Source organism: Alosa sapidissima, chromosome 17 (assembly GCF_018492685.1).
Source record: "Alosa sapidissima isolate fAloSap1 chromosome 17, fAloSap1.pri, whole genome shotgun sequence".
Lineage (NCBI taxonomy): Eukaryota > Metazoa > Chordata > Actinopteri > Clupeiformes > Clupeidae > Alosa > Alosa sapidissima.
In genome coordinates, this window is record NC_055973.1 from 34,614,659 (window position 1) to 34,736,554 (window position 121,896).

At 43.0% G+C, this 121,896-nt stretch overlaps 4 protein-coding genes and 1 long non-coding RNA gene across 7 annotated transcripts in view; all 5 read left to right on the forward strand.

Moving 5' to 3' along the window:
* Window positions 1-21,190, forward strand: part of mrc1a (mannose receptor, C type 1a) — a 61,303-nt gene extending 40,113 nt beyond the window's left edge. Inside the window, exons 21-30 of the mRNA XM_042068268.1 lie at window positions 1,199-1,307; window positions 1,809-1,975; window positions 3,777-3,882; window positions 12,041-12,273; window positions 13,727-13,892; window positions 16,036-16,188; window positions 19,312-19,428; window positions 20,270-20,428; window positions 20,671-20,703; window positions 20,841-21,190. Of these exons, the coding sequence (XP_041924202.1) occupies window positions 1,199-1,307; window positions 1,809-1,975; window positions 3,777-3,882; window positions 12,041-12,273; window positions 13,727-13,892; window positions 16,036-16,188; window positions 19,312-19,428; window positions 20,270-20,428; window positions 20,671-20,703; window positions 20,841-21,076 (1,479 nt within the window). The 3' untranslated portion in view covers window positions 21,077-21,190. The remainder of the gene's footprint in view (window positions 1-1,198; window positions 1,308-1,808; window positions 1,976-3,776; window positions 3,883-12,040; window positions 12,274-13,726; window positions 13,893-16,035; window positions 16,189-19,311; window positions 19,429-20,269; window positions 20,429-20,670; window positions 20,704-20,840) is intronic.
* A 22,504-nt stretch (window positions 21,191-43,694) lies between these two features.
* LOC121688630 (zinc transporter ZIP12-like) lies at window positions 43,695-101,518 on the forward strand. Of its 3 annotated transcripts, XM_042068340.1 has the most exons (13): window positions 43,695-43,868; window positions 49,748-49,843; window positions 53,039-53,347; window positions 54,157-54,364; window positions 55,541-55,638; window positions 67,659-67,842; window positions 68,698-68,870; window positions 69,755-69,889; window positions 73,280-73,360; window positions 90,372-90,441; window positions 90,769-90,927; window positions 99,875-100,062; window positions 101,156-101,518. In XM_042068340.1, exons 1-13 carry the CDS (start codon window positions 43,758-43,760, stop codon window positions 101,282-101,284), a joined length of 1,941 nt encoding a protein of 646 aa, XP_041924274.1. In that variant the 5' UTR covers window positions 43,695-43,757; the 3' UTR covers window positions 101,285-101,518. The 3 variants fall into 3 exon arrangements, with proteins under 3 accessions (XP_041924274.1, XP_041924275.1, XP_041924276.1); XM_042068341.1 differs by lacking the exon at window positions 73,280-73,360; XM_042068342.1 differs by lacking the exons at window positions 54,157-54,364; window positions 55,541-55,638; window positions 67,659-67,842; window positions 68,698-68,870; window positions 69,755-69,889.
* On the forward strand, window positions 61,386-63,694 carry LOC121688631. Its single transcript, XM_042068344.1, has 2 exons — window positions 61,386-62,755; window positions 62,989-63,694. The coding sequence occupies exons 1-2, from the start codon at window positions 61,579-61,581 to the stop codon at window positions 63,429-63,431; spliced, it is 1,620 nt and encodes a 539-aa protein (XP_041924278.1). The 5' UTR covers window positions 61,386-61,578; the 3' UTR covers window positions 63,432-63,694.
* Window positions 101,519-103,012: 1,494 nt separating the features above from the next.
* On the forward strand, window positions 103,013-115,499 carry LOC121688020. The gene is made up of 3 exons (XR_006024483.1): window positions 103,013-103,124; window positions 110,113-110,117; window positions 115,488-115,499. It is a non-coding gene; the product is annotated as an uncharacterized LOC121688020 (long non-coding RNA).
* A 250-nt stretch (window positions 115,500-115,749) lies between these two features.
* Window positions 115,750-117,087, forward strand: si:dkey-31c13.1 (uncharacterized protein LOC100002197 homolog). Its single transcript, XM_042067383.1, has 4 exons — window positions 115,750-115,864; window positions 116,194-116,345; window positions 116,449-116,593; window positions 116,700-117,087. Exons 1-4 carry the CDS (start codon window positions 115,750-115,752, stop codon window positions 116,834-116,836), a joined length of 549 nt encoding a protein of 182 aa, XP_041923317.1. The 3' UTR covers window positions 116,837-117,087.
* The last annotated feature ends 4,809 nt before the right edge of the window (window positions 117,088-121,896 follow it).

Below are 121,896 nucleotides of genomic sequence, written 5' to 3' on the forward strand. Positions count from 1 at the left end.
GTCCATACGAACACCGTCTCATAGTAATGTGGTTAACTGACCAATATGTCCCAATCAACCATCTGCAACTAGGAAAAAAGTCCATGTTACATTTAACCCTGCGTTACTTTGTGCCCTGCGCTCCCCTCCTGCGTTCCCCTGCAGCTTTCTGAAGCGGTGTTTCTGAAGCTAATGTAGGCCTAACAACAAATACCACCTTGACGTGAAAAAGCTTAACGTAGCTTATGTCCCAAAACGGCAACAAGTCGTTTTACTCCCCGTATGCACTCATTATAAAGAATGTTTAACGGGTCACAGCTATCAATTAATCACCAAACGTAAACAAGTCTTGCCAGGAGCAACACCTTGCAAAAAATGATAACAATAGGCCTAGGCCTTTATACGACTGCTCCTGCCTAGATTCGAACTCAGAACTGCCTGAAAGTTGCAGACCTGTTCTGGAAATATGTGCATTAACCCACTCGACCGTCAGACAACGCTATCTGCTTCGAGTAGGCCTATTGGGTAGGACTGTAGCCTACACTGGTTGCTGTGGCACAGTCTTGAGTGACCGAATTCGTTTTCCTTTGTCATATGAATGCTGTCATTTGGTTAACATTACTGTTAAGGAGATGCTGTAGGCAAAGGCTATATTTCAACCTTGTTAGTGTAGTAAAAAAAAACAGAACTATTCACGAGGTTTCTGGGCAGCATATTTATGTTCTGTTAGCAAGCGAACTTCTCATGACTGCCGACAAAGTCTACTGCCAGCTGACTAAGCTCTCAATTTAAAACATTACTGAGAGACAGGCACTGTACAATCAAGAAATCTTGCCACTGAATCCAAAGCTATGTTTAACATTATGTACAAAGCTTATAGGCTACAGTGGACTAGCATGTTGCAGGGGCTGCTAAAAACACAGAGAAACAAACTGAAAACTCGGCCAATCACAGCCTCTTGCTGTCCGGTTCGACCGCATAACGCCACAGTGGACTATGCTGCCCCCAAGCGGCTGCAGTTGTACTTACATTTCACCCAGCTGCATGAATCACCTTGATCGTGAATGAAGTGTCAATTTTTAAATGGGACCCACTGTATATGCACACACACACACACACACACAAACACACATAGACAACACTGACATCACTGTTTTGATGTGTGTGTGTGTGTGTGTGTGTGTGTGTGTGTGTGTGTGTGTGTGTGGTGCGGAGTCAGTGTTATAAATTCGTAGGCCAGGACAATAAGAAAGCGTGGCATGCAGCTCGTGACTTCTGCATCAAACAGGGAGGGAACTTGCTGTCCATCGTCAACCACCAAGAGCAAGGTGAGGTGAAGCACACACTCTTACACACACACACACACACTCTTAGACACACACACACACACTCTTACACACACACACACACACCACACACACACTCTTTCTCACACACACACCACACACACACACACACACCCAGGAATAGGGTTACTAATCCTAACCCTAGCTGAAAAGAAGTTATATTATCTGTAGACACAGTGTAGCCTAGAACCAGTAGAGTAAAGTGGACATAGCGTAGCCTAGAACCGGTAGAGTAAAGTGGAACAGTAGACGCAGTGTAGCATAGAACCGGTAGAGTAAAGTGGTTGGATGTGATCCCTGTTGGTTCCTGTTGATCCCAACAGCCTAACCCTAACCCTAACCCAACAGCATTCCTGCTGATAGATAGATAGATAGATAGATAGATAGATAGATAGATAGATACTTTATTGATCCCCAATGGGAAATTCAAGATGATGGTTCCTGTTGATGGTTCCTGTTTATGGTTCCTGTTGACCCCCACAGCATTCCTGACCACGCGCATGCTGAGCTCAGACGGGGACATGTGGACTGGCCTGAACGACGTCAACTGGGAGATGCGCTTCCTGTGGACGGACGGAAAGCCTGTGACCTTCACGAACTGGGCTAAAGGTCACCCAGTGTCCTACCCTGGAAGCATGATGGGAGATGAAGTGGGTACACGTGTGTGTGTGTGTGTGTGTGTGTGTGTGTGTGTGTAGGGTATGGCCACAAATGATGTCTTCCATCTAGCTGACCTCAGCTGGCCATGAGGCTGTAGATTTCTCCTGAGGCTGTAGATCTCTCCTGAGGCTGTAGATCTCTACTGAGGCTGGTGATCTCTCCTGAGGCTGTAGATCAGGGGTCTCCAAATAGTCAGGACCAAGCATGCCAAACCAAAGGCCAAAGCATCCAGGATTAAGTGTAACAGAGGTAGTTTTCCCTCTACCACGTTCTCTGCGTTGTGTTGTGTATAATAAGAGACGCCACAACCGACCTGGTCTTTGACTCTTTTACTGAAATATAAGACCAAACAAACACATCAGACAGGGAGCGAGCCAGTCGCATCACAGCTCCTCTGCCTCAGGACAGTAGCAAAAGAGGCGCGCGGCAAGACTACGAGACACGCAGTTAACAGCGTTGCCACAAAAGTACATGTGAATAGACAATAACAAAAGTACATTAAACAAACATGGCATACCTGAAATATAAGACAAAACAAACACATCAGACAGGGAGCGAGCCAGTCGCATCACAGCTCCTGCCAATCAAACAGGTAAACCACGTTTAAATGCATTCAGTCAATTCACCAGTATGAAAGTCTGTAAGCTAACTAGTTAACGTCGCTACACCTGCAGCCACGTTAGCAGACTGTAGCATGTAGAACTGAGGTAATGTGCATTGTGTAACGAGCTAACATAAAAACAGTGATTAAATAAACATAACTCGTATATAAGGTGTGCAACGCCAGAAAACAGTTCTATGTGAAAAATGCACCATACAAGTAACCATAAAAGCATAAATAAAAGATATGATGTATTGTATGCAAGACTCCACATACCTCTGCCTCAGGACAGTAGCAAAAGAGGCAGAGGAGGGGGCTACATGAACACTTAAGGGGTCTTCAGCGTGGGAACCGACCCCTGCCACACCCAAGCCACACCCCCCTACAACCTACTGTACCTCAGAGGCGTGGGAAACTACAATAGAACTTGTAGAAACGATGGGGGAATTCAGGGAAGCATAATTAACCCTGCTACATAAACACGCATTACATTACATATTACATTACATATTACATTACATTACATTACATTACATTATACATTACATTACACATTACATATTACACATTACATTACACATTACATTACACATTACATATTACACATTACATTACACATTACAAATTACATTACATTACACATTACATATTACACATTACATTACATTACACATTACATTACATCTCTGATGCAGTGAGGATTCCCTGTGATACACTGGCCTAACCCCACACTGTGGCAGACACACACACAGGTCAGTGCGGGCCACTCACTTGGCTTTCGCGGGCCACTATTTGGGGAACCCTGCTGTAGATCTCTCATCATTTCCTGGGACTGTGACAGTAACCATCTTTGTGTTCCCTCATGCAGGAGTTTAACTGTGTTGTCATGGTGACTCTGTGTTCCCTCATGCAGGAGTTTAACTGTGTTGTCATGGTGACTCTGTGTTCCCTCATGCAGGAGTTTAACTGTGTTGTCATGGTGACTCTGTGTTCCCTCATGCAGGAGTTTGACTGTGTTGTCATGGTGACTCTGTGTTCCCTCATGCAGGAGTTTGACTGTGTTGTCATGGTGACTCTGTGTTCCCTCATGCAGGAGTTTGACTGTGTTGTCATGGTGACTCTGTGTTCCCTCATACAGGAGTTTGACTGTGTTGTCATGGTGATCATTTACTCTGTGTTCCCTCATGCAGGAGTTTGACTGCGTTGTCATGGTGAGGAGTCCGCCCTCAGTGGTGGGGGTGTGGAAGGTGGAGGACTGCCATGCTTCACGAGGCTTTATCTGCAAAAGAAATCTGGGTATGTGTGTGTGTGTGTGTGTGTGTTAGCGAGTTAGGGGGCATTGGATATCGGGTTGATACTATGCTCATACACTAGGGATGCTCCGATCAATCCGCCGTCGATCATTATCGGCCAATACTCAAAATAGTTTGATCGTAACACTCTCTGATCATTATCGGCCGATACTCAAAATAGTTTGATCACTCTCTGAAGGCCGATCAGAAGAGCCGATGAAATGACGCAAAACTCCGGACACTTCCAGGGCTCTGCAGTGCGTCCAGTTCCCATACAAAAATGTGATATATGGCAATATATGTAAATCACATATATAATGTATATGTCAGTGTATGCCTCACCATAAGTCACATATATTTCAACATATAGCAAAATTGGCCCTTTTTATATATGTCACATATATTTTCCCAGATATACAAATAGATTACAAATATATGTCAGTTGCATATATGTTAATATATGATAAGTTATGTATTTGTACGCATATTAGGGATACCAATATATTGCAAATATATGTCTATGGACATATATTTGCACTCATATAAGGTAAAAATATTGCAAAATATATGTAATGTTCTGCTATGTCACATTTATAGAAATATGTCACAATATATGTATCAGAAATATAACATTGTTGATGTTCCAAAGAAAACACACACAATATTTGTTTAACCTTTTATTAAAGTTTAGTTTTTCCACACAAACAGTGAGTACACTCTCCAGGTAGAAACTTTTTTTCTCTTTATGGAAGTGGCACACATTGATTTGGCATATGCAGAATGTACTCCGTGTTCTCAGGGCAGCAGTCCTCACAAATCACCACCTGCAAACAGGGAACAGAGAAGATTAATATGCTGTAAAACACACAGAACATGAAAAGACCATCACTGAAGCACTACTACCTTCACATGCATCTTTAATAAACACACGCCTTTGCACAAGTATGCTTAAATAAGGGCTATGAGATTAAGAACATGTAGCCTAATGATCCATACATCAGAATACTTTGACAAGATTTGGGAAAGATTCTTGAAAGATTGGAGTCTTTTAACTAATGCCCCCCATTCAAGCTTTACTCAAAAGACTATCTTTCAAGAATCTTTCCCAAATCGTGTCAAAGTCTTCTGTTGTAAGGATGGCTTAACACTACCCTTCACAAACTAAAGATCCATTTAGGCCTACTAACATTCATGTTAGCCTGCATGGTTATTAGCAGCCACTTTAAATGTAAGTTAGCTGCTATAGCTAGGTTAGCTAACTTACTCACACCTGATATTTCATTCAAACTAAAACTTATATTCATAATGACATCTCAGACAGGCTTGTTGTTGGATATGATGTTAACTACCATTCTAGATATTCCACATAATGGTAAAGTTAGTTAATGGAAAAGTTAACATTAACAGCTAACATCGCTAACGTTAGCAATATTAGCTCGCTAACGTTATCGATAGCTAATTGATAACATTAACGTTAGCTAATTCTAACATGATGGTTAGACTGTTAACAAACGGATTTGGTTAACATTACATTATAAAAACAATATTTTTCTAACTAATTCCCGTTTACTAAAGGCTTTCTTACCTTGGATATGATGACAGCAGAGTTTGTACAGCTTACACAGTCGGATGCATGACAGGACAGAAAAGTGACGGTTGAAGTCACCGTGGTTGGAGTTCAAATGTCAGTCCAGGGTGGGGGATGGGTATTGCTGTGTGCGCATGCGCATATCAAGATGCGATAAGCCTCCGTTATATTTAAAGTAGCTTTTGCCTCACACATTTTTCATGCACATAGTGCAACCCAAAGCGCTCCACACAAAACATTGACACATAAGGCAGCATAGTCGACACCATACCTGTGACGCCAAGACATAAACAAATATATTCACACTGTTCTCCATTTAGAAAATAAGTAATGTAATCTAGTGTATGTATATGTATGCCACCATATATGGAGACTACAAATATGTCAGCCACATATTCACACATAAAGTTCTCCATATATTTAGAAAATAAGTAGTGGAATCTAGTGTATGGATATGTGTGCCACCATACATAGAGACTACATATAAGTCTGTCACATATTCACACATAAACTTCTCCATATATTTGGAAAACAAATAATTGGATCTAGTATATGAAGATATATAGCATCTTATATGGGAAATTAAAATATTTTGTATGCATGTATGGACATATAGCTTTGAATATATGTTTGACACAAATATTTCAATCACATATATGTCCATATAAGTAAAATTATAAGTCCCTGTTATTTGACATATATGTTCATATATTGCCATTTATCACATTTTGTATGGGTTCACTCTCTAAGAATGATGGCGTGGGAGTGAAACACATATTTACGTAGTTTAAATCTTTGTCTACAACATACACCGCAACATCAAAAAACATTTACTTTACCTAAAGTTTCTCAATTGCTAGTTATCAAATTCAAGGGCTATAATATGCCTTTTAGTTCAGTTAAGGGATTGGCTGGATTATGCAATTTAACATTATAGCTGTAGTGAACAGGGACAAAGCAGCCTCCCATCATATTCTCTTTGCTACTGATGACTTCCATTCATGCTTATTTACACTGAATAGCCGAAGTAGACAACGAAGTAACATTATTGCCCCCATCAACACAGATAAATGTAAGGATACCTGTGTTGAAGGCTAGTGGCTTAGACTTTACTGCGGATGTTCTCACCGTTTGTTTGCCTGTGTTTCACATCAAGTAGGCTGCATTTTAATAACAACACCGTAAGATCTTATAGCCTCAAACAGGTTCTAAAGCTGCATTTTAATAACAACACCATAAGATCTTATAGCCTAAAACAGGTTCTAAAGCTGCATTTTAATAACAACACCATAAGATCTTATAGCCAAAAACAGGTTCTAAAGCTGCATTTTAATAACAACACCATAAGATCTTATAGCCAAAAACAGGTTCTAAAGCTGCATTTTAATAACAACACCGTAATATCTTATAGCCTAAAATAGGTTCTAAAGCTGCATTTTAATAACAACACCGTAATATCGTATAGCCTAAAACAGGTTCTAAAGCTGTTACACCGTTATGTTGCAATGAACTTTCTTCCCTGAACGAGCATTTGGCAGACTCAAAAAAAAATCTCACGATAGCCTGTTTCAAAGGAAAAGCCCCTCACCCCTTAGGCTACTACATAATGTGTGTGTGTGTGTGTGTGTTTGTGTGTGTGTGTGTGTGGTCTTTTCAGCCTGTTTGAAATGAAAAGCCCCTCACCCCTTACTACATAAAGGCATAAGGCCTCTTCAGTCATTAACTAACAAACACATTGATGCCTACATTATCAAGAATAATATTTATAAATATTTTTTTATTTGATTTGATTTATTTAATTGTATCAAGAATGCCTTACACATGCAAAGACATCAGATACAATAAAGGATAAAAACACAATAAAGTCCAGGACTTATTTCCATTGTGGTCCTCAACACATTACACCACCCTGCTGAAAAAAAACAGCCTGACCAGCTAAAGGTGGTTTGCTGGTTGACCAGCTTGTTAACCAGCTTGTTTGACCACCCTATGATGGTTGACCTGCAAGACCAGCAAAACTCTTGCGAAAACATACCTTCAGCTGGTTTTCCCAGCTTATGATGGTAATTCAGCTGCTTTTGCTTGTCGTACCACTTCAAGCTGGTCACTTTAGCTGGTGTTGCTGGTCTATAGTGCTGGTTTAACTGGCCATGCCAGCTTATGGTGGTCATTCTAGCAAACCAGCATGACCAGCTTGACATGCTGGTCACCAGCATGACCATCTTGCCCCAGCTGTATCCCACAAGATAGGCTGGTCACACCAGCATGACCAGCTTCCTCAGATGGTCACGCCAGCATATCCAGCTGGTGGCCCAACCAGCTACACCAGTAAAGACCAGCAAGAGCTGGAAGAAAACCAGTAAGGACCAGCTAATACCAACTAAAACCAGCTACCAGCATAAGCTGGTTTCTAGCTGTTTTTTTCAGCAGGGCAGGACAGGACAGGACACTCACGGTGTGTGTGATAATCAATGACATAACATTGAACCTACCCTCGCTAGTAACCAGGCCTTGACATAACATTGTACCTACCCTCGCTAGTAACCAGGCTCTTTTTTCTCTTTTTTCAGATCTGGTATGTTGCCACGAGTGCAAATATTGTGTGTGTTTTTTACTTTAGTAATAAGACACGGTAAAAAAAATTGGGACAAGACCAAACAACATTTTATGGATCACGGTCAGCCTGGACATAACAACACGAGACTCAACAGGGAGCCAGTTGACCCTTATTACCCTATCAGACCTATATGGGACCTATATGAGCCCACAGAATGACCCTTATTAGTGACCTACCTATAACGACCCTTATTAGTGATCTACCTATAACGACCCTTATTAGTGACCTATCTATAACGACCCTTATTAGTGACCTATCTATATGAGCCCACAGAATGACCCTTATTAGTGACCTACCTATAATGACCCTTATTAGTGACCTATCTATATGAGCCCACAGAATGACCCTTATTAGTGACCTACCTATAACGACCCTTATTAGTGACCTATCTATAACGACCCTTATTAGTGACCTATCTATAACGACCCTTATTAGTGACCTATTTATATGAGCCCACAGAATGACCCTTATTAGTGACCTACCTATAACGACCCTTATTAGTGACCTATCTATATGAGACCACAGAATGACCCTTATTAGTGACTTACCTATATGAGCCCACAGAATGACCCTTATTATATAGTATATATACTTATACTATACTATATATATATTAGTGACCTACCTATATGAGCCCACAGAATGACCCTTATTAGTTTATTCTGGGCTGTTTGCAGCCTCCCTTTTAGTCGGTTTGTTAGTCATTTAATATGAAGGAGTTAGCTAAAATGATCATTGTTGACCTATCTAAAAATGTGGAGTTTCTAGCTAAACACTTTGTGAGGCCGGTGACTTTACTCAGGACTTTGTTGACCATATTCCTGCCATCCAGGTTGTTTTGTAGGATGCAACCCAGGTATTTTACTGACGCTTTTGCCCTGACCACAACATTATTCAGAATGACCCTAAATTCAGAGCATCTACTCAGTCTGTATTTTGAGCTGAACAAAATGGCCTCCATCTTACCAAAGTGTAAGGACAGCATATTGTCAGTCAGCCAGTTGTTTACAGAGAATAGCTGAGCTCGGGGTACTCTCTAGAGTGGAGTGGTGTTTATGAGACATCAGGGTACTCTCTAGAGTGGAGTGGTGTTTATGAGACATCAGGGTACTCTCTAGAGTGGAGTGGTGTTTATCATCAGGGTACTCTCTAGAGTGGAGTGGTGTTTATCAGGGTTCTCTAGAGTGGAGTGGTGTTTATCATCAGGGTACTCTCTAGAGTGGAGTGGTGTTTATGAGACATATGGGGTACTCTAGAGTGGAGTGGTGTTTATCAGGGTACTCTAGAGTGGAGTGGTGTTTATCCTCAGGGTACTCTCTAGAGTGGAGTGGTGTTTATCAGGGTACTCTAGAGTGGAGTGGTGTTTATCCTCAGGGTACTCTCTAGAGTGGAGTGGTGTTTATGAGACATCAGGGTACTCTAGAGTGGAGTGGTGTTTATGAGACATGAGGGTACTCTAGAGTGGAGTGGTGTTTATGAGACATGAGGGTACTCTCTAGAGTGGAGTGGTGTTTATGAGACATCAGGGTACTCTAGAGTGGAGTGGTGTTTATTATCAGGGTACTCTTGAGTGGAGTGGTGTTTATGAGACATCAGGGTTCTCTAGAGTGGAGTGGTGTTTATCAACAGGGTACTCTCTAGAGTGTAGTGGTGTTTATGAGACATCAGGGTACTCTCTAGAGCCTTAATTAAATAAGTTATGGGGTCATTTACGATAAATATCCTTGATGAGGCTATGCTGAGTTATGGAAAGGAAATGGGCTGTTTGTTTTAGTAGTAGTTGTTTTAGTAGTTTGGATTTGCAACAGATGGATTCACAAATAAATTATATTTTGCAGTATACTTGATATACAGGCTAAATGCAAATATGATAATGCATGATATTATTAAAACAAAATATAGAAAAATAAAACAGACCAAAAATAAAGTAGACACTAATATTTAGGGCCCGAGCATCGAAGGGTGCAAGGCCCTATTGTTTTTGTAAGGATTATTATTATTATTATTATTATTATTATTACGAGTATTTTAACTTTGTCTCAGAGCGTTTTCCTTTTTTGAGGTGGTTAAGATGGGTGAAAAGTCTTGAAATTTGGCACACACATCAGGTGTCACGCAAAGCAGTTAGGTACAAGAGCTTGGCCCCGGGCGTGGCCCAGGGACTCAGTAGCGCCCCCTTAGGAGGTTGATGCAGTGGTTGGCACATACTTTCAGCTAGACACGTCACATTTGGTAGGTGTGTGTATCTCCCCAAGATGAACAACTTTCGTACAATGCATTAGCCACGCCCAACAGGAAGTGAGGTATTTGGGATTTTGTGCGGACTAAAATGTGATGAATTGTGATGCCAAAAGAGGTGCTTCCCATCGGTGACAACACATGAAATTTGGCACACACGTCAAGAGGTACCATGAATACACAGGGGAAAAGCCTTGGCACTGGGCTTGGCCCAGGAACTCCATAGTGCCCCCTTATGTCACTGTGACTTGTGGTTGGCATATAGTTTTAGATACACACACCAAATTTGGTGGGCCACGCCCACAGGAAGTGACGTAATTGTGATTTTGTGCATTGTGGACATGATCAATTTTAACATACTCCTCCTAGACGATTGATCCGATTCATGTGAAAGTTGGTATACATGATGCCAATATGCTTCTGATTCTAAATTGTGACGTTTTTTTTGATATGTTGTAATTTGACGAAATGGTGAAACTATGAATTTTAATACCCTTCCACATAAACAATAAATGTGTCTTAATTCACCATGCATGGTTTGAAATGTTTTACATTTCAGAGGTCTTTGAATACCATGGTAATGATGATATTCACATGCCCATAATGCATATTTGGCATAGTGCCACCAGCTGGCAACAGAAAGAATGGCAATTACACTGATGTCACATGATCAATTTTAACATACTCCTCCTAGACGGTTTGTCAGATTCATGTGAAATTTGGCAAATATGATGCCAAGATGTTGCTGATGTTAAATTGTGAAGGGATTTTTGATATGTTGTAATATGTCATGATTTGGAGTGGTGTTTCTCACCATATAAACAGGAAATGTGTCATAAAGTCACAGTGCATTGAATGAATGGTCTGAAACTTAGGATCTATTTCCTTAACTCAGGTTAATAGATATTATGATTATGATGATATCCAGACACCCAATGGGCCTGCCTGGCATAGTGCCACCACCTGGTCAAGCAGGAAATGTACCAGAAATGGACAATGCCTTAAGTGATTGATCTGAAAGTTTACAAAAATGTTGGATATCATTATTGTGATGATATTCACATTTGTAATTTCCATGCCTAACATAGCGCCACCATCTGGCCAACCAAAAAGTGTATCAGAAATGTTCTTTGTTTAAAATGAATGGCCTGAAATTTCTCAGGTTAATATATATTATGATTATGATGACACCCAATAGGCCTGCCTTGCATTACGCCCCCACCTGGTCAAGCAAGTACATGTGGCAGAAAATAAAATACAAAAACAAATAGCACACGCATCAAATATGTACATTTCACAAACGCACCACGTCGGTGCTTTGTTGGATTCTGACATGTCACGGGTTGCGGCCCGCAGGTGCTCGGGCCCGCCATTACCGCTTGCGGCTATATTCTTTAAATTTTGTTTCCTGTAAATGTCAGTCATTTTTAATCTTTGCAACTGGTGCTTTGGCATGTTTAACTGTTGGCTTTCGGTTATCGACCATCGGCCATCGGCCCCAAAAACACTGATCAGAGCATCCTTATCATATACTCATTTCCCCTAAAGCATCCCTATCATATATATATATATATATATATATATATATATATATATATATGTGCCATCAGCAGACACTTTGTTGCAGGAGGGAACACTATCACATGTTTTTCTTTTGCTTCAGAGGATTCATCTGCAAAAGAAATGTCAGTGTTTATGATGTGTGTGTGTGTGTTTTAGACTCTCAGATTGCAGCTCCTGTAACCACGGCGACCCCACATAACTACTTCCGTCTGGGGAACGACTCGTATAAGGTGCAGACGGAGCGCATGAGCTGGGACGAGGCGCGGAGGCAATGCAAGGCAGACGACGCCGATCTGGCCTCCATCCTCGACTCCATCAGCCAGGCCAACACCATCCTTAGGACACACACACTCAAACAGCCTGTCTGGATAGGACTGAACAGCAACCTGGTACACACACACACACACACACACACACTCAAACAGCCTGTGTGGATAGGACTGAACAGCAACCTGGTACACACACACACACACACACACACACACACACACACACACACACACACGCTCAAACAGCCTGTGTGGATAGGACTGAACAGCAACCTGGTACACACACACACACACACACACACACACACGCTCAAACAGCCTGTGTGGATAGGACTGAACAGCAACCTGGTACACACACACACACACACACACACACACACACACACACACACGCTCAAACAGCCTGTCTGGATAGGACTGAACAGCAACCTGGTACACACACACACACACACACACACACGCTCAAACAGCCTGTCTGGATAGGACTGAACAGCAACCTGGTACACACACACACACACACACATACACGCTCAAACAGCCTGTCTGGATAGGACTGAACAGCAACCTGGTACACACACACACACACACGCTCAAACAGCCTGTGTGGATAGGACTGAACAGCAACCTGGTACACACACACACACACACACACACACACACGCTCAAACAGCCTGTGTGGATAGGACTGAACAGCAACCTGGTACACACACACACACACACACACACACACACGCTCAAACAGCCTGTCTGGATAGGACTGAACAGCAACCTGGTACACACACACACACACACACACACACACACGCTCAAACAGCCTGTCTGGATAGGACTGAACAGCAACCTGGTACACACACACACACACACACACACACATACACGCTCAAACAGCCTGTCTGGATAGGACTGAACAGCAACCTGGTACACACACACACACACACACACACACACACGCTCAAACAGCCTGTGTGGATAGGACTGAACAGCAACCTGGTACTCACACACACACACACACACACACACACACACACACATGTACACACACACACACAAACAAACAAACAAACAAACACACACACACACACACAATGTTGCGACTATGGCACTTAGAGAGTTAAAGACTTCTACTGCACTTATCATCTCTGGACAATGTTAAAAAAGGAAGAAAAAAACAGAATTCTGTTTAGAAGCAAAGATATCAAGTAAGTCTTTAATAGAGCAAACTGCTTTAGAAGCAAAGATATCAAGTAAGTCTTTAATAGAGCAAACTGCTTTAGAAGCAAAGATATCAAGTAAGTCTTTAATAGAGCAAACTGCTTTAGAAGCAAAGATATCAAGTAAGTCTTTAATAGAGCAAACTGCTTTAGAAGCACATGGGTCTCTACCTTGTAGCCATATCGACCTTAATCTGGACACAACATGATGTAACACGAGTGTCAAAACAGAGTGCCTTGTTTCTTTTATTCCACAACACAACACCTATACAATGCTGGCAGAAGACTCAGAAGTAGTGCTCTGACCTGCTCTTTCTCTGATTTTGCATCTCTGACCTTGTCTGATTGTGATTGGCTGAAAGACGGGTGGACAATACCGCTGGGTGGATAATTGGCTGCTGCGCTACAGTAGGTGGGGTCCAGAGGAACCCAGAGCCAATCAGGCATGTGTTTACATCGACACAGATGGCAGCTGGAAGACTACCACCTGCAACAACACCTACTACTCCCTCTGCAAGCGCTCCCCAGGTGAGCACACCCACATCTGACCCAACACTCACATCCACACCTGACCCAACACTCACATCCATACCTGACCCAGCACTCACATCCACACCTGACCCAGCACTCACATCCACACCTGACCAAACACTCACATCCACACCTGACCCAACACTCAGATCCACACCTGACCCAACACTCATATCCACATCTGACCCAGCACTCACTTCCACACCTGACCCAACACTTACATCCAGACTCACATACACACCTGACCAAACACTCACATCCACACTCACATCCACACCTGACCCAACACTCACATCCACACCTGACCCAACACTCACATCCACACCTGACCCAACACTCACATCCACACCTGACCCAGCACTCACTTCCACACCTGACCCAACACTCACATACACACCTGACCAAACACTCACATCCACACTCACATCCACACCTGACCCAACACTCACATCCATACCTGACCCAGCACTCACATCCACACCTGACCCAGCACTCACATCCACACCTGACCAAACACTCACATCCACACCTGACCCAACACTCAGATCCACACCTGACCCAACACTCATATCCACATCTGACCCAGCACTCACTTCCACACCTGACCCAACACTTACATCCAGACTCACATACACACCTGACCAAACACTCACATCCACACTCACATCCACACCTGACCCAACACTCACATCCACACCTGACCCAACACTCACATCCACACCTGACCCAACACTCACATCCACACCTGACCCAGCACTCACTTCCACACCTGACCCAACACTCACATACACACCTGACCAAACACTCACATCCACACTCACATCCACACCTGACCCAACACTCACATCCACACCTGACCCAACACTCACATCCACACCTGACCCAACACTCACATCCACACCTGACCCAACACTCACATCCACACCTGACCCAACACTCACATCCACACCTGACCCAGCACTCACTTCCACACCTGACCCAACACTCACATACACACCTGACCAAACACTCACATCCACACTCACATCCACACCTGACCCAACACTCACATCCATACCTGACCCAGCACTCACATCCACACCTGACCCAGCACTCACATCCACACCTGACCAAACACTCACATCCACACCTGACCCAACACTCAGATCCACACCTGACCCAACACTCATATCCACATCTGACCCAGCACTCACTTCCACACCTGACCCAACACTTACATCCAGACTCACATACACACCTGACCAAACACTCACATCCACACTCACATCCACACCTGACCCAACACTCACATCCACACCTGACCCAACACTCACATCCACACCTGACCCAACACTCACATCCACACCTGACCCAGCACTCACTTCCACACCTGACCCAACACTTACATCCAGACTCACATACACACCTGACCAAACACTCACATCCACACTCACATCCACACCTGACTCAACACTCACATCCACACCTGACCCAACACTCACATCCAGACTCACATACACACCTGACCAAACACTCACATCCACACTCACATCCACACCTGACCCAACACTCACATCCACACCTGACCCAACACTCACATCCACATCTGACCCAACACTCACATCCACACCTGACCCAACACTCAGATCCACACCTGACCCAGCACTCACATCCACACCTGACCCAACACTCAGATCCACACCTGACCCAACACTCAGATCCACACCTGACCCAGCACTCACATCCACACCTGACCCAACACTCACTTCCACACCTGAGCTTAAACTGACCCCAGGTGAAAACCACAGCGCCACAGCGTCCCCCCCCAATGCCACAACTCTAACAATAACCGTCTACGTGTGATCATGGTATACATCCTCACCTGAGGGGTATATACCAAGTGAGGTTACTGGCTCCAATAGCACCTAGGCAAGGAAAGGCATGCGCAGGTAATTCACCTAGGCATCGTAAGTTAGTGTACAAGCCTGGGGATCAATAAAGTATCTATCTATCTATCTCTATCTATCTATCTATCTAAGCCCTTTCTCTAGACTACATGTAGGTCTTACCTAAACTCTTCTCCTACCTCCTTTCGAGCTCTGACCCAAACTCTGCTCCTGTATTGCTCCTGTTCAGCTCTTACCCACATTCTACATTTCAGTTCTGGCCCCTACTGACCCGCCCCAGTTGCCTGGCAACTGCCCTGAGCCTAAGAGGCGACGGACATGGATCCCCTTCCGTGGCCATTGCTACGCGTTCATCACGGCCTCCCTGGAGAACTGGGCCCACTCCACCGTGGAGTGCATCCGCATGGGTATGTTCCTCTCTCCACAGCTCTGGGGGCAGTGTCCATGGCAACAGAAACAGCAAGTGGTAGCTGCAGTGTGTGGGGCGAGGGGAACAGTAGTGTGGGGTGTGGGGAACAGTAGAGTGGGATGTGGGGAACAGTAGTGTGGGGAACAGTAGAGTGGGGAACAGTAGAGTGGGGTGTGGGGAACAGTAGAGTGGGGAACAGTAGTGTGGGGAACAGCAGTGTGGGGTGTGGGGAACAATAGAGTGGGGAACAGTAGAGTGGGGAACAGTAGAGTGGGGTGTGGGGAACAGTAGAGTGGGGAACAGTAGTGTGGGGAACAGCAGTGTGGGGAACAGTAGTGTAGAGAACAGGGTTATGGTTTTATTTTTATGCTCATTGAGCTCAATGCAAATCAAACCAGCTAATAGGCTAACTGAAATAAAACCATGCCAATCTCTAGGTATGGTGAAGGGTATGTGATGATGTGGGGCTATTTTAATTCCAAAGGCCAGGGGAACTTTATCAGGATGCATAGTATCCTGGATCCATGAAATAATTGGTCTTTAAAAAGAAGAATCTGCCTGCCTCTATTGGAATTTAACATAGGGGCGCAAATACTTATGACCCCTGTATTTTAAGGAAGAACATTTATTTATTTATGATACATTATTCATTCACAAAGAAAATTGGTGTCCTTAAAGGTTGGATATTTTCTCATTTTTTTACTTAAGACATTAAGATCAATTTCCAAAAGATTATTTTATATTCCTCTTTTTAGACAACTTTAGCAGAGGTGCCAATAATTTTGGAGAGTACTGTAAATGGCTGGAAGCGAGGTCTGTAGTCCCCTCTTCCTTCATTTCAGTAGCGCTCCTGCTCGCTTCCCACGTCTGCCCATACACCGCCTCCAAACAGGATTTCGGTAAAACTTGCTGAGTTAGTGAAAACCGGAGAAAAACTTCCTGACGAGGCTTACCTGATGTTTAAGAATTCTTCTCTTGTAAAGGTTACTGGTGAAAGACCGCAGAAAACGTAGTAAACACACAAAAACAACGTTTTTGACGAAGAACCAAGGCAGCCATCCGCGGCGCCATCTTGGATCACACACAGCAAATGTGTCCTAACCGCATCACAGAGGTTTCTATCGGAGCAACTCCAATAGTCAAATGATATCAGTGGCATATTTCGGTGGCACTTGATAAGCTATGTGCTGTGGAGCTTGAGGACATGTCTGCTGATAGGCGACAGGTCTCACCAAGACATTTAGCCAGTGGGATTTGGTCTAGATCGGCCACTTTGCCCCGAAATGGCAATAACAGATTCAGAAGACTTACGCATGTGAGGTCACAATGGGATTGCCAAAGACTAAAACATTAATGCATCCTACCTCATCTGTTGTCATTTAGAATTCGAAATTTGGCTTTTCACAATCCAACGATATATCCAAATATCCATATCATAAGTGCAAACTAGTTGGTGATGGCATATGGAGCACTGCCAGTAGGCCTATCATGCATGCTACACTGAGTTCTGACAGGGCTTTCACTTTGACCTCTATAGCTCTATAATATGTCATTTTAAGTAGGCCATATTCAAACTTATCCATAACCTTTTTTTGCTATTTGCTACATTATTTGATATACAAAAATATAAAAAGAATGTCAGACAGTGAATTAGTAAGTATTTAAAAAACAAACAAACAAATAAAGAATTCTGCTAGCAGGGGGTGCACCCTTGTTGATTAGCAGTGTTAGCAGCAGCGCGTGATGGTTAGTAGTTTTATGGTTATGGTATTTAGCAGACGCTTTTGTCCAAAGCGACATACAAGTAACAACAATACAATAGCTACATTAAACAATTTAAAAAGTTGGGAAGACTACACCAAGGAGAACAGCAAAGTCAAAGTCAAAGTCAAAGTCAGCTTTATTGTCAATTTCTTCACATGTTCCAGACATACAAAGAGATCGAAATTACGTTTCTCACTATCCCACGGTGAAGACAAGACATATTTTTCCAATTTAAGTCCACAGACAAACATAACATTCAAGTAAACAAAAAAGTAAGTAAATAAGTAAATAAGAGGGCACATATAATAATGAAAAAATAAGAGCAGCAAAATTTTGTTGAAATTGTGCATAGACAGTCAATAAAATACTAGTGCAAAGTCAGGCCAATAAAAGGCTTGGGTAGTTCTGTTTGACCTAAGTAATAAAGAAAGTGGCATAGTGGTGCAAGTTATGTAAGAGCAGCAGAAGTGTTGTGTTTTCAGGACAACAACACCAAGTTGTAAAGTGTACAAGTGTGCAAGTGTGCAAGTGGAGTAGTGCAGGCGGCCATTGTGGGTCCAATGTCCAGGATGTTATGTAGCTGAGGGTGGAGGGGGGAGAGGAGGGAGAGAGTTCAGCATCCTTACAGCTTGGTGTATGAAGCTGTTGGTGAGTCTGGTAGTGCGGGAGCGCAGGCTTCTGTACCTCTTCCCAGAGGGCAGTAGATCAAACAGATTGTGAGTGGGGTGACTTGCATCACTCACAATTTTGGTCGCCTTGCGGGTGAGGTGGGTGGTGTAAATGTCCTTCAGGGAGGGGAGTGAAGCACCAATGATCCTTCCAGCTGTGTTCACTATGCGCTGCAGGGCTTTCCTGTTGTATTCAGTGCAGCTTCCGCCCCACACAGCAGTGTAAATTCAATCAATAGCCTAATGAAAATAAATAAATACTATATTATACAAATCATAATGCATAAGAAATGCTTAATAAACTAAGTGCATATTGAACATATATGCCTTTAGACCCCTCTTGAAAGACCCAAAACTGTCACAGGAACAGAGAGCACTGGTCAACTCATTCCACCAACAAGGAACCGGTCTTGTATTTGACCTAGCATTTATGGCTGGTCGACACAACAGACGCTCATCAGAAGACCGCAGTGGGCGGTTGGGGATGTACATCTTGATCACTGAATTAAGATAGCATGGAGCAGATCCAGTCAGTGTCCTATAGGCCAAAGTGAGAGATTTAACTTCAATTTAAATTTGAATTTAGTTTTAGCAGCAGTCTGTACATAGTTGTTAACCAGCTACATGAATGATTGTGACTCTCTTTGCTCCTCTGGGGCCTCATGTGAGGGTGCGTTCTCCTTTCCCAGGCGCCTCTCTTCTAAGTATTGAGGATCCAACCGAGGCCAACTTCATCCAGGAGAAGCTGGGAATGCTGCAAGATGGTACCAAGTCATTCTGGATTGGACTGCATCGCTCCCATGAGGGTGTGTGTGTCACACACACATACTCACATGACCAATACAGACTCACGCATCACACACATACTCACATGACCAATACAGACTCACGCATCACACACATACTCACATGACCAATACAGACTCACGCATCACACACATACTCACATGACCAATACAGACTCACGCATCACACACATACTCACATGACCAATACAGACTCACGCATCACACACGTACAAGTCATTCTATAATCCGGGTTACATTTCAAGTTAAGGAAAATAGCTCAACTCTGTCAACTCTGTTATAATTTACCTGTGTAATCCACTGACAGCTCAACTCTGTCAACTCTGTTATAATTGACCTGTGTAATCCGCTGACAGCATTGACGATAACAGAGTTGACATTTCCAATCATTTTGAGGCTTAACTCCACACGCTAAACTCATGGATTTTAATCATATTACTGTTGTTTTTCTTGGAATGAGCAAGACATTCACTCAATTCACACAAATAATTAATCTATTGATGTATCCTCAACATTTTGTGCAAATTAATGAGAAAGGAAACCAGGGTTGGAATTTTACAGCGGCAATGGCGACCATGGCCGTCGTTGCCCCTTGCATACCTTAGGTCGTGATGCCCCTTTGAACATCGGAGGTTCACAGGTGGCCCTTCTTTCCTTCTGCTTGGCGTCCAACTAATAGCGATTTTTATTTAGCCAATCAGTGGTCAATAATATGGGAGTCGTGTGGTTAATATTGTATGGACAATGTGGTCTGAAATACATGTAGAATAATAACAATAATACTGTTATTGGTGAAATGTTGTGTGTTTTTTCATAAAGAAACTGTGTGTCTTGCTCCCAGGTAAATGGATGTGGATTGATACATCACCGGTTGACTACACAAACTGGAATTCGAGGACCCACAGCTATGGAGATTGTGTGTTCATCAACTCAGACTCAGCTGTCTGGGAAAAAACCAGCTGTAGTCGATACAGGCCCTACATCTGCAAAATGCCCAAAGGTTAGTCTTCCACAAACCCTACATCTGCAAAATGCCCAAAGGTTAGTCTTCCACAAACCCAACATCTGCAAGTTTCCAAAAGGTTAGTCTTCCACAAACCCAACATCTGTAAGACTGAGTTAAACCCCAAAAAGACTGTGGAGATGACAGAGGACAAAGGACAGATATACAGTATTTATAGATTTACAGATATATTCTACTGAGTAATTGTCTGTCCTTCTGTCTTTCCATTTTCTTTTTAGTTATACCACCAACAGAGTCCAAACCATTACCAGGTAAGAGTGTGATCAAGGATACTGAATATCTACATGTGATACTGTTTTAAATGTAAAACATTTTAAGTAAATGTAAAGGGAGCGGTAATATAAGGTGTACTAGGGTTATAATACATACCATAATAATCTATTTCCAGTGAAAATCACACAAGCCCCTCCCCATAGTTCCGCTGGCATTGCTGTGGCTATTGTCATGGTGATTGCTGCCGTGGCTGGACTGGCAGTGTTCCTTTTCTATAAGAGGCCTACTGTCCCTGTGGTGGGGGAGTGCACCTTTGACAACACGCTGTACTTCAACAATCCTACTCGGACCAACGCCAGCATCGACACCAAGGGCCTTGTGGCTAACATCGAGCAGAATGAACATGCCTAAGGACAAATTACCAAACACATTCCATACACAAATCACTACAACACCACACCATACACATCACAACACAACATCACACCATACACATCAATACAACACAGCACCATACACATCACAACACAACACAGCACTATACACAACACAACACCACACCATACACATCACAACACAACACCATACACATCAATACAAAACCTTACACATCACAACACAACACAGCACTATACACATCAATACAACACAGCACCATACACATCACAACACAACACAGCACTATACACATCAATACAACACAGTACTATACACATCACAACACAACACCATACACATCAATACAACACAGCACCATACACATCACAGCACAACACAACACCACACCATACACATCAAAACACAACACAACACCATACACATCAGTACAAAACCTTACACATCACAACACTATATCAATACAAAACCTTACACATCACACCACAACACAACATCGTACACAACACAACACAACACCATACACATCACAACACAACACTATACACATCAATACAAAACCTTACACATCACATCACAACACAACACTATACACACCACAACACAACACAACACCGTACACAACACAACACACATCACAACACAACACTATACACATCAATACAAAACCTTACACATCACATCACAACGCAACACAACACTATACACATTAGCACACAATACAGTTGTTGTTTGTAGTGTACTATATAGTAAAATACAAATACTGTATTTGTATTTATGTTAAGAGCCCCTCCAATGGAAATCAAGTTTTGAACATTGTTAACATGTTCATATGATGTCTACTATGTTTTACAAGACATATTATGAGTCAAATAAGCAATCAATGTCATGGCCAAGGACTTGAATCTACAATCAACCAATCCCTAGCCTGCTTAAATCCCAAATCCTTCACTTCGAGAATCGAGTCTGGACAGCTGTCCCGCCCTAGCATGGGCGTAGACAATCACTGGTTCAGCCTAACCAATCACATCGATCATGGATTCCTTATGTTACTTGCTACTTCCCCTAAACTTTACAAACTGACAGTTAATAACATTGGCAGTCAGAAAACTATGTATGTAGGCGTATCTTTGCTCTAAATAAATTTACACATTTTTCCGACTGCATTTTTTTTATGTTTGCAGGCGTTGCCACTTCTGCTTACCAAAGCCACTTTTGTTTTGAAAACTATTGTGTCATCCCCTCTCGTTGCTGATTGGCCTGACCTTTTTGGGGTCCGATGGAAACGTTGTGGTGTTCCAGACTAGTATCTCCCTGACAGGAGATCTAGGTGTGTGTGTGGCCAGGCTGACCAATCCCAGCCGCACTAGGCACATTTATTTCTTAGCTGTATGTACGTTTTTTTTCAACATTTCATGTCAAATTAATGTGCTGTTAAGACTCGTCGTAAGATTTTGCAAAGTTTCAGCAAAGAATGTAAAGTACATATCTTAAGTAGTTCAACTGTTCTGATCATGGTATAGTGAAATGTTTGGAAATGGCTTCCCATGATGAGTTACAGCATTAAATGAGAAAAGCCTGCTCTTCGGCAGAGGGAGGGGCATAAACATCAGAGGGAGGGGCTTAAACATCAGATGGGGGCTTAAACAGCAGAGGGAGGGGCATAAACATCAGAGGGAGGGGCTTAAACATAAACGCCGTGACAACAACTTCAACACTCAGTCAGTAGTTACAGAACACTTCATTTGTTATCACACCCTCATAATCCACTCACTCACTCACTCACACACACACACACACACTCACTCACACACTCACTCACTCACACAACCTGTGTGAAGTTGGCACCCCATATGATGACATTATGAATAAAAGTATTTTGATTCATTTGTGCATCATTTGTGCACAATCGTGCAGGCAAAATAAACATTTGTGCATCATTTGTGCACGATCGTGCAGGCAAAATAAACATTTGTGCACAAACCGTCTTAAGAATATTAAACTTTAACTTGTTTAGTGACCTGGGGTCACCTAGCGCCGCATCAACATCCAAATGACTCCAAAATGGTTGGAATCGTTTGTGCTTCGTTTGTGCAGGCAACACACACACACACACGCTCACATACCCTCATAATCCACTCACACACACACACACATACCCTCATAATCCACTCACACACACACACACACACACCCTCATAATCCACTCACACACACACACACACCCTCATAATCCACTCACACACACACACACACACATACCCTCATAATCCACTCTCACACACACACACACACACACATCCTCATAATCCACTCACAATCATTTGCCAGTGGCCATGCGCTCTAGACCAGTGTTTCTCAAAGTGTGGTCCGGGGACCACTGGTGGTCCGTTGCAAGTATCCCAAGTGGTCCGCGAGCAGACGTGGTAAAATTTAATATAGATGAGTTGTTTGCAATATTGAACCAACTTGTATGTAAATCCAAACATTTCTGCAACACTGCCTATGTAAGCCATGCCAGTTTAAATCATATGAATTCTCTGACACAATAATACAATCAAAGTGGTTCAGTGAGTAGGCCTATTGTGTAATTTACTATTGAAGTAGGTCTAATTTATTCTATTTTTTTTGGCTAGGTGGTCCGTGAGGCTTTTTTTATTGATTAAGTGGTCCTTGGTCTGAAAAAGTTTGAGAAACACTGCTCTAGACTGTCATAATAGGGCCCCATAAGTGCAATGCTGGAGTCCAGCAGACTCTAACTCGACCCAATAAGTGCGCTGTGCTGTTTGTGTGTGTGTGAGTGTGTGTGTGTGTGCAATGCTGGCCTGAGTGAGTGCGCTGTGCTTTTTCTGTGAGTGGGACAGATTACAATCAACGTCAAACAAAGATGACGGGTTGATGAGCTTTAGTCTCTCCAAGCCGATCTTACATTATGTGAGAACACTTAGTTTTTGTGCATTTATAATGAGTGTGTTTTCAATTGTAAATAAATTTTAAAAACAAGATGAATAAAAAACATTTTCCAACTCTCAACCGCTACTGTAGTTGTTGTTCTTGTCTTGTGTTTTAGGATGTCAAGAGTTGAGGTCTCTTTCACCCATTAAGGTTTTGCACCTCCGTTCTAATGTTACGTCACCGTTTGTTTACAACTAGAGTGGTAGGCAAGAATGGTAGGCAAGGCACTGCAGAGGGGTAGGCAATCCTACAACAGTCGGGTTGCATAGGCTACACATAATTACAAATACACTTGTGTAGGCCCTAACAGTTGGTTTTACAATAAGAAGCAAAAAGACGACAAACGACCGTTTAGCCTACCTATCCTCATGGTTGTGGCGGATGATCGTTAGCAGCTGTGAAGTCTTTTATTCTCAAGATGGCCTAGGCTACTGTCTACTAAGACGTAGGCTAAAATACAACTATCTACAGTCCTCCAAAAATAAATTGCCAGAGATAGGCTATGAAGGGAAAAAGTGCAGCATTTTAAACATGGCAAGAATATTTTTAACGGAACAGTTTGGTCTAATTTGTCTCGTGAAATTCATGCTTGTGGACATCAATCACCTTCTGTCCTTCTATTTCCAGTTATCATGAGTGTCATTTGATTATATAATCACAAATGCTAATACATGAAAACAGAATAGGCTCATGTGCTATAGCCTACATGTCAGTTAGGCTAACTCCCGTATGTCAAAATAAACTGATTTGATCCTATGAATTGTTTAGCGATCACACACAACAACTTACAGTGGGCAGTGCTTCGACTTGGCCAGCTTCACTCGCGGTCTGCGCGTGGGATCACGCAACTTTAATTTGTATTTTACCAGTGAGACGCTGAAACAACCCAAACAACCAGTAGATGGCTCAAGTGAGCAGGGTGTCTCGTAAAAAGAAATGGAGCCTGGAAAACCCTACACAGACTTCACTACAGACTTTAGCAGACTGGTTTAGAAATAATTTAATAGCCAGAAATATGCCTGCCCTGCCCTAATAAAGAAATATTTGGTTAACTGCGAGTGAATCTCATTTGCAGCCGTAGAAGAAACGCAGGACAAATTAAACATTCTGGTTTTCTCCGAGTGCAACGATGATAGACAGACATCATTTGGACAAAATATAGAGCATATTAACCTCCGTTGCTCAGCCAAATGCCTTCATGTTACGTCCTGTTATCACGGAGTTACAGGCGATAAACGATTTTTGATGGTCACAAGTTTACTTCATTAGCGGTTTATTTTTTTGATTATTAAATAGTGTTTTTCATTTAAAGGTTTGACTTCGTGCTTATTCAGTACAGCATTTAGTGCTCTTCCCAATCCCAGACGTTCACATCGCATGTTTGTTTGTAATGGATGCAACTGCGAGATAGGCTACGCGTTTGACGGCAATGAGACATGAACCAAGACATAGCCCAGCAGCAATCTAGGGACTGTTCGTTATTTATTGAAGGGGCCAGCGGAGGAATTTTGAGTGCTTCAGTCAAAAGTTGCATGACCCTCCCTTGCCCGCTAGAAATTGTTCAATGACCCTCCGACAGAATTGTGTCGGAGTTGAGCTTGCATGCTACCAGTCCTTCCTTTTCAAATGTGTTGCGCCTGTTTGCACAATTTCACAAATAATCATATGTGATTAATAGTATGACAAATAATCCCTGTGCACGGGGACCGAAACAATGCATGCCAACTTTTTCTGTGTTTATCACGTATTTTAACTTTCCCCGCTGTCTTGCCGTTTTAATGTTTTCCCGTAGAATATCCCATATTTTAATACTCTCATAACAGCCCTGCCATCGGGCCTGTCTCTGTGTTGCCCTGTTGCTACCCCTTGCCCTTCCAACGAAACAGATGTCTTCAAATCATCGTTTTCCTTGCTTGAAGGCGAACTTAGAGTGATGTTAACCTATTTAAGTTTAACGGCGTGATTGTCATGAGAGCACGATTCATTGGCGCTTGCATGTTCGGCCTTATGTCTACGTGCGCACCTGAGGCTACTCAGCTACTAGAGAAAGAATTTCCCGTTTGTATGTTCACTCCAAGTTGGCCTACCATAACTTACCAACTCTGCACTGTAGACCCTAACTGGCTATTTATATTTTTCTGTGAAATAAGCAAATGTATTTGTTCAACTTTATAAAGCAGAATTACGCACTAGGCTACTTGGAACATAACACATTTGACAAAGGACAGATGTATGTTATAGTGACAAAATATTAACTTTCAGTGTTTTACGATGTCTTTGTCATGGGGAAGTGTTTTTCCCCATGCATTTATTCTAGGTTACTGTCAGTGACTGCCGTGAGAGAAGCGGGTTCTGTGTTTCGTTCATGTCAGTGACTGACGCGAGAGAAGCGGGGTCTGTGTTGCGTTGCGTTCATTTTTTTTCAATTGGGCATGCCGTGCCGTGTCGTCCACAGCTCAGTTCTGACAAAGCCGAATTTACTCCTTTTGAAACAATGAGTGCGATTTGAGGACATTTCCTAATTCACCCGACACTAATATTCAAAATGTTGAAAACTATTTCGGCATAGCCTATTAACTGACCACCCGATTCACGTTGATTGGGGGGCAGGGGGGGTCATCAGACATTTGTGCCCAGTTAATCCAGCCCTGCCCCCAACAAATCACACCTTCCCACCAGCTGTGACAGCTTAAAGTCGAGAGGACTCCTAACTCACAGATCTATTCACAAACCGGTTTTGTGGCATTTCGCCTGTTTTGAAATCCTATGCGGCTACAGGAGCTTCCAATTGTGAGGAAGCAATTTTGCATTGTAGGCATAACTAACAATAGCTAACAAACTGCAATAACGCCACCAACAACAACCAAAACTAGGCTACTCATTGTCAACATGTAAATTAAATGTAACATTATTGTGAATCAAATTAAAATGTTCTCTTTTGCAAACGTAGGCATAGGCATATTAACAGATTAATTTAATAATGTTACAAAGATACTACATCAATCCGTATGTTTCATTAGGCTACTAGGCTATTTGTTTTGCCTTACTCTTGATTCATTTAGGCTAGGCCTTTTTATTCAGTTATTCATCATCTTCTGTCCTTGTGTAGCGCACGCATTCTCAGACCTGTCACCTGCTACTCATCGTAAAGGAGGTGTTTGGAATCATTCCCGCGTTACAATCATCAGCTAATCAAGGTGGTCACTTCAGTCAAGCTCGTGCATGAGTAATAGCGTCATCCATAGCAACGAAGACTCACTCACTCTTAGACTGTTAGTCAAAGATTCTAGAGCGCTCAGCTCCAGAATCTGTTCAGGAGTTGTCATTTTCCCTTACTAAGAGTAGCCTAGGTCTGAAAGGCTTTGTGAATAACTTAATAAGAGAAACTCCTATAGCTAAAATCTTTTATTGCTATTTAGGAGTAGCCTACTCCTAGTGGTAAGATAAAAGGCTTTGTGAATATGGCCCCTGGTGTCTAACCCAATGCATAGCCCATTTACACAAAATAATGGTCGAATATTAGGCTACTGATGATCATTGTTATTTAAGAATATGCAGAGCACCAAAAACATCTTGCTCGTAAAAAATCATCATACCGCACATTGTGGCGGGTCTGTTATTTAACCTACTTACTGTAGGCTGCGCAAACGACAGGCCTTTATTTTGGGCAAGCCTGCATTCGAGGCAGGGCAGGCCTTCTGTTGAAGAATTTTATATAAAGCCTGCGCTAACAGTAATCCTCCTGCCCCCGATACCACAGCTGTGGATAGTGTGGAATTCAAGTAATAACACAATCCAATGTGTGTGTCTCAATTGTCCCCCGCTGACCACCTCACACATTTCTCTAGATTTTGCAACAACCTTACATGACACAATGCCATAAAATGCCAGTGTTTAGGAACCCGAATAATGTTTGTAATGATACCAGTTAAGCCTACGTTCAACAGTAACATAAGTGTAATGAGCTATTCATTGTCGAAGGTGCATGTTGAAGTGAAATTTTTACTTTGGAAAACAAACATTTGCCGATATCATTGGATAGGGAATAGGCCTACTTGTTTATTTTTTACGTAGCCTACAATGGCCAGTTCAGACAAAGCCGAAATTACTCATTTTGAAACATTTGTATGGTTATATTGCTTGACTTAAATCCCAGAGAGTAGGCTAGGCTACCGCACCCCACAGTGATGGGCCTAGCGGTCTTACGCGTTCAGTGTGGGGTATAAACAAGCTGAGAATTTAGCGGTGTCACGTCTGCCTGTCACAGACGTGGGGAGCTGAAGCTTGGGATACAGTTAGCCTACTACAGTAACAGTATTTTATTTTACTTCTTATGGAATATATTTTTTTTTTCACTTTTATAAAGGCTTTGTTTGAATGCTGTTGGAACAAATAGTAGTTGATTATAAAGGCAACTTTCTGTTGCAATATTCTGTGTGTTCTGGACTGCAGGTAACTAAGCCAGTGGTTCTCAAACTGTTTCTTTCATTCCCCACTTTGATCAAGGAGGCATTGACTGATGATAGTGGAGATAACGTGTTATCCCGAGGCCTTTGCAAGTCAGAATCTCCGACGGCAGTCTACCCTATTAAAAATATAAGTTTTCGATGTCCCAAACGGAGAGCCATACTTTATTGTTTTAACAATCTCTATGCTACTCACCAAAATGTAGGCATGGGAACATGATGAAGTATCCAACTGTCGTGTGTTAAATTATTGTGATTACGAGCCAGTGGTTTTCAAACATTATGCATGACTCGGACATCTATGCAACACTCATATCGTCCTCGCATTCGCAAAATGAGGACATACAGACTGCTCAGATAACAGGTGTACCTCCAGTTATGCACGGTTTTAGTCAAGTAATTTAAATGTGCTGGTGAAACAGTTATGTACTCTGGGCACAGTTCTTCCAGAGATTCGTGCCAAGTAATAAGCGTTGAGTCGAGATGTTTGTGTGAATGAAACGAAGCGTATACAGTGGGTCCCAGTTAAGTTTGGACGGGTTCCTTCATGAATCACGCACCCCATTTTCTCAGCAGAAATGGCACAAACTGCAGTTGACACAAACAACCACAAGGTGTCACTTGGGAGTTCTGCCACTACTATTTTTGATGCGACTTGACTCAAAAACATATTGAGCCAGTGAGCCATTACATATGTGATAATACAATAGCGTGAGTTTATATATCTTATACCCTATTTGTCACGGTTACTTATACATTTGATAGTGTAACGATAAGTGCATGAGACTTTCAGCGGGGGCACGGAAACTTAAATTGATCACGGTAGTTTAAGCTTACACTTGACAAAACATTCTAATATGAAAATGTAGATGCAATTGTTGTAAAATGGTGCAGCTCCTTTAAGAAAGCCCCGTGCGCAGAGATGGAATGAGAGAAAGCAAGAGGGGATGTGTGTTAGAACTTAGATGCGTGTGGAAAAAGTAGACGTGCTGTTGAGACTGGAGCGAGTCATATTCAAAATAATGCAAAAAATAAATCTGCAGATAAAAACAATTATCCTCATTCATTGCAACTGCAGCATGCCTGCTTGCCGACGTTCAAACGATAGATGAGAAGATATCAAAGCACCTTTTGCGTTTGAATGTAGCACAATTTTTTTTTAAACAGCTGGACAAATGATTTAGCTAATTGATTATAGCCTGCACACCAGCAATTGTTGAACATTTACCTGTACAAGACAGTAGCCCAGCCTAACAAGCTTGTTGCATGTTGTAGGCCTACTGTAGAAATATCACTTAAATTGCAACCGCAACATGCCTGCTTGCCGACGTTCAAACGACAACGAAAAAGATATAAAAGCAACAAGAGGGTTGAGTCTGAATGACACAGAGCTTAGACTCATATTGCTCCTCATAACCATCTATAAAAAAAGTGTTTTTTCTTTTCTTTTTGAGCACGTCCGAATCCCAGGACATAACGCACTGGACCTTATAATAGGCTCGAGATATAATTCCAAAGGGGGCAGATAGGGGCCTACTGCACTTAAAACTTAAAAAGATTGAACGAAGCTTCCCGAAATTTGAAATTGCAATCAGTGACTGGCATCAGGTGAAGCTTTTCGAAGTTGAACAGGCTATTAAAAACTATTTGCGCACCTCAATGTCACAGTAGAGACTGGGCTCTCCCTTTTATGAATTGAAAAAGACGTTATGCTACCTGAAAACTGGCCTATGATTTCATTGCTGAGTTTGCGGCAAAGCAAGACAATGTTTTTTTCAGAGTCAGGATATGGCGAGTCAGTGTCATTTATTTGTCCAATGTTAGCCTACAGACCAGTTTCCATAGTGCACATCTTATCAACAGTTTGAATGTCGTGTGTGTTTCTACTCATTGACAAATACCGTTCAGCACAATGATTCATGCCCAATTAATTTCCCCTGTTAAAGTGTTCGCCTTTGTTACACTATTTGGTTTTGTGATGTAGCCTATGACAATATGGCCAAATATGTGACTCCGCTAATGTTATAGGCTATACAATTTCCCCTCTTAAAGACAAGCTGGTGTAGCTTATTAGATTAGGCTACTAAAATGCACCGACGGTAGCCTTGGCGATGTGTAAAGTAAGCTATCGCATGATTTCATGCACGTTCATGCATCTGTCAAGTTGGCACAGGGCCTCGCACCATCTGTTGTTCGCACAGGGCCTCGCACCCCCTTGCGACGGCCCTGCAGCTACTCCTAAGGACAGCGAGGAAAAAGTTAAAATACGCGATAAACCCGGGAAAAGTTGACAGGTTTGTTTCGGTCCTGGTGATTATTTGTGAAATTGTGCAAACGACAGCCTTTTCAAGGCATTTCAAGGAAGGTGTCGTAGAATGCAAGCTCCCAAATTGACCCAGTAGCCTACAGAAGGCATCAATAAATTGTTGGGACTAGGGAGGGTCATGCGTTTTTTCTCAATCACTTTGGAGGGTCATATAAAAATTTCTTGCTGGTGAGGGAGGGTCACGTTTTTTTTGACTAACGCTCCCAAAACTCCTCCGGTAGCCCCTTAAATAAATAACGAACAGTCCCTAATTGATTATAGCCTGTAGGCCTACATCAGCAATTGTTGAACATTTACCTGTACAGGACATTGACAGTAGCCCAGCCTAACAAGCAGATGTTGCAAAAGACATCAAAAGACGCAATTAATCAGAAATAAATAATGTAATCTGCATCGCTTTATTTAACAAACTGCAAGCAACAAAAGGGTTGAGTTCACTGTGAGGCCAAACCCAAGAGCAGAGCCTATCTGTTAAGGCACTCGATAGGCTATATGGTAACGAGCTGTGTGCGCCTGGAAAGACAATAGAAGATGCTTTCTGAATAGCACAGCGAAGACAGCTCTGGTCATCCCATACCCTCCCCCCACTTCCTGTAGCCTACCATTATGACTTGTTGCCGTTTTGGGACATTAAGCTTTTTCACGTTAAGCCCCCCTCCCCCACCCCCTTCTTTCACAAGCAGTGGGGGAGCGCGGGGCACAAAGTAACACTGGTAGACAAAGGAGGGTTCTCCGCGCTTCTGTCGTTTGGCAACAATCCGGTGCAACCAGGCCAGGACAGATATTTTAGAGAGAAGGAGAGACGCCGGTGCACCTCAGATGTCTTCTTAATTTTCTTTATTCTTTAGTAAAAGGTGCAGAACATTATTAAACGTTGACTAACGTTTCGATGTGTCGATGTTTTTGACTAACGAACATCGAAACGTTTAATAATGTTCTGCACCTTTTACTAAAGAATAAGGAAAATTAGAAGACATCTGAGCTGCACTGGCGTCTCTCCTTCTCTCTAACACTTTTTGGCTTTGGCTAAATATTTCTAAAATCATTTGAGTTTCACTAGTCACATGTTTTAACAAGGAACACTTGTTATTGAACTACTAACAGGCGTGTGTTGAAAATTGACTTTATTTTTCATACGGAGAAATAACATATGCAGAGTCTAACCAAGGTCAATCTTGCCAAAAAAGCCCTCAAACCTGAAAACACATGAGGCAAAAGTGCAAAACATCACAAAACTAACTAAACTAACACGCGCATATTTTTGTATTGCAATCATTGTAGCCTACAGTTGTAACAGCGCGTAACAGTCATTTTACTCCCCGTATGCGCTCATTATAAAGAACGTTTAACGTGTCCCAAAAACAGCTATCAACTAATCACCAAACGTCTTATAAACAAGTATTGCCAGGAGCAACACCTTGCAAAAAATGATAATAGGCCTAGGTCTTTATATGGCTCTGCTCCTGCCTAGATTCAAACTCAGAACTGCCTGAAAGTTGCAGACCTGTTCTGGAAATATTCGCATTAACCCTCTCGACCGTCAGACAACGCTATCTGCTTCGAGTAGGCCTATTGGGTAGGACTGTAGCCTACACCGGTTGCTGTGGCACAGTCTTGAGTGACCGAATTCGTTTTCCTTTGTCATATGAATGCTGTAATTTTGTTAACATTAAGGAGATGCTATAGGCAAAGGCTATATTTAACCTCGTTAGTGTAGTAAAACAAATCAGAACTATTCACAAGGTTTCTGGGCAGCATATTTATGTTCTCTTAGCAAGCGAACTTCTCATGACTGCCGACAAAGTAGCCCTTTGTCAGCTGACGAAGCTCTCATTTTAAAACATTACTTAGAGACAGGCACTGTACAATCAAGACATCTTGCCACTGAATCCAAAACTATGTTTAACATTATGTACAAAGCTTATAGGCTACAGTGGACTAGCATGTTGCAGGGGCTGCTAAAAACACAGAGAAACGCACTGAAAACTCGGCCAATCACAGCCCTTGCTGTCGAATGCTCCATCCGGTTCGACTGTGGAACGCCACAGCGGACTATGCTGCCCCCAAGCGGCTGCAGTTGTACTTACATTTCACCCAGCTGCGTGTCAATTCTTAACTGGGACCCACTGTAGGCCATAGTGTGACATGCGTAAACCAATGGTGTAGAGATGACGCCACAGGGTTTTATTTAAGAGAGCCTACATTTGTATGTAGGCAATTTATATTCACAATACTTAGGCCTACTAAAACAAATAGTATTTTATTTGTATTGGTTGTTTAGAGTAAAAACAAATCGGTCGGTCTTAACGCAAGTTTACAACCGGCAAGTCGATCTGACTAAAAGGGGAAAAAAATAAATATTTGGGTCGGTTCTAAATTGATAGGCTCGGTCGGGTTACGGCAAACGAAAATATTTTTAAGGATGGCCTGGCAGTGTTTTCTTGTGCGTCTGCAGAAGTCAGACAAATATGAATGTAATTCTGCGGCATAAAGCAGATGTATTTGTTTATTGTACAGAAAAATAAAAATGACATGTCAAGAAGTCAATTGACTACATTGCAGTCAAGAAGTAGGGCAAATTAATTTACGAAACCAAAACGTGGGTCATAGTTGTCTAAGCCTCTATTGCGTAGCCTGTAAAAAACGTCGCCAGATAGTATTAAATCGGCAACAACATTGTTTTCTGCAGAAGCTACACAAGGCTACAGATTAATTTTGAACAGTTATTTCTCTACTGGCTCAATTATCACACCACTGTTTTGATTTGTGCAGCTGCGTTAACCCCAACACTGACAATAATGTAGACAGCAAATTTCGATTTCGATTTTCGTTACCACCGTGTAGTCAAGCCTTAATACATACCCAAGTAGCCTAAATCGAGGTAATGTTTAATTATACATGATTTATTTTGTTATTGAATTCGTAGGCTGGGATTACTCTCGGCAAGTCTCCTGCTTTTTCAGTAGGGGCGGCAGGCAGAGCGATGTACAGTGGCAGAGCGATGCACAGTGGCTGAAAGTGGTACTAAAGCTTCACACAGCTTCACGCCTCGTAATGCGCGACTGAAGTGGGCATTTGAAAGCGATGCCCACTGTAACACAGCAACCTCAAACACCACCTCTGTTGAACCTAGTATAGGCTAGCTGCTACTGCTTCAGTCATGTAAGAAATAAGCAGGTTATGAATTATCTTTACCCGTTTAAGTCCACATGACCAAAATAACAGCATATTTAAAGGGTGCGCTAGCATAACAGCGTAATATAGCCGATGCTGCAATGGATAACTAATTAAAAGTTTCATACAATTAATGAATTTTATCACTCACATTCTGAGTTTTTCTGGGTGGTTATATATCCATGCAGGTTGTCTTCGAATAAGCCATCACTATTATATGTTATAATATGTTACAGGATTCATGACTTTAATGCCATTAATGTTACATCCTGACTGACGCTGGCTATAACTGTAGGCTACCGATTTAACGTCTTTAACGTACCGTTTAGAGTCTACTGCCTACCAAAACCTGTCGCTGTTCAGTTGAAGTTAAATTATCAAATATTGTTTGATTTTGTGTCAACTTTCAGAGGGAAGACATTCCTTTCTGGCCAAATTTAACAGCTTCTAATAAAGTCTATCGTCTTCGTGTAAACCAAGTTTTGAACAGAGAAAAAAAGTTAGGCTACCATTAGGCTACATGCAGGTTCTCCCATAAAGTTATCGATACAGATCAATGCACCAAATCAGGGCGATTTTAGCGAAATAACGTTCCTGTGACAGGCTATCAAATATCGAACAATGGGATAATGTTTCATCATCACCTTTATTGATGCCTGAAATGTTGACATTGCTGAAATACAGAGATGTAGTCTACTGAGAGGCAGCTGCAGACAATGATGTTCAATGGGTTCAACTTGTCCCTTGCCTACCAGGTGGATGTAAACAAAGCTGTAGAACCTAGAATACGTCACATGAAAAACGTTAATTCTGTCTGAATTTACACTTCAGTTTCACAAATGCATTCCAGAATGACCTCTGAGGTCTCTGAAGAAAGTCCCACCTCGTCTTCCTGTCTTGGCCTTTATGACATGTATAAAGGTCAGATGTGACATGTATGAAGGTCAGATGAGTGCAAGCCTGCTTTGGTGAAATAGTCCTCTGGGCTGGGTTGCATTAGTTTTTGTCTCTCTCTCTCTCTCTCTCACACATACACACACACACACACACACCTACTACATGTATGTTGATGTTGTGTTGGTACAGTTGGTCTTGTGTCTTCATTTGTCTGCCTGTCTGTCCTGAAGCACAAATTGGCTCCAGAGGATCTTAAAGTGTCAGTAATTCTCCAGAGAATCTTAAAGTGTCAGTAATTCTCCAGAGGATCTTAAAGTGTCAGTGATTCTCCCAGAACACACACACTCTCTGTCAAACACATACATGTCTTTTTCTTTCTTTCTCTCTCTCTCTCTCACACACACACACACACCCTCACTCACTCATACACACTCTTAGTCAGTCTCTCTCACACAGACACACACAGTTAGTCTCACACACTCACAAACCCCACTCTGGGCCTCATTAGCCAAATGAGACAGAGATCACCATAGTAACCATTCCCCTTGCCCACCCTTGCCAGTAATCTGCTGAAGCTTGCACAACTTGCCATAGCAACTCTCTATAGCAACGGGAGGCTTAGTAATTAAGAGGGCTTGACCCTGCGCTGGAATTCCCCCCAGCAGTATGTGTCTTTTAATGTGTGTGTGATAAAGTGTGTGTGTTGCGCTGTGTGTGTGTGTGTGTGATATAGTGTGTGTTGCAGTGTGTTTGTTTGTCTAATGTGTGTGTGTTGGAGCAGTGCACTGTGTGTGTGTGTGTTGTAGTGTGTGTGTGTGTGTGTTGGAGCAGTGCACTGTATGTGTGTGTGTGTGTGTGTTGGAGCAGTGCATTGTGTGTATGTGTGTTGTAGTGTGTGTGTGTTGGAGCAGTGCATTGTGTGTGTGTGTGTTGTAGTGTGTGTGTGTGTTGTAGTGTGTGTGTTGGAGCGCATGTGTGTGTGTTGTAGTGTGTGTGATGGAGCGCATGTGTGTGTGTTGTAGTGTGTGTGTGTGTTGGAGTGTGTGTGTGTGTGTGTTGGAGCGCATGTGGCACTGCTGAAAGTTGCCGGCATGTTCTAGCTTAGATTTCAGGACATGTGACTTAAAAACAAACGGGAGAGGAAGAGAGAGAGAGAAGGAGGGAGAGAGAGAGGGAGAGAGAGAGAGGGAAGGAGAAGGAGGGAGAGGGAGGGAGGAGGGAGGAAGAGAGAGAGAGGGAGGAGGGAGGAAGAGAGGGAGGGAGAGAGGGAGGAGAGAGAGAGGGAGGAGGGAGGAAGAGAGGGAGGGAGAGAGAAGGAAGGAGGGAGGGAGAGAGAGAGAGGGAGGAGGGAGAGAGGAGAGAGAGAGGGAGCAAGTGGGTTTGTATTAGTGTGTGTTAGTGAAAGAGAACATACTGTGTGTGTGTGTGCACGGTGATAGAGAGCGTATGTTTGTGTGTGCACGGTAAGAGCGTGTATGTGTGTGTGTGTGTGTGCACAGTAAGAGAGAGCGTATGTGTGTGTGCACGGTGATAGAGAACGTATGTGTGTGTGTGCACGGTGAGATCCAGGCGAGAAGAGAAGCGGGTCTGTGTCGGAGAGGAGAGGAGAGGAGTCTGCAGCACCTCCAGGACCTGCTGTGGGAGAATACACAAACACTGATTCAAAGATTGCTTACAGGTATGTGAGTGTGTGTGTGTGTGTGTGTGTATGGGAGTGTGTGTGTGTGTGGGGGGGGGGGGGCAGGTTTGTGTTTCAGTAGGTATGAATGTGTATGCTGGTAGGTATGAGAGTAGGCATTGTGTCAGTAGTGTGATGAATTATACATTTTTGTAACAGGATGTGTGTGTGTGTGTATGTGTGTGTGTAGGAGCGAAGCATTGTCTAATCTGGCCTAGTCACATATAGGAGCGAAGCATTGGCTAATCTGGCCTAGTCCCATATAGGAGCGAAGCATTGGCTAATCTGGCCTAGTCACATACAGGAGTAAAGCATTGGATAATCTGGCTAGGAGCAAAGCATTGTCTAATCTGGCCTAGTCACATATAGGAGCGAAGCATTGGCTAATCTGGCCTAGTCACATATAGGAGCGAAGCATTGTCTAATCTGGCCTAGTCACATATAGGAGTAAAGCATTGGATAATCTGGCTAGGAGCGAAGCATTGTCTAATCTGGCCTAGTCAGATTGTAGGAGCTAAACATTTTCTAATCTGGCGTAGTCACATATAAGACCAAAGCAGTATCTAATATGGCCTAGTCACATGTAGGAGCGAATTTTTGTCTAATCTGGCCTAGTCACATATAGGAGTGAAGCATTGTCTAATCTGGGGTAGTCACATATAGGAGCGAAGCATTGTCTAACTCGTCCTAGTAACATATATAGATGATATGTTCATGCCTGGTGAAGTGTGAATATTCAAGATATTTATTTGTCACATACATTTATGTAAGGGATAACTGCTGTGGAAGTGTCCCATTATACGGAATTAATGGACAAGGCGGAGGCCAAGAACTCCCTGACTCCCGAGTCCATTAATCCCGTATAACGGGACACCTCCAAGGTACCACCTGTTAACCTGCTTATCACCCAGTTGCCACCATAGGGAGTAGTCATGCCTTTATAGCACTATATGCAATAGTCATGCCTTTACAGCACTATATGTAATAGTCATGCCTTTATAGCACTATATGCAATAGTCATGCCTTTATAGCACTATATGCAATAGTCATGCCTTTATATCACTATATGTAATAGTCATGCCTTTATAGCACTATATGCAATAGTCATGCCTTTACAGCACTATATGTAATAGTCATGCCTTTATAGCACTATATGCAATAGTCATGCCTTTATAGCACTATATGTAATAGTCATGCCTTTACAGCACTGTATGCAATAGTCATGCCTTTACAGCACTGTATGCAATAGTCATGCCTTTACAGCACTGTATGCAATAGTCATGCCTTTACAGCACTATATGTAATAGTCATGCCTTTATAGCACTATATGCAATAGTCATGCCTTTACAGCACGCAAAGGAAACAAGTGGTTCCATTTACAAACAAGCCGACTTGTTCAGTTTGCTGTACATTTTTCTTTGGCCCTAACAGTGATAGGGATGGACAATTAGCTTGTTTACAGTTGATTCCATTGCTGCGAAGCCTGCTTCCAGGCTCAACAGTCATCCTACTTTGGTTGTTATAATTACCATTCATAAGCATTGATATGGAACGAAAAAAAAAAAAATGACCAGATCTAATCCAATCTAAGCCAATCAGAAAAGAGTATTTCTTTTCACCGGGTGATAAACAAAGTACAACATGCAGTGAAATGCTTAGTCCTCTGACTTAAATTAGTATAAGTATAAGTATATATACTTTTTTGATCCCGTGAGGGAAATTTGGTCTCTGCATTTAACCCAATCGGTGAATTAGTGAAACACAAACAGCACACAGTGAACACACAGTGAGGTGAAGCACACACTAATCCCGGTGCAGTGAGCTGCCTGCTACAACGGCGGCGCTCGGGGAGCAGTGAGGGGTTAGGTGCCTTGCTCAAGGGCACTTCAGCCACGGCCCACTGGTCGGGGCTCGAACCGGCAACCCTCCGGTTATAAGTCCAGCGTGCTAACCAGTGGGCCACGGCTGCCCCCAATTACTGCACAATATTAATATTAATAGCATAAATATATAAACAAAGGAGAAAAAAAAGATAAGAGATAAGTGTTACTAAGTAGTACAGTCCTCATTTGGAAAAGGGAAACGTTTCCCAGACCGTAACGTTTCCCAGACCATAGTACTGGGAAAGGCCTACAACTTGTGACTGTTTTCTCACCGTAAAAAATAAAATCTAGCCAAGTGTTATTAATCAGACAAATTAATAACAACAGATAAATTAGACAAATTTGCTTGTTTTCAGTATGAGACATCTTAAAAGTAGTCAAACTCTTCTTAAATTAAGTCAAATGATTTTACGAGAAAGCGCTAGGTAAGTCTCTACACTGAAAACAATACCAAATGGATTTTTTGATCTTGATATACAGTAAGATTAATAAGACTAGATTTTATTAGATAAGCAGTTTCTGTACTGCATTCAGGGGCAGACCCACAGTCTCTATGACGACGTATTGGGTGCCACAAGGGCCCCTGACACTGCGTTGTGTCCAAGCAAGCACTGTTGGAACAATCACAACCCCTGTTCCATTATAATCTGGTGATGCGATATACTCTTCTGACTGGTTAGCAGGTATTCAGTATTTTCTGTTTAGAAAGTGAGTGTGCTTGAGACAGATGTCCTACAGAACACCAGGGGAATCTCACTCTCTCTCTCCCCCACTCTCTCTCTCCCCCTTTCTCCACTCTCTCTACCCTCCTCTCCATATTTACCCCCCACCCCTGTAGTCCCTGAGGCCCTTTTGTCCTGCTCCTATGTGTGTGTGTGTGTGTGTGTGTGTCCTGCTCAAGTTCATGACAGTTTGGGGTTGACAGGCCCTCATTAACCCGTTTGTGTGTGCTAGACAGATGCCACTCTTCAGTGTGTGTGTATGCGCGCTAGGGAGATGCCACTCATTAGTGTGTGTGTGTGTATGCACGCTAGGGAGATTCCAGTCATTTGTGTGTATGCGTGTGTTAGGGACTTGCCATTCATTAGTGTGTGTGTCTCCCTCTTGCACAGTGAACCTACAGCAAGTATACAGAAGGATCATGATAAAAAGCCCCCATTTACTAGTATATTGTCCCCCCACACTCTGCACCACCCTGTCTACACCCTGCACCACCTTGTCCATACCGCACAGTGCTCAAGTAAAAGTACAATTACTCCCTTAAAAATGTACTCAAGCAAAAGTACAATTTCCTTTTTGAGAAGCTTACTTACTACTTACACCACCGACCAACAACCTGCTTGTCTGAAAGTTCAACAATGCAATGTGTTTGGCAGGGTCGCTGCTGGTCATTGGGTGCCCTAAGCGGAATTGCTTTGTGGGAAGAGATAGGGTTCTCTCTGCACTCTGGTGACCACTCTTCTTGTGGTACTCATGCCAGTGCGTTTTGGCATAGGCTTTCCAAACAAGGATTTGGCTATAGCCTGCGTCCATATTCCTCTTAGATCTGACTTCTCTCCGTAAGACATTGCAGGCTAGTTCAATCCGGTCCCATTCGAGCAGGAATTGCTGGAGGTCATTACTCAAGCCCGCACGATCTGCTGGAAGAGGGCTTTGTCCTTGTTGTTTCAGGTCTGGGTCCCCGCGCTGCCTGGTGTACCACTCCTGCGGCTCTGTGATAGGGTCCAGTTGGGTAATGGCCTCTGGTTGTTCACCTAGGAGGCAGGAGAGTACGTCGGCATTACGGTTGGCGGTCCCTGGATGGTAAGAGATGGTATATTTAAATTGGCTAATTGGGGTGCCCATCGCTGCTCAGCAGCTCCAGGTTTTGCTGTTTGTAGATGTACCAGTGGGTTGTTGTCTGTAGATGTACCAGTGGGTTGCTGTTTGTAGATGTACCAGTGGGTTGTTGTCTGTGAAGACCTCTACCTTCATTCCCCACATGTAATCTTTGAACTTGTCATAGCTCCAGCTTGAATGAGCTGTAATTCTGGTCATTCTTCTCATATCAGTTGGATGGAGGCTTTGACTGGCGTAGGCGATAACATGCTCTTTACCACCCTGTACCTGGGACAACACCGCCCTGGCTTGCATCAGTGTACAACTGGAGAGGCAGGTTAAAGTCAGTGTAGGCCAGAATAGGTGGACTTCCTTCAAGTGCCTTCTGGGCAACTGCAGTGCCCTGCAGCAGGTGATGAAGAGGGGCAGCACTCTTGGCAAACCCAGGGATATAACAGCAGTAGTATCCCATCAACCCAAGAAAGGAATGGACTGGGCTTCCCATGTCTGAATGACTGCTGTCTGTTACCACCCCCTCGGAGCATACAATGTGGCCCAGGTAAGCAGGTGGCCCAGGTAAGCAGGTAAACCCGCTTCTGGAAAAATGTGGATTTCCGGAGCTGCAGCTTTAGGCCATGATCTTAAAGTCTCTGAAACACTCGGTCCAGCTCCTGGAGGTGTTGGTCAAAACTGGATGAATACACAATGATAGATAGATAGATAGATAGATACTTTATTGATCCCCAGGGGAAATTCAAGGTCTCAGCAGCATACATACAACACAAACACATTCTTTAACAGCAGAAAGAGTAATTAAAGTATATAATATAAAAACACAACTAAGCAATAAGGACAGTAGAAGATAAAGAATATGCTAAATATACTAAAATACAAATTATACTAGCTAACACTTAATACAATATATAAAAATATACTAAAATACAAATTACAAAAATACAAATTATACTAACTAACACTTAATCTAAATCAATTCTAAAAACAGTATCCACATAGTGGTGATTAATCAATCAGAGGCGCTTGTAATGACTGAGGCAGGGACTGAGCCTGTGATTCTATGTGCATAGTAAGGTATGGTAAGGTGCTCTAAGGTGCTCTGTGTGAATGAGTGTCATGGTGGTAGTGCAATGGTGATAGTGGTCATGGTGATAGTGCAAATGAGTAAGTCCAACAGTGCAACAATGCAGAAGTAAAGTAAAGTCTATATATCTATATATTTAACTATTTAAGAAAATGTATAAGTGTGGCCACAGTTCGGCTGTGGCATGGAGGGGGGGGGAGGTTATGCATATGTGCTAATGTGCTAATATAGCACGCAAACAGTGAGGCATAAAGACAGTGGTACAAGTGGCTAGTGGACAGACAGTACCAAACATGGAGGGGGTGAAGAGGAGACAGACTATGCAGAGAAGTCTATCTCTCCTCTTCCCTCAAGTGAGGCATTGAACAGTTCAATGGCCCTGGGGACAAATGACTTTCTCAGTCTGTCCGTTGTGCAAGGCAGTGAGCGAAGTCTCCAGCTGATCAGGCTCTTCTGCTTAACAATAGTGCTGTGGAGTGGGTGACACTCATTGTCCAAGATGTTGATCAGTTTGTTCAGGGTCCTTTTGTCAGATAGTGAAGTGATGCACTCCAGTTCAGCTCCCACTACAGAGCCAGCTTTCCTTACCAGCCTGTCAATTCGCCCCGCATCCTTCTTCCTTGTGCTTCCTCCCCAACATACTACTGCATAGAAGAGGACGCTGGCAACAACAGACTGGTAGAACATCCTGAGGAGCTTACTGCACACATTGAAGGAAGTCATCCAAATAGATTAATTAAGACTTGTTCAGGAACTCACAATGATGTCATCCAGATAGATTAATTAAGACTTGTTCAGGAACTCACCTAAACAGTCATCACCAGTCATCAACCATCCATGTGTTGGCCCTCCTCTCACCCATCTCACCTGAAGTCCCATCCTCGACTGCCCTATTACTGTCCCCCTTTCTGGATTCCTGGCCCATACAGCCTAGAGACCCATCACCTGCTTATGACAATTCTGCTCGGATTCCTGGCCTGTCTGCCGACCCACCACATGCCCCATGACAACTCCCTTCCCCTGAACAAATCCAATGCTGGACTATTTGAACTTTCTGTCACTAAATCAGGATTAATGAATTATCATACCGGATACGTAATCATCCCACCTCTTGTAACTTCCTGCTCAAGTGCTTTTTAACACCATGTCTTATTCTCTATACCTGACTATCATATGCATTTGTCATGTATACAGACCTTACTGTCCTGTATTGACCCTAGGCAGATGGGTCAGGCCCTTGAGTCGTGGATCTGCTCGAGGTTTCTTCCTATATGTATCTCCAACTCTAGGGAGTTTTTCCTGTTACCCATGGGCCTCTCTCTTGCTTTTCTTTTCTTCCTTTCTTCCCTTTTTTCTCTGATTGCCTACATTCTGTAAAGCGCCATGATACATGTGTTATGTTTTGGCTCTAGAAGCACAATAAGTTGAATTGAATCTAAACTCATACGACCCTATTGGAGCGGTAAAAGCCATCTTTTCCCGGTCGCGTTCATCCACCTCCACCTGCCAGTAGCTGCTGGCCAGATCAAGGCTGGAGTACAACTTGGCACCCTTGAGGCTGGAGTACCACTTGGCACCCTTGAGGCTGGAGTACAACTTGGCACCTTTGAGGGTGGAGTACCACTTGGCACCCTTGATGCTGGAGTACCACTTGGCACCCTTGAGGCTGGAGTACAACTTGGCACCCTTGAGGCTGGAGTACCACTTGGCACCCTTGAGGCTGGAGTACCACTTGGCACCCTTGAGGCTGGAGTACAACTTGGCACCTTTGAGGCTGGAGTACCACTTGGCACCCTTGAGGCTGGAGTACAACTTGGCACCCTTGAGGCTGGAGTACCACTTGGCACCTTTGAGAGTGGAGTACCACTTGGCACCCTTGATGCTGGTCAGTGACTCCTCAATGTGGAGTAGGGGATAAGCGTCATTGAGGGTGACAGAGTTCTGAATCTTTTTCCAGTGGATGAGAGGCCGTGGCAATAGCAGGGGTATTCCTTGTATATACTTAGCCTACTTATTTTTTATTTGAGGCAGCTAGCACCTCAGTATCTTCTTTGAGCTTCTGGCTCTCTCTCTCTTTCTGACAATTTAGGGCTGATTTGAGGAGAGTGTGTGTGTGTGTGTGTGTGTTTGAGTGTAGCTCATATGCCTCCTACCTTTGTCCATCCTCACTTTAACACCACACAGGGATTTTCTCTCCCTCTGTCTAACCAGGACACCTGTTCCTGGTGTGTGTGCACACTTGTGTGAGAGTGAGTGTGTGTGTGAGTGAGTGTTTGTGTGTGAGTGAGTGTGAGAGTGAGAGAGAGAGAGTGAGTGAGAGTGTGTGTGGTCGTGAGGGTGTGTGTGCGTGCGTGCGTGTGTGTGTGACGGTGTGTGTGTGTATGTGTGTGTGTTGCCAGTATGTACGTGTGGGCCTGGCTGCTGGTGCTGGGCTTGTGTGACGGTGTGACGGGGCAGGACACACTGCTGCATCCGGAGTCACTGCTGTCAGAGGAGGAGCCAGTCGAGGAGGTGCTGGTCAACACACACACACACACACACATAAACATGCACATACACACACAAACACACATACACACACATAAACATGCACATACAGTGGGCAGTGCTTCGACTTGGCCAGCTTCACTCGCGGTCCGCGCATGGGATCACGCGGTATCACGCGACTTTAATTTGTATTTTTCCAGTGAGACGCTGCAACAACCCAAACAACCGGTAGATGGCTCAAGTGAGCAGGGTGTCTCGTAAAAAGAAATGGAGCCTGGAAATATGCATGCCCTGCCCTAATAAAGAAATATTTGGTTAACTGCGAGTGAATCCCGTTTGCAGCCGTAGAGACGCAGGACAAATTAAACATTCTGGTTTTCTCCGAGTGCAACGATGATAGACAGACATCATTTGGACAAAATATAGAGTATTAACCTCCGTTGCTCAGCCAAATGCCTTCCTGTTACGTCCTGTTATCACGGAGTTACAGGCGATAAACGATTTTTGATGGTCACAAGTTTACTTCATTAGGGACTGTTCGTTATTTATTTAAGGGGCTACCGGAGGAGTTTTGGGAGCATTAGTCCAAAAAGACGTGACCCTCCCTCGCCAGCAATACATTTTTCTATGACCCTCCAAAGTGATTATGAAAAAATCAGTCAACTTTTTCCGGGTTTATCGCCTACTGTATTTGAACGTTTTCACATATTTGGCCATAAGCCGTTTATCATAGGCTATCACGAAACCAAACTACAAAGGCGAACACTTTAACAGGGGGAATTAATTGGGCATGAATCATGCTGAACGCTATTTCGCTACCTTAGAATAATAAGGTTCTATCTGCGTTTTGAGTAGGTACAACCGGGACGATTGAAACGGGGACGAATGAAACATTCCGGTTTTCTCTGAGTGCAACGATGATAGACAGTCATCATTTGGACAAAACATGGAGCATTTTAACCTCCGTTGCTCAGCCAAATGCCTTCCTGTTACGTCCTGGTATCACGGAGTTACGAGCGATAAACGATTTTTGATGGTCACAAGTTTACTTCATTAGCGGTTTATTTTTTTGGATTATTAAAGAGTGTTTTTCATTTAAAGGTTTGACTTCGTGCTTATTCAGTAGAGCATTTAGTGCTCTCCCCAATCCCAGACGTTCACATTGCATGTTTGTTTGTAATGGATGCAACCGCGAGAAAGGCTATGCGTTTGACAATGAGTTGTTAACAGAACCAAGACATATAGCCCAGCAGCAATCTAGGGACTGATCATTATTTATTGAAGGGGCCACCGGAGGAATTTTGAGTGCTTCAGTTGGAAGTTGCATGACCCTCTCTTGCCTGCTAGAAATTGTTCAATGACCCTCCGACAGAATTGTTAAAAAAGACATGACCCTCCCCTGCCAATTGTCTTCCGCCCGCGCCACAGCCACACACTTTGTGATAACATTCTTAAATCAATCTTTCCCGTGAGCTTGCATGCTACCAGTCCTTCCTTTTCAAATGTGTTGCGCCTGTTTGCACAATTTCACAAATAATCATATGTGATTAATAGTATGACAAATAATCCCTGTGCACGGGGACCGAAACAATGCATGCCAACTTTTTCCGTGTTTATCACGTATTTTAACTTTCCCCGCTGTCTTGCCGTTTTAATGTTTTCCCGTAGAATATCCCATATTTTAATACTCTCATAACAGCCCTGCCATCGGGCCTGTCTCTGTGTTGCCCTGTTGCTACCCCTTGCCCTTCCAACGAAACAGATGTCTTCAAATCATCGTTTTCCTTGCTTGAAGGCGAACTTAGAGTGATGTTAACCTATTTAAGTTTAACGGCGCGATTGTCATGAGAGCACGATTCATTGGCGCTTGCATGTTCGGCCTTATGTCTACGTGCGCACCTGAGGCTACTCAGCTGCAAGAGAAATAATTTCCCCTCTTTGTATGTTCACTGCAAGTTGGCCTACCATAACTTACCAACTCTGCACTGTAGACTGGCTATTTATATTTTTCTGTGAAATAAGCAAATGTATTTGTTCAACTTTATGAAGCAGAATTACGCATAGGGTACTTGGAACATAATACATTTGACAAAGGACAGATGAATGTTGCTAGTGACAAAATATTAACTTTCAGTGTTTTACAATGTCTTTGTCATGGGGAAGTGTTTTTCCCCATGCATTTATTCTAGGTTACTGTCAGTGACTGCCGTGAGAGAAGCGGGTTCTGTGTTTCGTTCATGTCAGTGACTGACGCGAGAGAAGCGGGGTCTGTGTTGTGTTGTGTTGCGTTGCGTTAATTTATTTTCATTGGGCATACCGTGCCGTGCCGTCCACAGCTCTTCAGTTCTGACAAAGCCAAAATTACTCCTTTTGAAACAATGAGTGCAGGAAGCGCGTTTGTATGGTTATATTGCTTGACTGGGGGGGGGGGGGGGGTGTCCCAAGCAGCTTTCAGCCATAAGGCTACTTTGAGAACATTTCAATTCACCCGACACTAATATTCAAAATGTTGAAAACTATTTCGGCATACAAACAAGCTACTTGGTGAGGCTTGGCCTCACAGATGCGCTCGTGCCTTAGATGGCAGGAAAAATCTTCACAATAGGCCTATTAACTAACCACCCGATTCACGTTGGCTGGGGGGAAGGGGGGCCATCAGACAATTGTGCCCAGTTAATCCGGCCCTTCCCCCAAAAAAATCACACCTTCCCACCTCTGACAGCTTAAAAGAAGTCAAGAGGACTCCTTACTCACAGACCTATTCACAAACCTGCGGTTTTGAAATCCTATGCAGCTACAGGAGCTTCCAATCGTGAGGAAGCAATTTTGCATTGTAGGCATAACTAACATGCAATAACGCCACCAACAACAACCAAAACTAGGCTACTCATTGTCAACATGTAAATTAAATTTAACATTATTGTGAATCAAATTAAAATGTTCTCTTTTGCAAACGTAGGCATAGTAACAGAATAATTTAATAATGTTACAAGATACTACATCAATCCGTATGTTTCATTGGGCTACTAGGCTATTTGTTTTGCCTTGATTCATTTAGGCTAGGCCTTTTTATTCAGGGGCCATATTCACAAAGAAAGGCTAAAAGTAGCTCCTAACTGGCGAATTTAGGAGCAACTCCTAAAAATAATGGGCGTGTCACTCCTAACTTTAGGACTCCTAATTTTTTCACAAAAAGTAATTCACGAAGCATTTTAGACCTAAAAGTAGCACCTAAGTCTGGGACAGCTTAAGTCGAGAGGACTCCTAACTCACTAAGACCTATTCATAAACAGCTTTTTTGTGGCATTTTACGTTGCAATGTTTTGAAATAGCCTATGCGCAACAGGGATGCGTTATTGCATCCCTTCATAAAAGGGATGCAATAATGCCACCAACAACAACACAAACTACTCATTGTTAACATGTAAATGAAATGTAACGTTTCATTGTGAATCAAATTAAAATGTTCTCCTCTTTGCAAACGTAGCCTAGGGATATGGTGACAGATTAATTTAATAATGTTGCAAAGGTAGGCTACTGCATCAATCCATAGGCCTATGTTTCATTAGGCTACTAAGCTATTTGTTTTGCCTTACTCTTTATTCATTTAGGCTAGGCCTTTTTATTCAGTTATTAATCATCTTCCGTCCTTCGCACTACTTGTGTAGCCCACGCATTCTCCGACCTGTCACCTGTCAGTCATCATCGGTAGAGAGGTGTTTGGAATTCCCGCGTTACAATCGTCAGCCAATCAAGGTGGTCACTTCAGTCAAGCTCGTGCATGAGTAATGACGTCATCCATAGCCACGAAGACTCACTCCTAGTTTAGGAGTTGTCTGAAAGGCTTTGTGAATAACTTTTAAGAGAAAACTCCAATCTAAAATCTTTAAGTGCGATTTAGGAGTAGCCTACTCCTAGTAGTAAGATAAAAGCCTTTGTGAATAGGCCTAGCCTACGGCCCCAGTTATTCATCATCTTCAGTCCTTGTGTAGCGCACGCATTCTGAGACCTGTCACTCATCATCGTAAGGGAGGTGTTTGGAATCATGCCCGCATTACAATCATCAGCCAATCAAGGTGGTCACGCTTGCCCATTTACCCAAATTAATGGTCGAATATTACTGATGATCATTGTTATTTAAGAACATGCAGTGTGCGTAGGGTACCAAAAACATCTTGCTCGTAAAAAAGCATCATAACGCACATTCTGGCGGGTCTGTTATTTACTGTAGGCTGCGCAAACCACATGCCTTTATTTTGGGCAAGCCTGCATTCATTCATTCATTCAACCTTTATTTATTCACGGAGGGTCATTGAGGGAAGCCCTCATTTTCAATGAAGCCGAAATTACAGAAGCGAAGCAAAGCGCTCCACAAACAAGACAACATTCGAGGCCTTCTGTTGAAGAATTTTATATAAAGCCTGCACTGACAGTAATCCTCCTGCCCCTGATAGGCCTACCACAGCTGTGGATAGTGTGGAATGTTCAAGTAATAACACAATCCAATGTGTGTCTCAATTGTCCCCCGCTGACCACCTCACACATTTCTCTAGATTTTGCAACGAACTTACATGACACAATGCCATAAAATATGCCAGTTTTAGGACACAGAATAATGTTTATAATGATACCAGGTAGGACAGGTATTGTCGAAGGTGCATGGTGAAGTGAAATTCTTACTTTGGAAAACAAACATTTGCCGATATCATCGCCGATCATCAGAATATTGCAACAGATTCTGTGTTCTGGACTGCAGGTAACTTGTTAAGCCAGTGGTTATCAAACTTTTATTTCATTCCCCACTTTGATCAAGGGGCATGACTGATGATAGTGTTATCCCGAGGCTTTTGCAAGTCAGCATCTTCGACGGTAGTCTATTAAAAATATAAGTTTTCGATGTCCCAAACGGAGAGCCATACTTTATTGTTTTTAATGATCTCTATGCTACTCACAAAAATGTAGGCATGGGAACATGATGAAGTAGGTTATCCAACTGTCGTGTGTTAAATTATTGTGATTACGAGCCAGTGGTTTTCAAACATTATGCGTGACTCGGACATCTAACTAAATGCAACAGGCTCATATCGTCCTCGCATTCGCAAAATGAGGACCAGTGTTTTGTCAAATTGCAAATAGCTATTCGTTTTAACTATTTTTTTTATGATAGTAGCCTATACAAAAAGCACTTCATACTATCTTAATCTTGGAATATGGGGAGGGAAGTGGCGCGTCTGCATTCAGCCAAATATGAATGTAATTCTGCGCCATAAAGCAGATGTAATTGTTTATCGTACAGAAAAATAAAAATGACATGTCAAGCAGTCAATTGGCTACATTGCAGTCAAGAAGTAGGGCAAATTAATTTACGAAACCAAAACGTGGGTCATAGTTGTCTAAGCCTCTATTGCGCAGCCTGTTAAAAACGTCGCCAGATAGTATTAAATCGGCAACAACATTGTTTTCTGCAGAAGCCTACCCAAGGCTACAGATTAATTCTGAACAGTTATTTCTCTACTGGCTCAATTATCACACCACTGTTTTGATTTGCGTAGTAGCGTTAACCCCAACACTGACAATAATGTAGACAGCAAATTTCGATTTCGATTTTCGTGTAGTCAAGCCTTAAGCCATACCCAAGTAGCCTAAATCGAGGTAATGTTTAATTATGCATGATTTATTTTGTTATTGAATTCGTAGGCTGGGATTACTCTCGGCAACAATTATGTAAGGGACGGCAGGCAGAGCGACGCACAGTGGCTGAAAGTGGTACTAAAGCTTCACGCAGCTTCACGCCGCGTAATGCGCGAATGAAGTGGTCATTTGAAAGCGATGCCCACTGTACACACACACATACACACACAATTGCAGTAGTGGACCCTGATGGGATCATGTTCCACACACAGTACCCTGACGTGGAGGTGTTGTGGGGGGAGACGCCAATCCTGAGGAACCAGACGCAGGTCATCATCTCTCTACTGCAGCAGCGCCTGGGTCATCAGGTACACACACACACACACACAGCAGACGCAGGTCATCCTCTCTCTACTGCAGCAGCGCCTGGGTCATCAGGTACACACACACACACACACACAGCAGACGCAGGTCATCATCTCTCTACTGCAGCAGCGCCTGGGTCATCAGGTACACACACACACACACACACAGGGAGGGAAGGAGTGCTTCTTGCCTCAAGACTCAGACAAAACAGAAGTGAGAGGGACAGCATGTAGCGACTCTGATGATTGAGGTGTTAAAGTCAAGTCAAGTCAACTTCATTTATATAGCGCATTTCATACACAGAGCTCATTCAATGTGCTTTACATAAACAAAAGCAATCAGGAATAGCTGATAGAAGCAGCCAAAGGAGAAATCAAGTGACTTTTCACATAGATCTCTGTTTCTCTCTCCCTTTTCACATAGATCTCTGTTTCTCTCTCTCTCTTTCTCTCCCTTTTCACATAGATCTGTTTCTCTCTCTCTCTTTCTCTCCCTTTTCACATAGATCTCTGTTTCTCAAGGTCACGACTACTGTCAGTATGAAAACCTCAGAGAACAATCGTTTTACCAGCTCGAGTTGCTAGTTCCAACAGCTACACTGGGGGTATAAACATGGGGGCTCATGGACATGTACATGCCCCCAGAGTGTAGCGCTGTAGCTGCCCCATGTTCATGCCCCCAGAGTGTATCGCAGTAGCTGCCCCATGTTCATGCCCCCAGAGTGTAGCACTAGAGCTGCCCCATTTTCATGCCCCCAGAGTGTAGCACTGGAGCTGCCTGACTGATTTAGCTGCTGGCTGCAGCAACTCGAGTTAGTATCCCAAAACCTCTATCAATCAGTAATCAATCACCCCTATCTATGGGAATGTATATGAGTCAAGCCAAGTTTAAAGCTTGTAGGGAGAGAGTGCAATGCTACACAAGTTATAATACTTTAATGTTAAGGCGGAAATGTAGAACTGCCCTGCTGAAAAAAACAGTCTGGTCAGCATGAGGTGGTTTGCTGGTTGGCCAGCTTGTTAACCAGCTTGTTTGACCACCCTGCTGAAAAAACAGCTAGAAACCAGCTTATGCTGGTAGCTGGTTTTAGCTGGTCTTTGCTGGTTTTCTTCCAGCTCTTGCTGGTCTTTGCTGGTGTAGCTGGTTGGGCCACAAGCTGGATATGCTGGCGTGACCATCTGAGGAAGCTGGTCCTTTGGTATTGAACATGTCAAAGCCCCCAGGAGAGGAGGTGATATTAACTCATTGAGTGCCAAAAACGTAATATTACGTTTTTCCTTCCCATGCGTTGAGTGCCAAAAACGTAATATTACGTTTTTAGCTTTTTTTTTTTAATTACGAAACTAGACACAACAAACCTTATATGTGATTTTGGGAACTCTGTGATGAATGGAAATTAAATATATGACGATCGTGAAACTCATGAAAACGCACAATCTGGACATTTTATCATATCGGTTGCCGCTTTGGGTCGAATCAGTGACACATGCACGTCAGGTCAAAACCAGGCCATTTTCGTGGGTCTATCACTAGGTGGCAGTCTCGCCAGGTCTCGCTGATCACTTCCCGGAAAGTTTACACAAGTAAGTAACAGGCAACACTTCATATTTCATGGAAGACGTTATATCTCCATTTCTATTTTGATGAAAACTAGCCACTGTTTAGCTTGGGATTTCTCAGGAACAGAGGCGTGTAGAAATACACGGTTTGCACCCACCGAGCTATTGTATGTGTTCATGGCTATAACACAGAATATGCTGTGGCTGTACAAAAATCATCAACAATGGTCTAGATTGCTGGCACTCTAGGACAAAGCTCCCGAAAACAGCTTGGCATTCAATGAGTTAATAACATTATTTTAAAAAGAGAGGCATATTAACTTAACTTAGACTTTGACCTAAAGCCTTTTTTGTAGTTCTGTTTGACCTGAACTTCATCCCTTTTTCCTGTATTGACATAATTTAGCTTTTTTGTCTTATTTGCTGTCTGCTTTTGTTTATTTGTTTGTATGTCTGTGGGTGTGGGGGTGACTGCATGTGTTTTTGATATGATATACTGTTTTCTGGGTAGGACATAAGTCAGATCTATATATATATATACACACAGAAGGAAATTGGGTTAACGAGGTGGTTCAATCTTCTAATTGGCCTGATGAGGGCTCAACTGAAGCAGCCAATCAGATGAGCCTTCCAATGCTTTTTGTTGCTTGTGCACACTTGTTTTGAAGTCTGAAGAACGTTGCACCAAAGATCCTTGATTACTAGTAAGATAGAGCAACGTTATTCGTTACTATGGGAGCAAAACGGGACAGTTCCGGTCTGCATAAGTGGGAGTGTCACCTTATGTCACTAAATAAACTTTCTCTCTTAATAAGCAATAAGAACAGATAAACATAAATGTGTTCACAGTATTATTTTCTATAATCATGTATGATACCAATGAATCATTCTTTAGGACATGATATAAATAATTGAATTAGTCATGTGAACCGAGCTAGCTGGCTAGCTAACGCTAGCTTAAAATGCTATACAAGTGGATAGTAGTAGCTATGGCAATACAGCTATGCGCTAACAAGTGACTAGTAGTTGAAGGACTTCGCTTAAACTTAATATACTGTTGCAAATTCGCTTGAGTATAAACTATCCACTTTAACTAATGTCAGTAATGTTATTCAGCTAGTTGTCATTTCAAAGAAATTACACTTCTCCGTTTAAAATGTTACCTTAGCTAAGAGGCTAGCTAGCATGCTAACAACCGGACAGTAACTGGCAGCAGCATGGTCTAATATTAAGTTATTTTATTACAAATCCGAACACTAAAAAATTACACTATTAGGCTTGAAATGATCCCAAACACTTACAAATTATGACACAATTCTCCAAAAAACCCTCAACAAATCCAGAAAGACACAATGACCAATTTATCGGTAAAATTCCACAAGTCTCCATTGACATTAGTGCAGCAAGGGCTTACTCTGGTCTGCATAAAGGGAGCAGACTCCCCCTTGCAATAATCGAACACGGAAATTGTCGAACGTTTGCGCCTCTCGCTCCGCTTGAACCCTCTCTGGTTGCACTAGTAGAACGTTGCACTAATAAAACGCTGCGCTAATAGAACGTTGCGCTGATAGAACGTTGCCTAGGAGCTTCTACAACAGTGTGAGGGTCTTTATCCTTCTTTTATCTCCATGGTTACAGTGTCTCAGACCAGAGCATGTGCTGTCAGTCCTGGGGGATGATGGGAAGGGTGACATGAGTCTGGAGGACTACCAGCGGATATCTACGGTGCTTTTGTGCTACATCATCAACATGCGCCACCTGTGTCTGGACCCGCCCTCCCCGCCTCAGCCCCTCCCCCACTGCCTCCGAGCTCTCGCTAGGCTCCACCCACAGGAGGATCACCGCTTTCTCTCATCCAATGAGACTGAGAGCATCCTACTGACTCTCAACCAGGACTACCAATCAGCTGCTCTACCAAAACAGAGCCACGCCCCCTCACACACACAGGTGAGATACAGCAGACACATCTCTCTGACACACACACACACACACACAGGTGAGATACAGGCAATACACACATCTCACACACACACACACACACACACACACACACAGGTGAGATACAGGCAATACACACATCTCATACACACACACACACACACAGGTGGGATACAGGCAATTCACACATCTCTCAGACACACACACACACACACACACACACACACATAGGTGAGATGCAGGTAATACACACATCTCTCAGACACACACACACACACACACACACAAACAGGTAAGATTCAGGCAACACACACATCTCTCAGACACACACACACACGCACACACACACACGCACACACACACGTGAGATACAGGCAATACATACATCTCTCAGACACACACACACACACACACAGGTGAGATACAGGCAATGCACACATCTCACATATACAAACACACACACAGGTTTTGATATGTGTATTGACTGCAGCATGCTCGTTGTGTGTGTATGCGTATGCTCCTGTGTGTATGTGTATATGTATGCTTGGATGTGTGATTGCATGCATGTGTGTGTTTGCGTGCATGTGTGTGTAAGCTTGTGTCTATGTGTGTATGTTTGCGTGCATGTGTGTGTATGCATATGCTCATATCTGTGTGTGTATGCATATGCTTGTGTGTGTGTGTGTGTGAGTGTGTGCATATGCTTGGGTGTGTGTATGTGTATGTTCTATGTGTGTGTGTATGCATATGCTTGTGTGTGTGTGTGTGTGTGTGTGTGTGTATGTTCTATGTGTGTGTGGGCATGTATGTGTGTGTAGTGTGCGGACGCGGAGTCCTTAATGGAAGAGGCAGGAATCACTGATAGACGAGGTGCGGACTTCTTCTCCCTGCCACGATTGGCTGCAGCGCTGGTCAGTCATCTGCTGAGAGGTCACTGCCTGAGTCGCCGGAACCTTCCCCCCCCCTCCTTCTTTACCGATGCAGTATTCCGCTCTCTCAATCGCTCCAACAACCTGCAGGTTACAGGTAAATACACACACTCACACACACACACACACACACACACAACAACACCTGCAGGTTACAGGTAAACACACACACTCACAAACACACACACACACAGTGTCATGCATATGCATTCATTAGAGGATCCAGGGGAATGTGGGAGTTTAACGTAAAGAGATGGGAGGGGAAGCGTAAAGAGCGCCTAATTATGTATTCCGCGGTATGTACAGACTACTCATGAAAGCGCACGTCTATTCTGCGCCTAAATACTTCCGCCTTGTAAGTGTGTGGGCCCTGGTTGAATTGACGTGGAATGACCCAAAAGCAGGTGTTAATCCAAATTGCAGTTCAATGTGTCAATAAGAGAACCTTTCAAAGACAACAGAATAGCTATTTAGAGCACCAGTTTTGGTCATTCACTTAAACTTTCCTACTTGTTAGATTTGACCAATCTTCCATAGCCTATGTGCACAAGTAGTTTGATTAGAACTACTGATCTTCATTATCTCCCTGCTTGTTGATATCTTATCATGTATGGTATTATTTCATGATCGCTAAATGTTTGCTCTTTTTTATGTTGTCATCAGTTAACTTCATTCAACTGTGCTTGTATGTAGGCTCTGTCATTCAGTTGTGGACGTTCGTAAATTGCGTTTATGGCCAGAGAAAGGCAGAGAAAGGCGCAGTTTACACTAAGGGTTGAAAGTTAGATAAATACAACGGAAACTTGGGTCTGACAGCGTTCTCAATCTGCGGTTTGTCCATGGCGCTGATAATGCTACGTTTGCAAATGTACGTACATCTGGCCCTCAGTGTGTTAAGTCTGTTTAGGTTTGTACATCCTACTTGTGTGTACTGTGGGTTGGCACATCCTACGTGTGTGTGTGTACTGTGGGTTTGTACATCCTACGTGTGTGTGTACTGGGGGTTTTGCTACGTGTGTGTACTGTGGGTTTGCACATCCTACGTGTGTGTGTACTGGGGGTTTTGCTACGTGTGTGTACTGTGGGTTTGCACATCCTACGTGTGTGTGTACTGGGGGTTTTGCTACGTGTGTGTACTGTGGGTTTTGCTACGTGTGTGTACTGCGGGTTTTGCTACGTGTGTGTACTGCAGGTTTGTACATCCTACGTGTGTGTGTACTGTGGGTTGGCACGTCCTACGTGTGTGTACTGTGGGTTTTGCTCTGTGTTGCAGATGTGGAGCTGCTGTTGCACAAGCTGGGCATTGGAGGTAGAACCCCAACAAAGGGGTGTGGCCAAGAACAACAGAGAGCTGTTGGGGACTGGACACAGGTAAACACAGGTAGCATGTTTAGTGGACACAGGTAGCATAATCAGTAGACACAGGTAGCATGTTCAGTGGAAACAGGTAGCATGTTTAGTGGACACAGGTAGCAGTAGACACAGGTAGTAGTGAATGCAGGTAGCATGTTTAGTGGACACAGGTAGCAGTAGACACAGGTAGCATGTTTAGTGGACACAGGTAGCAGTAGACACAGGTAGCAGTGGACACAGGTAGCATGTTTAGTGGACACAGGTAGCATGTTCAGTAGACACAGGTAGCATGTTCAGTAAACACAGGTAGCATGTTTAGTGGACACAGGTAGCATGTTCAGTGGACACAGGTAGCATGTTTAGTGGACACAGGTGAACACAGATAGCATGTTTAGTGGACACAGGTAGCATGTTTAGTGGACACAGGTAGCATAATCAGAGGACACAGGTAGCAAACTCAGGGGACACAGGTGAACACAGGTAGCATAATCAGGGGTGTGAAGTAGTTTGTTGAGCGGTGAAGGCAGTCACCAGGAAAGATGGTTCCAGTATGAAGAAAGCTATTTATTTTTAAGCTCCCGGCAGGTGAACAGACAAGACAGACTGGTACATTTAACATTCAATGAAGTTCGCCGTTAACAAAATCCTTAATATCAGCAATAAGGTCGTAATTACACTGAGTCAACAAACCTCTCACAACAGAGGTCCAGAATAGACTTAATTCCCCATTACCTGGACACAGGTAATAAAGTGAGTTACTCCTCCCCTCAGGAGTAAACCAGCATTCATAAATCAATTAAGTGAAGGAAATACATTTCAGTAACAAAACCATGTATAATACATACAAACTTCCATGTGGAACACGCTAATATGCCCACATTTAAATATCACAGCTCATTACAGCTAAAACAATGATACAATACAACACGGGAGCAAAACACCCCTCCTGGATGTGGTACAGTCCACTTGTTGGCGCTCCTGCGCGAATAAGGAAGCCACAGTCAATGCGCTCTGCTTTGGCAGACATCGGTAATGCTGCAGGTAAGCTCCGCGATTAGTATGAAGTTCTCCAGTGTGCATGAATGGATGAGTGTGTGGAAAGCCAGGCTCACGGCATGGCGCGCATCATGCCAATACACATGCAATCTCCCGCACTCACTGACAATGTCAATTAAGAGTTGCATCGCTTCATAAAGTAGTTGCCACACTAGTATATCAAAAGTCCCAACCGCGTTTGAGTAGAACCAAAACAGTCCACTATTTTAATGTAGCGCTCACAATGTTCATAAGCACTCAATAGCGCTCATAATGTTCATAAGTACCCAATAGTGCTCATAGCGCTATTTATAGTGACGGGGTGCATATCGCTCCGTCACATTACCCCCTCCTCAGGGATTTTCATCCTCGAAAACCCGAGAAAGGTAGTCCGCTGTGATGTTCTCTGGTCCCGCTCTGTACCGGACTTCAAAGTTGAAGGGCTGTAGCGAGATGTACCCCCGGGTCACCCTGGAGTTGGTGTCCTTCATCCGATGTAGCCATTTCAGAGCGCGGTGATCTGTCTCCAGGATGAAGTCCTTGCCCACCAGGTAGTATTTCAGCGACTCCAGGGCCCACTTGATCGCCAGGCATTCTTTCTCCACCGTTGAATACTGGAGTTCCGTGGGAAGAGTTTTTGGCTGAGGTACACCACCGGCTTTTGCTGTCCTGGCTCCCCCTGCAGCAACACCGCACCAAGGCCTACTCCTTAGGCATCATTCTGCACGGTGGCTGAAGTCAGGATTCTGCAAAATAGGTTCACTGCAAAGACAACTCCTCAAATCATTAAAAGCCTTGTCACAATCTTCAGACCATGGAACTTGGTTAGCACTGGACTTAAGGGTCAATTCAATTAATGGGGCAGCTCTATTGGCAAAGTTGGGTATAAACCTCCTGTACCAGCCTACTACACCCAGGAAAGAACGCACCTGCTTCTTTGTAGTTGGTCTTGGGGTGTCTAGAATGGCACTCACTTTACTCAGCTGGGGCTTAATGGTCCCTCCACCAATAATATACCCCAAGTATTGTACCTCGCATTGAGCCATGGCACACTTTTTTGGATTCACCGTCAGTCCGGCTGTCTTGATCCTCTGCAGAACACTTCCCGGACATGGGTCAGATGATCTTTCCACGTCCGACTGAAGACCACCACATTGTCAAGGTACGCTGATGCGTATTCCCGGGCCCCCTTCAGTACCCTATCCATAAAGCGCTGGAATGTAGCTGGCGCCCCCTGTAGGCCAGAGGGCATCATAGTGTACTGAAAGAACCCGAATGGAGTTCTAAAAGCAGTCAATTCCTTCGTGCTGTCTGTCAGGGGCACCTGCCAATATCCCTTACTCAGATCCAGGGTAGTAAGGTATTTGGCGTCCCCTAGCTGATCTATTAGTTCATCAACCCTGGGCATAGGGTAAGAATCAAAAGCCGATATTGCGTTAAGCTGCCTAAAATCCATGCAAAATCTCAAATTGGCATCTTTTTTAGGAACCAGCACAACTGGACATGACCATTCACTGTGGGAGGGCTCAATGATCCCCATCTCCAACATGGTCTCCACTTCTTGTCTGATTTTGGGAAGAAGCTGAGCAGGGATGCGATATCCTGGCAGTCTCACCGGTCCAGGTGCCTTGAGCCTGATATGGTGCTGAACCAGCTCTGTCTTTCCAGGAATCTCTGAGACAAGCCCCTCTGGTATACCCGCCTCCAGCTCCTGTTGATGCCCTGGGGAAAGATGAGACAGATCTAGGCTCACCTCCTGTTCTTGTTCCACTGGGAAGAACTGCTCGTCCTGGTCCTCCTGTCCTTGTTCCACTGGGAAGAACTGCTTGTCCTGGTCCTCCACTTTTCTGACCAAGAGATGATGCTGTACTGTTGCCTCCGCGGTCGCCACTCCTTCAGCATGTTAATGTGGAAGATCTGTTTTTCTTTTCTTCTCCCTGGCATGCTGATCTCATAAGTGACAGAGCCTACCTTGCGGATGACTGTAAAAGGTCCCTGCCACTTTGCCAAGAGGCTGGTCTCAGTGGTCGGCAGCAACAGTAGAACTTGTTGGCCTGGCTTGAATGAGCGGTCCCTCACAGCTTTGTCGTACCAGCTCTTTTGAGTTGCCTGGGCTGCCCTCAGGTTCTCCTGGACCTGCTCTGCAAGATATTCCATTTTGTTGTGCATTTTCAGGACGTACAACAGAATGTTCATACCTTGCTGTGGCTGCTGGCCTTCCTATGCCTCCTTCAAGATGTCCAATGGCCCCCTCAGCTGCCTTCCATATAACAGCTCAAATGGGGAGAAGTCTGTAGAAGCTTGTGGTACCTCTCGGTAGGCAAACAGCAGGTATGGTAGCCATTCATCCCAGTCAGCTCCTGACTCTGCAACAAACTTGCGCAACATATTCTTCAGTGTCTGATTAAACCTTTCCACTAAGCCATCAGTCTGCGGGTGGTATGGTGTAGTTTTGATTCCCTTAATGCCTAAGTACTGATAGACCTGTTTCAGCAACTTGGATGTGAAGTTGGTGCCCTGGTCAGGCAGTACCTCCTATGGAATCCCCACCCTTGTGACCAGTTGAAGTAATGCATTGGCTACTTGCCTTGCTTTGATTTGTCGCAGGGGAAATGCTTCCGGATATCTCGTGGCGTAATCCACGATCACCAGGATGTAGCGGTTGCCTCTTCTGCTCCCCTCCAGGGGACCCACTATGTCCATCCCAATTCTACTAAATGGTACCTCAATGTTAGGCAGTGATGTAGTACTCGAGTCCGGTCTCGGACTCGAGACCGGTCTCGAGACCGATTTCTGCTTTCTCGGACTCGACTCGGACTTGTTCCCTCAAAGACTCGGTCTTGACTCGGACTCGGACCACAGTGGGAGGAGAAGGACTCGTAATTTCAGGCCGAGTCCTCGAGACCAACACATTTTTTATATTCATATAAAAAACCCACACAACGCATAACAACAACAATAATAATAAAATGCCATGTTGACGGGCATTATTTGAAAATGACATCCCATGGTGCAATGCAAAGATACTGCAGTCAGAGCTGCAGTGAGTGTCAGTGACTTCACTTCAGTTCAGTTGCTGTGGTGTGATAATAGCGGCAAGATGAGCAATGAGTCTGCCATCATTAAATTTGCATACCAAAACCACAAAACCTTCACGGGAAAAGATTTTTTTTAAAAAGCACACTGCGCGGTGCCAATTCTGCAACACCTCAATAACGGAAACCTTAGGCACAACTTCAAACTTCCATCGCCATATCAGAAGAAGTCATCCTAACAGGTGAGTGCATTAACGTTAACGTATTTGTTGAGCTATGCTATGCTCGTTAACATATTGTGCTTTCACCTAACCATGCATGAGTATAAAGTGTGTTTGACATAAAGCTGTTAGTTTTAGTTTTACATTATAATGACATAGAATAGATGGTATTTTGATGGTTTGATGGTTGTTGGTAAAATAACCCCCCCCAAAAAAGCCACGAGCCCACCACTGGTGTCTTTTTCTGACGCCCAGAGCTATCCATAGCTACAGTATCTACTGTACTAGCCTACTTGACCAAGTAGCCTAGTCCAACTTGAGAGCAGAGATGTGAACTGTAAGTTGTCTCATTAACACAGTTAAGGGAAAGGCTTAAGCAGGACAATACCATAAACTAATTTCTCTTAGATGGTGTCAGGGACATTCTATTTTATCAGTGAAAAGTGTTGAATGTTTAATTTCAAGTGGCCATTTAGCTACTCAATTAGTTCGTTTGTGAATGCTAACCGTTAGCATCTATATGGATTTCTCCATAGGCGTTAGCTTTAAGCTAACCAATCGGTTTCTATTCAATGTTAACGTGTCTCGTAAATGCACTCAGGAAACGAATACCAAGATATATTTTGTTTATCTGCTATACAGTTTTACAGTGAGTCTTAAGTAAAGCTTTGAAGAGAATTTCAGAGAATTTCGGAGAATTTCTTGGGAAACGTTATCTATGTGCCGAGCTTGTAGCCACACACACAAGAGCAAGGGCAAAATACATTAGCTAGTTGTTCGTCTGAGCTACACACTTTAGTTGTCTTGATTAGGGCACTCAGTGTCGCGTGGAGTTGAATATTACTTGAATTATATATTATTAGGCTACATAGGGAGGTTATTTTAGTGCTTGTGTGTAAGACAACAAGAGAGACTGCTTCCTCTAATGTCCACATACATTTTGTTGATTATTAAAATTAGTCAAGATCTACAACATCTGCATCTTGTTTAATTGTTAATCTACATTAATATTGTTACATACAGTAAAGCCTTTGTTACAACATTCAGCAGTATGTAGACATAGGCTGATAATTTCGAGTAGGTAGCCTAATATAATTTCCACCATTAAGATCGCTCTGCAGTGAAAGGAGTTGTGGGCTGGCTAGGTCGCTACAGGTGGTTACAAATTTAAATATTAAAAATTTTGAATATTAATAATAGGCTGTCCTTGGTCATTTTCTTTCACATCAGGAATGTGGAAATCACCTTGCATGTGTTAGGCTAGGCCTAGGCTATTTTGGATTAGAAATGAAGGTGACCTAGTTCCAACAGACAGTAAGAGAGCTTATGCCTTTAAAACGTATAAATTATACGTATATAGTTTTGCAATTAATAGTTTATAATAGAGAACATTATGAATTTTAAAACATGCTGATATATAATAGATATATAATAATTTGTGGATGTTGCCTCTCTCTTACAGGTTCCTGGAGTACAAGGCAGCACAAGACCAAACTGACGTTGCACAACCATCAATATCTGCATGCTTCTCCAATGTTTCGGTCTACAGTTCTAAATCCCCTCGGCAGCAAGCAATTAATGCATCCATCATTAAGGACTTGGTAATTGGCTGTGCACTGCCTCTGGCTTTGGTGGAGAATTGTTACTTTAGAAAATTTCTGAAAGTCATGGACTCAAAATACACCCCCATCTCGAGAAGCACTATCTCCGAGAAAAGAATCCCAGTACTGGTGAACCAAGTGAAGCAGACTATTGTTGAAAGATTGCAGAGTCAACCATCTGTCTCTGTAACCGTTGATATCTGGTCTGACCGCAGACTGCGGTCCTTTCTTGGCGTCACTGCGCATGCAGTACACTGCTCTAATGGATCCTGTGTGCTTGAACCGTACCTGCTTGAATGCCGACGGTTTACAGGACGGCACAGCGGTAAGAGGATTTCTGCTGCTTTTGAGGAAATACTTGAAGAATATGGCATCGCGCAAAAAGTTTGTTATATTATAACAGACAATGCAGCCAACATGAAATGCGCTTTCAAAGTGCAAATGCCCCTGCAGCAAGCCTCTGACACAGAAAGCGAGGATGACCTTGATGATGAGGAGTTATGGGAGGACACTGATGAGGACACAGAACTTGGGCTATCAGGGGAGAGGCTTTCTTGTTTTGCCCATTCTCTTCAATTAGTTGTCTCAGATGGAATGAAAGAGGTCAAATCAATTAGTCTTGCCATTGCTAAAGCATCTCGCTTTTCTACCCTCTTGCACACCAGCTCGGCTTTCAAAGACACATTTGAAAGCACATGTGGAACAACAAAAACTGTACCTGCAGCGAACAACACCAGATGGAATAGTACATTTAAACAGCTACAAGCACTGACTTCTCTGGATCACAAAACATTGACCGAAATGTGCCTTAACGACTTTTCAGAAGTTGTTTTCACGCCACGTGAGTGGAACCAACTCAGAGACTTAACCTCAATTCTTACTCCTTTTGCTGAGGCTACTAACTTAACAGAGGGGGAAAAAGTCGTAACTATCAGCATCATTGTGCCGACTGTTCTTGACCTGAACACCCATTTAATAAAATGTGAAACAACTCATATCCTGTGTACACCCATCGCAAGGGCACTACACGGATCACTGAAAAAACGCTTCCAGGGGATTTTTGAACAGTTTGACATGGCTGGGAAAACTGGGAAGGAGGAGCCATTCAACAACAAAATCTACACCCTTTCCACAATGCTGGACCCACAGTTTGGCCTAAATTGGGTGGATCTCGATGTGACGTGCAAGCAGGGTGCAGCATACCAGAGGCGATACAGAGAGGACCTGAAAAAATCACTGAAAGGTTAGTACATAAACTGATGTATGAAAACTTACTGTAAATTCGTATCATATTTGCTTACCAGAACATATTAAACTGGGTGTATTACATTTTACCACAGAGTGCAAGGGTAATAACCTACAACAGTGTTGTTATTCCAAGATTACATTTAACATGTTTAACATTACACAGCGTGATCATAATCTCTAGTTTACATAACATTTGATATGACGTGCTCATGCCCTCATGTCTCACAGAAACACTGGTTGCAGAGGTTGAGAAATGTGCTGAGAGATACGGAGGAGAACAAGATGACTTGGACGGCACATTGGAAGAGGATGAAGACTCCCCACCAAAGAAATGTGGTCGCATGCTGTCGAGGTACAAATCTCTCAAAAAGCGCAGCACAGGGCAGCAAACATGTGTTGCTACGCAGGTTGCAAAATACTTTGAGACTGTTGAAGACACAGACATTGAGAATGCTCTTTACTTTTGGGCCAAACACCAAGAGCGTTTTCCCCAAATCCACATGCTGGCCATGAAACTGTTGGCTGTGCCGGCGTCTTCAGCACCCGTTGAACGTGTTTTTAGTCGAGGTGGTTTTATTATGAGACCACATCGGTCCCGCCTCAGGCACAGCTTGCTCTCATCTCTGATTTTTCTAAAGTGCAACTACGAAATTCTTGACGGGGAAGAGTAAAATGAAGAGTGTGTGTCTGTGTGAGTCCAGGGGATGTGGGGTGCTAAATGGTTTGGTTGCAAAAGGGTGTTGGGTGGGAGTGGGGATTTGAGGAAATGGTTTAGTGGCCAGTAATGGGGAGGGGGACCAAGACCTGTCTTCAGTGCCTGTTGCACTTGTTTTTAGAGTGTTCATTATGAGACCACATCGGTCCCATCTCAGGCGCAGTTTGTTCTTGCCTGCCGTGTGTTTAAAAGATATACAGTGGGAAGAATAAGTATTTGAACCCATGCTACAGCTGACTAAAAAGAGGAATATATTTTATATTCCTCTTTTTAGTCAACTTTAGCATGGGTTCAAATACTTATTCTCCCCACTGTACATGTTCATGTTTTGGGGACTGGGGGTGGGTTTAATAACATAGAATATTTGTTAACAGCAGTGTGACATAGTGTGATGTGTGTGTGTGTGTGTGTGTATTTGGGTGTGTGTGTTTGTGGAAGGGGAGGGGGGTGTAATGTTTATGTGTGTTATGGGGGAATAAAGTTTTAAAAGATACTGAATTCTAGTGTATTGTCAAAATGTTTAAAATTGGAAAATATTGGAAAATGTTATAAAGTAGCTAAGCCTACTAATTTATACCACTAGAAAATTTTAATTTGCTCTGCATGTCTTAACTATGATAAAAAAAAGTCAGGGAGGGCTTAACATGTTGATGACAGAGCAGCACTGTTGAAGCAATTTAGAAAAATAGGCAGAAGATGATGCATGTGATAAGGATTTTTTTAATGATAGTGAAAACATAGACCATATTAAGACATTAAGACTGCTCCTCTAAACAATTCCCAATCTAGCTTAGTCTGTAGGCCTAACTGTTGATTATTAACTGGGGTGATATTAAATAATTTATGGTCTTGGTCTCGACTCGGTCTCGACTCCTAAAGGACTCGGTCTCGACTCGGACTTGCTTCCTCAAAGACTCGGTCTTGACTCGGACTCGACTGTATTTCAAAACCAACGGACTCGGTCTCGACTCGGTCTCGACCCTTCAAAGACTCGGTCTTGACTCGGACTCGGCATAGGCGGTCTCGTCCCCATCACTAATGTTAGGCATAGGGATTAGTGGTGCTCTGCAGCTCTTCCGGCCTGGCGCTGCCAGCTGACACTCCGGACAGGTCCTGCAAAACTCAATGAGATCTGAGTACATGTTTGGCCAATAAAACCTTCTGGCCACTCTTTCCCATGACTTGTTCTACCCCAAGTGACCAGCCCACGGTACCGAGTGTCCCAGCTCTAGCACTGTAGATTGAAGTGATTTAGGTACAACCAGCTGCTCTCCCCCATCCCAGGATACCCTGCTTCAGTCTGAACTTAGTGGCTTCTGCATTTCCCTCTGAATCTGGGTTCAAGTCTTTAAAGCAGGACTTAAGTGTGTCATCAGCTTTCTGCAGCTCTCTGATGTTGTGAGAAAGGGCAACTGAGGTGTGCTCACCTGACTCCAGCAGTGGGAGTGTCTCTTGGACCCTTGTTCTTCTGAACCGCTCACGTCTCCGTTGGCTCCTGGTCTTCGGCACCTTCGGTGGGTGTTCCGGAAATGGCAACACATCCCATGAACAGTCCGTTCCCCGTTCCCTGATCTTCGCCCTCGTCACCACCATATTGCAGGGCTTCACAGGCGCAACCAGCTCCAACAGACCTGGAATGTCTTTGCCCAACACCACTGGATACGGTAAGTGCTCAGCTACACCCCTCGACACCAAGTACTCCTGCTCACCAATTTGCATATAAATGTCTGCTGTAGGATATGAAATCACATCTCCATGTACACAGTGTATCTTCACAGTGTGTTCTGTCTGGACAGCATCTTCTGGAACCCATTTAACCCCAACTAAAGTTTGGCTGCTACCAGTATCAATCAGGGCCTTAAGCTGCTTCCCATCAATTGTCACTTCCACCATTGATTCCCATTGTTCTCCCAGACAATCAGTGACCTCACCATCTGGAATGTAGCACACATGAGACACTTTAGGCTTTCTAAGGGGGCACTTAGGCTTGATGTGGCCTGTCTGACCACAGTGATAGCACACCGGTTCTTCACTGGGAGTTTTGGGTGGACGCTCACTGCTAACCTAATTATACTGTCTTGAGCCTCTCTGTGCCGACATGAATGCGTCTGCCAAGCTGACCGCTTCTTTGGCACTGCTGGGGTCATGCAGGTTTTGGAGGTTTCATTCAGCTGTACTTCTAATGACCGGAAGTGATTTCAAATTTGTCCAGTATTGCCATTCTAACTTTATCATAGTCCATTGTTTCGTCAAAGTCCATTGCTATATAAGCTGCTTTTGCCTTCCCTGTAAGCAAAGGCACTAAGTGCATTGCCCACTCTGATCTAGGGCAACCACTTGCACTAGCTATTCGCTCAAAGGCTGTTAAAAAGTGTTCAATGTCTTCACCTTCCACATATCTTTGCAACCTTGGACCCCTCCAGCCAGCATAGTGAGGAAAGTGTGAGTAGTCCACAGCCACAGGGCTTAACACTGGGGGGCTTGCCATGTCATTTTGAAAATGCCCCATGGGTAGAAAGGATGCTGAAGTGTGCATACTGCCCCCCACTAGGTGCATACTGCCCCCCACTAGGTCCACGGAACAGTCAATCCACCTGGCACTGGACCCCCTCCTGGAGCACTGGCCGTTGGTGCTGTGGTTGTTGATGCTGCCGCCACTGTTATCATGACTGGAGCCACTCCCTGAGTCACCGCTGGAATCGTTGTCTGCACTGGAACTGGTGCTGCGGGTGCGGTCCTTGGTGCCACCACCGGAACCACAACCGGAGCTGCCTCTGCTGGAACTGGAACCCTTGAAGCAGTCGTCTGATCCAGGACGCCCTGTCTTGCCAAAGGACTAGTTACCATAGGTACAGGAGCAGATACAGACAAACCCTTGGCCGCTGCTCCTCTCTCACGCCTGGTCCGAGTCACCTCTCCTTGAAGAAGAGAGAATTGATGCGACATCACGAAGTTCCGAAACATACTTCTCAGCTCCTCATCCTGTCCATCCCCACCACCAGGTAGCGGCACATCACCAACAGCTCTGCCTTCAGCCATCCCCGCTTTCTTCTTTCTAGGAGCCATACTGATGTACAAAGTCCATGGTTATACTGCCCCCTGGCCACTGGGAGTTTTTAGCTGCCACCAAATGTGAAGTAGTTGAGCGGTGGAGGAACGATGGTTCCAGTATGAAGAAAGCTATTTATTTTTAAGCTCCCGGCAGGTGAACAGACAAGACAGACTGGTACATTTAACATTCAAAGAAGTTCCCCGTTAGCAAAATCCTTAATATCAGCAATAAGGTCGTAATTACACTGAGTCAACAAACCTCTCACAACAGAGGTCCAGAATAGACTTAATTCCCCATTACCTGGACACAGGTAATAAAGTGAGTTACTCCTCCCCTCAGGAGTAAACCAGCATTCATAAATCAATTAAGTGAAGGAAATACATTTCAGTAACAAAACCATGTATAATACATACAAACTTCCATGTTGAACACGCTAATATGCCCACATTTAAATATCACAGCTCATTACAGCTAAAACAATGATACAGTACAACACGGGAGCAAAACACCCCTCCTGGATGTGGTACAGTCCACTTGTTGGCGCTCCTGCGTGAATAAGGAAGCCACAGTCAATGCGCTCTGCTTTGGCAGACATCGGTAATGCTGCAGGTAAGCTCCGCGATTAGTATGAAGTTCTCCGGTGTGCATGAATGGATGAGTGTGTGGAAAGCCAGGCTCACGGCATGGCACGCATCATGCCAATACACATGCAATCTCCCGCACTCGCTGACAATGTCAATTAAGAGTTGCATCGCTTCATAAAGTAGTTGCCACGCTAGTATACCAAAAGTCCCAACCGCGTCACAGTTGCAAAGCATTCATACCTGACTCCTTAATATTATTTCACAGTTATTATTTGAGTAGAAGCAAAACAGTCCACTATTTTAATGTAGTGCTCACAATGTTCATAAGTGTGTGTGTGTGTGTGTGTGTGTGTGTGTGTGTCTGTGTGTGTGTGTGTGTGTGTGTGTGTGTGTTTAGGTGTGTTTCACAGCTGCCCAGCTACTGAATGTGCACCTGTTGGATGTGTGTGTGTGTTTGCAGGTGTGTTTCACAGCTGACCAGCTACTGAATGTGCACCTGTTGGATGTGTGTGTGTGTGTGTGTTTGTGTGTGTGTGTGTGTTTGTAGGTGTGTTTCACAGCTGATCAGCTACTGCATGTGCACCTGTTGGATGCCAGGCTCCCGCTATCCAGGCGGAGCTTCACTCAAATATGCCCCGCCCTTATCCAGCAGCTGTTGACCAATCGGTGTCAGAATCCACTCACTGACCACGTTTCTTTAGAGGACAACCCCACCCTCAGCAGTCTGCAGAGTACAACCTCCCACCCCTTTTCCCCTCCCCCAACTGCCCCTCCCACCATAGCTAGGTGCTTTTGTATTAGCAGTTAGTAGCTAGTGCACTGCAAAAAAATGAATTCTAACCAAGTGTTATTGATCTTATATTAAGATTAAAAAATCTATTTGGTATTTTTTTAGTATGAAAAGACTTACCTAGCGCCCTTTCAGAAGATAATTTTGACTTAATATAAGAAGACTTTAACTTATTTTAAGGAGTCTTATCAAGACAAATTTGCTCAACGCACTGGCAGACAAAATTTGCTTGTTTTTAGGACAAATTTGCTTAACGCACTGGCAGACAAATTTGCTTGTTTTTAAGATGAGATGTCTTAAAATAAGTCAATTTTTTTTAAAAATTAAGTCAAATGATTTCACAAGAAAGCGCTAGGTAAGTCTCTTTATACTGAAAACAATACCAACTAGTTTTTTTATCTTGATATAAGATTAATTACACTTGGTTAGATTTTGTTAGATAAGCAGTTTTTGCAGTGTGCTTTTGGGCTAATCTACCAGTGACAAACTAGCATAGCTAGTGCTTTTGGGCTAATCTAGCTATGAGAAACTAGCTCAGCTAGTGCTTTTGAGCTATAATCTAGCAGTGACAAACTAGCTCAGCTAGTGCTTTTGAGCTATAATCTAGCAGTGACAAACTAGCTCAGCTAGTGCTTTTGAACTAATCTAGCAGTGACAAACTAGCACAGCTAGTGCTTTTGGGCTAATCTAGCAGTGACAAACTAGCACAGCTAGTGCTTTTGGGCTAATCTAGCTATGAGAAACTAGCTCAGTGTATGAATGTCTCATCTTTCTTCTCCCCCCGGTGTGTGTTCAGAGTACGGCTACAGCATAGTGGCGGTGTTGCTGCTGACGCTGGGCTCCATGCTCGGGGTGTGTGTGTTGGTGTGTAACTCCTGTGGGGAGACGCACACGCTGGTGCTGCAGCTGTTTGTGGGTCTGGCGGTGAGCACGCTCTCAGGTGATGCCATCCTGCACCTACTCCCTCAGGTACACAGCACAAAGGTCACACACACACCTTACGCTAAACTCACACACACACACCTGAGGTTAAACTCACTCACACACACACACACACACCTGAGGCTAAACTCACACACACACACCTGAGGCTAAACTCACACACACACACCTGACTCTAAACTCACACCTGACTATAAACACACACACCTGAATCTAAACTTACAAACACCTGACTCTAAACTCACACACACCCACACCTGAGGCTAAACTCACACACACACACACCTGAGGCTAAACTCACACACACACACACACACATGACTGTAAACTCTCTCACACACACACCTGAGGCTAAAATCACACACACACACACACCTGACACTAAACTCACACACACCCACACCTGAGGCTAAACTCACACACACACACACATACACACTTGACTCTAAACTCACACACACACACCTGAGGCTAAACTCACACACACACCTGACTCTAAACTCACTCACACACACACACACACCTGAGGCTAAACTCACACACAAACACACACACATGACTGTAAACTCTCTCACACACACACCTGAGGCTAAAATCACACACACACACACACCTGACTCTAAACTCACACACACACACCTGAGGCTAAACTCTCTCTCTCACACACACACACACACCTGACTCTAAACTCACACGCACACACACCTGAGGCTAAACTCACACACACACACCAGAGCCTAAACTCACACACACACACACCTGAGGCTAAACTCACACACACACACACACACACACCTGAGGCTAAACTCACTGCCGCCTCTTCAGATTACACAAACACCAGACCTGACTCTAAACTCACACACACACACACACACACACACCTGAGGCTAAGCTCACTGCCACCTCTTCAGATCCTGAATGTCCATGAACACGGTCACCATGGCGAGGGACAGGAATACCTGTGGAAGGGCATGGGAGTCATCGCCGGAATCTACGGATTTTTCCTCCTAGAGAGACTACTGTCCTTCATGCCCCGTGGGCTAAATGTGAGTTTGTGTGTGTGTTTGTGTGTGTGCGTAGTATAGTATAGTAGTGTATGTGAAGGAGTATAGTAGTGAATGTGAGAGAATTTAGTAGTGTATGTGAGAGAGTAAAGAGTATAGTAGTGTATGTGAGAGAGTATAGTAGTGTATGCGAGAGAGAGTTTAGAAGTGTATGCGAGAGAGTATACTAGTGTATGCAAGAGAGTATAGTAGTGAATGCGAGAGAGTTTAGTAGTGTATGCGAGAGAGTATACTAGTGTATGCAAGAGAGTTTAGTAGTGTATGCGAGAGAGTATAGTAGTAAATGTGAGAGAGTTTAGTAGTGAATGTGAGAGAGTTTAGTAGTGAATGTGAGAGACTATAGTAGTGTATGTGAGAGAGTATAGTAGTGAATGTGAGAGAGTATAGTGGTGTGTGTGAGAGACTATAGCAGTATATGTGAGAGAGTATAGTAGTATATGTGAGAGAGTATAGTGGCGTGTGTGAGAGAGTTTGCATGAAACGGAAGGGAGTTTGCATGAAACGGAAGGAGTTTGATTTCTCAGTTCCTGATTGGTTTGTCAATGTCACTTCTCTCTAGCTAGCCAATTAAAATCAAGGAAGGGGCGGGACCTACACTGTCAACAATGTTCTTGTAGACCTAGTGGTCGAGGAAAAAATCAGCCAAGTCCTATGTGACTAAATATTAAACTACTACTGCAAACCGAATGCAAATTACAAATACATTAGGGGTGCCTCTCACAACTCTCTCACACACACCACTATTCTCTCTCACATACACTACTATACTCTCTCACATACACCACTATACTCTCTCACATTCACTACTATACCTTCTCGCATACACTATAAAACTCTCTTGCATACTATACTCTCTTGCATACACTACTATACTCTCTCACATACACTACCAAACTCTTTCACATATACGACTATAATCTCTCACATACACTACTATAGTCTCTCACATCCCTGCTGAAAAAAACAGCCTGACCAGCTAAAGGTGGTTTGCTGGTTGACCAGCTTGTTTGACCACCCTATGATGGTTGACCAGCTAGACCAGCAAATATCTTGCGAAAACATACCTTCAGCTGGTTTACCCACCTAACAATGGTAATTCAGCTGGTTTTGCTTGTCGTACCACCTCAAGCTGGTCATTTTAGCGGGTGTTGCTGGTCTACACTGCTGGTTTAACAGGCCACGCCAGCTTATGTTGGTCAAACCAGCATGACCATCTTACACAAACAATGTCAAGCTTGGCAGGCTGGTCACCAGCATGACCATCTTGCACCAGCTGTATCTCACACGACAGGCTGGTCAAACCAGCATGACCATCTTCCTCAGATGGTCACGCCAGCATATCCAGCTGGTGGTCCAACCAGCAACACCAGCAAAGACCAGCAAGAGCTGGAAGAAAACCAGCAAAGACCAGCTAAAACCAGCTACCAGCATAAGTTGGTTTCTAGTTATTTTTTTCAGCAGGGATACACTACTATATTCTCTCACATATACTACTAAACTCTCTCACATACACTACTATACTCTCTCACATACACTACTATACTCCTTCACATACACTACTATACTCTCTCACATACACGACTATACCCTCTCATACATACATGTAAAATGACTATAATAGTGAGTGTGCATGAGTATAGTGGTGTATGTGCAAGATTATGATAGTGTGTGTAAGACCAAGTATGAATTAAGGCCTAGACGGCCCCATATGTGTGTGTGTGTGTGTGTATGTGTGTGCGTGCATGCGCGCGTGTTTGTGTGTTAGTGAATGTATGTGTGTGAGTATCACAGGGATCTACGGATTCTTCCTCTTAGAGAGACTGCTATTGCTCATGACCCGTGGGCTACGTGTTTGTGTGCGTGTGTGTGATCGGGATGGCGTTGCGGTGATGGAAATAGGAGACAGTGGTGATGTTTCTCAAAAATAGCCAGGTTTTATTTCCACCTTAGCAGCTGCATGCATATACCACCAGTATGGAGAAAATCGGAAAATAAAAAAACCAAACTCCAAACAAAAATCTCAAATCAATCACTAAACTTTCAAAACATATCAAAATTAACTTTGACCACCCTCTTCAATTATAGGGTAAACCAAAACCATTATAGGGTAAACCAAATCACAAAACGAGTGTTAGGCCTATACGCAGGGGCAATCACTTGCTCACCTCAGACCATTCTCCCTCCTTCTGCCCTCAACCATAGTCCCACCAGAGAATTTAACTCTGCCGACTAAACCAATGCACAATCAATTAATCAATCAACTAACAAAACGCATCTTCTATATAAATATATAAATATATTTTTATAATACTTCTATATTCTATATAAATATCCAATAATACATTCCATACCATAAAACCCACAGTTTCATAACAAGGCAATCCTATTATCTACTTTCATAACCTAATACATAGCATACATAACCAGAATGTCCCAAACACCCCTCTTGTCCTGCACACTTGACCTCTGCTTGTGCAGTACGTCACACTCCACGAACGTATATTGTTCCTTGCGACTTTCCGTCGGGTCTTTTCTCAGTCCCCAGACCAGGAAGCGCTATTGTCCGGCACAATGAAAAGTTTGCCGAATGTCCGTGTTCCCTCAACCGTCAGTTTGCCACCCTGAAAGTAAGGTGGATAATTAATATTGTCCCGTATGCGTTTGTGTTTTGCAGTTGCCGTTGCAACCATGCTGGATGCCGTTCGTGTTCGTGTGTGCAAATAAAGTGTGTTTGTAAATCACGTTGTCCGTTCTTTGTATTTAGCTCCCGTATGAAATAAACTGTAGCCGTAACGGGCAACCGCACCGTTACAGTGTGTTTATGTGTGTGTGGTGTGTGTGTGTGCGTGTATGTGTGCATGTGTGTGTGCGTGTTTGTGTGTGTGTGTGTGTGTTTGTGTGTGTGTGTATCTGCATGTGTTTATGTGTGTGTAGTGTGTTTGTGTGTGTGTAGTGTGTTTGTGTGTGTGTGTGTGTGTGTGTTTATGTGTATGTGGTGTGTTTATGTCAAATATAATTACCCACTCATTATTAGAAATACAATAAAAAGAAGAAGCTGAATGTTGATATTGTGACGTCCATTTTTGCCTGATTGAGAGAATAACTATGTGTGATTATTAATGAAAGTGTGATCTCTCTCTCTTTCTCTCTCTCCTTATGTTTTATTATGATCTTTACCTTTTAACTATTCTTTGACTATATTGCCCTTCTATGCTTTTATTTGTTATTATTGTTTGGTTTTGTTTATGTAAAGCACATTGAATGACCTCTGTGTATGAAATGTGCTATATAAATAAACTTGACTTGACTCTCTCTCTCTCTCTTTCTCTCACTCTCTCTCTCTCTCTCATTCTCTCTCTCTGTATTCGGCAGGCTCACTCCCATGCTGTCACCCTTGAGCTAAAAAGTAATGGTGAGAGTCAGAGGGGAAAGTCCATCTCCACCGTGCAATTGGTTAGTCTGTTTGTCTCTCCACAGCTGTTGCACTTGTTGCGTGTTGTTTAGAGATTAGCCGATACTTCCGCTGACTGTTTAGAGATTAGCAGATACTTGCGCTGACTGTTTAGAGATTAGCAGATACTTGCGCTGACTCTGCATTGTGGCTGTTTTCCCTCTGTGGCTTCTGTTCCATGCTGCCGTCAGTGTGAGGAATGAAGCCAGAAGGGTGAGTAGCTGGGAACCAAAAAGGCAAGTAGCTGGAATCAGGGGGAATCAGAGGGGCAAGTAGCTGGAATCAGGGGCGCAAGTTGCTGGAATCAGGGGGGCAAGTAGCTGGAATCAGGGGCGCAAGTAGCTGGGATCAGGGGGGCAAGTAGCTGGGAGGGTGAGTAGCTATAGGAATACCCTCCTGAGACCCAGCAATTCAATTTTATCCTCTGGGGGGACATGAGTCTAAGACCTTTAGACCAAGCACCATTTATACCATCTGTTTGACTCCTACTACACCCCCAAGAGAACATCCTGGGCTTTCTGGTGATGTCACAATTATATGTGTATGGTAACAGAAAGTAACACTTAAGTAAGGTAACACTTTCTTTTCAAAATGGCAGACATATGTGTGTGTGTGTGTGGGGGGGTCTTATGTTTCTATTGATAATAATCAACTTGTTTCCTGAATATGAGGGTCTTCACTTCAATTTAGAGAGATTTCACAAATGGCCAGTCATTTTAACAGTTTCAAAACATAACTTTTATTCAATGCCCTTTATAGTGGACAGAGGGTATTACTGCCTCTTGTTTTTAACCCATGTCCATGGGCTGAGTGAGGCAGGGAGGGGTTTTCTCATCTTTTCTCATAAATAATAAAGGGTTGTCAGTCTTTTTAAGTATATTTTTGGGGCTTTTTGAATGCCTTTTAATGACAAGACAGTGGATAATGACAGGAAGCGAGTGGGAGAGAGAGTCGGGGTGGGATCCGGAAAGGACCACGGGGCGGGTTCCGAACCCGATGTGCCGGCATACGGTGCAGGTGCCTGTTACGGCCGGCTCGAGACCATAACATAAAAGATGAAGGCGGACAAGGTGGTTTGGTCAACCAAAATATATTTATTTCAAAGTAATCATTAAATATTAAATTACTGCAGTTCACAAGATGTCTAGGGGAGAAAACTACAATGTATGTAAGTGCGTGGGTGTAACGCAAGAAATCTATCAATGTGTCTTCAAATTAGAAATGTGCCTAACGGCTCCCACACACAGCTGCGTTCCGTCAACGCATTCCAGTGGGTGTTCCCGACGGTAGCTATGCAAATGACTTGAAGTAAAACCGTAATGTGATTGGTTGGTGCCATCCGTAGTTTGGCTTGATTGGCCGGTGCCGTCTGTCGGTGCAGCAACAGCTGAACTCCTCAATGCGAGCAGCGGGAGAAACGCGACGCGACGGACCCACAATTCAGTTCGGCAACGAATCATGTGAATGGGATGCGTCTCCAGCAACGCGATGCACGCAGCTGTGTGTGGGAGCCGTGACCCAGAAATGACCCAGCAAGAGAGAGAGAGAGAAACAACCCTGTATATAGCCCAACCCATTAACCCAGGTGTATACCATTAACCAATTAGTGAAACCAAAGACACCACTATCAGTGCATTGGCTATGCCAAGCCTGAAGAGGGCACAGGGGGTCGTAACACCTCCCTCCCTGAAGAAGTTTTCCTCAAGGAAATCTTCAAAACAAATTCAAAGACCTCCTGTGGTCCTAACGATATCCACTACTACCTCCATATCCTGGGCCCATATCCTAGGACAGTAGAGAGCAGAATGGACAAGAGAAAACACAGAGGCATAATAACATTAATTAAATCCAAGAACAGACAAAAACACCATCCCACATGATAAACCAATCAGTGTCAAAATAAGGCCTATTTTCCCACGCAAAGTTACCCTGGAGTAGTTTTTGGAAACAATGGGGAGTTTTGCCAAGACTCCCCTTTGAAACCCAAATAGGTTTGCCACAGAACCAGACTACCACAGTGATGAGCACCAGTAAAGGACACAGAGCAACACCTAATTTGCCCCACTGTGTTGGGATCCTCCACAGAACACAAGCACCAAATGGGTGGCGCCAACCCGAGCTCAGTACTATGCACTGTGAAGATAGAAACAAATGTCATTAACAAAAACAATAACAGCAATAATGACAATGAGGGTAAATATGGTGGTAGGCCGCCTTCAATCTCAGCTGAGGCACTACCCTCACTTCCTACAAGAGGCTCCACCACGGATGCCTCACTCTCCGCATCAGATCAGTTACAGTGGGCAGTGCTTCGACTTGCCCAGCTTCCCTCGCGGTCCGCGTGCGGGATCACGCGACTTTAATTTGTATTTTTCCAGTGAATAAGCTTTATTTGTATAGCACCTTTCATACACAGAATGCAGCTCAAAGTGCTTTACATTTGAAGCATGTAACACAATAATGGTCAGTCAGTCATTATCAATCACTTTTCTTTGCTGTTTATGATCTACTCAGCAACATATCAAAAATATAGAAAATGACATGTCATAAGACTGGCAGCCTTAACCCTCTTACCCCCCACAAGCACGCCATATGGCAACTGTGGCAAGGAAAAACTCCCATATTCCAGGAAGAAACCTTGAGCAGAACCTGACTTAATAGGGGGAGCCCATCTGCTTCTGGCTGGCTGCGCCCTCCAATAGTAGCAGATGTAGAATAATCTGAAAAAGTAGTCTACAGGATAAGATGAGTTAACTAAAAGCTTTCCTGTACAGGTATGTTTTCAGATCTTTTTTAAAAATATTTACTGAACTCGCCTGCTTGACCTGCGCTAACCCTCATCTATACAGAGGCAGGGTGTTCCATAGTTTGGGGGCATAATGGATAAACGCAGCTTCTCCACTTTATTTGTGGAGCACTTTGGGTACGATTAAAAGATTAGAATTGGATGATCTAAGTTTCCTTTGTGGTTGATAAGATATTAAAAGCTCAGAGATATATGAAGGTGCTATGCCATTCAGAGCTTTGTAAGTAATTAACATAACCTTAAAATCAATTCTATAGGAAATAGGGAGCCAGTGCAGTTCAGCCAACACAGGGGTGATGTGTTCTCTCTTCTTAGTCTTAGTTAAAAGTCTAGCCGCAGAGTTCTGTATGAGTGCCAATTTCTTTAGATGTTTTTTGGGAAGACCAGTGAAAAGTGCATTGCAGTAGTCTAACCTGCTAGTGATAAAGGCTTGAATTAGTTTTTCTGCATCTTGTTGAGTTAAAAAGGGCCGCACTTTGGCAATGTTTCTCAAGTGGAAATAGGCTGTCTGAGTAACTTTACTGATATGGGGCTTAAAACTTAACTCTGCATCTAAGATGACACCGAGGCTTGTTACTTTTGGTTTGACCTGGTGCGCCAAGTTCCCCAGATTACTAAGAATAATATCTCGCTTTAGTTTTGGTCCAACCAGAAGTACCTCTGTTTTGTCATCATTTAGTTTCAAAAAGTTTTTGCTCATCCACTGATTAATGGAGGTTAGGCATGCAGTGAGGGAGCAAAGGCCATCTGGGTTAGTTGGCGCCACAGAAATATACAATTGGGTATCATCTGCGTAGCTGTGGAAGTTTACATTATGCTGACTTATGACGTTTCCCAATGGAAGCATATATAGAGAAAATAGCAGGGGACCAGGGCAGCTCCCCTGGGCCACACCAAAAGGCAAGTCATGTTTTTCAGATACATGATCTCCTAGACTGATATAAAAATCTCTGCCAGTAATGTAGGTTTGAAACCAGTTTAGAGCATTATCAGAGAGACCCACCCACTTCGCAAGGCGGTGAATTAGGATGCTATGATCAATGGTGTCAAATGCCGCACTCAAATCCAGAAGAATAAGGATTGAGACTTTGTTTGAGTCAGTAGCTAGTCTGAGATCATTGACTATTTTTACTAGAGCCGTTTCTGTGCTGTGATTTGATCTAAAACCTGATTGGAATTTTTCAAGGATACTGTTTTCGTTGAGGAAGGTATTTAACTGATTACAAACTACTTTTTCAAGTACTTTGCTCAAAAACGATAGATTTGATATAGGCCTGTAGTTGCTCAGATTGGTATGGTCAAGATTTGACTTTTTAAGTAAAGGTTTCACAATATTTTCGTTCATCCAAGGTGTCAGTTTGCTACAGGGCCTTTTTTTAGTCTTTAAGGGTGCCACTCTGTCAAGCAGAGCGCCTAATTCACGATTGAGAGCCTCTACCATTTGATCAATGGGATGATGTAAAATATCTAAATTTATGGAGTGACGCTGCAACGACGCTGCAACAACCGGCAGAGGTCTCAAGTGAGCAGGGTGTCTCGTAAAAAGACATGGAGCTGGAAAACCCTACACAGACTTCACTACAGACTTTAGCAGACTGGTTTAGAAATAATTTAATAGCCAGAAATATGCCTGCCCTGCCCTAATAAAGAAATATTGGGTTAACAGCGAGTGAATCCCGTTTGCAGCCGTAGAAGAAACGCAGGACAAATTAAACATTCTGGTTTTCTCCGAGTGCAACGATGATAGACAGACATCATTTGGACAAAATATAGAGCATATTAACCTCCGTTACTCAGCCAAATGCCTTCCTGTTACGTCCTGTTATCACAGAGTTACAGGCGATAAACTATTTTTGATGGTCACAAGTTTACTTCATTAGCGTTTATTTCTTTGATTATTAAAGAGTGTTTTTCATTTAAAGGCTTGAATTCAGAAGAGCATTTAGTGCTCTCCCCAATCCCAGACGTTCACATTGCATGTTTGTTTGTAATGGATGCAACCGCGAGATACGCTTGTCATAGGCGCCGATACCGTGGGTGCTCCGTCTCTCGGGCACCCACTGAAAACATCGAGCACTCACGTGTGCCAGCTTACAGTCCCGGCTAAATTTACATTCATTTAAAATCAAACATCGCAGTTTATGTTAAATTCAGCATCTCTCATAATGTGATTGGATATGTTGCTGTCAATTCCCTACTCCATATACTTACCAACAATGACAGCGTCTCTCGTATGAAAATTCCTGACACTTCCCACCTGAAGAATTAACGCAAGGCTTTGTCGGGTCTTCAGCCCCGAATGTTTAAAATGTATATAGCTCTGAATATCATTTTAAAAGTAGTCTGACAAAACGTATTGTTTTGTGACACAGCTAAACACTGGTACCTCATAGAACGTCTATAACATAGCCTAGGTGGTCGCAACTCTCAAAAGTAAAGCAGATAGAAAGAACTCACGCAAATCTAGCCTACAACACGCAGACAGCTTTATGCGCAGGGGAGAGCTTTATGTGCTTTGTGATTGTTGCCTTCTGATGGTATCTTGCTAATTCACTGAACTGCATTAGGTGACACAAATGGTATTGCCTTTATCTTATAACTCCTTGTCTGAGCGACTACCAGGCCTATGGTTTTTAAAAGTCAGATGTTCCCTGACAAAGACATTCGAAAATTAAGAATGTTTATTGACTTGAAAAATACACTAATTTTTGCAAACTCCCTTCATTCAACCCTTGAAGACATCGCGGTCTGGTGCGCTATGTAGATCGTTTCTCGTACCATTTAATTTCTCAGAATTTAGGTCTACTAGGCCTACAATAACGTCATCACCAAATACATCTTTTATTTTTAGTTGATCAACCACAAAGAGTAGCATAGGCCTACTGTGCACAGTGCACTGACGACTGTAGCAGCCCAAGGTAACCAGTTGTTGTAGATGAAGGGCAACCACTTGTTTCAGATAGCCTGGACAACATGTTACCTGGGTGTTGCCTACGTTATTAAATGATGGTAGCCTGCAATAGTTGTATCACGTAACATATTAGTTGGCTCAAAGAGTAGGGAATCAGGATGGAGAGAGTCACGCGTGTGTTGCTTTTGCGGGATCGAATCCAGTTTAATGCTAGTTTTCAAAACATATATTTTTTACATGTCTTTTGTCCAAGTGGCTGTAATGTAGCCGAGTGCTCATGGCGTATGAAAAGCGACTTCAAACCGCCTAAAACAACTTGTTTGTGAATGTCTGACAACTGCTGCAGCGCATGCACGCGCAAGGAAACCAGTAGGTGGAGAAACCAGAAGGCACACAACACCGGAACGATTTTAAGGCTATTTCGCATAGACTACTCAATGGTGCTATTTCACACGCATTATAGCGACCCCCACTCACCGGGGTTAGGTGGAAGGTGTTAATACACGATAGGCGTAGCCTACAGTGGATTAGGGTTGTCAAAATTGCTCAAAAATTACGTTCGAATATCCCCTCTAAAATAAACACATGTATTCGAATATATTGGAATATCTAGGCTATATTATTTGCGCATTATGTCAGTGACGCACATCATGTCATCTGTTTTTAACTTTTTGTATGGTTATTGCTTGACGGGGGGATCCCAAGCAGCTTTCAGCCATAAGGCATTTCCTAATTCACCCAACACTGATATTCAAAATGTTGAAACTATTTCGGCATATCCTATAAGCAGTTTAATTAAATGTAATGTTAGTTGTAAACAAACGGGCTACTTGGTGAGGCTTGGCCTCACAGATGCGTGCCTTAAATGGCAATACAAATCTTCACGATAGGCCTATTAACTGACCGCCCAATTCACGTTGGCTGGGGGGCAGGGGGGGCCATCAGACATTTGTTCCCAAGGGTCTATGAATTGTTAATCCGGCCCTGCCCCCAACGAACGCAACTTTCCACCTCTGAGGCAGCTGAAAAGAAGTCTAGAGGACTCCTAACTCACTAAGACCTACTTACTGTAGGCTGCGCAAACCACAGGCCTTTTTTTGGGCAAGCCTGCATTCGAGGCAGGCCTTCTGTTGAAGAATTTTATATAAATCCTGCGCTAACAGTAATCCTCCTACCCCCCCGCTACCACAGCTGTGGATAGTGTGGCATGCTCACGCTTTATGTCTCCTTCTTGCAAACTAGGCCTATAGCCCAACCATTTACGTCTTCAAAAAATAACAACTTGCCAGATATGCCTTCATATCTTTGGGCTTCATTCAGGATTTTGTTCTTCCACTGGAAATGACTCTTCTACATTTGCTGCCTGCTGCATCCTTTCTGTTTGTATTGTTCAGAAAATGTTTGACGTCTTGAGTTAATGCATTAAACATTGTTTGCTGGTAACCAGCCACAAATAGCCTACAGATTCTTGCGTGCGTACATTCTCGATTCTCTCCAAAATGTACCCGTACTATAGGCTGGCCAAGTGCGTAATTCTGCGGCATAAAGCAGATGTATTTGTTTATTGTACAGAAAAATAAAAATAACCTGTCAAGCAGTCAATTGACTACATTGCGGTCAATAAGTAGGGCAAATTACGGAACCAAAACGTGGGTCATAGTTGTCTAAGCCTCTGCTGTGAGGCCAAACCCATGAACAAAGACGCATTGATATCTGCAATAGTTTTTTTTTTTGGCGAAACAAGCTCACAGCCGAACGAGTCATAGCACTGAAGGGAGAGGCAACTGGCATGTGATCTCCCCATGGGCCAATGGATGTACAAGTTTTCTCCTGTGCCTACGATATTTAATCCAGTGTTTTGTCAAGTTGCAAAATGCTATTTGTTTTAACAAATTTTTATGATAGTATGAAGTACTTTTTGTATAGGGTACTATCTTAATTGCTTTATACTCAATACTTGACCAATGGCTATTGCATCTGTCTATTGAAAGTGAGAATGTGGCATGTGATCTACTGTGTAGGCTTCATAAAATAAAATAAACAGATTACTAATGCCCTACAAGCTGATCTGGGGTGCGTTTCCTGTACAACTACGGAGGTTAGCTTTTTACTAACAGGATGTATCGTTCAACTAACCAACATGTAAGTTACGACTGTTTCCCAAAACTGTCGTACTTACATAGTACTGTAAGTTTGGACCACGATAGTTTCCAAACTTCAGTAGTCTGGACTAAGGTGGTTAATGACGTTTAGTAGCACGTGAACGGGCACCTGCACATACTTCTGTGACGCATTGCGTTAAGGCCGGCAGATGACAGCCGCCGTTGCACAGCAGTTACCAGTCCCCTGTCCAAGAGTTCGAATCTGGGTTAAGATTTTGACAACAATATTGACATCGTTGTTTACCTAAGTTTATCTTTTGTGCAGATCATATTATCAAAATCAGAATCAGCCTTCTTGGCTTGGTTTGCGTAAACTAACAAGGACCACCCCCCCCCCTCCATGAAAATCAAAGGCTACATATTCTCAGCTGACTCGTCAAAAAGTGCGCACCACCTTATTATCTGCAGGTGTGTGACTTTTACTTACGTGCACATGGCTGCAAATTGACTTTTAATTTATGTATTTTCTGCCTTGGGCATTTTAAAATATGGATGTATGGTGGTTAGAAGTGTAAATATCAATTAGAAACCTAAATATATTTATAATTATTAATTTGCAAACAAATAACTGGCGTCAGTGACGTCTTTGACATGAAGATCCCTGGAACTATGCTTCTACTAGCATTCTACCACAGGTCGAGAGGTGTAGTTGTAACTACACAACTTTACGATAGTGGTTGCGAACGTTCGTTGCTACTATGGTTTTGGGAAACACTAACGTAGTGTAACGATGCATTGGACTATGTAAGTTCCAAATATGAATGTAATTCTGCGGCATAAAGCAGATGTATTTGTTTATTGTACAGAAAAAAAAAATTGACGTGTCAAGCAGTCAATTGACTACATTGCAGTCAAGAAGTAGGGCAAATTAATTTATGAAACCAAAACGTGGGTCATAGTTGTCTAAGCCTCTATAGCGTAGCCTGTTAAAAACGTCGCAGAAGCCTACCCAAGGCTACAGATTAATTCTGAACAGTTATTTCTCTACTGGCTCAATTATCACACCATAGTTGCGTTAACCCAACACTGACAATAATGTAGACAGCAAATTTCGATTTCCGTTACCACCGTGTAGTCAAGCCTTTAAGCCATACCCAATTAGCCTAAATCGAGGTAAATCGAGCTTTTTCAAAAGGGGTGGCAGGCAGAGCGATGTACAGTGGCAGAGCGACGCACAGTGGCTGAAAGTGGTACTAAAGCTTCACGCAGCTTCACAACTCGTAATGCGCGACTGAAGTGGCCATTTGAAAGCGATGCCCACTGTAACTACCTCAATGGCGTCAACAGGCATATTATTCACCTGGGGGGTATTCCAGAAAGCAGGTTTACTGGCTTAATTGGGTATGTTAACCCAGAGTTAGCGGTAAACCTGGGATTTCAGTTCCAGAACGCTCAAATATGCTCAGGCTATGTAAGTAACTATGGTAACATAGGCTCTGAAGTTAACAGGGTATGTAACCCAGAGTAAACGGTAAACCTGGGATTTCAGTTCCAGAAAGCTCAAAAATGATCAGGCAATGTAAGTAACTATGGTAACATAGGGTCTGAACTTAACCTGAACAAAACCTACCCCCTACCAGGTTATGTTCAATTATGTTCGGTTATTTCAGAGCATGTTCATCCAGGCTGCTATTTTTACACTTGTCACGCAATGACGTTTCATTTTGAAGAAGGTCCCATTGAGAAAGAAGCACAAAATCATGTAATATTTATCCGTGGAATTAGCTGTGAGAGGGCGATAAGACCACGACATAGCCTATCCTTTCTTTTCCAAACGAGTTTTACAAGAGCGCTATAGTTTTTCCGCTGAATCCTAAATTTGGCTACTTGAAAAGCATTCTCGACTCCATCCCTACATTAGGCTACGCATGGATTAGAATAGAATAAAAAAAATCAACACCATAGTGGACATTTGCCTTTCGCTCACCAGACATCGGATGGACAAAAAACATCTCAGACACACTGAAGATATAATTACAGTGCAGTAGGCTACAAAAAAGGGAAAACATATAGAAAATGAATAAATAAGTTTAAGACTAGGCTACATAACAGCTCAGCCAGGTATGTGTGTTGTTACTAGTTTGGTTAAGAATGCCGATGGCCTTTGGGATAAAATAGTTTTTCAATAGGCTACACTTTTTGCCTCTCTCCAAATTATGTGCATCGATGATCGCTCTCTGACTGCGAGTTTTTGTAATGTTAGTATTGGAGACGCAGAACATATCGGCAAGCTATCGGTCGGTGCGTAAAGTTTGCCTTGCGCTAAAGCAGTTCATGCGCAACTTCATTCGTTTTCCTGGACACAAACCCACGAGAATCATTAAATTGTAGTTTCACCAACTGGCAGGTCAGCATCACTTATTACATTTTCCAAATGTGCACCGAAATGTGTCCAATAGGCTACCCATGCCTTCCGACATTCTTTACCCTTCCGATGATGGAGACGCAAAAGTTTAACTTGAGCTGCAGAACCCGTGTTAAAATAGAAAATTACATTTGGGATTCTCAAAGAATTCTATGGCCCACTCAATCTGTGACAAGGTAGGCTAGTTTAAGATAGCATCATTTAACCCTTAGAACCCTAAGCTGTTTTTAGGGCATTTTCACTACCTTTATTCATAAGGATTTATTCTGGTCATTGTAAGTGCCACACACACATATTATATATTGTTTTTTTCAGCGGAATCTGCCATCATTTCATGTATTAGTACTAGCATTGATTTTATTTAGATTTTTAAAGAATTAAAATATAAAAATCATATTATAAAAATTCTTATATTTTGACCTGTATCTCACCACAGCAAGCTCATAGCTCTACATGCATTTCATGTGTGTGTAGGGCAGACTGTCCTGAAACGGGCAATATAATTGCCATGTTGGAGGGATACTCTGGGGCTGAGCAATTTACAGAAATATGTGGTGTGTGATTTACGGAAATAAATGCCATTTTTTGAAAAATGACCATTCTGCGCTCCATATCTGTGACACGAACTGATCTGACCTGACTTGACCCAAGTTTGCCTGTTAGCATGTGTGACTATGGTGTATGCACTCATGATGATTCTCAACTTTTTACTGCATTGCCATGAACAAAGTAAAGGCAAAAAAGGTGTTTCTTTGTTGAACAAATTGGGATGCAATGTGAGCCTTGAATTGGATGCCATGCAGGAATTTGCTAGGATCTCAAAACCGGATTATGAACATGTTTTGCCATAGAGAAACACACGATAGCGTTGGATTATAAACATGCTTTGCCACAAAAACAGACAAAATCGTGGGGTAAGTCCAGCTATATGAAGTTATTATTTTGCTGTCACTTCATCTGTTTTATAACCCAGAAGGGTGTATTTGGTATCAAATGATAGGTCTGTGTCTCCTCTTTCATCTAACATACGTGGCATATATATCCGATCACGGGTCCGCGAGTAATTACTCCGAGAGTAATGGGTGTGCAGCGTTGGTTTGTGTACATGACGTTAATATTTTGCAGTCACTTCGTCTGTTTTTATAAGCCAGAAAGATCGATATCCATGGTACCAATGGATAGCCCTGTTTCTCCTCTTTCATCTGATATGCTTGCCATATCTATGCGATCACGGGTTCGCGAGTAATTCAAACGAGAGTAATGGGTGCGCAGGTGAACGCCGAGAAGTATAGACTTTAAATATGATGCAATTTTATTTAATTTCATGATTTTTATTTTCATACTTGATCGTACAGACAAGTGCGTAGTCTCTTTGGAAAGCCCCACTTCTTCTCTGTCATAAAATAAAGGTTTTATCTCGTTGTGATGAACAGTCGCGGAGCAATGTAACAGAGAAGAAAGGGTGTGTTCTAAGGGTTAAAGCAGTCAATAGGCTACAATACATGATGTCCACTGAATTATTTAATTGTGCTTTTGACATTAAATAGGCTATCCTAAATGTACGCATTTACACGGTCAGTTAGGCTATTCTCTGCCAAGCAAGGCCTCGGACGAAGACGCTTAAGTATTGCTCTTTTTTTGTTATTACAGTTCTCTCCTCGTAAGCCTCGACTACTCCGCCTCTGAAAAATACGGTGCTCTTCGTTTCGCCGGTTTCACTCATGGTTTCAACTCTCAATAGATGATGCCTTTATAAGTTTGCCGTGAACGCGCACAACTCTAGGTTATCTAACACAGGGTTGATTGGACTAACTGGTAACCGGTGTTTTGGAACCGACAGCTTGGATTTAGCCACAGGTTCAGACAACCCAGAAGTTAAGTTTTATCTCAGTGTTTGTTAAACCTCCTTTCTGGAATACCCCTCTGACCAACCCTAACCCCAACCCAACCCTAACCCTAACCCCAACCCCAAGCCTAACAAGTCAACCTTATTCATACACTCAGACTTAGCCAGTTGTCCAAAATCTAAATCTGGGAGCTGTTTTACCACGGTGCAAACTGGCACTTCAATGCGGTCTCTACACAAATGTCTCACCTCAGACACGGGCACACCTACTGGTGACGACACCACACACATTTCCCCGCAAACTTTACCTCCCGCCAGATCGTTCCCAAGAATAAATGACACTCCCGGTACTGGAAGGGAAGGCCGCACGCCCACTACAACCTTACCAGCGACCGTGTGGGAGGCCAAGTGAATCTGGTGGAGGGGCACAGGAACAGACACAGCCTCAAAACCTCGAACACAAACATTCTTGCCCGTCGCAGTCTGGTCCGACAGAGGAAGCACGCCATCCAGCAGAAGAGACTGGGTAGCCCCTGTATCTCTGAGAATGCGAATGGCAACACTATGATTTTGACCAGGCAAAGAAAAAACTTCTCCCTCTGTGATAAAAGGAGCATAACCAGTGGGATGGCTGTGGCAGCATGGGCTTCCCTTGAAACAGTTGCTATCAAACCCACTGATTTAGCCTCTTCCTTTTTCTTAAGAGCACGACATTCAGAAATGTTATGGCCGAGCTTTCTGCAATAAAAGAATGTGACCTCCTGCTTAGCAGTCAGGGCATGGCTACCTGGGGGAGAGGACTGTGTGGAACCAGAATCCCTATTCCTCCGTCTACTCTGGTCGCTCCTGTCATGACTGTGTGGAACCGGAATCCCTATTCCTCCGTCTACCCTGGTCGCTCCTGTCATGACTGTGTGGAACCGGAATCCCTATTCCTCTGTCTACCCTGGTCGCTCCTGTCATGACTGTGTGGAACCGGAATCCCTATTCCTCCGTCTACCCTGGTCGCTCCTGTCATGACTGTGTGGAGCCGGAATCCCTATTCCTCCGTCTACCCTGGTCGCTCCTGTCATGACTGTTATCCCATCTACAGTCAACAGATTTCTGGGTGAGCACATACTCGTCAGCCAAAACTGCTGCCGCGTCCAACGTACAGACTTTACGTTCATGTAAATAAGTGGCTATCAAAAGTGGATATCAATAATTGAATCAATCAAGAGCTTCTCACCTGGATTTTTGCGGGTTATCAGAAAGGATCCAAATTTTACAACTTGTTTGTTGTTCCAGACAAGAATCCCCAATTTATGTTACGGCCGGCTCGAGACTATAACATAAAAGAGGAAGGCGGACAAGGTGGTTTGGTCAACCAAAATATATTTATTTAAAAGTAATCATGTAAGGGATAATGTATTGTCCGCCGGTAATTATCAGAAAATAAGTCCCGACAGGGAGAACAGAACCCCGACTCGCAGCAGTTGGGTTTTGCTTCGACCTGAAGGGACTTATTTTCTGATAATTACCGGCGGACAATACATTATCCCGCTTATTACACGGCTACTTGCCAAAACGAGAAAAGAAACACAATGAATCTTTAAAAATGATTTTGCTACCGTTTCGTGTCTTCCGCTGACAAAATAAATAGTTCGCCACACAGATAGAACTTGACAGTTTCAGGTGTTGCGTGGCAACGTCTTACTAGCTTACTTTCCCTTTCAATGAAATTCCATTGCGTGAACGGAATTCTTGCGGAGGGATATGAAAGACGTTAATCAAACCGTTGCCATTGACAGCGGTGATTATATACTTTGCCGGTGATTTATATAGATTTAACATAGGCCCGAACGTTGGGAAGGCCCATTCATGTGAATGGAACTTTCTGAAGCACTCTGAAGAGCCGTGTAATAATAAATATTAAATTACTGCAGGTCACAAGATGTCTAGGGGAGAAAATTACAATGTATGTAAGTGTGTGGGTGTAACGCAAGTGTCAGTATGGTGTTGCAAAAGAGGAGTGAAAGATAGGGATGTGACGCTCGAAGCTGACGTTTCGAAACAGTGTCAAGCTTCCGAAACGCAAGTGTTTCGAAAAGTGTTTCGAAGTGTGGTTCAAAACGCCCATGTCACGTGACCTGGGCTAAGTGAGGCTTCGTGGTGTTTCAATTTGGTTTGGACAGGTGGCACACTTACCGCGCGAGCCAATTACCCGAGTAAACACCTGTTTGATCTAAATTACAAAGTCCCAGAATGCTTAAAAGTCATTCAAACACATGCTATCTTTGTGGGTTTTTTGTGAGGAGAGATTTTGAGAGATATAGCGACATATAGCGATTGATAGTGCATTCTTGTGATTGATAGGTTAGTGATATAGATTAATTGACAGGCTAGAGACCGACAGTGAGCGATAGTTTAGATAGACTTTGAAATACTGGCAGGAGAGGAGAGCGGTTTATCCAAACCAAGTGTGATGGCAAAAAAATATTTGTCCATGCCACCAACAAGTGTGCCTTGTGAAAGAATTTTTTCCAAGGCTGGGGAGGTTTATTCAAAAACAAGTAACAGATTAAATGGCAAGACGGCAGAACAACTGTTATTCCTAAATAAAAATGTATGTTGACATCCAAAAAATTTGTTTATTATTTTTCCCATGTTGAACCTGATTAGTCTAACCTGCTTCATTCATGTATCCTTTATTTCCCTACAACATGTTCCCAAAAAAAACCCTGGGCCATAAGCATAGCCTACATTTTAAAATCATTGTAGCATTTTCCTCTCCAGCATATTCCAAAGGATAATGTACTATGAAACTGAAATAATGTTCTAGTTAATGAAGGCATATACTATACATATGTCTCGTCTCCACCGTGGGATAGTGAGAAACAGAATTTCGATCTCTTTGTATGTCTTGGCATGTGAAGAAATTGACAATAAAGCAGACTTTGACTTTGAACGTTTTAAGCACAAGCAGGGAGTCGAACACCGGCCGCTCCGGCCGAATGCAAGTGTGTTAACCACTGAACCACGTGGCTGTGGATGTAATCTTCCGTTCCATGTTGGCTATTTATATTCTTCGTCTGAAGCAGTTGTGCTTCACGGTCAAAATGTGATGTTAGCAAAACTGGCCACTAGATGTCACCATGGAGTTACGCGTCGCCTCGACACAATTCCAGCGCAATTTCTTCGAACGTTTCGTTGTTTCACAAAGCCTTGTTCTGCCCATCCCTAGTGAAAGATGAAGAAAGAGATAAGAAGTGTGTAGGAAAGAAATCTATCAATGTGTCTTCAAATTAGAAATGTGCCTGACCCAGCAAGAGAGAGAGACAGAGAGAAAGAAACAACCCTGTATATAGCCCAACCCATTAACCCAGGTGTATATCATTAACCTATTAGTGGAACCAAAGACACCACTATCAGTGCATTGGCTATGCCAAGCCTGAAGAGGGCACAGGGGGTCGTAACAGTGCCCCAGCCAGTTGCGCCACGGCCGGGGCCAAGGGTAGTCAGGGGCCAAAGGTAGTCAGTCTTAAAGGTGCAATGTGATTTAGATTTAGAAACAATGTGCAGTCAAGGGCTGTAAGGTTTATTGGGAAATGAGAACCTTTTAGGTGAATTTGTAGCACCAGCACAAGGAAAAATCCATCCAATCACAGATCTCTGTTTCTCAAGGTCACTGAGTACTGTCGGTACAGAAAAACGGTTTTACCTGCTCGAGTTGCTATAACCAGCAGCTAACGCAGCCAGGCAGCTGCAGTGCTGTTCTAGGGGCATGCCCATGGGAGCTCACTCAAAGACATGCCCCCATAGTATAGCGCTGTAGCTGCCTGACTGTGTTAGCTGCTGACTGTAGCAACTCAAGCAGGTAAAACCGTAAAACCGTTTTTTTTTTTTTTTGTACCGACAAACTCGGTGACCTGAGAAACAGAGACCTACTGTATGTGAAAACTCGCCATATTTCTCCTTTAATACTGGACTCACTTTACTAAGGCCCAGTTATAAAAAGTGTATTCCATATACTCACTTTACTAAGGCCCAGTTATAATAAGTGTATTTCATATAATTTGTTTACCATCCTGTTTATGTGCTGTTGCCCTTGTATTGAATATCTAATTTGGGCACGTTTATTTATGTTATGGGTGAGTGAGAATGGATCAGCTGGTTGTCAGCTAATGTGCCAAATATGGAAGACTTTAAAATGGCAGAAGCGAGAGGGGAAGGGAGGCGTGTAGTACGCTCAGGGACACCACTGGCAACCTGTGTGTACTTAATCAACTCCCAAAAACCTTGTGTGTTTCATTGGCACTTTCCTTGTGCAAAATGTAGGTGTTCACAAGGGTGACCTCTCAGATATGATGGAACAACCGATGGTACCACTTAATAGGAGCACAGCTGCTCTCCGAGATCTACCCCTACTGAAGCGGCTGTGCTCCTCTGCACCCTTTGACTTGCGTAGTGGTCAGGTTGTGTAGTGGTCAGGTTGTGGTCCTCTACTTGTGTAGTGGTCAGGTTGTGGTCCTCTACTTGTGTAGTGGTCAGGTTGTGTAGTGTTCAGGTTGTGTAATGTGTAGTGGTTAGGTTGTGTAGTGGTCAGCTTGTGGTCCTCTACTTGTGTAGTGGTCAGGTTGTGGTCCTCTACTTGCGTAAAGGTCAGCAGTCATCAGGGCCTTCGCTCCGCGCTCGTTTAGTGATTACGAGATTGACGTGCGCGATGGAGAGGACGGTGACTGTGTCAGCATCTTGAAAAGACGCCACAAAAAATGGACGCAGCTAAAAGTGGACGTTTCAGTTTCACACCCCCTTGTTTACAGACAGACACCATGTTCCTTAATGTTTTTATAGGATCTCCCTCTCTGCCACACGCCCCTTACACTATTTCCTTACTGTCTCTCCAACACACACACACACACACACACTCTCTCTCACATACAGGGGTCTACAGAGGAGGCAGAATGCCCAGACACTCCACCAGAGGAAGCTCCTACCCAGAGTGCACCACGCAGTGAGTGTTCATACACACACACACACAACAAACACACACACACACACACTCACACTCACATACACACTTTCCAAAGATGATTAAATGCCTCCATTTATCCAATGTTCCAAAGGCACATTCTGTTTACTAATCTGATACAATTTTAAAAGGCTAACTGAGAAAAAATTGGAGAACCCTTTTGCAATTATGTAAGCAGATAATGTAATCTGAAAACTGCCGCTCTGATCTCATCTGTTATTCTGTCTATAATTGAGTAGAATGGAAATATCTAAGTGACTCCAAACTTTTGACCGGTAGTGTAGTGTATGTATAATTGTGTTTGTGAAGGGCGGGGAGTTCCGTTGCTGGCAGTCATGGTGATTGTTGGCGACAGCCTACATAACCTCGCAGATGGCCTGGTGATCGGAGCAGCTTTCTCTTCATCTACAGAAGTTGGCATGACAACCACACTGGCCATCCTTTGCCATGAGATTCCCCACGAAATGGGTAAATGGGTATTCACACTCACACTAAAATGGGTATAACTGCATTCACACTCACATTAAGGATCTGACTTGGTTAAGGGGCCGAGTTACCACAGCTGAGTCTTGGGCCAGTTACACCAACAGGGCTTATTCCTGGTCTTAAGCTAATTTGTTTCAGCTGTTAGCAAGCTACACTGGGTGAAACGGGCCTGTATCATTAAATATTTTGACTGGATATTTATCATGATGTGCTATATATACAGAGCATATTTGACTCATGTGGAATATAAGTCATGTGGAATATACAGAGGTATTTTCAGTCAAGATATGATTAGCCCTATACAGAGGAGGAGTTCAGATCGAAACACGTAGGACATGGCAGATCTAACGTAGGACATGGCAGATATAGACACGTAGGACATGGCAGATATAAACACGTAGGACATGGCAGATCTAAACACGTAGGACATGGCAGATATAGACACGTAGGACATGGCAGATCTAAACACGTAGGACATGGCAGATATTGGCAGATATAAACACGTAGGACATGGCAGATCTAAACACGTAGGACATGGCGGATCTAAACACGTAGGACATGGCAGATATAAGGTAAATATCGCCAACCCAAACTGTTCCTTTACAGCGTTAATATATTGTATGATAATTGACACTCGTGTCTGGAGCATATATGCTAGAATATGTCTGTAAACGAGTCATATCAATAAATATACGATTATATCTCCGGAAAACAGAACATTTTCGCCCAGTGCTAGCAACTGTTTACCTAAAATGAACTTTTAGGTAAACAGTTGCTTAACAGCTGCTGCTCGCTTCACCACTGCTTTCAGTCAAAACTGAGTATTGCCTGCATCTGTGTATAATGATACTGAGGCTCTGAACTCATGGTTTCTCGACACCTGTGAAACTGCCATAGACATTGCGGCTCCATTAAAGACTAGACGGCATAAAACTAAGTCAGAGGCGGAGCCCTGGCTGAATGAAACAACCTGTGCTGCCAGACAGAATTGCCGAAGAGTTGAGAGAAAATGGAAAAAGGACAAATTACAAGTGTCATTTCAAATGCTGAGGGATTGCTGGCATCAGTACCAATCTGTTGTGAAAGAGGCTAAAAGAAAATATTTCTCTGATATTGTCCTGTTAAACTCTCACAAACCTCGTGTTTTGTTTAAAGTAGGGCTGTCAAAATAACTGATTAATTTATTTGAGAAAAAATAACTGATTAAAAAAATTAGTGCAGATTAATCGATTCGTATGACCTTTGACCCCGAGCCGTTCTAGTCAGTAAAAATTAGACTGTAAAATGAAGGAGAGAGAAGAAAACGTGCTGCCTGGATCATTGATTGGAACATTTACTTTAAAAAAACGGCCTGATGGTGTTGATAAAAAATAAAGTGTTGAAAATAAAGTCCTCTGCAATGTCTGCAGCAAGGAATTTGCATATCACCAGTGTGATTGTGATCACAGTGTTGACATTGAGGGGAGTTTTAATTTATTTTCATTGTGTCCCCTAGGTTATATCTGTGGCCTGAAATGCCTTGTATGTGAAAAAAAAAAAACTTCTTTCCGAAGCACTTTTGAATTTATTTCCTCAGCATATTAGGTCATATCATAGATTATTATGGCAATTATTTGAACAGTGAAAATAATAATAAAAGAGTCTTTGAACTTTAATGTCACTAATGCTGATTATTCAATGATTCATTTGAATTTAAATATTTAAAATACTTTCACAGCAAAAATTATATATGCGATTAATTTAGATTAATTAATCACAGAGTATGTAATTAATTAGATTAATTTTTTTAATCGATTGACAGCCCTAGTTTAAAGTTATCAACTCTGTTTTAAATGCACCACAGACTGTTGGAATTGAGGCCTCCCCGGCTGTGTGTGTGTGTGTGTGTGTGTCTTGTGCACTGCTGTGTATGTGTGTGTGTGTGTGTGTGTGTGTGTGTGAGTTATCAACTCTGTTTTAAATGCACCACAGACTGCTGTGTGTGTGTGTGTGTGTGTGTGTGTGTGTGTGAGTTATTAACTCTGTTTTAAATGCACCACAGACTGCTGTGTGTGTGTGTGTGTGTGAGTTATTAACTCTGTTTTAAATGCACCACAGACTGCTGTGTGTGTGTGTGAGTTATCAACTCTGTTTTAAATGCACCACAGACTGTTGGAGTTGAGGCCTCCCCGGCTGTGTGTGAAAACTTTCTTCACTTTTTTATTGATAAAGTCACATCAGCCAGAGCGCTTATTTCACCACCTGCCATTGACCCCTCAGTGTCTGTCCCCTTCTCTGCTGTTTTTGACTCATTTCAGCCTGTGACCCTGCCCTTTGTGCAGGATATTGTTGGTCATTTGAAGCCCTCAGGCTCACCAGATTATAATATCCATCCCTCCACTTCTTAAGGAGGTTTTTCAGACTGTTGGACCATCATTTACTGCAGTTATTAATAGCAGTCTGACCTCTGGAGTGGTTCCAGGTCATTTTAAACATCCGTTGTTAAAAAAAAACCTGGACTGGATTCTACTGTTTTGGCAAACTTCAGGCCGATATCCAAATTGCCATTTCTGTCTAAAATCTTAGAAAAGATTGTGTATTCCCAGTTCATGAACTTTTTAAATGAACAAAATATTATTGAGATCTTCCAATCTGGCTTTAAAACATTGCACAGCACAGAATCAGCGCTTTTAAGAGTTTTTAATGACATCTTTTTAGCTACTGACTCTGGTCACTGCGTTGTACTGATTGATCTGATTGCTGCTTTTGATACAGTGGACCATGAAATCCTGATTGGCCGTTTGGAGCAGTGGGTGGGCATCAGTGGCACAGCTCTGGAATGGTTCAGGTCCTACCTGTCACATCGAACCTTCTGTGTTAGTGTTGGTGACTCTGTGTCCTCCACTGTCCCCCTTTCATATGGGGTACCACAAGGCTCTGTGCTTGGCCCTCTTTTATTTTCTCTCTATCTTCTCCCCCTTGGTTCAATTCTCAGGAAACACGGCATTTCTTTTCATTGCTATGCGGATGACACACAGATTTATGTCCCTCTTAAAAAGTCAGATGCCTACAGTATTAAGCCTTTGCTAGAGTGCCTACATGACATTAAAGCCTGGATGTTTCTTAACTTTTTAAATTTTAATGAAAAAAAAAATAATAATAATAATAATAAAGCTTTATTTGTATAGCACCTTTCATACACAGAATGCAGCTCAAAGTGCTTTACATTTGAAGCATGTAACACAATAATAGTCAGTCAGTCATTATCAATCACTTTTCTTTGCTGTTTATGATATACTCAGCAACATATCAAAAATATAGAAAATGACGTCATAAGACTGGCAGCCTTAACCCTCTTACCCCCCACAAGCACGCCATATGGCAACTGTGGCAAGGAAAAACTCCCATATTCCAGGAAGAAACCTTGAGCAGAACCTGACTTAATAGGGGGAGCCCATCTGCTTCTGGCTGGCTGCGCCCTCCAATAGTAGCAGATGTAGAATAATCTGAAAATGTAGTCTACAGGATAAGATGAGTTAACTAAAAGCTTTCCTGTACAGGTATGTTTTCAGATCTTTTTTAAAAATATTTACTGAACTCGCCTGCTTGATGTACAGAGGCAGGGTGTTCCATAGTTTGGGGGCATAATGGATAAACGCAGCTTCTCCACTTTGTTTGTGGAGCACTTTGGGTACGATTAAAAGATTAGAATTGGATGATCTAAGTTTCCTTTGTGGTTGATAAGATATTAAAAGCTCAGAGATATATGAAGGTGCTATGCCATTCAGAGCTTTGTAAGTAATTAACATAACCTTAAAATCAATTCTATAGGAAATAGGGAGCCAGTGCAGTTCAGCCAACACAGGGGTGATGTGTTCTCTCTTCTTAGTCTTAGTTAAAAGTCTAGCCGCAGAGTTCTGTATGAGTGCCAATTTCTTTAGATGTTTTTTGGGAAGACCAGTGAAAAGTGCATTGCAGTAGTCTAACCTGCTAGTGATAAAGGCGTGAATTAGTTTTTCTGCATCTTGTTGAGTTAAAAAGGGCCGCACTTTGGCAATGTTTCTCAAGTGGAAATAGGCTGTCTGAGTAACTTTACTGATATGGGGCTTAAAACTTAACTCTGCATCTAAGATGACACCGAGGCTTGTTACTTTTGGTTTGACCTGGTGTGCCAAGTTCCCCAGATTACTAAGAATAATATCTCGCTTTAGTTTTGGTCCAACCAGAAGTACCTCTGTTTTGTCATCATTTAGTTTCAAAAAGTTTTTGCTCATCCACTGATTAATGGAGGTTAGGCATGCAGTGAGGGAGCAAAGGCCATCTGGGTTAGTTGGCTCCACAGAAAGATACAATTGGGTATCATCTGCGTAGCTGTGGAAGTTTACATTATGTTGACTTATGACGTTTCCCAATGGAAGCATATATAGAGAAAATAGCAGGGGACCAAGGCAGCTCCCCTGGGCCACACCAAAAGGCAAGTCTTGTTTTTCAGATACATGATCTCCTAGACTGATATAAAAATCTCTGCCAGTAATGTAGGTTTGAAACCAGTTTAGAGCATTATCAGAGAGACCCACCCACTTCGCAAGGCGGTGAATTAGGATGCTATGATCAATGGTGTCAAATGCCGCACTCAAATCCAGAAGAATAAGGATTGAGACTTTGTTTGAGTCGGTAGCTAGTCTGAGATCATTGACTATTTTTACTAGAGCCGTTTCTGTGCTATGATTTGATCTAAAACCTGATTGGAATTTTTCAAGGATACTGTTTTCGTTGAGGAAGGTATTTAACTGATTACAAACAACTTTTTCAAGTACTTTGCTCAAAAACGATAGATTTGATATAGGCCTGTAGTTGCTCAGATTGGTATGGTCAAGATTTGACTTTTTAAGTAAAGGTTTCACAACAGCGGTTTTAAAAGCAGTTGGAAATATACCTGTTTCTAATGAGGTATTTATTACCTTGAGAAAAAAGGGAGCTAAGCCATCATATACTTTTTTGAGGAATGTAGTAGGGATTGGATCTAAAACACATGTTGAGGAGCCGGTTTGAGTTATAATTTTACCAAGCTCAGATTGAGTAATAGTGCTAAAGGACCTTAATTTTGGGGGGCTGTTTTTGGGTGTACTATCAAACATATTACTTGTGTTACCAATAGCCTCCCTTATAGAAATGACTTTGTTTTTGAAGAAGTCTGCAAATTCTTCGCATCTTAGAGAGGATGCCTGACTGAGTGTATCAAAAGGTGTTTGATGCAATAGCCTATCAATGGTAGAGAACAACACCCTAGAGTTTCTACTGTTTTCAGCAATTACCTTAGAGAAGTGGTTCCTCCTCTCATTCCGAATAGCTCTATTATAATTTGCAATTTTTTCTTTTAGAATGGCACGGTGAACCTGTAACTTAGTTTTTCTCCATGTTCTCTCAGCTTTCCTACATGATCTTTTTAGATCATGGATATTTTCGTTCATCCAAGGTGTCAGTTTGCTACAGGGCCTTTTTTTAGTCTTTAAGGGTGCCACTCTGTCAAGCAGAGCGCCTAATTCACGATTGAGAGCCTCTACCATTTGATCAATGGGATGATGTAAAATATCTAAATTTATGGAGTCTATAAGAGCTATGAACTGCTGTTCTGCTCTAATGTCCAAGAGTCGCGATTTGATTGCAATTTCGGGATGAATTTTTGGAGTATGTAGTACAATATTAAAAGATACACAATGATGATCAGACATATTTATATCATTTACTGATAAGTCTGTGACTTCTATCCCTCTGGAAATGACTAGATCGAGGGTGTTGCCAAGGTTGTGGGTGGGTCCTGTAACATGCTGCTTTAGCTCTAAACTGTCCAACACATTAAGGAACTTACTGGCTTTAGCATCAGTTGTCTTATTGACATGAATATTGAAGTCGCCATTTACAATTATCCGATCATAGCTAGTGATGATGAGCGACATAAGTTCAGAAAACTGGTCGAGAAAGCCAGTCCATAGTTTAGGAGGGCGGTATAAGGTTAATAGAAGTACAGCTGGGTCAGCCTTCAGAGTGAGGGCAATATACTCAAAGGAAGCGAATTCGCCAAAGTTGACTCGTGTGCAACTATATTTGTTTGAGAGAATGGAGGCAATTCCACCACCTCGTTTGCCTTGTCTAATTGAGTGGAAGAAATTATAATTTGGGGGACAAGTCTCAACAAGAACAGCTTCGCTGTCTGAAGTCAGCCAGGTTTCAACAAGAAACAGAAAATCCAATTTTTTTTCACTAATAAAATCATTGATTGCAAAGGTTTTGGTAGTAAGTGCACCTATATTTAGTAAACCCATGTTAGCTGAAAATGCCTCTGGCTTTTGAGGAATATGCTGAGGTATGGAAAGAATATTTGTTAGGTTTCTAGTTTTAAATTTGTCTTTTCTTTTTACTATACGTTGGGTAGGAATCAACGTTGGAATAGAACTATGAGCATAAGTCATGCTATTGCATGACACAGCTTGATCTATGGTAGTAGTATTGTATGTTACCCTGCAGAAAACATTCTCAGACTCATCCACATGTATAATGCCATTCGAATCAATACCTGGGGGACGTGAATCTGTAATATTTTCTACAGAATGTCAATGTCTCAGTGTGGACGCTATGTTGTCAGAGAGTAGCCTGGCTCCATGTTGGTTTGGGTGGAGACCATCACGCTTCAGCATACTGGGCCTCTCCCAGAACAAGCCCCAGTTGTTGACATAGGGGATGCTTAGGGAAGCGCAGTAGCGTTTGAGCCAGGTGTGGAGATCGAACAGTCTGGACCATCTCTCAGCACCTTTTCTGTAGGTAGGGAGAGGCCCAGAGATGACAAAGCGTTTTTCTGTGCCCATCAGAGTGGTGATGAGAGTTTTGTAGTTTTCCTGCAGTGCTACTGACTGCTTATCTCTGATGTCGTTCGTGCCCACGTGTACGATGATGTTGTTGACCTTGGTGTGGCGGGCCAGGATGCTTGGGAGTTTCTGCTGGATGTCAAGGACCTTGGCACCAGGGAAGCAGTAGACCTTGGAGGGACCGCTACATGATGGGGGAATGCAGAGGTCTCTAACCATGGAACTGCCGATGACCAGGGTGGAGGTTGATGAGGTCCGGGGAGGAGGGGGTCGGGGGGGCGCCGACTTTGAGGAGGGACCAGGATGGTTGTCTCAGGGCTGGAGGGGCACCTCATCCTCGGTCAGAGTGGCATAGCGATTTTCCAGTCGTATAGGTTGGGCTGGGCCTGAGTGCCGTCCGGACCGTCTGCCGTGCTTGTGATGCTTGCTTCTACGCCATGGCTCAGGCTGGTGTGGAGTGGAGCTGGCCAGCAGAGCAGGCTTGGTTCTCAGCAGAGGCCGGGGAGAGGCAACAGGGACAGAAGTTGCATTAGTGCATGGCATGGTTAAAGTATTGGAGGACAGAGTGAAATCAGGGCATCTGGCATTTGTGTGTGTAAGAGAGGTAACGTTACTTCCGGAGAGAATGGTGTCGAGGAACTGTTCATCCTTCTCAATCTGATGGAGGGTCGCTATTCTGGCTTCGAGTTCCACTATCTTTTCGCTGAGAAGGACGCATGAGTCGCAGCCTGGTGCACAGCTGAGGGGAGGCATCGTGTCGCGGCGAGGGCTCGCCGGTGTCAACTGTTTTTTAAACGTTTGTTTGCTAGTTGGCTAGCAACAGCGATATCGTGCAGTTCCTTGATAACTCGAACACAGGTAGCGGGTAAGTAATCTTAGAAGATCTCACTTTTATATTGAGTCACTAGTTTTGAGAGACGTTAGGAGGAATTTGATGCTTTCTTCTTCCAGATAGCGTTTCCTTGGCCCGGTATTATTTGCAGCCCTTGATGCTGGCTTAACGTTTAACGTTAACGTTTGACAGAAAAGTTTGGCGATCAAGGTTATAGAGTCCGATAATCCAAAGCCTCGAGCAACAACAGTTTATGCAAGAGTTTGTTCACGACTGAAGTCATGGTCTTTGGTGGCACTTCGGTGGCACTTCTGTGACCCCCCTGGTTGATCTGGGTTTGTTAGTACAATACCACAAGCCAATCATGACTAATTTGGGGGTAAAAGTAGACTCTGACCTTAAATTTGACAGCCAGATTAAATCTGTGGTAAAATCAAGCTTTTTCCAGTTGAGGCAGCTGGCAAAAATTAAACCAGTCCTTCAAAAACAGCACTTTGAAACAGTAATCCACGCCTTTGTGACCACCTGGCTGGATTACTGCAATGCACTTTATATGGGGGTTAGCGGGTCCTCCATTGCTCGTCTGCAACTGGTACAAAATGCCTCTGCCCATCTTTTAACTAGCACACGAAAGTATGAGCACATTTCACCTATTTTAGCTTCACTCCACTGGTTGCCTGTCCATTTTAGAATTCATTTTATATTCATATTTATTTGAACATCATATGTTATGCTTTTGCCTCCTAAGTTGAAGGGATAGGTGACATTAACACTTCCTAGTGATAACTTAGGCCATGTCCTCTTGTAGCGGATATTTGATGTGTTTTGGCCTTTCGTCCAAACGAAAACTCACTAAACTCGGTCACTCGGTTATTTTTTAAAACTCTTGCCAAAGTGGAGATTTTCGTAAAACTCTGTTTCAGTGTTTGCATGTGGACAGGGAAAAGCTGAGGATTGTGACTCATCCGTGTGGACGATATTATTTTCAAATACGAAGGAGGAAAAATATTCATTTATAAAATCCCCGGCTACTAGCAGCCATGACGTGTTTTGTCAGCGCAGCACAAACAGGGGCCTAATTCCATGTCAATCAAAAAAACAAAGATGCTTCCCCATAAAATGTGAAATGTAAATTATTCTGTCTGAAGCACTGTAAAATATGTGTGTGTTTCTTTAGGTGACTTTGCTGTTTTACTGGCGTCTGTAAAATATGTGTGTGTTTCTTTAGGTGACTTTGCTGTGTGTGTTTCTTTAGGTGACTTTGCTGTCTTGCTGGCGTCTGGTTTGTCAGTAAAGTGGGCGGTGCTTATGAATCTGCTCTCCGCCCTCACTGCGTTTATTGGCCTGTTTATTGGACTCTTCGTTTCCACGGAGACGGAGGTGCAGCAGTGGATTTTCAGTGTTACAGCAGGGATCTTCCTCTACCTGTCCCTGGTGGAGATGGTATGCCGCGCACACACACACACACACACACACGCACACACACACACACACACATGCCCACACACACACAGCAGGGATCTTCCTCTACCTGTCCCTGGTGGAGATGGTATGCCACACACACACCCACACAGAGTATACACATGCACGCGCACACACATGCACACATACACACACACACACATGCACACAAACACACGCACACAAACACACGCGCACATGCACACACACACATGCACACACACACATGCACACAAACAAACACACGCACACAAACACACATGCACACAAACGCACACAAACACATGCACACACACACACACACACAGAGTACACACATGCACACACACACACACACACATGCACACACACACACACACACACACGCACATGCCCACACACACACACGCACTCACACACACACACACGCACTCACACACACGCACACACATGCACACGCACACACACACACGCACATGCACACACACACGCACATACACATGCACACACATACACACTCATACACACACATGCACTGCACACGCACACACACACACACACACACACGCACATGCACACACACACACACATGCACACACGCACACACATGCACACACGCGCACACACACATGCACACACACACACACAAACACACACACACTTTCCAAAGATGATTAAATGCCTCCTCTCTAGTTGCCAGAGACAATTAAATGCTCTAGTTGCCCAAAATGATTAAATGCCCTCTCTGTTGCCCATATGGTTAAATGCCTCTCTGTCGCCCTCTGTTGCCCAAAATGGTTAAGTCGCCCTCTGTTGCCCAAAATGGTTAAATGCCTCTCTGTTGCCCAAAATTGTTAAATGCCTCTCTGTCGCCCTCTGTTGCCCAAAATGGTTAAATGCCTCTCTGTTGCCACATGATTAAATGCCTCTCTGTCACCCTCTGTTGCCCAAAATGGTTAAATGCCTCTCTGTCGCCCTCTGTTGCCCAAAATGGTTAAATGCCTCTCTATCGCCTTCTGTTGCCCAAAATGGTTAAATGCCTCTCTATCGCCTTCTGTTGCCCAAAATGGTTAAATGCCTCTCTGTCGCCCTCTAGTTGCCAGAGATGTCACGGATGTGCTCCTCTCGCCCCGGTCTGCTGTTCCTGCTGCAGAATGTGGGACTGCTGTTGGGATGGACCTGCCTTCTGCTGCTGGCTCTGTTTGAGGAGCATCTCAGCTTCTGACACACACACGCACTCACACACACACACACATGCACACACACACACACACACACACTACTGCTGCTGCTGGCTCTGTTTGAGGAGCATCTCAGCTTCTGACACACACACACACACATATGCACACACACATGCATACACACACACACATTACTGCTGCTGGCTCTGTTTGAGGAGCATCTCAGCTTCTGACACACACACACACACACACACACACACACGCACACACACACACACATGCACACACACACACACACACACACGCACACACACACACACATGCACACACACACACACACACTACTGCTGCTGGCTCTGTTTGAGGAGCATCTCAGCTTCTGACACACACACACACGCACACAAACACGCACACACACACTACTGCTGCTGGCTCTGTTTGAGGAGCATCTCAGCTTCTGACACACACACACATGCACACAAACACGCACACACACACACACATCCACACACACACAAACAAAACACACACACACATGCACGGACCTGCCTACTGATGCTCGCTCTGTTTGAGGAGTATCTCAGCTTCTGACACACACACACACATGCACACACACACACAACTTATATATACACACACTCAGCATACACAGTGGTTGTAGTCCAAATTGTATTCCACGAAGGAAAAGTTAATTCAAAATATAAACTCTAATATAAGTTCCAAAAACTGGGTTTTCTTCAAATCAAGTAGGCTATAGTTCCAACTGAAAGCGGTAAAAACTATTTCACTACGGCATCTTCCATTGTCTAACTGAGACTGCTCACCATGTGGAAGACGCCATCTTTACCTGCACAGGTGACTTAAGACTATGTCAAAATAAAAGTTCCCAGCTGAATGCCAGCAAATCTCAAGCATAGTAAGAGTCTAAACCAAAAAGCAAATTCAAACTAAATTTGGCTCCAACACTGACCGACCCGACACTCACACACGCACACACACACACACACACACACACACTCACACACACACTCACACACACACACACACTCACACACACTCTGACCGACCCGACAGAGATGATGGAGATGACACTTTGGCCAGTGCCTCATCATTAGCGCGTGTGATGGATCTGATGCCTTGTTGTCATGTGTGTGCAGCATCATTAGCGCGTGTGATGGATCAGGTGCCTTGTTGTCATGTGTGATGGATCAGGTGCCTTGTTGTTATGTGTGATGGATCTGGGGCCTGTTGCACAAAAGCAGAATTAAGACATCCGGGATAAGTTACTAAGCTGCGCTCAATGAATCCAAAACAAGAGCGTACAGGCTTAATTGGTTGCACAACGAGCAAGCCAGGATGAGCAGACACAGATTCATCAAGCCAGGTGAAACCTATCCTGGATAAGTGCGCGCTCACGGCTCCCTCAAATAGACCCCGCCAACGATCACAGATTCACTGATTCACCATGGCAACTAGAGCGGCTTCATTGCTTCTTCTACGGTGACGTCATGTTGTCGCATGACAGGTCGGGAATGGCGAGTATGTAAAAGCTAATTAATGATCACAAACGTTTAAATAATGACAGTGGGTCTAGGTATATGTGATAACAATGTGTAGTGGGCAGTGGAATAACTATTGGTTTCCGTTTGTGGTGACTGCTGACTGAGATAAGGGGTGAGATTAAATAGATCCTGGAACTTAGCCTGGTCTGGAGCAGGCTAGCTCCACAGAATAAATCGCCATGGTGATTTATACCATAACATATCCTGCTGCCCCCTATCCCGCTTTTGTGCAACTGGATCACGGATAAATTGAGCCAGGATAACCAAGATATCCCGGCTTAATCCCTTATCCTAGTTTTATGCAATAGGCCCCAGATGCCTTGTTGTCATGTGTGTCATGTAAATAGAAAGCACTTCCAGGATATAACCTTATATGGACATGACTAAATGTTTGGACTATCTTGGTTTTTAAGCATTAAATATCATGATAAACAACTTGCATTTTTGTGCCACTGACCTTTTGCTGTGATTATTTACTTTTGGGGCCTAATATAATAATTTCATATCAAATAGCATGAGTTTTGCATGTAAACCACTTTGTTCATTGGAACTTCAACCACAATGATTTTGTTTCGAAAGGTTAGGAATTTGAAGCCGTCAGTCACACACATTTCTATGAGATGGAGAATATTAAGTCATAATTCACACACATCTACAGTGTGCATACTAAAAGACTGTTCTATATATTAAACTACCATATAGCTACTATAGAAATCCTGCAGTATTCCTATTGGATCCTCCTTTATAGAGTCTGGCCAATGATCACCCTCCGGAGGAGAACGGGAGTGAGGGCATATTTGGTTTTGATAATGTATGATAATGTATGGCAGTGAGTTTTGATAATGTATGACAGTGAGTTTTGATAATATATGCCAGTCAGGGCATATTTGGTTTTGATAATGTATGATAATGTATGGCAGTGAGTTTTGATAATATATGCCAGTCAGTGCATATTTGGTTTTGATAATGTATGACAGTGAGGGCATATTTGGTACAGGTCTAAGCTTTCTAAAGAGGTCAAGCATTTGATGGTTAGCCAAAATAAGTGGAAACAGTGGGAATAGTGGGAAAAGTGGGAACAGTGCCCTCTGAAGTAGGCACAGTGCAAGAAGGCACAGGGGCGAAACCTAGAAATGGCATAAACCAGATGAGTTCAAAAGAAAAAATATCTTTGCGTTTTTAGGAAAATACAACTTGCAAAAATGAATGCTGTTTTTTCGGTGGCAAATATTAAACAATTGAACAAGTAACCAACATTTTGTAAAACATACACACTGATACACAATTAGACCATTTTCAAAACATACACACTGATACACAATTAGACCATTTTGTAAAACATACACACTGATACAAATACATGCATTCAGTTAGAAGTCACTTTTTATCCAAAGTGACTTACAATTACATTTGCCCAGAGCAACTTGGGGTTATGTGTCTTGCACAAGGGCACAACGGTGGAAGCTGGCAATTGAACCCACAACTTTTCCGACTACTGCATGCTAGCCCAGCTCCTTAACCACTACGATACCAACATTTTAGTTGTGGTAGCAGGACTGAAATACAATCATCTAGATAGATAGATTCTTTATTGATCCCCAGGGGAAATTCAAGAAATCTTCCGCTTGCAAATCTTATAAAAAACTAGATGTACCGCATAGCGGTACAAAATATGACTGCCGCTCAGTCCTGTACATCCGTTCAAATAAATCACACTTCAATTTGTCTCCATATTTTACTCCATCCCCCACTCTTGAAACTTTTGTGTATGCTTGTTTGGCATGCCTGAGTGTGTGTGTGCGGCTGCACAGAAAGTAGCCTACTGGTGCTGAAAAGGTGATAGATTGTAGAATAGCCAAAGAAGATGTAGCATTGTTATAAAACCTTTAAAATCTCTAAACAATCACAAGTAGGGCAGTTCATCACAGTTCATCCATTACAACTGGATTGATGAAAGGTCACTTACACCTGTAGGCTACATTGTATTTGGGGAAAAGCAAAAGGTATCAGCATAATGTTATTTATTTATTTATTTATAAACAAAAACATCTCTGTCAGTTCCATGCCGTTTTCAACAGCTATCAAAAACAAAGGTAATTTTTGGATGGATGGATTTTTTGTGAATGTTTCTTCTTCTACATAAGATTTTAGTCATCTTTAGTTCATGTAATACTTTATTGTCAATGCACAAATTAAGTAACAGCAGTCTGAAACGTTATTGTTAATGCACAAATTAAGTAACAGTAGTCTGAAACGAAATGCTGTTTTACATCTAACCAGTGGTGCAAATAACTGACATGATGAAATGCGTCGCTAGACTGTTCATACACATTTTAATGGGCCAAAGTTAAAGAGCTGTTGTCTGTTATTGTTCGTGCAAATATAGGCTGATTCATGTTCCCTTGCACATCGAATCGATTCCCCTCTCACACCCTGCATGCACTTAAAACAAAAATAAACAGGCGTCCCAGTCTCACGCATGTATAGGCAAAACTGTATCAGACCGGTGTAATGTTGGTAAATCTTCCATTGCACAGAATGATTTTTGTAGCACGTGCAACAAATGACAGTCGAAAGATACAATTACAGTGCTGCTATCAATTTGCTTGGTATAACCGCATTTATAGTTTTCTACAAATGCAATCAATCAAATTGGTCTCCATCACTCAACCAACGCTAACGGTAACATTACCTAGGTCCTTATTGATATTATAAGATTAACGTACCTGCAGTAAAAACCAAGCATGTCCGATAAACATCCTCAGATTTATTTCGGCTTCAAGAAGAAATGGGAATTACATTTCACGTGACCATCATCCGGTAAACTACAGTCCTTGTAGGAAGCGTCCATTGTTTTTCCAACCCACTTTTAACTTCCAACAAAATTACGTCTCACTGCAACGATGCGCCATCTAGTGGACAAACGACTACTTATCGCCAATACTGGAAATGCAGCCATGATGATGATGATGATGATGAATATTTATTTTGGCTTTCTTTTAATCCTACTGAATTTGTAATTATGTATCGGCCGTTCTAATACCGATAGTATGTGGGTGCCTGTGTGTGTGTGCATGTGTATATGTGTGCACCGCCATCTACAGGCCAATGAGTGTACAGTCACTAAATGTACACATAACCTAATTTTTTTAGACCCCCCCATGGATGAAATTCTACCCCCAGAGAATGCCAGGTCAATCATACACATAAAATGTGGTGCAGTTCTGAACATCTTAACTGAAGGGGCGATTAAAGCAGAATAATATTGTTTTTACAAACAAAGTGGTGGCAATCAGCAGTCAATAATCTACATGCCCACTCAACGCATCTGACTCAGATACCGCACTCCTACAACCTCTAGGGACTGCTGGAACATCTTTTTCAGCATTCACGCCTCTCTCCGAGAGTGAAGTGTCCAGACTCCTGACATGCAGCCGTCCTACCACATGCTCGCTGGACCCTATACCTACGAGCCTACTTCAGTCCATCAGCCCGACCATCGCTCCAGCTATCACACATGTGATCAATGCCTCGCTAACCTCCGGCACATTTCCAACAGCGTTCAAAATGGCCCGGGTAACACCGTTACTTAAGAAAGCTTCTCTCAACCCTGCTCAAGTCGAGAACTACCGCCCTGTCTCACTACTGCCTTTCCTATCCAAAGGCATTGAACGAGCAGTCTCCAAACAGGTCTCTGACTTCCTTTCACAGAACAACCTTCTGGATCCAAATCAGTCTGGGTTCAAAAGCGGCCACTCTACCGAAACGGCTCTGCTGTCTGTAACAGAAGCCTTAAAAGAAGCCAGGGCGACCGCTCGGTCATCAGTACTCATTCTGCTTGACTTATCGGCTGCCTTTGACACGGTTAATCACCGTATCCTTCTCTCTATACTCGCTGACATGGGAATCTCCGGTTCTGCTCTCTCCTGGTTTGAATCCTACCTCACAGGACGCTCGTTTAACGTATCATGGCTTGGTCAGCTATCTGCACCTCACCATCTCACCACAGGGGTCCCCCAGGGCTCAGTGCTGGGCCCCCTCCTCTTTGCTATCTACACCACCTCCTTGGGACAGATTATCCGTTCGCACGGCTTCTCATACCACTGCTATGCAGACGACACACAGCTCTATCTGTCCTTTCCACCTGACGACCCCCTGGTTTCAGCACGGATCTCGGATTGCCTCTCAGACATAGCTACATGGATGAAGGCACACCACCTCCAGCTGAACCTCTCAAAGACTGAACTGCTGGTCATCCCAGCTAAACCTACCATACACCACGACATCAACATCAAATTTGACTCCCTGTCTGTTTCACCGACCAGGACTGCAAGAAATCTAGGAGTTGTTCTCGACAACCAACTAAACTTCTCAGATCATGTTGCCTCAGTCGCCCGGTCATGCCGTTTCGCACTCTACAACATACGGAAAATCAGGACTTACTTGACTCAAGATGCTACCCAACTTCTGGTTCAGGCAATAGTCATCTCACGACTCGACTACTGCAATGCCCTCCTGACAGGTCTCCCAGCCTGCGCAGTGAAACCACTTCATCCAGATCCAGAACGCGGCGGCGCGCCTGGTCTACAACCAACCCAAAAGGGCACATGTTACCCCGCTGCTCATCCAGCTACACTGGCTACCTATGGCGGCCCGCATCAAATTCAAGTCTCTAACGCTTGCCTACAAAGTAGTCTCCGGTTCTGCTTCCACCTACTTGAATGCCCTCATACAGACTTACACTACCTCCAGACCGCTGCGCTCCTCGGACGAACGACGTCTAGCTCTACCACCGGTACGCTCAAGCCAATCCAAACTTTTCTCATCTGTTGTTCCTCGTTGGTGGAACACACTGCCAGTTCCTACAAGGGCAGGGACATCCTTTTCCACTTTCAAAAAACTCCTGAAGACCCAGCTCTTTAGAGAACATCTACTCTCATAGCAACACTTACAACAAGTCTTACTGATCCTAGCACTCACCAGCCGTTTTAAACTGACAAGTAACTGTTAAAAACAGCACTCACCGACGCACTTATTCTTACTGTACTCTAATGTTTTTTTTAAACTGTCCTAAAATTGTGAGAATTGTTCTAACACTTACTGTTTACCATGTTGTTAGTCGCTTTGGTTAAAAAAGCGTCAGCCAAATGTAATGTAATGTAATGTAATATTGCATTTTCATTTTTTACCGGGGGGTACAAATCACAAATGAGTAATTATGGGCCAGATTGATGTGGGCCCTTGAGACCAACATACCATAAAAGATTCTTCATCCTCAGTGCCACAGTTCAGGTAGTTATTTAGGAAAAACTGCTTTTTTTGCGGTTCGGGGGGCCCAGCACGGGGGGGGAGTGGCCCCCGGGGACGAAACAAATTTTTCCGTAAGTCTAGTGGGGCTACATACCCACCAAATTTCATGTGCCCCGGTGGTTCGGTATCGTTGACCAAAAATTCAGGAAGTAGATGACGGGGGGGGAACTTTGACAATCCCTATATGACCGCTTCGCTAGCGGCGGTCATAATTAAATATATAGTCACCTAGCCTGGGTGTTCCCATACTGCCTTGCGCGCGATTTGTTTGCTAAGGCAGCCTGGAGATCATGGAGCAAATTTTCGCGTGAGATAGGGAACCAATCACAGAACAGGGGGGAAAGCAAGACGATGATGAGCTATGCACAGACGCATTTGATAGACATCCGTGGCACCCAATAAACGGATCTGGGCATTTTTTTCAAATACGAGAAAATGAACGTTTGGTTCCCAGACCACGGCTCATTGAGAAGTGGTGGCGCTAGCCAGGCTAATAGTCACCTGAGATGGACCAGCATATCAAAGTCAAAGTCAAAGTCAGCTTTATTGTCAATTTCTTCACATGTTCCAGACATACAAAGAGATCGAAATTACGTTTCCCACTATCCCATGGTGGAGACAAGACATATTTTACCAATTAGGTCCACAGACAAACATAACATTCAAGTAAACAATATAAAAAAGTAAATAAGAAGGCACATACAATGAAGCAGGGCTGTAGTACTCGAGTCCGGTCTTGGACTCGAGACCGTTTTTCTATGGTCTCGGACTTGTCTCGGACTCGCTAGTATTTGGACTTGGTCTTGTCTCGGTCTCGGCCACTGGTCTTGCCAAATATGGCTTTTGGTCTCGACCGAGTCCAGGTGTCTTTAGGGCCATCAAAATTAACGTGTTAATCGCCGCGATTCATTTTGAAATACATAATGCGTTACAAAATATTAACTCAATAGTGTTTACCTTTGTGGGGGGCTGATGTCACGTAACGGAAGCCGCAAAACCTAAAACCGCAAGCCTGAGAGTTTATTTTACTGTCTGTGGAGTTAGCTGAAGATAAAGAGGAACCAACATTTAGCCAAATAGTAGCTTTACTGCAAACTGCTTTTCACTCTTGTTAGATAACGTTTACAATGTCAAAATGCACCAACTGCAACAGTTACATAAAGATGATACTTTTCGGCTCCTCTCCATTAAGATCCAACTTGAACGTATGCAACTCCATTTAATTAAGAGCGCGTCTGAACGCACACGAGAAGGAGAGAAAACGATTGGCAGGCTCCAGCTGGCTTGTCGTTGTTGATGATAATTGATATCTCCTTTTTAATATAAGAAACTTATAAAAGGAAGGCAACAAAGACGAGGTTAGAGGAGATTGCGGATTTATCCGATTTCCACTACTGACCAGTTATAAACATGTATGTAGGCTGCACTCACTGTGATTTGAAAAATGGACAAAAATATGAAGAGTTGTCTTTGCCTTTGTGTAATGGAACTGGTGAGTCTTGAAGTCTTCAATAATTTGTTTACATGAAGCACATATTATGCCGATTGAAACACATTCCATTCAGATAGCTAGGTGACTGGCTCAGGCTCATCATTCACTTTTAATTGCAAACAGAAAATGTCTAGCTAGCATCATGTCGTTACATGCTTCTATTTCCAAAGGAATGAAAACTGTTTATACCAACTTAATATCATGCTTATCATTGTTAATATTGTACAATACATGTGGTACAAACAATATTAGAGCTTGTGGACTAGCTATAGGCTATATTTCAATGGAGCTGGTAAAAAAAAGATCATTATGAGAACGTGGCCACAATGGGCTTAAAGTAACAGTGCACCATTTACAAATGAGTTAAACAGCATCATATGTGTAGTATTTCTTAAGAAATGAATACTTTAAAACACAATTACTGTGTCAGTATTATCATTTAAATAATATAAAAGTGTTTTACTTTTACCTTTGTGGTTACTCATTAATTTTGTGATTTATGTTGAAGCTTTAGTCTTTAGGAACTTTTTAATTGCGGTTAATCGAGATTAATTCATTTCAAAATATATATTTTGAATCATTTGACAGCCCTATAATAATATTGGAGAAGGGGAATGGCTACACTTACAAATCCTGGGTGTGTTCACACTGTTTTTGCTTTTAGATAATAATAATAATAACCCAAAATGATTGTCTTGATACTGTCATGCACAAGACTTTTTTTCCTATCCTGGACTCGGTCTTGACTCGGACTCGAACCTTTTTGGACTCGGTCTTGTCTTGGACTCGAACCTCTTTGGACTCGGTCTTGACTTGGTCTCGACTAGTCCTGGTCTTGGACTTGTCTTGGACTCGACAAAGGTGGTCTTGACTACAGCCCTGCAATGAAGAAATAAGAGCAGCAAAATTTGGGTTGAAATTGTGCAATTGTGCATACAGTAGACAGTCAATATAATAGTGCAAAAGTCAGGCCAATAAATGGCTGAGGTAGTTCTGTTTGACCTAAGTAAGCAAGTGGCATAGTGGTGCAAGTTATGTAAGAACAGCAGTAGTGTGTTCAGAAGTGTTTTCAGGACAACAGGGCAACAACAACAAGTTGCAAAGTGTGCAAGTGGAGTAGTGCAAGGCAGCCATTGTGGGTCCAAAGTCTAGGATGTTATGTAGCTGAGGGTGGAGGGGGGAGAGAGTTCAGCATCCTAACAGCCTGGTGTATAAAGCTGTTGGTGAGTCTGGTGGTGCGGGAGCGCAGGCTTCTGTACCTCTTCCCAGAGGGCAGTTGATCAAACAAATTGTGAGCGGGGTGACTTGCATCACTCACAATTGTGGTCGCTTTGCGGGTGAGGTGGGAGGTGTAAATGTCCTTCAGGGAGGTGAGTGAAGCACCAATAATCCTTCCAGCTGTGTTCACTATGCGCTGCAGGGCTTTCCTGTTGTATTCAGTGCAGCTTCCGCCCCACACAGCGATATAGCTGGAGAGGATGCTCTCAATGGTGCCTCGGTAGAATGTGGTCATGATGGCTGGTGGAGCACTTGCTCGCCTGAGTTTCCTGAAAAGATATTCACATGTGTAACAGAGTTTTGTCTTTGAGGATATGATTTGCACAACTGTAGAACCATTTTGTACCTGTGGAATTAATTTGTTTGTGTGCAAAAAATGGGTACCTGCAGAAATGTGTGCACTTGTGGAAAACATTTGTCCACAGGGATTTATTTTGAATGTGTGTGGAGCAGCTTTATAGCTACAGGCAATAAAGGAACTTATGTCTTTGCACATACAATTAGGTAGCAATTGGGAGAAGTGTGACATCTATCTTTCGTATGTACCTGTGTGTGTGTGTCAAGTCAAGTCAAGTTGCCAAAAACGCTGTTGCTAAAAGGTGGACATTTAGATTTCGCTGTCTGTTGTACAAGATATTGACAGCGCAATAACCATAAACAATGTGGAGAAGAAGATCCCCTGTCTCGGTTGAAACATGCCCCATAATCACATCCCAATGTAGCAGTACCAGACTCTCATTCTGACTAGAATTGAGTATGACGACGTCAGCCTAGTTAGACCTAGTGTCACACCTAGCGTCACACCTTATTTAGTTAGTGCAACAGCCTAGTTAGACCTAGCGTGACACCTTATTTAGTTAGTGCAACAGTCTAGTTAGACCTAGCGTCACACCCTATTTAGTTAGTGCAACAGCCTAGTTAGACCTAGCGTCACACCTTATTTAGTTAGTCAGGGTTGCCAACTTTGGGTGTTTGGCTGGAGTGACATTTTGTGAAGTCATAGTGCGTGTGCATTACATTTTTCCCTAAACCTAATTTTAAAAATGTCTGTCTCCTGACTTTTTTGCTATGTACAGTATAATCCCTGATTTAAGTTTCTTCAAAATGTACAATTAAATTATTGATTGCACTTGAAAATAAGACCAGTGTTTTAACCCCGCAACATGGAAGGATTATGAGCCACTGGGCCCCTGGGCACAGACATGAAAAGTAAAAGTATATATACTTTTTTGATCCCGTGAGGGAAATTTGGTCTCTGCATTTAACCCAATCAGTGAATTAGTGAAACACACTCAGCACACAGTGAACACAGTGAGGTGAAGCACACACTAATCCCGGCGCAGTGAGCTGCCTGCTACAGTGGTGGCGCTCGGGGAGCAGTGAGGGGTTAGGTGCCTTGCTCAAGGGCACTTCAGCCGCGGCCCACCGGTCGGGGCTCGAACCGGCAACCCTCCGGTTACAAGTCCAGAGTGCTAACCAGTGGGCCACGGCAACCCTCCGGTTACAAGTCCAGAGTGCTAACCAGTGGGCCACGGCAACCCTCCGGTTACAAGTCCAGAGTGCTAACCAGTGGGCCACGGCTGCCCCCTACCCACCTGAAAAAGGTAGTAGCTCAGTAGAAAAAATTGAAAAATAACCCGTTAAATGATGACTTCTGGCGAGTTTTGTGGAAAGAAATGGACAGATTGAGACTTATGAATGTGTGTATGAGTGTACGTATGTATCAGGGATGGAAATAGCCTAAAATATTTTTTTCCACCTACCATTGTGACTGGTGGATTCCAAAGTCTACCAGCCACTAGAGATACAGTATGAACATTTGATGAAAAATCATGACCAAAATGATCACGGTTATTGGTATTGCAATATGATTAAAATGTGCTGACTTTTCTTCTAAACCTACCATCAATGTTGGACAGAACTCATAATTGGCCTGCCCTTCATGCCCAGTAGCAACAAATCTAAAGGTCAACAGAACAGCTATAGTGTCATAAAAGTGGTGTGGCTCCTTTAAGACTCAATCCACTGGTGTGAGTTCTGGAGCCATCCAACTTTATCTATACTATCCTACATCATCTGATTTTAATATTATATCTAGGCTACAGTATATTTAACATTTAACATTTATTTTCTATTTGGCCTGTTATGAAATTATGCATTGACCAATATAAGCACACTTTTTTAAGACACTTAAATACATGCATGCTTAGCATTTTGTGAAAACAAATCATTATGGCTACATCGACAAACTCTTAGCCATGAGCTATATATCCTCTGATTTTAATATTTACACATATGTAGGTATTTAAACACAGCTCAGTTTTAAGACACTTAAAGCCCAAAATTGGAGACCATATAGATATTTGCTACCATTTCAAAACCGGATTACTCTGGAACGGCTTAAGGTCTGCTGTTTATTCTGGTTTACGGTTTGTCATGTGTGGAACGAAAAGTTTGTGAGATATTCCTCCTATAGGAATTGAAATGAGCGCAGAGCTATAGGAGCCTAATATGATTATTTCTTAAAAGTTAATTTATTTTTCTCGCGAACCGTTTATCGCAGCAAATAGCGGCTATAGCACCTTATAAAAGATGAGAAAAAGTTATTTCATGTGATGTCTGTGAGGCTACTTCGCGAGTAGTTCCTAGAGAAGAATGGGCGGCCACACTTTATGTCGGTCTGCCTCATGTCTAAATAGCAGCGTGTTCCGTGAAGGTGTCGCGGACCGGATTAAAATAGCCTATTCAGCGAATCAACAATCAGAGAAAACTGCGCTGAGAACGTTGTAGGCGGATATTAGACCTACCTGCTGTTGGTCTAGACATATGTATGCCTTAAACTCGTATCCTGTCATTTAGAAACAATGCTGTGGTCTAGTCTAGTCATCAACAAAAAATGAACGGATTGCAAAAAAAAAATAATGGATTTGGCGTGACATTTCTTGCGTGTGCGTGAGAGCGTGAGATTGGTGCTGAAAGCGTGAGTGTCACGCCAGATGCGTGAGAGTTGGCAACCTTGAGTTAGTGCAACAGCCTAGTTAGACCTAGCGTCACACCTTATTTAGTTAGTGCAACAGCCTAGTTAGACCTAGCGTCACACCCTATTTAGTTAGTGCAACAGTTTTGTAGTCTGAATTCTTGCTGTCAGCAGAGGGATAGCAACAGAAAGATGAATGCTGACATTTTCCCGTACACTGTAATTCCCCTATTGTGTCATTTTGTTAGGTCAGTTCTTTATGTTCAGTTCTGTTATGAGTTAGCATTATCTTCAGATTTAATTTGAGTTGTGTTCTGTTTTGCTGACCGTTGGCTGAAGGCGTTACCAGCCCAAGCCTGCCCTCCTCCACTCAACTCCCCCCCTGCCCTGATGGTTGGACCACCAACACATTCTTACCTTCCTGCTTTAAGGTACACGTACAGAAACACAAACATGGGTGTTATTATGTGAAACTTGTAAACATTTGCTCCCTCTCTGTTAATTCATTATAAAGTATAAAATCCTGCTACTCACTTCCAAAGCCCTCCATACACATGTGACCTCTGTCAGGTCCTCTGGCCCATTAGGGATGCTGCTCTGTTAGTGATGCTGCTCTGTCTCGGCCATAATCTACTTGCTGTCCCATTGGGGTTTGATTTGTGAAAATCTGGGACATTCGCGTTCAACTCTATGGAAGCCCGTTTCCTCCACTTGAAAAAAAAAACTGCCAGATACTAAGTCCAAACTATGAGATTTAAAGTCATAATTATGAGATATAAAGTCGTAATTATGAGATATAAAGTCGTAATTTTGAGATTATTAACCCAGGAAGTAAACCCAAAATGTCATGAGCTGTTGCTGTGTTCTGCTCAGTTTAGCTAGTTGTAGTTTAGACATACATTTTTTACTTTTATCTCAAAAATGTTGACTTTTTTTCTCAGAAATTCTGACTTCAATCTCAGAAAATATTTCTGACTTTGTTTCTCGAACATTTTGACTTTTATCTCGAAAATTTTGACTTTTATCTCAGAATTTTCAAAAATATTTTCTCTTCATGTGGCCCTAATACGCTTCTGTAACGGATGCCAGCTAGCTTTGGAACGTAAACCTCACTCCCCAAAGCCTCAAGAGTGCTGCTGGCATGCGAGCCAGTAGCCTGGGCTATTGGCTCAATTGTTAGCGCGCTCGCCTCCCGATCCGAGGTGCTGCTGTTCACGGGTTCGAGTCCGGGCGTGTGCAGGGCTGAATCGCGCAGGTTCAAAACCAACGCAGGTTACACTTCCGTATCAATACAAGCCTGTCCCAACAAAAGCCTGTCGGGACGCTAAAATGTCCTGGTTTACACCAACCTGATCATTAACTAAACCCTTTTAGAAAGAGTATAGCCTTAAGCGTCCGCCGTATGATTTCGATAATGTGTATGCGCATGTGTGTCAGTCAATCAGACAGTCTGCATATTAATCTTTGCAGCCAACCTTACAGTGTATCTCTGTAAACATTGCATTTTAACGGTCAGGACAATGCAGAAGAGAAAGTCATCATTCTGAAAATAACCTATTGCTGTGAGTTTTGTTTTCAAATGTTTTCATGCATGTCTGGATAACGGGTGGGGAATGTTTAGGAGACAGACTATCGTAAATCCTCAAATTATGGCTATTTACTTAGGCTGCGCAAAGAACAGCACCTAAACAGAAGTAACATCAATCATTACATTTAAAAGGTCAACATAGCTGATCGCTAGGATTTAACCATTAAACTATGCTACTAAACTAGCCTAGCTCCTGATAGAGACGGTTGTGGCTAGATGGGATACAGCTAAGAACGGAAGTTACGTAACAGATAGTGAAATCTCGACGATACCAGAGCCCGTTTACGGACGATGTTGTTACGATGGCAGCTTTCTTCTCGTCGTATCGGAGTTTTGAGAAGTACCTCAGGGATTACGAGGAAGAAACCATAACTAAGTTTACAGTCTTAACTAAAGACCGCAGTTTTGGTCAGGACGGTGAGTTCAGCTAAAAAGAAATGTCCATTTAAATCTATAGTCTAGCTGTTAGCTTAGCATTGTATGCGCGAGTTTGTGTGTGTGTGTGTGTGTGTGTGCGCGCGTCTCCCTCTCCCTCCTGTGTCATATAAAGGCCAATGTTTGTGGGTTTTTTTAGAAGTGGGGTTTGTTGGTTTGTAGTGGACACCTTCTGCTAACCAGTGCCTAAGGCTGCAGATTAACTGTAACACTTTACTGAATTTCCCCTGGGGATCAATAAAGTATCTATCTATCTATCTATCTACTGAAGTACACAGCTACTTAATCTTACTAGTTACTTAATCTTACAGATCCAAAAGCAGGTCTGAAAAAGATAATGTGGGAGTTAAAATATGTGCCATTTGATGGGACACCCTTTGAGGTAGTTGGGAGGAAGATCTATTCCTGCCATCAAGGAATAGATAAACATAAAAAAGAGAAGCAGGCCAGACAACAAAAACTGGTATGTAAATGAACAGGCATCACCAATCACCATCATGTTTACCCAATAGTTCTGTTTGTCATCCGGTTTCTTCCATATATAATTTGCATGTTTTTTGTCTTAGCTTGATGACCAAGCAGACCACAATTACAGAGAGACGCGGTGTCTTGTGCAAGACACCAAAAAACTTGACTGTCCAGCAAAGGTCAATGTTTTCCACATTATCAGGTTCCTTGACTACAAGGTATTTACCGAGGTATTAGACAAGAGTATTGGGACACTGGTATTTTTAGTACCCCTTTGGGTGTCTTTCTAACAATATATTTATTTAAAGGTGCAACGTGACCAAGAACAAAAGGTGCAACAAAATCTGAGATAAAGTGCTGTGTGTTTGCGCTTTACAGACAGACCTGTCAGCAGTACATTTTGAGGAGCAATATGTGGCTTGCTTCCCAAATGTTGAGGAGCATGAGAACCATCCTGTGGTAGGACAGGTCAGTTGCAATAAGTAGATTTTAGTTTAGTAGTTTATTGTAAGGACTGACTCCAAATATGCTTTTTCCCACCGATGGCGAACCATCAGTTATGTCCATGTGTGTTTACATGTAGAACTGCTAATTTAAAGAGTTACAGGCATTCCCTGATACATGATATCACTGATTACTTTAGGCAGCTGAAGTCCGTGAGCCAGTGGATCCTAGGGTGGAGAGGTACATTGAGCATTTAGCTTTGGCTGGTGTTAGAACAGTGAGTGAAGTTAGGAGACACTCCCCCTCCACAAACAAGGAGTAGGTTCTTCCCTCTGGACAAAGACATACGCAACATCATCAGGACAGTGAAGGAGAGGAGAAGACAGTCAGGTGTTGACCAAGTCAGGTAACATAGATGTTGATAGGAGATGAAAATCACAAACTAGCTGCAAGTTTGAGGGCCTTATAAGACCTCCGACCTTATGTAGTTATTGGCCATGTACAGTGTTTCCTCTAGATTTTATTTTTAGCAGTGGGGGCAGGCCAGTCCGCAAACTCCCAGCTCCACCCCCATCAAACCGGGTTGCCGGTTCAAACCCCGACCAGTAGGCACGGCTGAAGTGCCCTTGAGCAAGGCACCTAACCCCTCACTGCTCCCCGAGCGCCGCTGTTGTAGCAGGCAGCTCACTGCGTTGGGATTAGTGTGTGCTTCACCTCACTGTGTGCTGAGTGTGTTTCACTAATTCACGGATTGGGATAAATGCAGAGACCAAATTTCCCTACTTATTTTTGCAGAGAGAATGTGCAGGACTGAGCGGCATCTTTCTCAACTGTCAACTCTGCCTCTCTCAGGTCCTACCACGACCATTACGAGGACTTCCCAGCCTGGATCGGCCTCAAGGCAGATGCCAATGGAGCCTTTGAGTGGACTGATGGGTCCATGGTGCGTCTTACCTACTCTCCTCAGTTTTGCAGGTTCTGTCTAGTCTGTTTCTGGCTGCTATGGGAAACCACTGAAAAGTAACCAACAGAGCAGTTGCATGTGTCTTTGGCTGATTAAAGGGAAGGAGGTACCAGTAAAGAAACAGAGGGCTATATGGGATACATACAGTATGTTTACTGTGGTTTGTTGTGTTGTTTTTAGAATGGATATTCTAGGGTTTGTTCTTACTGTTTATTTTCATTGTGTTCCTGTCACTATGTACTCTTAGTGTTGTTGTTTTGTTGTTTGCAGTGACTCTTAATGGCATCTGTGTGTTCTAACCCTTAACCCTTAGAACCCGATTGACGCAAAGTGCGTAAAAAAACACCCTTTATTCTATGTTACATTGCTCTGGAACTGTTCATCGCAGCGAGATGAAACCTTTATTGCGTGACAGAGCAGAAGTGGGGCTTTCCAACGAGACTTCACACTTGTCTGTACGATCAAGTATGAATATTTAAAAAAATCATGAAATTAAATCAAATTGCATCATATTTACAGTCTATACTTCTCTGCGTTCACCTGCGCACCCATTACTCTCGTTTGAATTACCCACGAACCCGTGATCGCATAGATATGGCAAGCATATCAGATGAAAGAGGAGACACAGGGCTATCCATTGGTACCATGTCAATCCTTCTGGCTTATAAAAACAGACGAAGTGACTGCAAAATAATAACGTCATGTACACAAACCAACGCTGCACACCCATTACTCTTGTTTGAATTACTCGCGGACCCGTGATCTGATAGATATGCCACGTATGTCAGATGAAAGAGGAGACTCAGAGTTATCATTTGCTACCAAGTACATCCTTCTGGGCTATACAACAGATGAAGTGACAGCAAAATAATAACTTCAATTAGCTGGACTTACCCCACGTTTTTGTCTGTTTTTGTGGCAAAGCATGTTTATAATCCGGTTTTGAGATCCTAGCAAATTCCTGCATGGCATCCAATTCAAGGCTCACATTGCATCCCAATTTGTTCAACAAAGAAACACCTTTTTTGCCTTTACTTTGTTCATGGCAATGCAGTAAAAAGTTGTTGTAGAGATTCATTATGAGTGCATACACCATAGGCACACGCAGGCTAACACGCAAACCCTTTTCAAGGTCAGATCAGTTTGTGTCAGAGAGCGCAGAAAGGTCATTTTTCATCACTAAATAAAAAAATGCCATGTCTGTAAATTGCTCAGCCCCAGAGAATCCCTCCACCATGGCAATGATATTGCCAGATTCTGCTATACACACACATGTAAGGCAAGTCGAGCTTCCAGCTTGCAGTGGTGAGATACATGTCAAAATATAAGAATTTTTATAATACCCCTTTAGTATTTTTATTATTACAATTAATTAATTAATTACAAAATTAAATAAATGCAAGTATTAATACATGACATTGTGGCAGATTTGGGTAGCCTATATTCTGCTGAAAAAACAATATATAGCATGTGTGTATGGCACTTACAATGACCAGAATAAATCCTTCTAACTAAAAGTAGTGAAAATGCCCTTAAAACAGTCCAGGGTTCAAAGGGTTAATCTTTTATATTCCGTACCCTGCCCATAAACCTTTGCAATCCCTGCTGGTTTTCTTCCAGCTCTTGCTGGTGTAGCTGGTTGGGCCACCAGCTGGATATGCTGGCGTGACCATCTGAGGAAGCTGGTCATGCTGGTGTGACCATCTTGTCACTTACTTGACTTGATGTGTGTAAAAAGATCACAATATCCGTGTTTTGTCACCATAGCAATGGCAGCAGGTAGTGTCTGTGTTTTGTCGCCATAGCAATGGCAGCAGGTAGTGTCCATTTCGAGTGTGCTCTCTGATTGGTCAAGTTCTGTAAACATTATCCTAATCACTGCATAATTGATGTCCTCACTGTGTTTGGAGAACTGTGGAACATGTCAAAGAAAGGCAAGGTAAAAACAGTGTGTATGTGTGTTTATTTGTGTGTGTGTGTGTGGGGGAGGAGGGGGGGGGGTAAAAACAGTGTGTGTGGGGTGGTAAAAACAGTGTTTGTCTGGGGTGGTGGAGGGGTAAAAACAGTGTGTGTGTTTGTGTATAGATGTGGTAGGAGAGCTGTTGAACATGTCAAAGAAATGCAAGGTAAAAACAGTGTGTGTGTGTGTGTACATGTAGTTTGAACATGTCAAAGAAAGGCAAGGTAAAACAGTGTGTGTGTGTGCGTGTACATGTAGTTTGAACACGTCAAAGAAAGACAAGGTAAAACCATTCTTCTCCATCTCCCTCAGCTTTTTCTGATGAGTGTGGATTTGTGTCACTCTGTCCTGTGTGTGTGTGTGTGTGTGTGGAGACATGTAGGGGCGATCTGTTTGTAATGGTGTGTGTGTGTGGAGATTTGTAAAGGCACTCTATTTGTCCGGGTGTGTGTGTGTGAGAGAGAGATAGTGTGTGGAGAGGTGTTAAAGGCACTCTTGTTTGTCCTGGTGTGTGTGTGTTAGTTAATGTGCAGGCAAATGTGTATGTGTGCATTTGTGTATGTGTTTTATATAACAATGCTTAGCTATTACTTGGTCCTGGTAACTGTGACAGTGTGCACTCAAAAAAATGTTGGGTTAAAAATAACCCAAATATAACCCAGTCGCTGGTTAACTATTGGACCAACACCACATTGAGTTATCCTAACCCAATGGTCTGGGTACATTATTAAACCCAGCAAGTTGGGTATGATTCTAACCCAAAACGCTGGGTTATATCTACACAACGTTAGTTAAATTGGCACAATAGACAAGGGTAAAGGTAACCAATGTGGTTTGGCAGACGCCTTTGTCCAAAGCGACACACAAATACAAAACAACATAATATTTAAAATTGAACAGGAAACAGATTAGGATGTTGGTCAAACTATAATAAGGAAAATAGTGATATTAAACAACAATATCAATTCAATTAATAGCCTAATAAAATAAGCAATGAAAATGAGGGGAAAAGCAATAGTAAAACAATAATGTCCATTTAATCAATAATATAAAAACAATGACATGGTAAGACTACATTAAGGAGAATATCAATAATAAACAAGAATGTCAAATTAATCAACAGCCTAATGAAAATAAAACAACATTATACAAACCATAACACATAAGAAGCGTTTAAACAACTAAGTACATGTTGAACAGGAATGTCTTTAGACCCCTCTTAAATGACCCAAAACTACCACAGGAACGGAGAGCACTGGGCAACTCATTCCACCAACATGGAACCACTGAGGAATAGAGTCTTGAATTAGACCTAATTTTTATGACTGGTCGACATAACAGACGCTCATCAGAAAACCGCAGTGGGCGGTTGGGGATGTAAGGCTTGATTATTGAAATAAAATAACTAGGAGCAGATCCAGTCAGTGTCCTATAGGCCAAAGTGAGAGATTTAAATTGAATTCTGGCTACTATAAGGACCCAATGGAGAGTAACTAGGAGAGGAGTTACATGTGTCCTCTTTGGCTGATTGAAGACCAGGCATGCTCCAGCATTCTGAATCAGCTGTAATGATCTTGTTACACAAGCAGGTAAACCAGCTAATAGTGAATTACAATAGTCCAGCTTAGAGATGACCATGGTCTGAACAAGAAGTTCAGTGTGGAATCTTGTGTCAGATAAGGTCTGATCTTCCTAATGTTGTAAAGCATAAACCGACATGATTTTGCAATAGAAGCTATATGCTCAGAGAAGTTAAGTCGGTCATCAATTACAACGCCCAAGTTTCGTGCCAATCTAGTTGGGGTCAGTTAAGTTGAGTCAAGCTGGATGTTAATCTGTTGGGGAATAGCTGTTTTAGCTGGAAACACCAAAAACTCAGTTTTTGAGAGATTAAGCTGAAGGTGCCGATCTTTCATTCAGGCTGAAATATCCTTAAGGCATACAGAAATCCGGTGGGAAACGCTAGAGTCATCAGGTGGGAAAGACAGGTAAAGTTGAGTGTCGTCTGCATAACAGTGATTGTCAAATCCATGGGAGCGAATGGTCTCACCTAAGGAAGTAGTGTAAATAGAGAAAAGCAAGGGTCCTACTACTGATGCCTGAGGCACACCTGTGGTGAGGTCATGAGACTTAGATACCTGTCCCTGCCAAGACACGTTGAAAGAACGCCCTTTAAGG

What these genes read in the sequence shown, in the direction of transcription:
- LOC121688631 (XM_042068344.1), top strand. Translation starts at nt 61,579, where the DNA reads ATGGACTCAAAATACACCCCCATCTCGAGAAGCACTATCTCCGAGAAA. An exon ending in CCTGAAAAAATCACTGAAAG is followed by an intron (nt 62,756 to 62,988) that starts GTTAGTACATAA and finishes CATGTCTCACAG; the next exon opens with AAACACTGGTTGCAGAGGTT.
- LOC121688630 (XM_042068340.1), top strand. Translation starts at nt 43,758, where the DNA reads ATGTACGTGTGGGCCTGGCTGCTGGTGCTGGGCTTGTGTGACGGTGTG. An exon ending in AGCAGCGCCTGGGTCATCAG is followed by an intron (nt 49,844 to 53,038) that starts GTACACACACAC and finishes CCATGGTTACAG; the next exon opens with TGTCTCAGACCAGAGCATGT. An exon ending in CAACAACCTGCAGGTTACAG is followed by an intron (nt 54,365 to 55,540) that starts GTAAATACACAC and finishes TCTGTGTTGCAG; the next exon opens with ATGTGGAGCTGCTGTTGCAC.
- si:dkey-31c13.1 (XM_042067383.1), top strand. Translation starts at nt 115,750, where the DNA reads ATGGCAGCTTTCTTCTCGTCGTATCGGAGTTTTGAGAAGTACCTCAGG. An exon ending in CCGCAGTTTTGGTCAGGACG is followed by an intron (nt 115,865 to 116,193) that starts GTGAGTTCAGCT and finishes TTAATCTTACAG; the next exon opens with ATCCAAAAGCAGGTCTGAAA. An exon ending in TACCGAGGTATTAGACAAGA is followed by an intron (nt 116,594 to 116,699) that starts GTATTGGGACAC and finishes ACAAAATCTGAG; the next exon opens with ATAAAGTGCTGTGTGTTTGC.